The sequence below is a fragment of the Dromaius novaehollandiae genome, chromosome 34 (genome assembly GCF_036370855.1).
Source record: "Dromaius novaehollandiae isolate bDroNov1 chromosome 34, bDroNov1.hap1, whole genome shotgun sequence".
Classification (NCBI taxonomy): Eukaryota; Metazoa; Chordata; class Aves; order Casuariiformes; family Dromaiidae; genus Dromaius; species Dromaius novaehollandiae.
The window spans coordinates 55,925-199,539 of NC_088133.1; the positions used below are offsets into that span (position 1 = coordinate 55,925).

The 143,615-nt window shown below is 48.6% G+C and overlaps 1 protein-coding gene across 6 annotated transcripts; it reads right to left on the reverse strand.

The window, feature by feature from the left end:
• Window positions 1–21,715: 21,715 nt before the first annotated feature.
• Window positions 21,716–85,595, reverse strand: LOC112993084 (leucine-rich repeat and fibronectin type III domain-containing protein 1-like protein). Of its 6 annotated transcripts, none has more exons than XR_010386374.1 (6): window positions 85,137–85,592; window positions 48,869–48,976; window positions 47,993–48,085; window positions 32,147–33,541; window positions 22,456–23,807; window positions 21,716–22,201 (listed from the first exon to the last, which is right to left on the reverse strand). XR_010386374.1 is itself a non-coding variant. In XM_064503036.1 (6 exons), exons 3-6 carry the CDS (start codon window positions 48,052–48,054, stop codon window positions 23,710–23,712), a joined length of 1,599 nt encoding a protein of 532 aa, XP_064359106.1. In that variant the 5' UTR covers window positions 48,055–48,085; window positions 48,869–48,976; window positions 85,137–85,595; the 3' UTR covers window positions 23,679–23,709. The 6 variants fall into 6 exon arrangements, 5 of the variants coding, with proteins under 5 accessions (XP_064359103.1, XP_064359104.1, XP_064359105.1 ...); XM_064503036.1 differs by lacking the exon at window positions 21,716–22,201 and adding an exon at window positions 25,763–25,856 and having other exon boundaries at window positions 23,679–23,757; window positions 85,137–85,595; XM_064503037.1 differs by lacking the exon at window positions 21,716–22,201 and adding an exon at window positions 25,763–25,856 and having other exon boundaries at window positions 23,679–23,807; window positions 85,137–85,594.
• Between the last annotated feature and the right edge of the window lie 58,020 nt (window positions 85,596–143,615).

Genomic DNA, 143,615 nt, shown 5'->3' on the forward strand with positions numbered 1-143,615 from the left:
GTAGGAGCCCAACGCGAAACCGTGCGATCCCGTAGGGGCCCGTACAAGCCCGTAGGAGCCCGCCACGATTCCGTGCGAGCCCGTAGTGGCCCGCACGAGCCCGTAGGGGTCTGCCACGAACCCGTAGGAGCCCGTTCGTGCCCGTATGCACCCACAGGAGCCCGTAGGAGCCTGCTGCGAGCCCATGCGAGCCCATAGAGGCCTGTGCGAGCCCGTACAAGCCCGTACGGGCCCGCACGAGCCCGTAGGAGCCCACCGCGAGCCTGTACGAGCCCGTAGAGGCCCACACGAGCCCATAGAAGCCCGTATGGGCCTTCACGAGCCTTTAGGAGCCCGCCACGAGCCCGTGCAAGCCCGTAGAGGGCCGCGCGACCCCGTACGGGCCCGCACGAGCCCATAGGAGCCCGCGGCGAGCCCGTGCGAGCCCGCAGAGGCCCGCACGAGCCCGTAGGAACCCGCCGTGATCCCGTGGGAGCCCGTAGAGGCCCGCACGAGCCCGTCCAAGCCCGTACAGGCCTTCACGAGCCCGTAGGAGACCGCCGCGAGCCCGTGCAAACCTGTAGAGGGCCGTACGAGCCCATACCAGCTTGTACGCACACGCACAAGACCATAGGAGCTCGCCGCCAGCCCGTGTGAGCCCATAGAGGCCCGTACGCACCCGTACGCACCCGTACGCGCCCGTTCGCGCCCGTACGAGCCCGCCGCGAGCCCGTGCGAGCCCGTAGAGCCCCGCACGAACCCGTACAAGCCCGTACGGGCCCGCACGAGCCCATAGGAGCCCGCGGCAAGCCCGTGCGAGCCCGCACGAACCCGCACGAGCCCATACAAGCCCGTACAGGCCTGCACGAGCCCGTACGAGCCCGCCGCAAGCCCACGCAAGCCCGTAGAGGCACGCACAAGCCCGTAGACGCCTGCACGAGCCCGTTGAGGCCTGCACAAGCCCTTACAAGCCCGTTCGGGCCTGCACGAGCCCGCCGCGAACCCGTGCGAACCCATAGAGGGCCGTACGAGCCCGTACATGCACGCACGAGCCCGTAGGAGCCCGCCGCGAGCCTGCACTAGCCTGCACAGGGCCGCGTGAGCCCGTATGGTCCCGCACGAGCCCGTAGGAGCCCGCCGCGAGCCTGTGGGAGCCCGTAGAGGCCCTTACGAGCCCATACGCACCCGTACTCGCCCGTAGGAGCTTGCCGCGAGCCTGTGCGAGCCCGTACGCGCCCGCACGAGCCCGCACAAGCCCGTACGGGCCTGCACGAGCCCGTAGGAGCCCGCCGCAAGCCCGTGCGATCCCATAGAGGGCCGTACGAGCCCGTACGTACACGCACGAGCCCGTAGCAGCCCGCCTCTAGCCCGTGCGAGCCCATAGAGGCCCGCACGAGCCCGTACAAGCCCGCACAAGCCTGTACGACCCCGTAGGGGCCCGCACAAGCCCGCTGGAGCCCGCCGCGAGCCTGCACTAGCCCGTAGAGGGCCGCATGAGCCCGTACGGTCCCGCACGAGCCCATAGGAACCCACCACGAGCCCGTGGGAGCCCGTAGAGGCCCGTACAAGTCCGTACATGCCCGCACGAGCCTGTAGGAGCCCGCCGCGGGCCCGTGGGTGCCCGTAGAGGCCCATACGAACCCGTATGCGTCCGTAAGAGCCCCCACGCGCCCATAGGAGCCCGCCGCGAGCCCGTGCGAGCCTGTACGTGCCCGCACGAGCCTGTACACGCCCGTACGGGCCTGCACGAGCCCATAGGAGCCCACCGCGAGCCTGTGGGAGCCCGTAGAGGCCCGCACGAGCCCATGGGAGCCTGCCGCGAGCCTGTGGGAGCCCGTAGAGGCCCGCACGAGCCCGTAAGAGCACGTACGGGCCCGCACGGGCCCGTAGGAGCCCACCGCAAGACCGTGCGAGCCCGTAGAGGCCCGTACGAGTCCGTACATGCCCGCACGAGCCTGTAGGAGCCCGCCGCGGGCCCGTGGGTGCCCATAGAGGCCCGTACGAGCCCGTACAAGCCCGTGCGCGCCAGTAGGAGCCCGCCGCGAGCCCGTGCGAGCCCATAAAAGCCCGCACGAGCCCGTACAACCCCGTACGGTCCCGCACGAGCCCGTAGGAGCCCGCTACGAGCCCGCACCAGCCCGCACGAGCCCGCACGCGCCCGCACGCGCCCGTAGGAGCCTGCCGCGAGCCTGTGCAAGACCGTACGTGCCCACACGAGCCCGTACAAGCCCACACGAGCCCGTACGACCCCGTAGGGGCCCGCACGAGCCCGCAGGAGCCCGCCGCGAGCCTGCACTAGCCCGTAGACGGCCGCGTGAGCCCGTACGGTCCCTCACGAGCCCATAGGAACCCGCCGCGAGCCCGTGGGAGCCCGTAGAGGCCCGTACGAGCCCGTACGCGCCCGTACGCGCCCGTAGGAGCCTGCCGTGAGCCTGTGCTAGCCCGTACGTGCCCGCACGAGCCCGTACAAGCCCGTACGGGCCTGCACGAGCCCGTAGGAGCCCACCGCGAGCCCGTGTGAGCCCGTAGAGGCCCGGACGAGCCCGTAGGAGCCCGCACGAGCCCGTACGAGCCCATATGTGCACGCACGAGCCTGTAGGAGCCCATCGCTAGCCCGTGCGAGCCCGTAGAGGCCCGCACGAGCCCGTACAACCCCATACGGGCCCGCACGAGCCCGTAGGGGCCCGCCGCGAGCCCGTGGGAGCCCGCACGAGCCCGCACGATCCCGCACGAGCCCGTACGGGCCCGCACGAGCCCGTAGCAGCCTGCCGCGAGCCTGTGCGAGCCCGTAGAGGCCCGTACGCGCCCGTACGCGCCCGTAGGTGCCCGCCGCGAGCCTGTGCGAGCCCGTACGCGCCCACACGAGCCCATACAAGCCCGCACGGGCCTGCACGAGCCCGTAGGATACCGCCGCTAGCCCGTGCGAACCCGTAGAGGCCCGCACGAGCCCGCACGTGCCCGTACAACCCCGTACGGGCCCGCACGAGCCCGTACGAGCCCGCCGCGAGCCTGCACTAGCCCGTAAAGGGCTGCGTGCGCCCGTACGGTCCCACACGAGCCCGTAGGAACCCGCCGCGAGCCCGTGGGAGCCCGTAGAGGCCCGCACGAGCCCGCACGTGCCCGTAGGAGCCTGCCACAAGACCGTGGGTGCCCGTAGAGGCCCGTACGCGCCCGTACAAGCCCGTGCGCGCCAGTAGGAGCCCGCCGCGAGCCCGTGCGAGCCCGTAAAAGCCCGCACGAGCCCGTACAACCCCGTACGGTCCCGCACAAGCCCGTAGGAGCCCACTGCGAGCCCGCACAAGCCCGCACGCGCCCGCACGCGCCCGCACGCGCCCGTAGGAGCCTGCCGCGAGCCTGTGCAAGACCGTACGTGCCCGCACGAGCCCGTACAATCCCGTACAAGCCCGTGCGCGCCAGTAGGAGCCCAACGCGAGACCGTGCGATCCCGTAGGGGCCCGTACAAGCCCGTAGGAGCCCGCCACGATTCCGTGCGAGCCCGTAGTGGCCCGCACGAGCCCGTAGGGGTCTGCCACGAACCCGTAGGAGCCCGATCGTGCCCGTATGCACCCACAGCAGCCCGTAGGAGCCTGCTGCGAGCCCATGCGAGCCCATAGAGGCCTGTGCGAGCCCGTACAAGCCTGTACGGGCCCGCACGAGCCCGTAGGAGCCCACCGCGAGCCTGTACGAGCCCGTAGAGGCCCACACGAGCCCATAGAAGCCCGTATGGGCCTTCACGAGCCTTTAGGAGCCCGCCACGAGCCCGTGCAAGCCCGTAGAGGGCCGCGCGACCCCGTACGGGCCCGCACGAGCCCATAGGAGCCCACGGCGAGCCCGTGCGAGCCCGCAGAGGCCCGCACGAGCCCGTAGGAACCCGCCATGATCCCGTGGGAGCCCGTAGAGGCCCGCACGAGCCCGTCCAAGCCCGTACAGGCCTTCACGAGCCCGTAGGAGCCCGCCACGAGCCCGTGCAAACCTGTAGAGGGCCGTACGCGCCCGTACGCGCCCGTACGCGCCCACACAATCCCGTAGGAGACCGCCGCGAGCCCATGCAAGCCCGTAGAGGCCCGTACGAGCCCATACCAGCTTGTACGCACACGCACAAGCCCATAGGAGCTCGCCGCCAGCCCGTGTGAGCCCATAGAGGCCCGTACGCACCCGTACGCACCCGTACGCGCCCGTTTGCGCCCGTACGAGCCCGCCGCGAGCCCGTGCGAGCCCGTAGAGCCCCGCACGAACCCGTACAAGCCCGTACGGGCCCGCACGAGCCCATAGGAGCCCGCGGCAAGCCCGTGCGAGCCCGCACGAGCCCGCACGAGCCCATACAAGCCCGTACAGGCCTGCACGAGCCCGTACGAGCCCGCCACAAGCCCGCGCAAGCCCGTAGAGGCACGCACAAGCCCGTAGACGCCTGCACGAGCCCATTGAGGCCTGCACAAGCCCTTACAAGCCCGTACGGGCCGCACGAGCCCGCCGCGAACCCGTGCGAACCCATAGAGGGCCGTACGAGCCCGTACATGCACGCACGAGCCCGTAGGAGCCCGCCGCGAGCCTGCACTAGCCCGCACAGGGCCGCGTGAGCCCGTATGGTCCCGCACGAGCCCGTAGGAGCCCGCCGCGAGCCTGTGGGAGCCCGTAGAGGCCCTTACGAGCCCATACGCACCCGTACTCGCCCGTAGGAGCCTGCCGCGAGCCTGTGCGAGCCCGTACGCACCCGCACGAGCCCGCACAAGCCCGTACGGGCCTGCACGAGCCTGTAGGAGCCCGCCGCGAGCCCGTGGGAGCCCGTTCGTGCCCGTACGAGCCCATAGGAGCCCGTACGAGCCCGTAGGAGCCCGCCGAGAGCCTGTGCAAGCCCGTACGCGCCCGCACGAGCCCGTACAAGCCCGTACGGGCCTGCACGAGCCCGTAGGAGCCCGCCGCTAGCCCGTGCGATCCCATAGAGGGCCGTACGAGCCCATACGTACACGCACGAGCCCGTAGCAGCCCGCCTCTAGGCCGTGCGAGCCCGTAGAGGCCCGCACGAGCCCGTACAAGCCCGCACGAGCCTGTACGACCCCGTAGGGGCCCGCACGAGCCCGCTGGAGCCCGCCGCGAGCCTGCACTAGCCCGTAGAGGGCCGCATGAGCCCGTACGGTCCCGCACGAGCCCATAGGAACCCACCGCGAGCCCGTGGGAGCCCGTAGAGGCCCGTACAAGTCCGTACATGCCCGCACGAGCCTGTAGGAGCCCGCCGCGGGCCCGTGGGTGCCCATAGAGGCCCGTACGAGCCCGTACAAGCCCGTGCGCGGCAGTAGGAGCCCGCCGCGAGCCCGTGCGAGCCCATAAAAGCCCGCACGAGCCCGTACAACCCCGTACGGTCCCGCACGAGCCCGTAGGAGCCCGCTGCGAGCCCGCACCAGCCCGCACGAGCCCGCACGCGCCCGCACGCGCCCGTAGGAGCCTGCCGCGAGCCTGTGCAAGACCGTACGTGCCCACACGAGCCCGTACAAGCCCACACGAGCCCGTACTACCCCGTAGGGGCCCGCACGAACCCGCAGGAGCCCGCCGCGAGCCTGCACTAGCCCGTAGACGGCCGCGTGAGCCCGTACGGTCCCTCACGAGCCCATAGGAACCCGCCGCGAGCCTGTGGGAGCCCGTAGAGGCCCGTACGAGCCCGTACGCGCCCGTACGCGCCCGTAGGAGCCTGCCGTGAGCCTGTGCTAGCCCGTACGTGCCCGCACGAGCCCGTACGAGCCCGTACGGGCCTGCACGAACCCGTTGGAGCCCACCGCTAGCCCGTGTGAGCCCGTAGAGGCCCGGACGAGCCCGTAGGAGCCCGCACGAGCCCGTACGAGCCCGTATGTGCACGCACGAGCCTGTAGGAGCCCATCGCTAGCCCGTGCGAGCCCGTAGAGGCCCGCACGAGCCCGTACAACCCCATACGGGCCCGCACGAGCCCGTAGGGGCCCGCCGCGAGCCCGTGGGAGCCCGCACGAGCCCGCACGATCCCGCACGAGCCCGTACGGGCCCGCACGAGCCCGTAGCAGCCTGCCGCGAGCCTGTGCGAGCCCGTAGAGGCCTGCACGAGCCCGTAAGAACCCGTACGGGCCTGCACGGGCCCGTAGGAGCCCACCGCAAGACCGTGCGAGCCCGTAGAGGCCCGTACAAGTCCGTAAATGCCCGCACGAGCCTGTAGGAGCCCGCCGCGGGCCCGTGGGTGCCCGTAGAGGCCCGTACGAACCCGTATGCGTCCGTAGGAGCCCCTACGCGCCCATAGGAGCCCGCCGCGAGCCCGTGCGAGCCTGTACGTGCCCGCACGAGCCTGTACACGCCCGTACGGGCCTGCACGAGCCCATAGGAGCCCACCGCGAGCCTGTGGGAGCCCGTAGAGGCCCGCACGAGCCCGTGGGAGCCCGTAGGAGCCCGTACGTGCACGCACGAGCCCGCCGCTAGCCCGGGCGAGCCCGTAGAGGCCCGCACGAGCCCGTACGGGCCCGCACGAGCCCGCTGCTAGCCCGGGCGAGCCCGTAGAGGCCCGCACGAGCCCGTACAAGCCCGCACGAGCCCGTATGACCCCGTAGGGGCCCGCACGAGCCCGCAGGAGCCCGCCGCGAGCCTGTAGTAGCCCGTACAGGGCTGCGTGAGCCCGTACGGTCCCGCACGTGCCCGTAGGAGCCCGCCGCGAGCCTGCACTAGCCCGTAGAGGGCTGCGTGCGCCCGTACGGTCCCACACGAGCCCGTAGGAACCCGCCGCGAGCCCGTGGGAGCCCGCACGACCCCGCACGAGCCCGTACGGGCCCGCATGAGCCCGTAGCAGCCTGCCGCGAGCCCGCACAAGCCCGTAGAGGCCTGCATGACCCCGTATGAGCCCGCATGAGCCCGCACAAGCCCGTCCGGGCCTGCACGGGCCCGTAGGAGCCCACCGCGAGCCTGTGTGAGCCCGTACAATCCCGTACAAGCCCGTGCGCGCCAGTAGGAGCCCAACGCGAGACCGTGCGATCCCGTAGGGGCCCGTACAAGCCCGTAGGAGCCCGTACAAGCCCGTACGGGCCTGCACGAGCCCGTAGGAGCCCGCCGCTAGCCCGTGCGATCCCATAGAGGGCCGTACGAGCCCATACGTACACGCACGAGCCCGTAGCAGCCCGCCTCTAGGCCGTGCGAGCCCGTAGAGGCCCGCACGAGCCCGTACAAGCCCGCACGAGCCTGTACGACCCCGTAGGGGCCCGCACGAGCCCGCTGGAGCCCGCCGCGAGCCTGCACTAGCCCGTAGAGGGCCGCATGAGCCCGTACGGTCCCGCACGAGCCCATAGGAACCCACCGCGAGCCCGTGGGAGCCCGTAGAGGCCCGTACAAGTCCGTACATGCCCGCACGAGCCTGTAGGAGCCCGCCGCGGGCCCGTGGGTGCCCATAGAGGCCCGTACGAGCCCGTACAAGCCCGTGCGCGGCAGTAGGAGCCCGCCGCGAGCCCGTGCGAGCCCATAAAAGCCCGCACGAGCCCGTACAACCCCGTACGGTCCCGCACGAGCCCGTAGGAGCCCGCTGCGAGCCCGCACCAGCCCGCACGAGCCCGCACGCGCCCGCACGCGCCCGTAGGAGCCTGCCGCGAGCCTGTGCAAGACCGTACGTGCCCACACGAGCCCGTACAAGCCCACACGAGCCCGTACTACCCCGTAGGGGCCCGCACGAACCCGCAGGAGCCCGCCGCGAGCCTGCACTAGCCCGTAGACGGCCGCGTGAGCCCGTACGGTCCCTCACGAGCCCATAGGAACCCGCCGCGAGCCTGTGGGAGCCCGTAGAGGCCCGTACGAGCCCGTACGCGCCCGTACGCGCCCGTAGGAGCCTGCCGTGAGCCTGTGCTAGCCCGTACGTGCCCGCACGAGCCCGTACGAGCCCGTACGGGCCTGCACGAACCCGTTGGAGCCCACCGCTAGCCCGTGTGAGCCCGTAGAGGCCCGGACGAGCCCGTAGGAGCCCGCACGAGCCCGTACGAGCCCGTATGTGCACGCACGAGCCTGTAGGAGCCCATCGCTAGCCCGTGCGAGCCCGTAGAGGCCCGCACGAGCCCGTACAACCCCATACGGGCCCGCACGAGCCCGTAGGGGCCCGCCGCGAGCCCGTGGGAGCCCGCACGAGCCCGCACGATCCCGCACGAGCCCGTACGGGCCCGCACGAGCCCGTAGCAGCCTGCCGCGAGCCTGTGCGAGCCCGTAGAGGCCTGCACGAGCCCGTAAGAACCCGTACGGGCCTGCACGGGCCCGTAGGAGCCCACCGCAAGACCGTGCGAGCCCGTAGAGGCCCGTACAAGTCCGTAAATGCCCGCACGAGCCTGTAGGAGCCCGCCGCGGGCCCGTGGGTGCCCGTAGAGGCCCGTACGAACCCGTATGCGTCCGTAGGAGCCCCTACGCGCCCATAGGAGCCCGCCGCGAGCCCGTGCGAGCCTGTACGTGCCCGCACGAGCCTGTACACGCCCGTACGGGCCTGCACGAGCCCATAGGAGCCCACCGCGAGCCTGTGGGAGCCCGTAGAGGCCCGCACGAGCCCGTGGGAGCCCGTAGGAGCCCGTACGTGCACGCACGAGCCCGCCGCTAGCCCGGGCGAGCCCGTAGAGGCCCGCACGAGCCCGTACGGGCCCGCACGAGCCCGCTGCTAGCCCGGGCGAGCCCGTAGAGGCCCGCACGAGCCCGTACAAGCCCGCACGAGCCCGTATGACCCCGTAGGGGCCCGCACGAGCCCGCAGGAGCCCGCCGCGAGCCTGTAGTAGCCCGTACAGGGCTGCGTGAGCCCGTACGGTCCCGCACGTGCCCGTAGGAGCCCGCAGCGAGCCTGCACTAGCCCGTAGAGGGCTGCGTGCGCCCGTACGGTCCCACACGAGCCCGTAGGAACCCGCCGCGAGCCCGTGGGAGCCCGCACGACCCCGCACGAGCCCGTACGGGCCCGCATGAGCCCGTAGCAGCCTGCCGCGAGCCCGCACAAGCCCGTAGAGGCCTGCATGACCCCGTATGAGCCCGCATGAGCCCGCACAAGCCCGTCCGGGCCTGCACGGGCCCGTAGGAGCCCACCGCGAGCCTGTGTGAGCCCGTACAATCCCGTACAAGCCCGTGCGCGCCAGTAGGAGCCCAACGCGAGACCGTGCGATCCCGTAGGGGCCCGTACAAGCCCGTAGGAGCCCGCCACGATTCCGTGCGAGCCCGTAGTGGCCCGCACGAGCCCGTAGGGGTCTGCCACGAACCCGTAGGAGCCCGTTCGTGCCCGTATGCGCCCACACGAGCCCGTAGGAGCCCGCCGCTAGCCTGTAGTAGCCCGTACAGGGCTGCGTGAGCCCGTACGGTCCCGCACGAGCCCGTAGGAGCCCGCCGCGAGCCTGCACTAGCCCGTAGAGGGCCGCATGAGACCGTACATGCCCTTACGAGCCCGTAGGAGCCCGCCGTGAGCCCGTGGGAGCCCGCACGAGCCCGCCACGAGCCTGTATGCACCCGCACGAGCCCGTAGCAGCCTGCCGCGAGCCCGTAGAGGCCCGCACGAGCCCATACGGGCACGCACGGGGCCAGCACGGGCCCTTAGGAGCCCACCGCGAGACCGTGCGAGCCTGTAGAGGCCCGTACGAGTCCGTACATGCCTGCACGAGCCCGTAGGAGCCCGCTGCGAGCCCTTGGGAACCCGTAGAGGCCCGTACGCGCCCGTACAAGCCCGCCGCGAGCCCGTGCGAGCCCGTAGAGCCCCGCACGAACCCGTACAAGCCCGTATGGGCCCACACGAGCCCATAGGAGCCCGCGGCAAGCCCGTGCGAGCCCGTAGAGGCCCACACGAGCCCATACAAGCCCGTACAGGCCCGCACAAGCCCGTATGAGCCCGCCGCAAGCCCGCACAAGCCCATAGAGGCACGTACGAGCCCGTAGACGCCTGCACGAGCCCTTACAAGCCCGTACGGGCCCGCACGAGCCCGCTGCGAGCCCGTGCGAACCCATAGAGGGCCGTACGAGCCCGTACATGCACACACGAGCCCGTAGGAGCCCGCCGCTAGCCGGTGCGAGCCCGTAGAGGCCCGCACGAGCCCGTACAAGCCCGCACGGGCCCGCACGAGCCCATAGGAGCCCGCCGCGAGCCTGCACTAGCCCGTAGAGGGCCGCATGAGCCCGTACATGCCCGCACGAGCCCGTAGGAGCCCACCGCGAGCCCGTGGGAGCCCGTAGAGGCCCGTACGCGCCCGTACGCGCCCGTAGGTGCCCGCCGCGAGCCTGTGCGAGCCCGTACGCGCCCACACGAGCCCGTACAAGCCCGCACGGGCCTGCACGAGCCCGTAGGATACCGCCGCTAGCCCGTGCGAACCCGTAGAGGCCCGCACGAGCCCGCACGTGCCCGTACAACCCCGTACGGGCCCGCACGAGCCAGTACGAGCCCGCCGCGAGCCTGCACTAGCCCGTAGAGGGCTGCGTGCGCCCGTACGGTCCCACACGAGCCCGTAGGAACCCGCCGCGAGCCCGTGGGAGCCCGTAGAGGCCCGCACGAGCCCGCACGTGCCCGTAGGAGCCTGCCACAAGACCGTGGGTGCCCGTAGAGGCCCGTACGCGCCCGTACAAGCCCGTGCGCGCCAGTAGGAGCCCGCCGCGAGCCCGTGCGAGCCCGTAAAAGCCCGCACGAGCCCGTACAACCCCGTACGGTCCCGCACGAGCCCGTAGGAGCCCACTGCGAGCCCGCACAAGCCCGCACAAGCCCGCACGCGCCCGCACGCGCCCGTAGGAGCCTGCCGCGAGCCTGTGCAAGACCGTACGTGCCCGCACGAGCCCGTACAATCCCGTACAAGCCCGTGCGTGCCAGTAGGAGCCCAACGCGAGACCGTGCGATCCCGTAGGGGCCCGTACAAGCCCGTAGGAGCCCGCCACGATTCCGTGCGAGCCCGTAGTGGCCCACACGAGGCCGTAGGGGTCTGCCACGAACCCGTAGGAGCCCGTTCGTGCCCGTATGCGCCCACAGGAGCCCGTAGGAGCCTGCTGCGAGCCCATGCGAGCCCATAGAGGCCCGTGCGAGCCCGTACAAGCCTGTACGGGCCCGCACGAGCCCGTAGGAACCCGCCGCGAGCCCGTGGGAGCCCGTAGAGGCCCGCACGAGCCCGCACGTGCCCATAGGAGCCGGCCACAAGACCGTGGGTGCCCGTAGAGGCCCGTACGCGCCCGTACAAGCCCGTGCGCGCCAGTAGGTGCCCGCCGCGAGCCCGTGCGAGCCCGTAAAAGCCCGCACGAGCCCGTACAACCCCGTACGGTCCCGCACGAGCCTGTAGGAGCCCACTGCGAGCCCGCACAAGCCCGCACGAGCCCGCACGCGCCCGTAGGAGCCTGCCGCGAGCCTGTGCAAGACCGTACGTGCCCACACGAGCCCGTACAATCCCGTACAAGCCCGTGCGCGCCAGTAGGAGCCCAACGCGAAACCGTGCGATCCCGTAGGGGCCCGTACAAGCCCGTAGGAGCCCGCCACGATTCCGTGCGAGCCCGTAGTGGCCCGCACGAGCCCGTAGGGGTCTGCCACGAACCCGTAGGAGCCCGTTCGTGCCCGTATGCACCCACAGGAGCCCGTAGGAGCCTGCTGCGAGCCCATGCGAGCCCATAGAGGCCTGTGCGAGCCCGTACAAGCCCGTACGGGCCCGCACGAGCCCGTAGGAGCCCACCGCGAGCCTGTACGAGCCCGTAGAGGCCCACACGAGCCCATAGAAGCCCGTATGGGCCTTCACGAGCCTTTAGGAGCCCGCCACGAGCCCGTGCAAGCCCGTAGAGGGCCGCGCGACCCCGTACGGGCCCGCACGAGCCCATAGGAGCCCGCGGCGAGCCCGTGCGAGCCCGCAGAGGCCCGCACGAGCCCGTAGGAACCCGCCGTGATCCCGTGGGAGCCCGTAGAGGCCCGCACGAGCCCGTCCAAGCCCGTACAGGCCTTCACGAGCCCGTAGGAGACCGCCGCGAGCCCGTGCAAACCTGTAGAGGGCCGTACGAGCCCATACCAGCTTGTACGCACACGCACAAGACCATAGGAGCTCGCCGCCAGCCCGTGTGAGCCCATAGAGGCCCGTACGCACCCGTACGCACCCGTACGCGCCCGTTCGCGCCCGTACGAGCCCGCCGCGAGCCCGTGCGAGCCCGTAGAGCCCCGCACGAACCCGTACAAGCCCGTACGGGCCCGCACGAGCCCATAGGAGCCCGCGGCAAGCCCGTGCGAGCCCGCACGAACCCGCACGAGCCCATACAAGCCCGTACAGGCCTGCACGAGCCCGTACGAGCCCGCCGCAAGCCCACGCAAGCCCGTAGAGGCACGCACAAGCCCGTAGACGCCTGCACGAGCCCGTTGAGGCCTGCACAAGCCCTTACAAGCCCGTTCGGGCCTGCACGAGCCCGCCGCGAACCCGTGCGAACCCATAGAGGGCCGTACGAGCCCGTACATGCACGCACGAGCCCGTAGGAGCCCGCCGCGAGCCTGCACTAGCCTGCACAGGGCCGCGTGAGCCCGTATGGTCCCGCACGAGCCCGTAGGAGCCCGCCGCGAGCCTGTGGGAGCCCGTAGAGGCCCTTACGAGCCCATACGCACCCGTACTCGCCCGTAGGAGCTTGCCGCGAGCCTGTGCGAGCCCGTACGCGCCCGCACGAGCCCGCACAAGCCCGTACGGGCCTGCACGAGCCCGTAGGAGCCCGCCGCAAGCCCGTGCGATCCCATAGAGGGCCGTACGAGCCCGTACGTACACGCACGAGCCCGTAGCAGCCCGCCTCTAGCCCGTGCGAGCCCATAGAGGCCCGCACGAGCCCGTACAAGCCCGCACAAGCCTGTACGACCCCGTAGGGGCCCGCACAAGCCCGCTGGAGCCCGCCGCGAGCCTGCACTAGCCCGTAGAGGGCCGCATGAGCCCGTACGGTCCCGCACGAGCCCATAGGAACCCACCACGAGCCCGTGGGAGCCCGTAGAGGCCCGTACAAGTCCGTACATGCCCGCACGAGCCTGTAGGAGCCCGCCGCGGGCCCGTGGGTGCCCGTAGAGGCCCATACGAACCCGTATGCGTCCGTAAGAGCCCCCACGCGCCCATAGGAGCCCGCCGCGAGCCCGTGCGAGCCTGTACGTGCCCGCACGAGCCTGTACACGCCCGTACGGGCCTGCACGAGCCCATAGGAGCCCACCGCGAGCCTGTGGGAGCCCGTAGAGGCCCGCACGAGCCCATGGGAGCCTGCCGCGAGCCTGTGGGAGCCCGTAGAGGCCCGCACGAGCCCGTAAGAGCACGTACGGGCCCGCACGGGCCCGTAGGAGCCCACCGCAAGACCGTGCGAGCCCGTAGAGGCCCGTACGAGTCCGTACATGCCCGCACGAGCCTGTAGGAGCCCGCCGCGGGCCCGTGGGTGCCCATAGAGGCCCGTACGAGCCCGTACAAGCCCATGCGCGCCAGTAGGAGCCCGCCGCGAGCCCGTGCGAGCCCATAAAAGCCCGCACGAGCCCGTACAACCCCGTACGGTCCCGCACGAGCCCGTAGGAGCCCGCTACGAGCCCGCACCAGCCCGCACGAGCCCGCACGCGCCCGCACGCGCCCGTAGGAGCCTGCCGCGAGCCTGTGCAAGACCGTACGTGCCCACACGAGCCCGTACAAGCCCACACGAGCCCGTACGACCCCGTAGGGGCCCGCACGAGCCCGCAGGAGCCCGCCGCGAGCCTGCACTAGCCCGTAGACGGCCGCGTGAGCCCGTACGGTCCCTCACGAGCCCATAGGAACCCGCCGCGAGCCCGTGGGAGCCCGTAGAGGCCCGTACGAGCCCGTACGCGCCCGTACGCGCCCGTAGGAGCCTGCCGTGAGCCTGTGCTAGCCCGTACGTGCCCGCACGAGCCCGTACAAGCCCGTACGGGCCTGCACGAGCCCGTAGGAGCCCATCGCTAGCCCGTGCGAGCCCGTAGAGGCCCGCACGAGCCCGTACAACCCCATACGGGCCCGCACGAGCCCGTAGGGGCCCGCCGCGAGCCCGTGGGAGCCCGCACGAGCCCGCACGATCCCGCACGAGCCCGTACGGGCCCGCACGAGCCCGTAGCAGCCTGCCGCGAGCCTGTGCGAGCCCGTAGAGGCCTGCACGAGCCCGTAAGAACCCGTACGGGCCCGCACAGGCCCGTAGGAGCCCACCGCAAGACCGTGCGAGCCCGTAGAGGCCCGTACAAGTCCGTAAATGCCCGCACGAGCCTGTAGGAGCCCGCCGCGGGCCCGTGGGTGCCCGTAGAGGCCCGTACGAACCCGTATGCGTCCGTAGGAGCCCCTACGCGCCCATAGGAGCCCGCCGCGAGCCCGTGCGAGCCTGTACGTGCCCGCACGAGCCTGTACACGCCCGTACGGGCCTGCACGAGCCCATAGGAGCCCACCGCAAGCCTGTGGGAGCCCGTAGAGGCCCGCACGAGCCCGTGGGAGCCCGTAGGAGCCCGTACGTGCACGCACGAGCCCGCCGCTAGCCCGGGCGAGCCCGTAGAGGCCCGCACGAGCCCGTACGGGCCCGCACGAGCCCGCTGCTAGCCCGGGCGAGCCCGTAGAGGCCCACACGAGCCCGTACAAGCCCGCACGAGCCCGTATGACCCCGTAGGGGCCCGCACGAGCCCGCAGGAGCCCGCCGCGAGCCTGTAGTAGCCCGTACAGGGCTGCGTGAGCCCGTACGGTCCCGCACGTGCCCGTAGGAGCCCGCCGCGAGCCCGTGGGAGCCCGCACGACCCCGCACGAGCCCGTACGGGCCCGCATGAGCCCGTAGCAGCCTGCCGCGAGCCCGCACAAGCCCGTAGAGGCCTGCATGACCCCGTATGAGCCCGCATGAGCCCGCACAAGCCCGTCCGGGCCTGCACGGGCCCGTAGGAGCCCACCGCGAGCCTGTGTGAGCCCGTACAGGCCCGTACGAGCCCATAGGAACCCGCCGCGAGCCCGTGAGAGCCTGCACCAGCCCGCCACGAGCCCGTACGCGCCCGCACGAGCCCGTAGCAGCCTGCCGCGAGCCCGTGGGAGCCCGTAGAGGCCCGCACGAGCCCGTACACGCCCGCACGAGCCCGCTCAAGCCGGTACAGGCCTGCGCGAGCCCGTAGGAGCCCGCCGCGAGCCCGCACGATCCCATAGAAGGCCGTACAAGCCCGTACGAGCCCGTACATGCACGCACGAGCCCGTAGGAGCCCGCGGCAAGCCCGTGCGAGCCCGTAGAGGCCCGCACGAGCCCATACAAGCCCGTACAGGCCCGCACAAGCCCGTATGAGCCCGCCGCAAGCCCGCACAAGCCCATAGAGGCACGCACGAGCCCGTAGACGCCTGCATGAGCCCGTAGACGCCTGCACGAGCCCTTACAAGCCCGTACGGGCCCGCACGAGCCCGTACGAGCCCGCCGCGAGCCTGCACTAGCCCGTAGAGGGCTGCGTGCGCCCGTATGGTCCCACACGAGCCCGTAGGAGCCTGCCGCGAGCCCGTGGGAGCCCGCGCGAGCCCGCGCGGGCCCGCACGAGCCCGTAGCAGCCCGCCGCGAGCCCGTGGGAGCCCGTAGAGGCCCGCATGAGCCCGTACGAGCCCGTCCGGGCCTGCATGGGCCCGTAGGAGCCCACCGCGAGCCTGTGTGAGCCCGTAGAGGCCCATACGAGCCCGTACGAGCCTGTACTCACCCGCACAAGCCCATAGGAGCTCGCAGCGAGCCCATGGGAGCCCGTAGAGGCCCGTACGCACCCTTACGCGTCCGTACACACCCGCACAAGCCCGTAGGGGCCCGCCGCGAGCCCGTGCAAGCCCGTAGAGGCCCGTACGCGCCTGCACAAGCCCCTACGAGCCCGCCATGAGCCCGTGCGATCCCGTAGAGGCCGTAGGAGCCCATACGAGCCCATACGGGCCCGCACGAGCCCATAGGAGCACACTGCGAACCCGTGCGAGCCCATAGCGGCCCACATGAGGCCGTAGGAGCCCGCACGAGCCCGTAGGTGCCCACCACGAGCCCGTGCGAGCCTGTAGAGGCCCACACGAGCTCGTACGAGCCCGTTCGGGCCCGCACCAGGCCGTAGGAGCCCGCCACGAGCCTGTAGGAGCCCGTAGAGGCCCACACGAGCCTGTACGAGTCCGCATGAGCCTGTAGGAGCCGATACGGACCCGCACGAGCCCATAGACACCCGCACGAGCCTGTATGGGCAGGCACGAGCCCGTAGGAGCCCGCTGCGAACCCGTGCGAGCCCGTACAGGCCCGCACAAGACCGTACTGGTCTGTACGAGCCCGTAGGAGCCCCTACGGGCCTGTGCGTGGCGGTAGCAGCCTGCACGAGCCCATGCGAGCCCGTAGAGGCCCACACGAGCCCGTCCGGGCCTGTACGAGACCGTAGGAGCCCGTATCGGCCCGCACAAGCACGTAGGAGCTAGCCACGAGCCCGTGCAAGCCTATAGGAGCCCGTACGGACCCGTATGGTCCCGTACAATCCCGTAGCAGCCCGTATGGACCCGTACAAGCCCGTACAGGCCCGTACAAGCCCGTAGGAGCCCATAGGAGCCCATAGAGGCTCCCTCGAGCACGTGCGAGCCTGTAGAGGCCCCCACAAGCCCTTATGGGCCCATACAAGCCCTTAGGAGCCCGTACAAGCCCCTCAGAGCCCGGGAGGCAGAGGAGAGTAGCGGCGAACACGGCGACCGGTAGCGCGCACGTGTGGGCCGGCTGCCTGCAATGGTCTTCGTACGCAGCGGTGGCCGCCCGCGGCTGCAGTGCTGCCTTGTCGACACGCGAGGGCAGCAGTGAGCGCGATGCGCCCCCCTACACCCGTGTGCAGTACCGCTTTTGAGACATGCGATGGCAGCAATGGGCGCGGCGGAAGCCCAGTGCCGGAACACTACTGCTCCCGGCATGCCGCGCCAAACAAGATGGCCTCCCGGAAGTCTGTTACCAGAAGACTTCCGCTCCTGGCATGCCGCCCAAAACAAGATGGCTTCCCAGTACCGGAAGACTACTACATTCGGTGAAGTTTGTGTCTGTGGCTATTCCGTTTTGTTCCGCGGGCCGCCCCCCCCCCCGGCCGCCGGAACCCGGAAACCGCTGCAGAGCCCAGAGCGCGGCCCTACGAGCCCCAACTCCGGCCCAGGCACACACCCCACACCCCCGGACACCGCCACGACCAGTCCCGGGTCAGCTCCGACACTGCCCCTGCCCCGGGCGACCATTCCCGGGGCTTCCGCTAGGGTCATGGTCCCGAGTTGACACTGACCCCCCCCCCCCCAACCCCGGCGCTACTCTGACCGCGCGATACCCCCCCCCAAGCCCCAGCTCACCCCCTTCTGCCCCCCAAATGGCCTCCGTGCACCCAACCCCACCCCCCCGCAATCGTCCCGGCCCGCTGCTCTTCCCCCCCACCTCCTCGGCTCCTACCACCCCGATGCATCGCCATCGCCCCCCTGCCCCCCTGGTACATTTCCCCCAGCCAAGTGCACCCCAGTTGCGCCGCGTCGCCCGGGACGCTCCCGTCCGCCGGGACCCCCGGCCAGCGTCGGACCTGCAGCCCCACATGTCACCCCCGACCCTGCTCACCTTCTCCACAGGGCAGCTGCCGTGCTGGTCCCAGCTGGCGGTGCTGCCGTTGTCACAGACCAGCCCAAGCACGACCACCCCCCCCCCCCAGAACTGCAGCCGCAGCCCTGGCACATGCCCATGTCTTGCCATGTCCATCAGCCCCACCTGGGGCTCGTCCCAGCCCCAGGGCCCACAGCTGCAGGCCATCAGGAACTGGGCAGGGGGCATGTCCATCAGCTCCATCAGGGACAGCTGGGGCTGCCAGGGCAGCAGAGGCACCCCCACTCACCTGGCAGCAGCTTGCTGGAAGGAGAGGCCTGGGGTGTAGAGAGGGGAAAGGGGAGTATGCAGAGAACAAGAGAACAAATTGAGAGCCCTGGGTGCAACAAAGTTGTTTTTAAAAAAAAAAAAAAAAAAAGCCCTGATAGAGCAAACAGAGTGACTCTGGGGGCACCAAAAGGAAGGCCCTGGGGCACACCGAGAAGCACCCAGAAAACTCTGGGACAGGAAAGAAAGCCAAACAGAGAACTTTGTGACATGCTGCAAAACAAACACAGGGCCCCAGGGCACACTGGAAGGCACATGAGGGGCTTAGAGCAACCCAAAATGTGAACTGAGGGGGCTGGAGGGCAGCAGAGGGCAAATGCAGGGCTCTGGGGCAGACCAAAATACAAAGGAAGGGCCTTTGGTGCACACCAAAGGGTCATAAGGCACGCCGCAGAGCTCTGTGCAGCTGATGGGAGGGCGCCTGCAGGCTCCCCCCATCCGCACAGAAGCTCTGCCTCCCAGCTCCAGGCACACGGGCCCTGGCTCTGGACACATGAGGGACACTGTGGAGTGCTGAAAGCGCATCTGGGAGCAGTCTGGGGACCTCACGCAGCCCTGCAGGGGCCCTGGCTGCCTCCACGATGATGGGAAATGCCACTGACAGCCCCGAGGGTCCAGGCAATGCAAGGGAAATTCCCCACAACTCTGTGAACAGCACTGGGTTCCCTGGGAACCGCAGGGACTCCAAAGTCCAAGGGACTCAGGGACCAGCTCCCAGCCACAGTGTGTAACCTCCTCCCCCGCCGCCATCCTCAGGAACAACAGGCAGGAACTGCAGACACGAGTGCAAAGAATAAAGCAACTGTTTATTGTTTTTTACTGTGCAGAAGCAACATCTGGAAGCGAGTCTGCCATGGAGCTCGGTGCCAGCACGCTTCCTCTTACCCTGTGACACCTGAAGAGTCACAACCGCACCAGCGTCCATCCGTCCATGGGGGGGGAAGGGTCAGCTTCCGCTGCTGCTCTTGATGGGGCAGGAGTCCAAGTAGCTGACAGCATTCTTGCCTCTGCTTTTTCCTTCAGGGATAGGAGTTGAAAGCGCCTGATCTCACCTGTCTGCGCTTCTGCCCTACCCCAGACTAGAGCCCTGCATGACACTTCCCCAGCTCTCGACTCACCCGTCACATCGCAGGTCTCGGTGCGATGGGCCCGCGCCGTATCATACTCGGACCTCGGGTCAGTGCGCAGAGCAAAACACTGGGTCCAGGGAAAGGTTACAAAACCCAAAGGAGGGTCCGCAGCCTGCTGCTTAGGCTTCAGGGCTTACAGTTTACTATCTAAGGAGTTAGCCCTTTTCATGTATCAGTAAACCCTGAACCCTAAGTCACAAACTGCAAACCTTGGAACCCAAATGCACGCAAAAGGCAGCAGCATCTGAGCACAGCCAGCATCCGGATCCATTACGGCGATAACGGCTGCCCGCAGCAGTGTTTTAAACCCGGGGTGCAGGGGTGGCTGGGGGCCCGGCCGGGCGCAGCGCCTGCGCACTCAGGCCGTGCTCGAGGGAGGGCCGCAGCCGGCACGTGCGCTTGCTCTGCGCATGTGCGAGCCGGCGCGCGGCGTTGCTGCGGTGGTAGCAGGCGGGGGCGGCCCCGTGGCGGCCACTGCGCCTGCTGAAGCCGTTGCGTGCAGTACTGGGCTGCGCTCAGCAGAGGGCGACGGAGAGCCCTGCGGGTGCCCCGCGCCCGCGTGCAGGCACTGGCTGCAGTTCTGCTTCATCGTCAATCGACGGCAGCAGTGAGCACGGCCGGCTGCACTGCGCATGCTTGAGCGCACGGGCTGCAGTACCGGGTTTGACACGTGAGAGGGCGGACACGAGGCGCTGCGCCGCCGTGCGCGTGTTCTCCCTGCTGCAGTACCGGCCTGTGAACACAAGAGAGCAGCAGCGAGCAGAGCGGCGTCCAGTGCGCACGCGCGGGCGAGGGCCGCAGTGAGCCTGGCCGCCAGGCGCATGCGTGGGGGGCGCCCCGCACCGACACCCGCACTGCCCCCCCCCGCATCCTCACTCCCGGTTTCCCCGGAGCCCGGCGGTGCGGTCCCGGTTTGCCACTGCCTTCCCTGACCGCCGGCGTCAAGGCCACGGCTGCAGCCGCAAAGCTGGCCCCAGGCTCGGCCACCCGCTGGAATGGCGGAGGCAGCAGCTGCCTGCCCGCAGCCGGGCCCCTTCCTGCAGCCACCGCCACCGCATTTCCCGCACGGTGTGCGCTACCCTGACTGCCCTGCCCTGCCCTGCCCGGAGCGCTGCAGCAGCCCTCTCGGGGAAGGGGTGGGGAGGGTGTTTCTGAGGTGCGAGGTGGGTGACAGATTTTCTTACTTGGCAGAAGCGCAGCATTTCCAGAATAAAGATGCTGCTGGGCTGGGCCTGACCTGTCACACAAGCCGAGCTCTGCAGTGCTTGGCCACGGTAGCAGATGTTGATGGCGAAGAAATAAGGAGGGGCCTCCGGAACGAGCCGTTGTCCTCGGTGGAGCACGATTTCTCTACGCTGCTACAGACAGCTGAAAAGATGAGATTCAGAGCAGAAACATTCAACATGACATGCAAGGTGCCTCCAGCACTAGCTCAGAAAGACAGCAAGAAAGACGGCAGGCGGAAAGGTCCAGCACCTTGACTTTGCCCTCTTCAGGCAACTGCTGTGGCCCCCCGTTGAGGGGGGCGCGCCTTACAAAGGGCAAGATGCTGATCATTGGCCTTCGAAACAGTTCACGCTTAAAAAGCAGGTTTCCAGTTACCCCACTTCTGCAGTTCCTTGCTCGAGGTGGCAATAGGACTTGCTTCTTACCCAGATAAGCGGAGACCGGATGGGACAGGATAACCTCTTACTCTTTGCAGCACTGGTTATGACATTGTTTCTTTGTAATTCCCCCATTTTTCCTCTGTCATCTTTCTGAAGTTGCAGTTGCAGAGGATTCATTGTTGGGCACTGGCTTCCTGCGGTTTTCTGCACTTTCACACCAGTACTACAGAGGCATGAGGAGTTATTTTCCAGGAACCTCAGCCTCTTAAAACAACCCAGAGAAACGCACCAAAACCCAGTTCCATTTCCGAGGAAGAAATACTTAGTAACGAATCCAGTTCTACCCTGCTACCATATGCAGACAAAGATAATGCTAGCACAACTCACACCGATTGACTCTCTTCCCCTAAACGTAAGCTGGAAAAGCAAGAACAGGACAGAGCAGCAGTTACACAATGGACTAACGAGCTGTCCCTGTCTGTGGTCCAAAGCATTAACAAAAAGTCTAGGCAAGGTCGCTGTGATATGTGCGTTAGGTACACGCGCATACTAAAGTGTCAAAAGGCAGCATTTGCAGCTACAGTCTGTGAACCCCCCCCCCCACGAGGCTGCTAAGCAATGGAGCACTTCCATACTTAACAGACAGATAGGAAGCAAATGAAAGGGTATGCCAGAAATGGCTAGTGGACAGAGAATGGCAGGATGTTACCACAAGTGGATTTAAGCTACAGGTAGGCTGAGCTGCACATGATACTCATTGCAATCAAGCTGCAGTAATTAAGAAAACCATACTCAAATTCCAGCATTCCATCTTGCGACTGGCCAAAATCAATGAATTTGCTCTTGGTGGCGGGGGTGTTACAAGAGCATTTAAGAGCAGCGACCACGGGCAGGGCTCAAGTGGCTGCACCTTAAAAATACCAGCGATGAGTCAGTACCCCTGGAAGACAGATACAAAGCCATTCACACAGTGCAGACTCCCTCACCATCATCTACATGAAGAGAGGCATCAGTTTGCACCACTGCACGTACAGCTTTTTTTCCCCAAGAACGCTAACATGAGTGTAGTTGCATACCCTTATCTCGCTTTTACAAATATAACTGAAAACAGACCCCCAAATTACCTTTTCCTCCGTTTGTTTGGGAATCAAAACAGAATATTAAAAAAATTCTCCTACTTATTAAAAAGTGTAATTTTTACAGTTATATTTATTACTTAATTTCATGATCAAATAAAATATATTACTTAAATGCTGTATAGTTAAACAGCTTTCAGCTGTCCACCATATGACTTTTCTTGGCCCGTGCTTTCCTATCCAACCAAGAAAAAATACTTGTAGTCAATTAAAGGGACAATGTTAGGAGGAATACCTTTGCTTTTTGTTGACTTCTAAATTGTGACACAATCACCTTGAAAGATACAAGCCAGTCACTCAGCTCACAAGCCTCTCCCGTCATTTGTTTTCCCATTCCACTTCTCGCAGTTTATAAATAAAGGTATTCACGCTTTTTCTTGTTTTGCTTTCGAAGCCGAGTACCAAAACAACGCAAAGGATTCCCATCAAAGAAGGCGGCAGCGGGGACATTTTGTTTAGTCAAGGTTACGACTCCTCTTAGGTTTTGTAAGAGAGTATTTCCAAACCTAAACTTTGGGCCCATCTCGATCTGACAGTATCCCTTTGAACAAAAGGAACATTTAATTATTCCGTATGAATCATTAAAATGACTTGCATGGAAACATTTACATAATTCATCTTTCAGCCAGTTACATTACACTTCATGCAGTATCACAGAAACAAGAGACCGGTATAAAAGCCATCTGAAGATGCAGTGTCACAGTGAGATAGTGCGGCGTGCCTCGGGACGCAGCAGCTTTAACCTGCAGGTCCTCGCTCAACTAATTTACATAAAAAGAAGAAAGAGAAAGATACCTCAAGCAGTATGCTTTTAGAACAGGAGGCTATGGCACGTGTTTCAGCATGGCAAATATGTGCACAGCGGAGCACATCTAATTTCAACCAGTTTGTGAAGTTTTACTACCTAGGAAGAACAAAAGAGGGAGCTTCTTACTGCCCAAGCAGAGGTAACTCTGTGACTTCCGAGAGGTTTCTCAAAAGCACACTCTCAGGAGATACCAGCTTTTATAAAACAAACAATACGAGTTGGTATTTCTGTGCCAGCGTATAATTCGGAGAGACTATGCTAAAGTACTTTCCATTTTCTTTCTTTTTAAAGAGTAGCAATTTTTTTTTCTCCCATAGGGAACCTCTACGTATTTTATTTCTGTTGTGAGCTGCACGTATACAATGCATCTATGACAATAAATAACTCCGCATTGAGAACCTATTAACTTTTTATAACAAACCATTCCTTACGAATGATTAAGTTTAGGCTGCTAAACAGTTCTGCTATGAGAAAGGAAGTCTGAGGATCCTGACAGTACATCTTTGCTGCTAGTCGGTAAACAAATGAACAAATAGCGCATTTCACTGAAGACAAACCTAGTCAGAACTTAGCTATGCTGCTGCCTCGACACCAGAGGTGTATGCTATAAAAGAACCAGTAAAAAAATCTTGTAAATCACACACTTATATTTAATATATTGAAACAAAATAGTTAAGAATGCAAGAACTGTTTACAGATTAAAAAAATATTTTTTAAACCATCTGATCTTAAAAATAGACAATAGTAGTGAAGCTTAAAATACAACCACTCGCATTAAAATGTTTCAAGCAATACCACCTTAGCACGTCCTGTTCCGTCAAATGGCCATTAAGATAACGCATCAGTTGTTAAAAAGGTTGTGCTGGTCGGAGTCACTTTTTCGCAATCCAAATCTACAACGGTTTTTCCTTTAATGGAAGATCCCGAGCAATCCTGGTGCAAACTTTCCCGCCTCTCCGCGAGTTTAGAAGTGGAGCGTGCCATCGAGCCGCTTTGGCTTCCATTGGTTTGAGAGCAGACGTTACTAACTTTTGTAGTTTTATTTTTGTGGTGGTTGTTGTAGACTTTGTATTTCATGAGGAGGATGAAGATGAAAACGAGAACTGAAGCCACAATGATTCCACCGATAATGATGATCATGGTTCCTCCGAGAAACTGCGCGTGAAGGGATCGGCACTGCTTGTACTCTTCCTGGGTGGTGAACTGCACGCATCCAATCACTCTGGTTGCGGTCAAAGATGTCAATCCATCATCGTAAACGGCAAGAACGCAAAGGTCGTACTCGCGTCCTGCAACCAGATCAGTCAAGAAGAAGGATTTACTAGCAGCTGGGATCATCCTGGAAGAGAAAACGAGTACAGTAAACATTCACATTTATTCAGCCTAAGGAGAGCTCTTAAACTAGCAATGGCCACTGTAAGGAAACTAACAGACCAGCACCCTAGCATGGCAAACGGAAGCAGCTGCAAAAACCTAGCATCGCCAGGGTTACTTAGGTGGAACGGAAGATGCAGATTTTAGCAGTGAAAAATCTCTTTTCCTTGCCGGTTCCAAACAAATATGGACTACAGGGCACAAGTTTACAATGGCCAAAGAGAAGCTGGACTAGATCTAGATCTACCGGTTTGATTGCTATCTTAAATATCTACAGTTCCAGCACAAAAGGGGCGTAACACACCCCATGCAGACTGCAATACAGGCAACCGCTGAAAAGCCATAAAGGAACTGAAGCAACATATTTAAGGACTTAAAAGGCAGAAAAGAATGAAATGAAGCGCTATATAATTAAAGTGTATTTTAGTAATTTTACATCCACAGAAAGCACATTTTGAAGATCAAGGAGAAAAGGCAAATTCAATCCTTTGGCCCACAGATTAACCTTATTCCCATCTTCTGACCGCTCAGTGATGCTCAGCGTCTCGTAACCGGGCGACCGGTAAGAACAATCAGAGCAAAGCGACCGAACTTGCACCTGAGCGATAGCTTCTGTAGCCAAATAAGAGCACGTACTGACTTTCTTACCTTGGCGTGACCCTAAAACTTTAAGGCTGTTCTATGTAAATTCCAAATATAAATTTCCTTTCCCACAAAGTAGCGTCGGTACTAAATAGAGAGATGAAAAGGATCCCAGGAGAAGAAAGAGCTATATGCTATGTCACAGACCTCCCACAGACCATAGTAATGACCATACAAATAAAAATATCTCATTGCAGATCAGCTCCTTATAAGCTATGGTTCTATATTCAGCTCAGAATCCTCCCTGAAGTAAAGCAGCACTGTTGCAGAGTAATCAATGAAACCATGTCCATTTATAGTGTCTGAAAATCTGGCCTTCTGCCGGCTGCAAACTCTTTTAAAAGAAACAAAGAATTCCAAGTTTGCTTCTATTTAAAAAGGAAAAAAAGAAAGACTAAGCACTTATGGATTTTTTTCCAGAGAGTCATCCAGGAGACTACGGACTATTCGTGCTTAGCCTGGAAAGAAAGAAAGAGCCGTACTTTCAAAAATACATTTCTCCAAACACACGGCTGCTATTGCTTCACTTACAGCAACAAAACTTCCACTCTCCCATCCACATACGTACAGCAGAGATTCATAGAAACACTAAAGACAAAGACCTACGCAGGTCCCCGGCCCAGCTTCCCACTCAGAGCAGTACCATCACAAACAGATGAGGTCAGCCACACCTCTTCCTAGTCAACCCTCGAAAACCACTGGTGAGCCCTCCACACACCATTCCAGCACTGAGCTACCCTCCTAGAAAAGATGTTTTCCTCATATCCAATGCCAAACTGCAACTCGTGGCCGTGATCTTAATTAACAACAGTAGCTTCAAAATCTGCACAGGATGTGGTCACATGCCATAATGAGGCTTTTACTACAAAAAAGGCAGGGTTTCAGGAGGCTACACAAAGAATCGTTCATCAAATTAAAATGCCCAAACTACATTAACAATTCTTAATGTGTACAGCAGATTCAGCCCTTCTCTGCCCTGCACGCATCACCTTATGGAATTGGCCTTTGTCCTGGATGTTGCCCTCTGGTTATACGTCGCCTTTACTGGCTGAACACAGAGCACGGTGAATCTTCCAAGTACATCCCACTCTTTGCTCTTCCCTTTCCTCCACCAATTTAGTTCAGCAATGTCATTACATGTTATATGATGCCAACAAAAACACCAATGTACTGTTGTCCTACAGGACCAGGACTCTAGAAAGCAAATGACTCATCGTTCCGTTGCTTTTCCAGGTACAACTTCCAGTAACATATAGCCGTTGATTCTCCCACACTCACCACGTGAACGTGGCCCTCGGCGCTCATCGGGCTGGTGTGGCTGGTGCTCTGCAGAGCGCCGCTCAGTTTGCTCTGTGGCCTGACAGTCACCTTCCTAAAACACATACCATTATCAATTATCAGACAAATATCTAATTAACTTTGCAGTCATCTGTTCAGCCACGGTTCAGTGACCAAACCTGACAGGAGATGGACCGGAGAACACCACGGCTCAGACTAGCCAGCATTCCTCCCTCATCTATGTACTTTGAAGGCTTGCTCGTTTTTTGGGTTTTTACCTGCCCCCCCCCGCCCCCCAAGCCCACAAAGCTTCAAGTCAAACACCAAATTACACAGAAACTAAGCGGAACAGAAGAATCTTGGTTGGTCATAAAGGGATGCAGCTGACAAGACAGTGAATTTCTTTGCCTGCCTTCAACACTTCGGTGGCTTCGATCGGGCCTCCCATAAAAATACGGCTGACCGCTGCATCTGACCGTGGCACAGAACCTAAAGTTGTTCAACATCAGCAAAACTCTCACCAAACCTCAGGGCACAAACAAGCAAAAAACAAAGGAACGTTGCCAATAATCTCTGCAGGAAAATGCATTGTTTAGAAGACCGGCTAAGCAATGTGAAGCAATAAATAGGAAGCACCACACAGAAAGCTTCTTTCCAGCGTTACGTGTGCTATTCTAGTCTTTATGGGTCTGCCCATCTTGGAGAGGGAGGTGTAATTGCAAAACATACACAAAGTACATTTTTCTAACTTACTACTCATGTTATTTGGCTTATTCAGCAGCTTCTGCTGCTGATTTTTCTCTTTTATACAACTTTTTGCATTGCTTTATTGCGGGGAGTATTAGATTGACTAATTGGACTAATTATCAGAAAGAGCTAGGTACAGTATGTGGTGTATTACAGTGTGCAAAGCCATTGCTGAAATACTATAGTCTTTACCATCAAAAAAGAAGTTGTAAATGAGGGCCTTTCTGACATCCTGTGAAACATACAGAAACTGCTAGACCATGTTTGCCACGAGATTCTCTGATCTCTGGAGAAGCAAAAGCCTTTTACTGGGCTATTCTTTTGTAGGGTGTTTTTTTTTCTTAATTCCTCAAGAAACCTTAATATTTTATTCTGCAACAACTACCCATTAGACTCTTCTCAAAACCTTCACTTGCATCAAGAGTTTCAGTAAGAATTAGCTTCGTATTACCTGTAAAATTGCAATTTTGGATGCAAGTCTGACAAATTGTTTTCAGTAACTGAAAGTATGCTATCTTTTCTACTACACTTCCAATGTCACAGAAGTCTGCGTGTGCTTGGATTCGGCCCGTAAGCACCATCTTTCAAAGGGAGCCATACCAGAACAGTAACTGTCAGATTTAAACAAATAACCGGTACAAGAGCAATATCATCTATAAACAATAATCTGCGCCAACGTTTCCCCTGCAAACTGCAGTCAGCCAGGAAACAAGTAACGCCTTTCGGTGAAAACTCAATTGCAAAATCTGCTTACAAAACTCGTGATAAAGTATCATTTATGAGATGGAAAATATTTCATAACAACATTGTCAACAAAATCAAAACAAACCCAACAGCTCAAAACCTCGACGGGCTGTTTTGTTTGGAGTCTAACTAGTAAGTGTTGCCTACAAGAAGATGCAGTACCCTTGCTGGATTGCCTCTCAAATTAATTATTTCTGCTTTGGCCAACCCGCCCCCACTCACCCCCTCCACTTGCGTGCAGCTTTCCAGATGGGACCCAGAAAGGAAACACAGGATCCTCAGTTTTCTGTAATGTGCTTGACCGGCGCAGAGCTATAAAGCTGATGACAGTTTGCTATTTGAAATCTATCATTATTCCAAAGCCTTCCATTCCACTGCACTAAACTAATTTAAGAATTTTTGAGCATACGTAGCGTGGCTGATACCAACTGCTTTTCACGCAACAGATGTAATCATTTCTATATTGATCTGGCAATATATCACCTTTTCCCCAAGAGTGACAGCTCTGCCCTTTAAGCAACAGTACTTTGTACTTAATAATAAAAGAGATCTGCCTCCCAATTTTTATGCTTTTCTCTCAACAGAGAAAACAAAGACACATTATCAGCAGTTTCACGCAACATACAGTTTCTCACTTATCTATACGGAGCCATCACTATTAAATATTGATTGTCTGATTTATAACACGCAGTTGCAGCTAATTAAAGATATGATGATCGCTAGCTATGAAAGAGTAAATTCAAGGCTTAGGAGAATATTGCCTTCGATGTTATGAGATCCAGCTTCTAGTTGACTAGGACATCATTCAGATTGTTATGAGGCGTTAGTTATTTGCTGCTTATATCAACTGCGGAACAAACTGAAGTTCATCCAACCTAGCTCAGGAATACAGAATCACCTTTTTGAAGCTGCTGGTGATTTGATGAAGCACCGGCAGACAAAAAGGAACACCGGTAGTTCCCTTCAGGGGTTTTGGAGCACCAGTTGCTGCCCCACCTTTCTCTTGCACTTTGAAGGAGGCTGCAGGAAGAAGACGGCCCAGGGTCCTGTCCGGCTTCAGAGCCGCACCGGATACAGCCTCTCTCTGTGAGTCGAACGCAGCAAGGGTAAGGGGAGAAGATAGCAGCCACCAGTTTTTCAGTTAGACATGGAAACAATTCCTTAGATTGACACCCCTGCTTTAAGAGTCAATTCAGGATATTAGGAGTCGCTGAATCCAGTAGCCTGAGCGAGGCAAGGCTGCCGCATAAATACATACATGAGTGAACTGTATCATTATGCAAAAGAAATGCATCTTCATCCGTACATACTCACACACACGCGTGCGTGTGCACCACGTCAAAGCGGCAAAGACGACAGCGTGGCTTCTCTCTCAGAATACTCATTGCTTCCTAAGGCTTGTATAATATTCCTCACGACTACCATTTTACTATTGAAAGGTCAGTTGCGCTAACGTCTCTTCCCCAAGGCTAGCACCAAAAATCTGGGCAGGACTCTTGAGATGGCCAGTTAAATTAAAATTATAGCATTGTGAAATCCAGGTTGCACAGGAACTGTAATCAACATCAAGACTGTAAGCTCTTTAAAGAATACAGATCCATTTATATCTCAGAAGAGGAAGAACTGCACTGTACAGATGGCTGTACAACTTAGTGCCCGACCTTTCTCCCGAAAACAAACAAGGCTTTTACTTTCAACACCCACGCTTTCCACAAATCGCTCTCTGCACCTTAATTGACTGCTCTGGATTGTTGCTACCCATCTCGCCAGACGCTTCACTTTGATACAATTTTCTTCCTCCGTAACTAATACCTGCCTTCAGTTTTGATAACTAATGCTCACCAGTGTCCCAGGAGAAAGGTCAGTACGATAGTCTCTATTTCAGAAAGGGAGACAGAAGTTAAGTGACTCACCTGAAGCAACACAGTAAGCAGCAGAGCCAAAAGCAAAACTCCTGCTTTCCTTTCCATATTCAGCACCGGGAAAAATGCTGCGTGGCTGTGTGTTTTTAATTTCCCAAACTGGGAACAACAAGGGAAATTATGGTGCAATTATGTAATACTAACCGCGGGCAGGGCGCGCACATTCTTCTCACGTACGCGACCGGAGAAATTGGTTGCAGTCTAACAGGAAAACGTGGGAGAGTATCATCTTCCTCCCTTTCCCGGGATCCCAACACAGACACAGATGAAAGAGCTCTTATCCACAAATTTTTACCCAGAGGAAGAAGGCAATGGAAAGGCGAGGAAAAATAAAGGAGTCAGGAGCAGGTGGAAGGAAGCAGAACTATTTAAATTCTCAAGATAAAGCAAAGTTACCATAGCAACTGCGCTTCCCACGGTTGAAAGCATACACCAGGTTTTAATACTGCTCACCTTGACAAAAGGGACACATTTCTGATGCATCTTGCACTACTTAATATTTTTCCCAAGCATGAAGCTATCAGCTGCCAGAAATAAGTTATAGAGCAGAAATGCTATCACCTGTGCTCTAGGTAGAAGGAAGCTTTCCATCTTCTGTAAAACTCCTTCGTCGAGATGGAAGCACTGCCACTGCTGGGTACGCTACTACGCATCTCCCTACATCTTCATGCATCAACAGACGAAACAGATGTTTAGGCGACGAGAGGCTTTACACAGGGTTAAGCACGCAGTCTGGGGCTTCCTCGCCCCCCAGTCCCACACTGCCCATTAATGCACTCAACTTAAAACACCCATGCATTTATAGCATAACTTAGAGTAGCAGCTGCTCAGATAACTGCAAATGCAGAATTACAGCCCAATTATCATTCCTGTCACTTCAGTAGAAAACTTCCCTTAAGAATCTATATTTGATGATTACTCACTGTGGGAACTGAACAAGAACACATGAATTTTTCATCTTTGAGAGGCCCATTACACTGTAGTCTATTACACTGTATTAGTTCAAATCACTGCTCTGCGATTTAAAGCGTAAAGTCTTTCATGGCTTTGTTACCAAACTGAGCCTCTCGGTTAACAGGAATCAGGGTTGAGAGAGGGACATGTCAACACGGTGTTTTTCCCCCCCATTTCCTCCATGTAGCTCTTCTCCAGGTCCAAGGCCATTGAGAAGCAGTATTCAATTCAGTTCTTTACAGACAGATCTATTAACGAGCTACTGCGTGAGTCACTCACGTATTTTTAGAGACTAGAAAGTTTAGAACTCATGGAGAGCGAATTGTTGCGCCTGTATGAAGGCTGTCAAGCCATCTGACCAGCTGCTATGGCAGGGATGAATAATCCCATTAAACGACTCTCTTATCCAACCGGCAACGCCTCTGATGCGGCCGTTGGGTACCGCTGCTGGCCGATCGCACTAGCTCTAGCTGCTTCTCAACTTTCTTTGCTTCGATTTACTTGCTAATGTGAGAGCTGCATAAAATCCCTTTAGAGATCCCAGTCGCAGCTATTAAGACATCTGTTTCACATTTCCCACAATTTCAGAACTTTGCAGTTCTTTTAAACAGAAGCATCACAAATGCTCTCACAGCTGACGATTAAACAAGGCTTCATATTCCAGCAGCGCCACACAATCCGCACCAGATGCCGACAAAGCACCCCCCCCAAAGGTCTGTGCTTCCTTTCTAGCTTGAAGCCATGACAATGGCAGAATGTCATCCTTCCCCAATGAGACTGAAGACGGGCATTTTAAGATGAGACTTTACAAATCTCAAGTGACTGCTAAGTGAAACGCAGCTTGGAAAGTCTATTTAAAGGCCTCATGCAAACAGGTGTTTTTATTTTTCTTACACAATTCAGCTTCTTACAGGACTTTGCTTGCAATAGTACAAGTTTTAAGTGAGAATCCCAGTGGAACACCTATCCTATGTTCCTTTCCTTAGAGCACCGCTTTCTAAAGCGGCATATTTGTACCCAGACTTTCAGGTATGTTTCCAAAACTATTAGATGCAATTCTTCTTTCGCTTTCCCACTCCGAACTTTATTGCCATCTCCAGATAATCGTCATTACTCCGTTTAGAGAAGTCATCGACCTTATGAAATGCACAAGAGCGCAACACTAACTCCAAATGCTAGCTCCCTCTCTAACGACACGCTACCCCCGTCCCGTCCATTTAATCACAAAGGCCTATAAACAAAAAGGCCTATCATTGCAGAGAATCATCATTGCAGGCAGGAGCAGCTCTAAACTTAATCTGCAAGACGCCCAACAAAACTGAATATCGAGTAGTTAATCCCAAGTAAATTTTACCAAATTAACTCTGGTGGACAAGTCTGTTCCTTTAAACGCAAAATCCACACAAAATATATCACCTACAAGGTTCTGTCAAATATCCAATTCATACCAGCAGTTTTATCCCTAGGACAGCACACAAGCGGAGTAAAGGAAGTATGCCATGACTAACATGGGCTAAAGGTTCAGCGTAACACGCACAAGACATGAATAAGGCCATACCCATACAAGCGGAACGCAACCGAACATAACTTGGCAGATCTTGATTCTTCTCTCTTCCCCCATAGTTTCAGGTAAAATAATTACATGTAATTAGCCTAATTTTAGTTACTAAAAATCTTCATCTCCCTAAATATATCAACTGAAGTAATACTCATCAGCTTCGCTCGGTCCACTGAGCTGGACTGCAAAGCTTAATTATGTCTGTAAAGAGTTTAGAGACCCTCAAGAGGCAACACAGAAGCAGACCTACCGTTAGTTTTAATAGCGTAACTCCTCAACAACGGGAGCTTAACGAGCAAAGTCTAAGAAGGCCATTGTCCCCTCGTCCCCTCATTTACATGGTTACTGCTTGCAAGATAGCTGTCATTATACCAAATATTTTAAACTATGCTATCATTTTTTATGACTTCTGCTTCCTAGTTCACAGAAGTATCAGAATGGCTATGTGAGCAGGGTTACCTGTACACTAATATGTCATCGGCAGAACTGTTATACTGGATCTGGTACATTCGAATCCCAGGGAGGTGATGCTGAGAAGGCCACTGTATAAGAGCAGAGGATGACGTCAGCTCAGCGACCGTGACCACCTTCTCTTGCTGAGCCTTCGTTTCATTTGGAAAACTTGACTTGGCAGATATGAGAATATCTGAAGGACCAGGCTCAGCATCTTTATCACAGTTGGTGCTGTTAGCGAGGTTAGGGTACGGGGTAACGAGGAGTTCGACTGGAGCGGTAGACTCTCCCGCAGCATTTGACGCTATGCAAGTAAACGTGCCCTTCTCAGTCAGAGAAGTAGCCAAAATATCCAGAGTACCATTCTCATAAGAAATAGTCCTAGATGTGTTAGAGACCAGCTTCCCATCAGGTGAAATCCAGCGAACATACGGGTCCGGATCGCCCACAGCTTTACATTTCAAAGAGACGCTTTGGCCTTCCGTGACTGTCAATTTTGGGGTTCGGTGTGTTATCATCGGAGGTTCGCAGACAAATTCCTCCTCTTTAATAGACCAAAAATATTTGCCCATCAGTTCTGGCGGCGAGGCACATGTTTCTAGATCGTCTTCCCTGGTGAGACGTCTCAGCCACACTAGTTCGCAGTTGCAATGCAAAGGATTCCCTCCAAAACTAAGCACCAGAGACGACAGCGGAGATCCTTTAGATTTAGCATATACTGGTATTCTGGAAAACAAAGGATCGGGGGGGATCTTTTTCAACTTGTTGGAGGTCATGTCTAGCCGGGCAAGTTTGTGAAGATTTGAGAAGATTCCCTCCGGCACAAACTCAATGAGATTATGATCCAAACTAACCGTATTGACGTTAGAAAGCTTGGCAATCGTTTCCCAAGGAACGTTAACGAGATTGTTGTAGGACAGATCCAAGTCTTCAATTGTTTCAATAAAGTCATCCAGCGACCCAGGAGAGATGTAGTTTAATTGATTGTTACTGAGTATTAAGTGTCGAAGATTAATTAAACCTTTGAAATGATCTTCATTGATATAAGTCAGTCTATTACTATCCAAGTGTAAGGCGTGAAGGCCTTTAAGATCAAAAAATGCGTAAGGCATAATTTGACTTATTGTATTTCTCGATAGCGTCAAATGAATTAGATTAGTCATGTTTGCAAAATCCTTTCTCCTAAGCGTAGTGATAAAGTTATCCATTAACCTAAGTTCTGCTGTTCTCCTGTCAATACTGGGGGGCACAAAGAGAAGTCCAGTCTTCGTACAGAGAATCGTGAAGGATGGAGACAGGTTTTGACACATACATCTTTTGGGACACATCATGGCCTTCACAGCCGTGCTAATAACCAATAGATAGACAACCAGCCTTTCCATCGTAAGAAAAATAGCAAACCTAGAGGGGGAAAAAAAGAAATCCAGATAAATATATTTTAATTGGACATCAGAAATAGGTTTACATTGAAACTTTCATTACAAGCACACCTGTGTAAACTGGAAACACCTTCTGAGACAATTAAATTAACTAACCGCTAATATGAAATCAGATGTTTTCAGAGCTAAGCGCTCCTAATTCTTTCCTACTTTGGCTCTGCTTCCTCGTTGACAGAAACTCTTAAGATTGACTGTGAGGCAACAGTCCATCACTACAAGATAGCGACTGCTCTGGGATACGCGAACCAGGTTATCTACCTTCCAGCAGCTCTTCACAGACAACCGGTCATACTGGCAGCTGTACTTTAATAGGCAGAAGAAAAGCAGGATGCAAAGGTGATACCAAGTGAGAGGAACGCAAGGAAAAAACACAAAAACAAACAGAAAAAGAACACAATTAAATGCACAAGATTTCTTAGGTAAGTGTACCACACACATAGCTTTCTCTTTGCAGATACATCCCGACTCAGGCCTGAACCTCATTTCAACCTGCATATCTCCTGTTTCATTACTCTCAGTGATTACGCTCCCTTCACCTTTTGCCATTACAAATATGCATATTTTAAAAAGTCCCCCCCCCCAAAGGTGGCAGGGAACTAAATTTTTACAGCAAATAATGAGGAAGAGAAATACCTTCAAAGGCATTTCTGAAAAGCACGGTTATATTCAATGAGAGAAGCAGGTATGGGGCTTTTTTTCTGTGCAACATAGGTAGCAGCTTTGGAAAATGAATTTTATAATTACACGTTTTTGGTCAATGAAATTATCTCTATGAAATCTCGTATATGCCAAGTTATTTGCCATTGTAGCTAAAGCACTTGCCTGCTATACCAAGGCTAGATTTGCATTTCTACTTTTCCTCCAGCTGGCTAAAAAATTACTAAGCATTAACTGCGGTGATTCAAGCAACTACAAGGTTAAATCTCACAATCTGCAATGTAAAGGACTCGAGCTGTGTGTTTTGTGAGAGCATTCAGGTACAATCCTACTCCAAACTCTTATCTAGCTGGCACATTCTACTCTAAGAGAGGAAGAACAGCTGTCTTTCTGAAAATGAGCACATTTAGTTTTACTTCACATATAAAGCCTAGCATACCAGAAATCACAGCTGACTACAGTTAATTCCACATGCAAATGCCTTGCTGTAGTGGGTAAATGCAGAATACCGTAAAAACAACAAACCGTTGCCTTTGAGAACAAGCGATGCAACACAATACAGAGTCCGCAGTCAGGCCCCGGGTCAGGGACAACCGCACAACCTGCCGAGTCAGCTACCTGCAGAGGAGGCTACCGAAGGCTTGGGTTGGGAGGGTGCAGTTTGCGGTAAGTCAACAGATTCTCATGGAATTATTATTATTTTTTTTTAATTTCTTCCCCTAGATGCTTTAGTGATTTCCCTGAGCCAGAGCTCTTTCACAGGGAAATGGACCTTTAAGTATAGAAATAGAATATCATAGTATCATGTTGTACAGGCCAGAAAATAGAGTTTGGTTAGATCAAACTTAAAGCTCCACAGAGAAGATAAACATTTCTCAGAGTTAACCCATCATTTATACAGTGTTATTACTTCAATTAGGAGAGTGAAAGTCAAAGTTTAAACCACGCACTTCTTTTTAAGCAGCATTGCACATTGACCTGCTAGAGGTTAATCTTCAGTTGCATGCAATTCTAACCAAGTCTCTGCAAAATATTTTGTAAAAACAAACGAACAAGACAAATCAACCAACCAAAGCCCCCGGATCCTCGGTACAGCTGAAGCGTGTGCACTGCGAGGAGAGCCGGGGGAACAGGGCTGGTTCAGCCTGGAGAGGAGAAGGCTTCCGGGAGGCCCACGGCAGGGACCTTCTTGGGCTACCAGGGGGTTCCGGGAGACCGAGCCAGCCTCTGCACGGCGGTGCACAGCGGGAGGTTGAGAGACGAGGGGCAGAAATTGATACAGTTAAGGTTTGAGCTGCATACAAGGAACACCTTTTTCAGGGGGAGGACCCTGAAGCAGCAGAGCAGGTTGCCCAGAAAGGTTGTGGCATCTCCTTCCTTGGATGACCCGACTGGCCAAAGCCCTGAACAAGCTGTCCTGATGTCAGAGCTGACCCTGCTCTGAGGAGGAGGCTGGGCTAGAGCCCCCAAGGCTTCTTCCACCTGTGTCATCCTATGGTCTAATACTGTTAACATCCCTTCATTTTTCACATAGCTGCTGTAACTCTAGAAACTGTAAATATCACTGGAAGTGATATTTAATTCCAATAATTTTCAGCTATTGGCCTATTACTTTGCTCCATCTGAAGAGTTTGGATTGCCTTTGCTGTAAACTTACATTATATAACAGACATTTAACAGCTTTGAATTGGTACTAGGGCATAAAGAAATTTCCTACACTCTTTGAAAAGCACACGCACTTCAGTGTGAATAATAAAGCATAAAGATACTGTTTTACCAACTGCAACAAAAAGAAACTCCACCAAAACAAACAAAAAAAAACGGAAAAAAAACAACCTTCACTCTGGTCATTAGCCAAGCTCCTTTGCTAGAATGGCACCTTTCTCCAATCCAACACAAATTTATTTCAGCATAACCTGCTTCCTTCTCTTGCACTTGACTATTAATCTTGCCGAAATTGTTAGCAAAAATATATTCAAGCACTTTCTTTCCATTCCATTCCTGCTCAGGCTTCCTTAGAGGCTGGTCTTAGTTTTGCACAGTGAGTTAGTTTTACTTATTCCATAATAGTCTCATTTCTGTGCTTTAGAGCTGAAGCCATGTTATTCATTCCACAGTCAACTGAGACCAGGCAACACGTACAAAACACAGAACTACATCCACAGCTCAGAAGGAACGTCAACGTGGAGAGTCGCTCGTTTGCTCGCTTACTTTTCTAAACCCCTTAGAGCTGACCTTAAAGACAGATGAGGTACGTCTACCCTTGACGCAAGGCCACCTTGGAAAGCCCGGAAACATGCTTCATTAACACACAAAATGTGGGCCTGACACACAAATACTGCATCTAGTCAGCATTTTTCTACATCCTACTAATCTCATTCAGCTCATGTTTAAGAGATGTAACTACATTTGTTTGCGTGACTCATCCTCCACTGAGGTGGATTACTGACTCCTGCGTAGAAGAACATGATCTCCAACCATTCTAGATCCAAAATGCCATGTCTAACATATCGCACAGCTTACTGTTAAGCATAATCAAAATTTAAAAAACAGAAACTTTAAATCACCTAGTGAGTTTGTTCCAACAAAATCCTAAGTGATTATGTTTCTAATAATGCTCTCGAATTGCCCCGTGCTGAAAAAATAGTCGTGCAGAAATATGAAGCATTGGTATTACAATATTACTTCTTTGAGAAATGTTCACTGCCTGCATGTGACAGTGCTTGTGATCTCATGACCAGGATTTAGAAATGCACACTGCTCATTAAACGGAAACATCTGCCCTGGATTGGAAAGGGGCAAAGGAAGTTGAGCGATGCTTCTCGCTATTTCGCAGAGCAATGCCTCCATCTTTGCCTCTTCAATCTCTGTCGGAAAGAAATGTTCTTCTGCCATTTCTGAACACACACCGATGAATTACTAAATCTGCATGATTTAATTGCACAGCACTGGCCTGTATCTTAAATACAAAACCTGTAGCAGCATCAACTACTCTACTCTAGTTAAACCTCTCTGAATGAGGCCTTGGCTCCTTACAGCATGGAAATATTAACACTCAGAGGGTGGCAAATGGCTGTTTCCAATATCTATTTCTTAACCCTATTTGCTGTACCCGAATCGCGCACACAGAAACACGGTCCAAGATACTTCATCCACCAAAGCATTGCTTTTCAAATGAAAAAAACAAATGGGTTGAGAAAGACGCTCTCACAGAGGCTATCCACTGCTGAGCCTAGCTGAGAAAAGACCGTGCTCCTACATGTTCCAAATGCAGCTTTTCTGATTGTCACAGTGCCGTGGCAACCTGTTTATTGCACAGGACTGGTGCTTACCATCTGTATCAGTAGAAGAAGGAAAAAAAAGCTCTTTCTTCAGGGAGGCTTTTTTCTTAATTCTGCACCAGAAAAGAGTAAACAGCACGCTGCAAGTTTCTTTAATTTACCAACAATAAGCCACGTGTGCTTAATTTACTGTCATTAGCCCCATGCATGACTAAGTAAGAAACACTTGCAATACTTTTTTAAAGTATACCTTGCTAACAGTGTCCGTCCGTTTCCCCGCCCCCCCCCCCCCAAAACGTCCAAGACCAACACACTGGGAGTACATTTCCAGATACGCCTGGGCAGAGAGCACCTTAGTTGTGAATCTGGTAGCCAGCATTTCTTTTGCAATATTACATTTGACCCTAAATTACAGTAATTAAAAATAATACTAATTTTTTATCCAAATCACAGCAAAATTATTTAAATTTTTTATCCAATTATTTAAAGTTTAACAATTAACATTAAACAATAACAAAGCGTGGAATATGTATTCTTTTTCCCTGCATTATTATTCAGAGATACCAACCATGCTAATGAACTCCTGTTCGCATTTTCCTTTAGCACCAGCAGGTGGCACGAATAATACCCACACGTGCGTGGTTACTGCCTGCCACGCCGCAAGCAGATGGCACTGTGGAAGTGTTCCTACAGCACAAGGATAAGCAAATGAATGAAAGATAAAAATAAACAGCATTCCTAAATTTATAATGCTCACTAAGTTTAGCAGAAAAGAAAACACCTTTTACATGGGTACAAGTGGCAGTTATCACCTAACTGGCAATTCCTACTTTTGACCTTCAAAACGCCCTATGAAAAGGGGGAAAACCATGCGCCTCTTGTAAAACCAGATGGGAAACAGGGGAAAGTGAATTTCAGGTGAACATGTGTTTTCAGACATTAATTCTATAATTCCTCAAGACGCACAGAAAAGCAACAGCACAATTAAGGACAGAACGACATGGTTCAAAAAATGTTTCTACTTCTGTCTGCACTGCAAAGAAAAGTCTGCTGTTCGCAGTATTCCCCGAGTAGAAAATGGTCTCTGGCACCTACGCAAGTTTAAGAAAACAACAAGCAAGCTGCACAGGGAGAAGAGCATCCTTCCAGGAGACCTCGGAGAGGAGGCTCAGCTGCCATCCACCACCCAAGCAAGGGGCACTAACGAGATCAGCGACTGCAGTTTGCTTACCTGCCTCCTAATGGTTTCACGTCAAGCGTAATGCAGCATTTTAAAATGCCATTTTCAAATTTCGGGAAATAAAACACGCACGTGCAGTGAAATGCAGCCTAGATAATATTGCCCAATAAGCTATACTGAGATAATGCTGAGCCTGAGCTAAAATCTGCTCTAGGGTGGCAAGAGAAGATTTCAGGGGAAAAAACAACCCAGGGAAAAATGTTTACCTAGAAACACTTTTCTTCACAGGAAAGACAAAGACCACAGTATAAAAATACTGCATAGTTTAGATCGCACCCTCTTACCTAGGAAAGGCAAGTTTAGTCCCTGATGGAAGAGATCCCCAGCTCCATTGCATCTAGTGGATTAATGCCAGCAAAATCCCTCACGGTTTGTAGATCTGTACTAGAAAACAGCTCCTGGTCATAACTTCCTACCAGGAAACACCTTAGAGCTCAGTGGAAAAGGCCAGACTTTTTCTCAAAGCACAGATATTCCCCTCTAAGCGTCTGGAAATTTAGGAAAAGGGCGTTACGGAAGCAGAGGACTTTTCTGTCTAAAACACTGAGCACCAATCACTGAAGAAGATTGCTGCTGAAGCTTTAACACACTTAGTATGCTTTCTCACTCCTCAGAGAGGTTGTTGGAGTTCTTGTTTCAGGATAGTCTTCAAGCAATTTGGTGATATATTTTACAAGACCATAAAAACATAATTAAATGGCTCTTTACTACACTGAAAGGTGGAAGTTCTTGCTGCTTAAACTGAAATCGTCTTACAAGAAGGGCACAGGTAGACACCGTATGGATAGTTTTTCTAGGTACCATGACCTCTCAAATATAAAATCCCATAAAAAGGACCTCTCCAGGTAAGAAGGACCAGAAGGCGAGTCAAGGGTCTTAACACTCCATTGTGTGACTTCATTCTAATATGCACAGTTAATACCTGCAGTAAAGTTAATGTCCTTTCAACTGTCAAACATCAAATAATTGAACTTGGATACACAAAAAAATGAAGCATCACTATACCCTCTAAAGTCTTGCCTAATCCGGTCTGTCATGCACAGTCCCCCTAATTTGCAAGGTTATTTTAGTTTCTTGCATGAAGACTGAGCCGATGACGAGATTAGCTGGAGACAGTGTTTGTGAAATGCACTGCAACCAATTATATGAAATAAAATTAATGTAGAAAATCCTGTTTCATCACAACAAACTCATGTCTTCTAGAACACATTTCCAAAAAGATGAATTACAACCCTGCAACTTGCAGCTTGCCACTTTACATCTAGCTTAAGCCTTTCATGATTTGGCCTTGTATAAAATGCAGAAGAGGTCAAATTATAATCTTTCCTCCATTTAAATCTTATATGCAACCCCAACATCCTGTAATAAGTGGAAAATAAGGAAATGACAAATTGATTTGCTGTCCCAGTCCGCGAGTCCAAAGCAGATCAATACAGATGCAGTACGATTTGGTCTGGCACGCTCGCAGCGACAAGGTCTGCCGGAATAACGTGCAGTGTCAGCACTGTTGACAATTACATAAAAGAGATATGTAAAAAACTCTGAAAATTAGAACAGGTAAAGATTTTCAAGGGTACGGGTACCCTAAAAGGCAAGTTAGTAAACAAGCTGGGAAGCTCAGCCACATGATAGGAAGACTCAGGCAATGAGTTTTCCCATTAGTAGCCAAGTCACACTCTTAACGCAGCAAAGATGAAAGAGACAAAGGAGAAAAGATGGTGGATACAGAGAGGAGTCGTCAGAGAGGAAAGAGACTCCTGCGGTAGGAGTGGAAGAAATGAAAACAGTTCTGGTATCTGAGATGTTTGCAAATAAATGTCCACGACCATTGTTTCCTTCACATTTGGTTCCCAAGACAAATGGAAGAAAGTTGGAGGAAGCGACCCGGAATTTGTGTTTCTTTACATATGATCACTAAATAAAGAAACTATTCATTTCAATGGTTTGAGTGCATTCCATTTTAATCAGAGGCTCATCTTTAAAGTGCTTCCCACAACTTGCACAAAACAAACAAAAAAGCCTGCTAGAGTAGCAGCTCACCTGTTCCTGCTCCCTGCACGCCCGTTTCCCCAAATCAGGGGGAAATTTCATGAGAAGGTTAAGGCTGTGTTTTTTTCTTTTTATCTTTAATTCATGGAGGATTGTCTAGCAGTTACAAGCTTTTTGTCACCGTGACATCTTAGCGATTCATGATCTCAACAAGTCACGGTCCTGCTTCTCTCGCCGTAAACTGTTTCCATCAGTAGGACACTAACGCTGCGGACAGGGCCCAGTTAAACTGCTGTGCCTCTGAGAGCAGAGCCCATCCTTGACACTGCAAACACCAGGACCAACCAGGAGAATACTGTTTGGTCTAACTGAATCTTAATAAATTTATGATACTTTGATCGTAAAGGCTATTATTTTAAGAATCCACATCATTAAAGGGTTACTGTTTAAGAGCCTCTTTGAACACTGCAGATCAAATTAAAACTGCATTAGATTTCCACCAGCATCACTACAAAGAAGAAAATAAAAGGCAGACAGATACTCAGCAGCAGAGCATAGGCCTGTCGGAATTCAGAATTCCTCTCCACAGACCCAGCGCCGCAGACACTGTCACAACCTGCACTGCAATACAGGCTCACGCTTAGCTGTTGGTCTGCCCCATCTCTGTCAGCTTCTTACCCTGTCCTGGCTCAGGCCTGCTGTCAGCCCTTGAATTCCACTGCTTGACATCTTGCTGCATCTCAGTCTCCGAATAGAAAAGGCCCGATCAAATAAAGATCAGCCTCAGGGCTGCGTATTCCAAGAAAAAAATTCTGGGACCGCGAAATTAGGAAACACCTCAGTCTTACAACACCAACCTTTTTCACTCACGTCTGTCTGTCTGTCTATCTGCAATGATTTAAATCACTAATTAAGGATGGAAGTCTGCAAACTGCATGTTCTGGATTCGGCTGGGCTGCCGAAACCTGTGGGTTTCATAAGAAATCCGCTTCACTGAAAGCGCATAGGAAATGCATGCTATATGAACAAAATTCATACAAAGCAGGTATCGCATTCCCTGGTGCTCACCCGCTTACTGTAGGGCAACTTGCTACAGCCAGCCACTAACAGTTGCTCTTCTATTGAAAAAAAAAGAAATGATCTATGCAGACTTGCATGCCTGTGCCAAGCCACTAAAACGAAGCTTTGTTAATCCAAGGGACTTGCTGTCAACTTGCTGTTAAATCAGCGAGCAGAAGGGACAGCTCAAAGCTCCGTGAGACTCCGCATAGAAGCCAGCGATCTACGGCACGAGTGCTAAAAATAGCAAAGGGGCCAATTATGAATAGCAAGCAGCAGAACTGCCGCAATGCCGGGAGCTGCAGCATCTTGATCAAGGCACCTCTGAGAACGTGCATCTCCCCACAGGTTTAGAGCCAGGTACTGCCGCTTTGCATAAAGACAGCGACAGGATTTTCTGACTTCTGCTGAGCTTCCACCAGCATACACCTCTAATCCGGAGAAATAAATATACTGTTTGTCAGTGCAGCTCTCAAAGTTCGCCAACACCTACCTCAGGGAACGTACGGGCTTTAGGGACGTTACTGCAAACCCACCTCTGGAAGGGAGCCTTACAGCAGAGTTCCTGCTTCAGGACATTGTTCTCGGTAGCATCATCACTTGACACTTAGATCGCTTGACAGTTAGATATGACAAACTAAACTTTTAGGTATGTTTCAGCCCTTAGACAAAGAACTTGGAGACAAAACTAGCACTGCATTTGCAACTCCTAGTTATGCTTGACTAATGTAGAAATTACATCCATTGTCTTTCAACAAAGAAACAAAGCAACTTTCAAAAGGGGTTTACAACCACTGCAAGTGATTATAAAAGCCTCATGACCATAACACCTTCAGCCAAATCTGCTCTTAAAAAAATTACCCAGAAAATGCTTGCATGACCTGCCCCCTGCGGTCACAGGGTTTTTCAAACTGAACATGCAATGCAAATTGCACTGCACTAAATCTGAAACCAAAGTGATGTTTACAGACCTCAGGAGTCTGATATTAGTGCATTTTCCATTGGAATTTCTCACCCAGATATCATCAAGGACAATTCACTGCACTCTTAATCTATTATCACCTGTTGTAGTCTACCCAAAAACACACTATTGACAAATGTAATCATGATTTTCACTTGTTGAGATTATCCAGTCCATTTCGAACGATGGTTATAAAATGCAAGGAAGTTCTGGCATTGAACTAATCAACGGAGATTACAGAAATACAACTAGCTGTGTGTCTCCCGAGTCTCCCAGGATGCATTAACTGAAACAAAATTATTCTTCTCCAGTACCATCTCAACCATGCCGGGTGGCACACAGGGGGCTCCATCTTGCAGAAAAGGTACATGAAGCTGTCATTAAAATCAATATGAAATGGCAATGCTTGGCACCTTTTGGCACTCACTGAGCTATGGATACTTTGCTCCAGCTACCTCAGCATTTAGGTCTTTTTCTGAGAAGGATGCAGATAAACACTTGTTAATGTCGTAATAGCTGCACCATCTGTGCTCACTATTACCAAACAGAAATTGGTACTAGGCACTGTGCCATTGTGATATTCCTTATAAATTTCTGCTTATTCTTCTTCCAATAATGAATGCGGTTCAGCTTTCTGGAATTGTAATGGCCTGCAGGCAACACTCCTTTCAAACAGCAATTGCCTATAGCTGAATTAATTGGCATTAATCTCTGCAGAAGTATGGATTCAGCAGCAGCAAGTTAATGGTTTTAAAAAAAAAAAAATAGCTGTGATGCTGGTTGCTTAGGATCATGGTAAAAGTTACACACCCATCTACGTGCCCAGATACTTGCAAAGACTCCTACTACTAGGCCATCACACACAATTACACGATGGCTGCATTCACATCCCTTTGGGATGGAGCAAGATTTAGATTATCTCATATACTTGTTGGTTTATAGATATTAATACATTGTGCTTTTCTGGCTAAAGGGCAATAGCAGGCCCTTTCAAAGACAGCTACACATAAGCAACAAATTCATTTTAGCACTTCATTTCAGCAGTGTATTTGCACTGATAGGAGAACTTGTGTGTGCGGAGTGCAAGTCCAGGAAAGGCTATGTAGATACATTAGTAGTCTGCAGAAAACAACTAGAACTGGGGGGGGGGCAGGGTGTGGCGAGCGGGGGGTTTAAACTCCACAGGACTTTGGACTTTTCCCTTTCATTGACATTTGCACCGGGTTTTGATAATCAACTTAGAGATATGTACTGTACAGGGTCACAGTTTAAGAGATTTATTATAGTGCATCAGGACTATTTTGAATACCAATCACTATCAAGAGCACCCCCCCCCCCCCCAATTTCACCTTGCAGCTTTAAGTAGCAAAATCCACAGGTAAGGCTTTGCTGCAGTTACCTCTCTTTCTGTAAACTTAAGGTCATGCTAATGCGTATCGCTTCTGGCAATGTCTTGAGACCATTTAAACTGAAAAGCAGAGAAGCACAGCTGCAGCCTACACTTCTGGAGAGAGCCGTGTACTCTTTGGAGGATGCAGTCGTAGAGAAAGCAATAAGCAGTGGATTCTTTAACGCATCACCTGCCTCAGCTCACATCTTTTCTTTCTCTGGAATTTTTCCTAAGTTAATATGGACTTAAATATGCAGAATATTGTATTTTGCACTTCTATAGAGCTCTGTTTGTAATAAATACTAATATTATGGCTTCCAGGACCTCAGAACGTAGAAAAGGTTTAGTACCACTGTCTCAAAATTGCATACAAGAAAGATTTATTACCACTGCTAGATTTCTTCCAACTTATCTGTCCTTAAGCAGCTGCCTACCTCTAAGTAGTCTGGGATGTGGGTTGGAGGGGGAACTATTTCTAGACCTCTAGCACTGGAGGCCGACAGCAATGAGACAACTTTCTCCTTTTGCATTTTGCCAATGTAACGATACCGCAAAGAAAAGTCTGCTCTTTCCCTTGGGTAGTGTCCATTGCAAAGCACAACACCCTGTGACGAAGCACTATGTTATGATGACACTGGATGGAGAAAAGGAGATACAAAACCATCCACAGAGTTAGGTCCATCTCAAAACAAGGAGTAAGCTCTTTGAAAAGTATGGAAGGAACCTCAGAGGACCAACTGGGGAAGCTTGTACAAAGGCTCAGAACTGAGCACTCTATAGCTCACTGCAAAAGCTTAACCGAGTCCCAGCTGGTTTGGGAGAAGAAACTGTCCCAGCACTTACGTTTTATGGCATCTGTTGGTCATCTCACCCGATCACTTAAGACTGCCTAAGCAGCATTTCCCTTTGGGGTTGCCACACACTGATAGTCACAGTATCACCATTAAAAAGCTTTAAGCTTTTCTAAAACATTCTGTGCAAAGAAATACGTTGAGGCAGTTCTGTTCTGCCGTTGAAAAGAATTCACAGTTCCTCTTAAAGTAGGAAATGAAAGACTAGAAGCAAGCAGTGGCAGGGGTCAAGAGAATGACAGGTGTGAGGAAGGAAAAACAAACTTATTAGATTTATTACTCACTCCCTGAATACGAGGCAATTCTTTACACCACAAAAACCCACCTATTTTCTTTGTAGAGCAAATTGAAAAATACAGAGTCTCATTCACTCAAGTTCACTGAACCACACTCGGAAGGTTGAATTATTAATAGGGCTCGGGCCTTGCGCAGGCTCTTCAGAAAGGCTGATTTCATTGCACCGAATTATCTGTCAACTATTAACGCCTTCCAGCGATGAGTTACGAACGTTCTTTCCTCTTGCACGTTTGACGCTTTATGTGAAAACCTTAGAGAGTAGCAAGGAGCTCAAATTGCTCAGATAAACATTCATATTGCGGATAACATCACACCATTTAATTGCAAATTTAACAAAAACACCCAAAACAAAACGCACCATGTGTACTAAGCAATTTCTCCCCATGTACTTTTACTTTCTGAAACTACATCTGCAGGTTTTTCCATTCTTGCTATCATTACAAACCATTAACCTTCACTAACCGGACCACAGTTATTGTGGCTCGATATTATTGAGAAATATATTCGGCTGCAACTTTAAGCCAACCGCACAGAAAGAGCTGCGCCTGACTGACATCCTAAGCCATACTATTACTGACAGAACAAGGAACGCAGAAATGTTGAGCTTGCTTACAATGTCCTTCATTGGCATTAAAAACCCTGGAAAGTCACATTTTGCACAACAGACACTATAAACTGTTACTACTGGTGTAAAGAGAAAAGCATCTACTTCTCAGGTTCATCCACCGCCTCTGCTTAAAAAGCATCTATCAGTGATTTTCAGTGTCGTCTTAAAATGTCAGCAGGTAACATGTCCCAGAGGGATGATGACCGCAAACCTAACAGCACTGTCCATAGTCCAAACCTGCATGGGAACCCACGGAGATGAACATAAGGAACTGCTGCAGGAACTGCCGTGGATGACTCAGTTTGGAGTGCTCCTCACTTTGAGTCACTGTTGAATCGATGTCTGATTGTGAAACTAGGTGTTACCCTGCTGACGGAGGTGCCGTCTCCTTAAAAGGAAATCATTATGCACCAGCCCTTCTCTCTAACATTACGGTGAGAGAGGAAAAAGTGGAATTTTTATGAAGCAAAGTACGAAGTAATGAAGTGCCCACCTACTACTATTAGGCGTTTTTTACGGTAAGATTTTCAACACTGATGTTACCAACTCTACTGTTTCCAGTTTTAAACCACTCCAAAATGTTTTACAATTGATGACAGCTAATGACACTTATAACAAGGCTGGCAGACAATAATTTCATTACAAATCCTATGCCATCACAGTTCCCACCATTCAAAGTCTAACAAGCATAAAATTGCATGCTCAGTATGTATGCAGGCAGGTCTGTCATTACTCTGACAATGAAATGATAGTGTTTGTAGACAGTACATTAACAAAAGAATAACATTCAGATGGAAATCATCTTTGGTTCAAAATGAAAAAGGTGGGTTGCAAGGAAAAATATATTTCTTTTTCTACAGAAACATTGTATTCCTTCCAAATTTCCCCTTTCTTCTTCCTAATATTTTTTAAGTTCTGCGGTTAGCACACTGAAGATTAGTCTCTGAACAATGCATTTCAGTGAAGCAGTTCTAAAGCTAATTGCTCTCACCTCCCTGGTACAGAGTCAGAAAGAAGGCGATCAAACATAATGGCAATTTTTTTTTTCTTTATGCACTCCATTTCATCTCTACGCAGCACAAAATGAAGCGACTTACCCCTCTCTTAAAACATTGCGGACACACAAAATTTAATCCATAAGCATATGGAGGCTGCTTTAAATCAAAATAGCAAGCCTTCAAATACTTTTTTTGCTTACAAAAAATAATGTAATCTTTACTTAAGTTGCAGTCCTGTTTACCTTCCTTTGAGGAAACGATGGTAATGTTCAGGACCCTTCAGTATTAATGCATTTGAACACCTCATTCATTGCTCGCACTGACTGAGGTATACTTGACAAAAAACAGTCTACTGGGATGCAAAGACTACTCTACAATCCAATAAGGCACGCTTTATCAGCCGATCTCTGTAACGCACCTCAGAATACCATTTTCTTAGCCGCTTTGAAGCCTCTCTTGCTGAAAAACGGCAATGGTATTTTTTTTTACTCTCCCTCTCAATTGCTGTTTCATCGCCTATAAATACGCAACTGCCTTTAACTCTGACAGCTCTTAGCGTTTCTCTCTAAGGCAGCAGCACCGAAAGAGAACAACTCTCCTAGGCTGCAACACGGTCAGGCAGAAGCTAAGCACGTTCCTGTGAACATCACACCCGTACCTCACTTTCGGAACAGGTCTTAGGCATGACCGGCACAGAGACCAGCAAAGATTTTGACTATATATTTATGCTACTGTCACAGAGTTTTCTTCATCTGTAAATACGAGCGCTTCGGATTACAGGGTTGTTAACGACAATGTAACTTCACGATCCCCACAGCACCTCGGCTCTCGGAGTCGTGTCGAATCAGGATGCAGTTTTCTCTGGGAATCGTCCAGCAGAAGGACTTCTGAAAAGCGCAGAAGGCGGTCACAGCAGCCGAGCACATCGCACTCCTCAAAGACTACACCCTTCATCTCACAGGAATTTCCTGACAGTTTTTAACCCTGCTCCCCCCCCCCCCCAATCTACCCTAAACTGCTGACTTCCTTTTCCGTAGCAAAGGAGGAGGCTGCTTAAGACAGCTGCTAGCGGCATACGCTTACCTCTCCTCCGACTCCACTGCTGGGGGAAGGCTGCGGAAGACAGCTAGCAGTCCGGTCACCATTCGGTTTTCATCTGAAGTACTCTTCAAGGGGCTGCAGTGAAGAAATCACCATTACCCCATGGCCACTTAGTCTGTACCACCTAATAGCGTCGTCTTCTGCTTAAGGCAAAGGATAATCGCCCAATAAAGCCTACCCCCACAGCAGAGCAGGGAGAAGCAAAATAAACCCACATGCTGCACAAAGTAACAAAACTTTATCACCAGGCTGAGCATCCTTGCCTGTGGCTTATCCAAGCCACGCTGGCTTGCCGTTTTCTCTTCAAACCTCTAATGGTTTGGCTACGCTGCCTGACAATGCAGGGGCTCAGCAAATGGCTTCTAGCAGTTTTCCTGGGTTTGTCAGACTATAACTTCTTATTTGGTTCCCCTAACAGCCCGGTAGTCATTCTTATCTTTGCCTCAGATAAACCTGACATCAACACACAGTTTCAGATCGTTGCATTTAAGTGCATCTCACCACATAATTGCACCTTGCAAGGAAGTGATTCAGTATTTGCATTTATTAATGTAAAGCTAACACACATAATCCAGTATGCTTCATACTAATCAGCCCATGCTACATGGAACACTCCACTTTCATTCCTGATTTGCCTCAATAACTAGGCTGGTGCCCACAGAGCACATTTGGGCTACCAATATAAAATTTTTATAGCAAAAATTCTACAGAAGGCGAAGATGTGCAGGAAAGCAACTTGTTCAAAATGAGCTTGCTGAATATATGTTCTAAGATGATACACTAGCCTGAAGATTCATCGAGACACATATCTGAAATGGCCACACAATCCAAAATTTTGCAAGAAGATAATTAACGTACCAGAAGGTGGTGGTGCGCGCGAGTGCTTTATTCTAACTACTCCTTCATTTGTCACTGGACAGAACATGTCGAAAGACCGGTACGCAGCCTTCACACAGAAGAAGGATGCTGAAATTGAATTGAGACAGACATTTTTATTTGCAGACTGAAACAAAAAATCTAGCAGACTGGGGGAATAAACCAAACTAGCATGTTACGTGTCATTTTGACCTTTGTAGATAAAGGACTCATAAAGTGCTCAAGGTAAAAATCAAGCTCCTCAAAAGTCACAGCAAACTAGATACCAAAAATTACCACCATTCTCTTCAGAAATAAATGTTAAATATTTAATTATACAATCATCTGCCAAACAATGCTTAAAAGGGTACTTTTTTCCTTTTTGAACTATAAATCCTGTACAACTTACACCTCTACCACAAAAGACACGGTACCTTGTCCCACATGATACCAATTTAAAGCAAGTTTATACTTCATTCTGTATCACAGTTAATTCCTGACCGCTACGCGTCCCTTGGACAAAACACTGATCTGGCCTTTGCAGCTGAGGACCAGAAGTGAGGAAAAACTCGTATTTGTGCAACAGAGATGAGAAGACAGGAGACTATGGGAAGACTCGAGTGCTCTGACAAGACAGACATCTGCCAAGATATGCAGCCTTCTCCAGAAAGGGAACAAATCTCTACTATCGCACGGAGGAGGAAGCACCGGTACGCAAGAGAGAAACCAGGCGCCAGCTGGAAAAGCGACTCTCTCTCGGCCCCTAGCAAGCACCTCATTTGTGAGCGCATAATCTTCCAGAAAGGACTTAAGTGGAAAATAATGCAGAGAGATGAGATGGAAAGCACAGGAAACAAGCTTCCTGTCTGGCATATATCCTGCAAGCAGGACAAGAAGAATGAGTTCTGCAACAGCAAAAATTGAGAGAGAAATCACCGAAATGAAAGAATTTACTCCACAGACACAAGCAGCCACAAAGAACTGATAGTCCTTTTCCCTAAAGCTGCGTCCATCTTGTGGGACTGCCCAAGGAGACAATCCACCCCCACAGCGTGTCTGGACTTCTAAAACTTCATTTACCACTAAAATAAAAAATGATGGGTGGGGGAGAGGGACAAACCCAAACCTATATTTTACCCATTGTGGGTGTTATTTTGTTTTTTTTTTCTTTTTTAATATTTCAAATTGGATTATAAAACTACATAATGTCTTCTTGCTGCTGGCATGCATAACATACACCACAGGAGCACTCAGAGAACAGAGAGTATTTATGAAGGCCAATTACTCTGGTTTTGTAGCTTATCTTGATTTCAGCAGCAGAGAATGGCAGCTTTTTCATAATGAAGTAGCTGTCTTAAGGCTCAAGAGCAAAAACAAACAAATAATAAAACAAAAAGGCTTCGATTTCAGAACAGAGCCAAGAAATACTAACTGAAACATGCTTGCTCCAACACAGAGATCTTGACCCTTAGCAGGACCACAGAGCCCACTCTGGCAGTTAATTAAATGCCTGAAAAAGAAAATGAGGCTCACAGAAAGGTTCAACCCCTTTAAATCTACTTTATCCATAAGGCCAAATTTAACCATAATGGTTCCTACTTGATGGCGTCATCCTACAGCTAATTCAATACATTTCACTGCTTGCATTTGCACTAGAATAAGAATCGGAAGACGACTAAGCAGTAACAAGTCTTCCACAATCCTTCCATCCCACGCCCACAGCTGCTTTGCACAGTCCATTTCAGTGGCACCTTCTGCCACGCGCTAAGCAGCGCTATCAGGTGATCAAGATGGCTTATCTCAGGGATCCGAAGAAAGCAAATCCACCAGAGCAAGCTCCTGAAGCATCTCCATTTGATTTGCTGAGTCTCATGCAATGGCTAGACTGCTTCCCATCACATCATCATAATTTGGCTTGATGCAATCAAAATTACGTCTTGAATTTAGCCCGAACTGTAAGTTACTGCCTACAGCACTCAAGACAGAAATTATTTAGAAAGCCTCAACAATAAAGTTAAGCTTGTGGAAGAGCTCTGCTGGGAGATGCAGAGACACTAGCTTCAGCTTCCTGTTCTACTGAAAACCTCCCTTTGATTTTCTTCCCCAGTTCACCTGTCACCCGTGTTTGACTCAACTTCTCACCTTTCTCAGGCGGTTGTTTCTTCAGACTGTAACTTCTTCAGTCCGGCCTATCTCACTACATACACAGCAGAAGCCAGACTTTTTCCAAATTTGGGGGTTTAGAGGTGCTGCAATATGAAACACAATATGTAGCAGCTGCAGTTTTATTAACTGGGAAGCAGGGGTAGGAGAAAAGAGAAACCATGTTAATGGTTTGTTCATCTATTAATTTTTATGTCTTAGACTGTTTTTCTCTTTTAGAAAGGAAAAATCCCTTTGTTAGGGAGTCTTCAAGCTGCAAATTCAGCTAAGAACATACATAAACTAGATAAGCTCACCCTTGGACTATCTTCACTGCCACCTTCATTTTCTTCTTCTGAACATTCGTCCCAGACAATCTCCTGCTACATCTTAACATATTTATACAGTACGCAATCTGGGACAGAGAATCTCTTCAACGTTTTGCTGATATCTCTTGCATTTCCCTCTTTTCCTGTTTTACTCTGTCAAGTCTGGTACAGGTTCCCTCCTGAATCAATACAGGAGTAGCATTAGATTTCACTCATGTTGTGTAAGTTCCCATATCCTACTCCAGTTTTCAAGCCATCTGTATCATATTGGACAGCTCCTTGTTCCAGCAATTACAGCACTGCTTGGTTTCTATGTGTATTAGCCTCATCGCCTACTCGAGAGTGAAAGAGAAATCATTTAAAAGAAGTTGTATATGGACAGATTTAAAGATATTCATTGGGACCGCGCGAGCCTAGTGGCACAACACGAATCGTGCACAGATCTAAACAAAGCCTACAGAAAGCATCAGCGCTGCACGGCCAGGAAGCTCAGGGAGGACGTTTTCATCCCCGGATGACACAGTAACCCAACAAGCGTACGACTGCTCCCTGCTCACACCGACCAAGTTCAGGCGCAGAGCGAGGAATTCCACAAGAGCTGCACACAAACGGCCACCGGCTTAATGTCACTAGATTATATCATGCATGATCTGCGTCTTCTAGAAATTGGCTGTGGGTAGACCTCCAAGCTATTCCCATGTTACGCATAAATAAGCACATCTCAGTAAGCCATCTCCTTTAAACATCGTATTTCAACTAACTGGGAATAGGTAGCCAGCAACACAGAAAAATAACACATTAAAATATCAAATCCCTTGTTTAGACATAAATTTAGATGTAAAAAATATGTTTATTTCTCAGCGAGGTGCCATTCCAGGCATCAGACAAACCCATTTTCATTAGAAAGGTACCTCAATTCTTCTTATGTAAACCAAGGACAACACAAACACCTGTTTTCTTCCACAAATGAAGAGTGAAGCAAACTTTTAGTAGAATACATACATATTGAAGTGCAACACTCAACAAAAAGCTAACCTAACATTCTAGATGGGATTTTAGCATTGTACAAGTTGGCAACTGCTGCTTCGCAAGAGCAATGAGGCTAAAACATTTTGCAAAGTTTCAGAGATGTTAGGGGCAAATAATCATCACAAAAACCTCACCATTATTGTATTGTTAGAGAATATGTAACCTACGTGTGTTTTTACTTCATACCTAGTGAAATATTAAACCCTTGAAATAAAAATGATATGAGAAAAACATCTAATAAGAGATTCGCTGAAAGCTTATACATGCAAGTGCTACACTTGCTTTTTATGTATGTGCTTTCCTTTTCTCTTTATGAACAAATGGCTGGATCCTGGGCCCATTTTTCCTGAGGGGGAATACCTTAGGTGCAGATGGCCTTGTTAATACCAGTTTGACTACTCACATAGTAAGGTTCTGTCATTTGGGTATAAGATCAGTGGAAACACGCATAGAATTATTTCTTAAGCTGTATTGCTTAACATGTTCTTCTATGTCAATGCGACTAGCGCATATTTACCAAATACAGAACCATGATAACTGGGGGAGAAAAACATAAGGATTTAAGGCACAGTCATGCATCAAAACGCCCTCCTCCTGCACTGGGGAAATACGGAGTGAAGCAAGCACGGCACAGGAGGGGAGAGAGGCTCACAGTTTTACGATGCTTGTCATCCCGCTTTCCTAAGTACCATAGTGTGACAGGCAAGCAGATGATTTATTTTACAAGCTTGTTAACGGAGAAAAAAATAGCGCAAACTACTCCAACAGATTTCAGAGGAAAGGGCTTTATTGCAATAGCCGCTTGATAGCGGATGCTACACTACTGCAGATTATCACGTACTTTCCTTAGAATGCACTGCAGCATCTTAGACAGGCTCATGATAAAGTGTTATCAGAGTGCTGCAATTTCTCATCTGATTTTTTTCAGGAGCCTGTTATCTCCACAGGAACAAAACGATCAGTTGTTCACTAGCTGCCATCCACTCTCCACCCTAGTCAAACATATAAACCTGGTTCATTGTACCAAACCTCACTGCTACCTGTTGTGCCAGACGAGATCTCCTCTAGCATACCTCCTACCTGCCTGGGCCCTGCTCTACCTGCCAGGACACAGCTAGGTACCCTGTTATAGGACCACAACATAAAGAAAACTCAAAAGCAATATGCAGTGGAGAGGGAATTCCAACACTAAGAACTTATCTAATAAAGGAGGAAAAAACCTGGCCGTTCAGAGCGAGAGTAAGCACCACCATAAACATCGAATAAGGATCTAAACTTTCTCATTCTCCCGCAAGACACTCCAGAGCATGTGAATATTAAAAATGGAAGAATATTTGTCACTGTACAGCACACAAATACTGCACCAGTGGCAGAAAGCTCTGCTTCCTCTCCAGCATTTGGCAAGCAAAAGGGAGCCCAGCTCCACACGTATTATTATTATTTAGTGTAATTCCCAGATACACACACAACTGCCATTCACTAGGAAACACTTTTTTTTCCTCCGTGACACGCAGCAGGTAAGTCATCCGTTAAGCTGTTAAGCATGCTGCCAGATGCCTCTCTCAGCATTCGTAGATTCTCTCTTTCCCATAAATATTTTATTTAAATGACAAGATCTGATTTTATGCAGGAAAAGGTTTTAAAACTTCTCACTGTGCAGCCCTGTGACAGAAGCGGCTGACTGATGCGTTTGCCTGGCTACCCGAGGCGTAGGAGAGCCTTGGGCCCCTCTTGTCTTTAAGACAGAGATCTCGCGCACAGAGTCCCTCAGAAGGCAAAGAGCCCCTGCTGCGTCCGACTGACCAAGCCAAAGTGAACTGAACCTAGCAGCAGCACTAATTTCAGTAAGATTAATAAGTTAGTGATGGAGTGGCACTGAATTTAAAGCTGTCTGCCTGTGTCTGAAAGAATAAGGACCTTGCGAGCAGGCATCCCAGCAGTGTCGAAGCTCCTGCTAGCAGGTATTACGTGAAATATTTTCCCCCTTCCTTTAGTCTCTAGAGCTGGAAAAGCCGCACGCGAGGCAGCACGAGCGTCCACGGGGCTCTGCCGAGGCTCGGACAGCCGCGGCGCTGCCCGGCCCGGCGCAGTCCTTAGACGTCCCTACCCTGAGCCGGGATCCAGGCACCTGCTCCCAGCTCGAGATCCTCACGTCCGAGGGGCAGCCCGCCCCTGGACTTTAGCACACGCCGACTCCAAACGAACAGGACCCTCTGCCTGGTCGCTCTGCCTTCTCCAGGGAGATGTTCAAGCCCTCTTAAACATCGTAGTTAACATTTCTCCTTTCGGCGGAAGCAGGACTTAAAGAACAGTGCTTTGTACAGTTTTTTGAGCACAAAGTAATTGCCATATTTACTTAGAGTCGTTATGCTACCACCTTCTCAGCCCTCATATTAGAAAGCATAAAACAGAAGAAACCCACATAACACGCACCCTTTCCTTTGGAGCTATTTTAGCACTTAAAAAAAACTCAATGTGAACAGGATACTTTATGATAACCTTTTCCCCTTAATGAAAACAGCTTCTGTAAGCTAAAGAATACAAGCGTATCACTGAACTCAACTACAGGATTGTCTCCTTCCAGAAGCCGAAGACAGATCCTCTTGAAAGCTGAAAGATTTCCAAACGTTACTACTTAGAACACAAAGGTTCAGATTTTTGTAGTTTCTGATCCTGCCTTTAAACGCTAGGCCAGCAAAGTGCAGCGATAGCATTACTGGTAATTAAATGCTTTGCAAAGCGCTACAAGATGTTCCACTTTGCGAAAAACATTATGGAAATCCAAGCTGCTCATTGCTATTAAGATAACATCAGAAAACTCCAGCCCCTTTTGGTCATATGCATGCAGACTTTTGTTATGCTATTCCATACAACTCTAATTTAACAGAGATTAGAAATTAAAATATATCCTACACTGTCCTTGCCTTGATGACCTTAAAACTCTGAGCTTTTTCACAGGTTTGTGACTAAATTCACAGAACAGCGTGTGGAGAGGTGGTGCTCTGACTACGGGCACGCACAACACGCGGGACGGCCGCAGACACGATTCTGCACGCAGGCACGCTGCGGTCACGGGGGCCGTGTCCCCCCCCCCAACCACCGTTCGCCCTGTCCGTAAAGCAGAACGGCAGCGCTTGCCTTGGCCAAGCGCATTCGAACTCATGAACCAACGTACAGTCGATGAGACTTACGAACTGCAGAAAGGAGCAGCAGTTGAAACAACACGCGCTTCCGAGAGATCAGAGGAGCAGCGTTTGCTTGGGCAGCAGCGGCGAGTTAAAATAAGCCAACAAAACCACAGTGAGCAAAGCGGCTCAGCTGGAAATACCTATACACACACCACCCAAACCCTTTGCTATCTTCCTCTCTCTTTTCACTTCTCCTTAATCCATCCTTGCTTGAAATGAAAGCCTCTAACATAGTATTTCAGAAAGAATTGAACCATATGGAAATGCTGAAATTAAGGAGTCTAAAACGTAGTTTCTGGTTTTGGGGTTTTTTTTTTTTTTTTGGTAGCTTCCAAGGATCACTGGGTTCCTACAGTTCCCACGGATGACCAAGAAAGAACAAACTACAGGGTACTTCTGCAACAACCATCCTTTTTGCCAGCGTGAAACTTGCAGATACCTTTTACTGACACATTGTGTGACCTGCAGATACTGCAACGGATTATAATCCCTAAGCATGCATAAAACATTTCCTCTTGCTTTAATGGTCAATAGGATGTTCCAAACTCTGTACAACTGCAGATTTTTAACAGCATGTTTCAGAGGTTAATACACTACTGAAATTGTTTCTATTAATCATCAGAAAAATGACTATCTATACAATTAAGTCAATTCTGGTGAATTAATTATCTCAAACTGGACTATATAAGCTATTAATAATGAACTGAATTATTCATGATTCAATTCCTTTGCAATATCTGACCTTCTACTAATGCAGACGTGCTCCCAGTTTTTGGTGAACACGCAAGAAAAGAGTGTAAATCCTTTGCATACCAAAAAAAAGAACTGCAAGTAAAAATAAAGAGGAAAAACATCTGAATATCAACCTGATCTGTTTAATCGTACTACCTGACTGATAATTACCAAGTTAAGAGTTACTTGAAAATACTCTTTTGTTAATCATGAGTAATATGAAAGTCAGGTACACACTGCAAGGAAAACTACTGTATTAACCAAAAAGGAAGGCGTCCTTGAAGATGATCAAAATGATCCCCAAATATTAAGATGAACTACTTGGAAAAAAACCTCATTTTCCTCTCAGGTAACTTATGTGTGTATACATGTGGCTGTGAAAAAAAAAATGCACAGAGATAATTTCTTTTTATGATTTTCAATTAATATTTACCTGTATTTGGATGGAACAAAATCAGGGAGCAGCAGTCACAGACATGAGGGCGTTAATTGTCCCCCCCCCCCCCCTTTTGCATTATGCCACCTTCCTTCTCTCCTTTCCACACCGCCTCCAAAAAGTGATTTGATTCAGCATACGAGCGTAGACATATGGCTCACTGAGCACCTATACATGTTCCTGTAGCTCTCTTGGCTTTCAGGCTAAGTGTTTAAGCTAGCATTTTACTGAGCATATAGAACTGGAGCGTGGTCTTTGCTGCTGCCTGTCAAGGGCTGGCTGAAAAACCACACACAACCACCACCTCTCTTTGGCATTACGAAGTGAGAAAGTACTTCCCATACGAGGACAAGACGACGACTGAATGCACAAACTTTTTTTCCTGGGAGATGGGTAGTAGGCTGAGGTAGTTGACCTCAGCCTTTTTCCACCCCCCTCCAGCTTATTCGAATCTCTTACTCGAACAATTTTAATACATGCATCCAAGACAAGGTGCGCGCAGAACCATAACGTAGTTTTACGGCACTGCCGATTGAAATTACCCTTGTAGGTAAGCCAGTTTGCTCACTAGTAAGTAGCATTTCTCTCAAGAGACCAAGCGTCACTCCTGCATACGCTGCACAAACACAGATTTGTCCAAAAAACTCCACACATTGGTCAAGAACGCAGAAGAGTTTTAAAGTAATTTTCTCAATCGTAAAATGTACCAACTTCACGAAAACCTACCGTGCAAAACTAAGCCGAACTGTGAGCACAGAACAAAGCATCAAAACACAAAATATGAAATCTAATCACTTAATGGCAAACAAAATAGGTGTACATGACCTTAACAGTATCAGTCTGGAGGATTACTTATCCAGGCTGTAGTGACTGCTACCTTTTTTCAATTGAAGTATTTAATATGTTCCAGTTGTTATATGGATTAGTATTCTGTTCTCCAAAAATCACTTTCTTGTTCTAATTCTAACACGAAGACTGTTTTTCCTTTGCATGGAGCTTGATTCTAAAACACCTGTCCCTAGAAACCGAAGGGAAGGTAGCTTTCTCACAAAGCCTTTTACAAACAAAGTAACGGTAGTTCAACCACAATTGTTAGGGAGATTTTAGTGTTGTTTCAGCTTGTTCAGATGACCGAATAGGAGAGCACAGCTCTAATGCTCCTAAAATATAGCAGGGCTCCCAACCTGGTAGAAAAAGGGGGCTTAAGCTGTTCTTACTTCAAAGTGACCTTCAGGCTGACCGTCAAACCTGTTCCGCTCCCTGCTGCTTTTCAGGAGCCTGCTGCACTTTCAGGAGCGGCTCATTTCGGCACGGAGCCGGGAGGTAATGGACTCCCCATTCAATCCACAGCAGCATCACCTATGCCCGGGGTGGCTCATCCATCCTGAAGTTCAGAGGTTACCTCTTCTTCTAGAATCACACTTTATCAGAATCATTAGGAGTGACAGGATGGTGGCAGAAGCAGCAGCCTCAAAGACTGAACGCTGAAAGGGAAGACAAACTAAAAAGGTACCAATCTCAACAGCAACCCCTCTTCTAAAACAGACAGCACTGCTATGAGACAAGTTTTCTCCAGAAATTATAAGTTGTAGACAGAGCAAAACAGGCCCAAACATCTACCTCATGAAACAAGATAGTCCAAGTGCTCAAGAGGAAAGTCAATGAAATAAAATTAACATAGACCTACCATCACACCAGTCACCCCCGTGTCCAGAAACATCCCGCGTGCTCAACCCTGCCACTTCCACATCCTGTGTCTTGGCAGGGACACTCAAAAATGTCTTAGGGGTTATAAACTGGGAAATTCCTAATTGGATCAATAATTTGATGCTTACTGAGTGCTCATTTTTAAAATCAGCACCGTACTAAGAGAGATCCCTAGCAATGAGATTTTAGCGCTTGTTGCAAGCAGTAAGATCTTCACCTTGCCATTGGCAGAACTGTTTACCATAATATTAGAGGAACAGAGCAAGACAGATTCACTTTTATTTACTGACTCCAAGTTGTTTTGCTGCTGCCTCTTCTCATTTCACATATAACTCTGGCAATTCAGTATGCAAAGTAAGTGATTTCGTTAGTTTTACGCTACTAGAGAAATGAGTAGTGCTCGAGGGGAAAATAGACGTGCTAGAACCACTAAGAAACACTCCGGTACTTTATCATTACGGGGTGGAAATGGTGGAAATCTTAGTTCACATTTCCTTCCTCTTCCCCTCCTCCCTGTGCTGCAGCAGTTCGTCCACCTGCGGGGGGGCTTCTGCAAGAGGCGGGAGAGAAAGCGGTCAACAGACCCGCCATTCCCAAGACCACGACACTTAACGTCCTTGGAAGGAGGCACGGAAAATACAGCAGCGGACAAAACATTCAGCACCTTTCCTTACACAAAGGCAACAGGCTTCCCTGCTTCCCTCCAGCTGGCTGCCTCAACAGACCTGCATTACAGAGCGAGCAGCATTACATGAGTTTAAGTCGGCTTAAAAATGAGGGCTGGCCCCCTATTTTTGGTTAGGGAATCTGAGACCTGAATCTGCAGCTTCTGTTTTCTGGGAGAATTCCACAGAACACTCACGGGATGCAAACTAAAGGCCCAGGCGTACAGAAAGCCGACAACTAACACAGGAAATCTCAGGCACGAGAACTGCCGAGCAACGCTGAGCACCCTTCATCAGACATTATCGTAGCAGCACTCAGACATAGCTGTCAAATTTTAAAGTAACATCACCTTGCTAAGGAGCATCAAGCAGGGGAGCACATTTCCCAAGAACGTATTTATACACACACACTTAGTGACCAGAAATAGGCCAGCACGTTTTATATTGGCGATTCAAAGAGGCATTTCTGTCAATGGAAATGGGACAGTTTATCTGCCATGATTTAAGGTGGTCTGAATTTTCATTTTGCTCTGCAAACATGTTTTAACAAACAGTCTATATAACTACAATCTATCAGTAAATCAAAAGCTGTAAGATGAGATTGTCCAAAACTAGGCAGAAGTCTCTGAACGTCATCGCAGCTCAGAAGGCTTGCGGCACGAGCGTTCGGTGAGTCTTTCAGGGCTCGGTGAAATGCAGGGCTGCAAGGCTGCCCGTAATGCCAAAACAGTCCTGAGATAAAAAGAGGAAATTCCCATCCTACCAAGAGTTACCTGTAGCTATTTGGAAATCAAATCCTAGTACAGAAGCCATTTTGTATCTAGACTCTTCCATGAGCCTGTCAGAAATGAGAGTGGATTTGTTAAAGATCTCTTTTCCAAGGCGCACTTACTGCTCTCAGCCTTGACCTAACTGGTACACTAAAATCTTTCGTGGGAACTACGAATGCATGTTCCCTGGCAGACTATATTTGGCAAAATCTCTAGACAAGGTAATTTGGACTACGCAAAATAAACCCCCACCAACCCATGTCCTCATTATTTTGAGCCCCGATCAAAGAATAAGCCAACAGATCACAATTCTGAACAGAGCATAAAGCTTCAAAGACAACACAAGTAATATTTCCTATTCATCATTACTTAATTAAACCCCCTCTTTGTGACTGCAAGCAACACCGGCGCTCTGTGAAGATGTATTTTGCAGAATCTTTACCTTCCTTCCCGAAGGCCCTCAAGCAGACGCACAGAAACTGCCAGTAATAAGGGTAACCAAGAGCAAAAGCGTCAAGTCAAGTCTGCATGAAAATACAGCTCTTCGAAGCCACAGGGCCGCACGGGTCAGGAGCGGGACCGCAGAGCCAGCTCAGCCGTCACGCAGCAGCGGCACAAGCACGCGTTTCGTCTCGGCCTCCGGTCACGCCACCACGCTAGCAGGGGCCAGGCGGACACCACCCCCCACATCGCTCTCCAAAAGGAGCGGCGTGAACCGCAGCACGAGCGCGAGCTTCCCCGGGGCCCACCGACACACCTGGGGCTGGCACAGGGAGGGCTGCTGCTAACACGGTACTCGAGGCCACCCTCGTCTCTTTTTCCTGAGATGACGAATCCTTTTTCCCCACTAGGAACTGGGTTATTTCAACCCCCTGTTCCAAGCTCAGTGCTCAAGCACTGATTATTCGGTTGCTGTTACCTCATGCAAAGCTTAAAAGAAAAAGCACGAGCTCACATGTGCCAGGCAGCCTCCTGCAACAGCTCAGCATCAGCGATTTTGCACCCTTCATCTCCTGCTTTGTCATGTCTAGGTTTATAGTTTTTACCAGTAACGAGTTCATTGCAAGGTTAATTAGTGCTGAAATGCCACTGCTGGGGATCATTACCACAGATGCACTAAGATTCAAAATTTGGAACTTACTTTTAGCAATAGAAACAGCACATTGCAGCCCCTCAACACTCAACAGTTATACATATGTATATATTTTTAATTGCAACATAACTCCGACATTTTATCCCTAAATGGAAATGAAAATGGTTATCATGAGTCAATGGCAAGACGGCAATGTCATAAACCACATGCACAGGAAAGTTAAGAAATGCTCTCTGGGGAACTTCACAACCATTTAAAATACTATCAGTCTGAAAACCCCCGAAAAATCTGAACACTGAAATTTCAGTCGAGGTTCCTGGGCTAAGGCCATTTTGAGTCTGAGCCAGTTCACAGGCTTCCTTAGCAAGGCAACCGAACTGTAACGGGCGGACTGAGAAGCAGCAAGTTGGGAAATGAGTAGCAGCAGATTTTTAAGCCTTTGATTCAGAAGAAGAAATAAAACCAAGACAATGAGGAAGAGAAGGGCAGACTTCTAGGAGGAGAGAAGAAGAAGAAGAAGAAAAAAAAAAAAAAAAAGGAAGGATGGGGGAAGTGTCCTGAATACAGAAATTCAGCGTGGTAGCCCTTTGGAAACTGTCAGCCAACCAGAAGGGGCTGGCATCCTCCAGAAGCTGCTGCAGCTGAACCACAGCAGCCGGCACAGCCAGCACTCACAGGTTACAGACTGTGCTGACCTCCAGCCCCTCCGCCGTACCTCGTTTACCTGTATGAAATCTGTAGCATCCTCTCACTGTTTACTTTAGCTATTAGAAACACAGGGAGGGAGGCAAGGCAGAAAGGCAAGAGTCAGAATGCCTCAAGCGGAACAACTCCTCCATGTCTACTTTGGGCTACAAAACAAATGCGAGTTTTGTTCATGGCAAGGATGAAGGCACTGGAACATAACTGTGCCACTGCATGGCAATGGCTCTTGGAGAGAGAAGTGTACTGCAACCCAATTTAGCTCGCTGAAACCACAGCTAAGTGCCAGAAGAGCTGCAGTTCAAAAGTTGTATTTGTTCATAATCTGCAAGCCACAGAGTCCATAATAGATCACCGTGGCTACACAGTTTGAAAGATGCAGCTCATTAAACAAGCATGAAATGTGCAGTGCACAGCATTTCCCAACCTGTGTGTTTCTGAATAAGCTAGGCAAACAAGAAAATACAAGTCACCTTCTAGAAAAGGGATGACCCTAACCTTAGTCACTGTGAAAATGAAGCATGACACTGTTCAGGCAATTTCTCAGAAAGGCTCATATTCAATAAGCAGATTTACCATGCACGTAATTGCTATATCAAGCACAGGGATAGAGATGGGCTTTTCATTCATCTGTTTTCCTTGCATCAGGGCCATTTCCTTTTCCCAAGTTCAAGGGGTGACAAAGGACAATTCAATAATTATAAACGAATGTAATTGTGCAGGAATGTTTCTTTTCAACTGCAGAGGTTCACGTGTACTGTCTGTCAGTGCCTCACACCACACCAGACACCTCCTGCGAGTAAACCACCACTGCAGCACAGGTAGCTCAGCCGTCATCTCTTCACAGAACTACGCGCAAATCAAGCTACAGAAACGCAGATCACGATACAGGGCTGCATCGGACAAACATCAACGCAGGTCACTGACGCTACTCTGCAGTGAAACGGAAACGAGATCTATTACCTGTAAATCACAAGTAGGGACGGAAGCGGGGCTGCAAGCAGGGGAGCTGCTGAAGCCGCGCCGCGCCCGGCAGCACACGCCGCGGCACGCCGGAGACAGCGGGGCGACCGCGGCACCCGGCACGGCACGGCAGCACCCACGCCCCGCCGGCTGCGCTGAACCGCTGCTCCTCTTTCACCTGTCCGTTCGGGCTTTGCCTTTCTGAAAACTGTGGAGCAGGGACTGCTCTCTGTCCCAGAGCAGGCCAAGGATCACCATTACGGGCAGCGGATTAGTCCAACTGGCGAGGTAAAAAATTTCCCTCACGCTTCTATTGTTTATATAATGAAGATCTTGGGAAGCTGCAACAGTTCTGCCACCAAGACGAAAGAATCAGTTCTTCATCTTACGAACCAGAGATCACTTCGATTACATGTGGTATATTCTCACTGTCCTCCTACTGCATTAAAACAACATTGTATTAGCCCATCTGCACTTTAAGCAGACGTGAGCACATCGGGATACTAGTGTGTTATTCAGTTCCCCCCAAAGAGTTTATTCTTTTTTTCTCCATTAATTATGATAATGAGAAAATGGTGAATACATCCAGGGCAGAGAAATTGGGGTTTAAGATCCTTAATGAGCTTTTACAGAGATTACTAATGCACTTTGAGAGGTAAATTGTAGTCTGCAGCATATAAAGCAATTTTCCTTTCATTCGGCAATGTACACTCACAGCTGCGCAGCCATGCCTGTTGAACAGCTATGCACTTGCATTTTCTAAACATCAGCGAAGAAAGCACACAGGCCAGCCCCTTCTGATTATTCATAGTATCAACAAATATCAAATTAGGGGGCAGATTATTACAAGAATGTAGCTTGCTTTTTACAAGATGAGTCATCCTCACCTTTGACAAAGTACCAGATCCACAGAAGCTAACTCGGTTGTTATTAAATGAAGCAGTCGGCAGTGGCCAGACCAGATCAACTCAAAGCACTGCACAAGGAAGAAAACACTCACAGTTCCTAATCCACCGATTCCTGCTGCAGCCAAGGTAAATCCAACTACTGCGTCCCAGCCGTTACGTATAAACAGCAGCACTTCGCAAATCCCCAGCTGGAAGTCTGCAGAATTATTATTTAAGGTTTCTGGAAGTGTTTTGAAGATTTAAAGCGCCAACTAAGTACCAACTGTTTCCAGTCTTTTCCCGCCCAGCCCCTCTCCCCTGGAGTGCTGCCCCAGCTCATCTTGTTTGACTATGAACAGCATTGCACTGAGCACCTCCTTCTCCAGGAAAAGAGGCTGTTTGTTACCCCACTCCCCCCCCCCAGCTGGTTTTCTGTTGGTAGTATTCTGCATTGTTTTAATTGCATCTTTAAAGAGATAAGAAAAGTCGATACTATCAGCTCCTGCAAGTGCTCAGCTCAGACAATAGACAGGATGGAAGCGCGGGTCCTTTGCACGGTTTCTTAAATTTCATCAGAGCTCTTCCTGCACCGAAAACCAATTCCTTGAAAAAATAATCTGTGTATTACTACACAGATAATGTAATAATGTCCGAGTGGCTATCAGCTTCTTGGCAGCCAGCCCTATGGAATTACTCACAGAGAAGTGCAAGTAGATTTTAACAAGTCCTAAAGGTGCACAGATCTCTTGGGACCACAGCATGATGCTATACTGCAGAGCATACAGCGTTGACCTCAACGGACCTCGTGTACTTCTCAAGTAAATCTAGCTCCTTTCTCCTTTTCTAAGGAACAGGAAAAAAGTGTAACATTTGCTAAATAACCAGAGATCCAGACCCTCACAAATACACACACATGCCACTCTTTGTGAAATGCAGAGCTTTTAACACCTTTCAGATATTATCACAGAATATCTTTGGGTTGCATTTTAGTGACAAAACCTAAATGAGGTTTATCCAAAATCTGGCAGTGAAATCTTCAGCAGCTTCTAAGGGAACTGATCACTGTTCACTTACTCCAGAGTAACAAATGTATTCTACTTGCCTGAAATAGCACATCTGCATGCAGCATGGGAAAACCAGAAAGCCAGGGACCTCAGAAATGCTGCCTTAGACCGATAACCTTCAGAATAGGAACTCTCCCCCTTCTCTGAAGGGCTGCTCTGCTACATCGACAAAGTAGTAGTGAGAATCATAGTCAAAAAAATACAAGGCTATTAATTTGCATTCTTCACACCTTTCTCTCCTATTTCAGGCTTCTGAAGTTCAGGTTCTGTGTATAGAGAACTGCTGAGCATCCAGAACTCTGGATGCAGATGGTGACAGCTGCTAAGCTCTCAAAACCTCTGCAAAAGGTGTGCAGTTCAATCCTTAAATTCAAACTAACATCATTGCCTTCTAGGCTTAATTGCCTTGAGTCTATGCCTTCTGAAAGGTAGGGTTTCACTCGAGCCCGTAACAGACTTTCAGCTTACTCTTTTCCTTTGGGGAAAAAGCAAATCAGCACACAGTATGCCACTGCTGCTGTGAGCAAGCAAAACAGCCACCGCTCCCAGCCACCTTCTACAGCTGTCTTGGCCAAAAATGCCTGCAGTCTTTCCCTCAAAATTACTCTTTGTGGCACAGCTATTACACTGAGAAGCAATACCTTTGTGATAGTATCTACTGAACGAGTAATCACTTTTGGAAGTGTGAAATTGTTGCCACCCTTTTTACATACTCTTTTCTGTTGATAAAGGTTATTCATTCGGTAAAGCAAAATCCTTTCCCGAAACCCTTTAAAGAGCTCCAATAAAAGCAGACAGTGAAGCAACTGCACACCTCCCCCCCCCCCCCCCCGAAATCCAGGCAGTGCAACCCATCATCCTGGCTTTGCTGAAGCACTTTAGGATGAGCACTTTGACAGGGGGGTTTAGGACAGCTAGTATTGCAGTCCAAAGGTCTGTGCGCCTACTTATTGATGACTTATGCATAACATTAACCTGCTCTAATGTAGAAACAAAAATCTTCTAACAGGCAAAGTAAAGGCCTGAGATCTGCATCTTTTGGAGAGCGTATGGCAGTGTACTACCAGCAGCAACACGAAGAGGTAATTTGCACCCCCTCTCAGCTGCGAGAACACTTCTAGGTCAGGCTGTACACGTTTAACTTCAGCAATCACGTAACAAACCCAGCAACACACAGCAGGGGAAAGAGGAGTTTAAAAGATGGATTTATCTTTTAAGGGCTCCTCGTAGTTTCAAAAAAAGCCAACTTTTGTTTTTTTGTTTTTTCTTTTTCCCCCTGCTTTTTTCCAGGCAGGACTGCATCCAGTCAGGTTTTGAATATCTCCAAGGATGGAGACTCCACAAACTCTCTAGGTAACCTGTTCGATCACCCTTACGGTAAAAAAGTTTTCTCTATTCTTAAACAGAATTTCTTGTATTCCAGTTGGTGCCTGCTTGTCCTGTCGCTGGATACCACTGAGAAGACTCTGGCTTCATCTCCTTTACAGCCTCCCACCAGGTATTTATACACACTGATAAGAGCCCCCCTGAGCCTTCTGTTCTCCAGGCTGAACAGCCCCAGCTTCCTCAGCCTCTCCTGTGAGATGCTCCAGTCCCTTAAGCATCTTCCTGGCCTTCACTGGACTCAGTGCAGTAGGTCCATGTTCTTCTTGTACTGGGGAGCCCAGAATTCGAGGTGTGGCCTCACCAGGCCTGCGCGGAGGGGAAGAATCATCTCCCTTGACCTGCTGGCAACGCTCTTCCTCGTGCACCCCATTTCTTACCCCACCGCTTGTCCCGTTTCTGAACATTTTGCTTCTAACACGCATCAGGCTTGAAGCCTGAATTCTCAGCCTTTTCCTTCCATCACGCACACAGCCTGCTGGGCCGCTCTAAAGATCACACAAATTATTGCCAAATAACAGTCTGCTTGGAAGAATGCTCAAAATATGCACCATTCACAGCACAGTAACTTTCTGGGTTCCAGTGAATAAAACTGGCCAAGATACACTGGGAGTCTGCAGAAACCGTAAGAAAGAATCAGCTGCCTGATTATTCATCTGCATTGTCACGAGCAAATAAAAGTGAAGCATCTAGTGGTTTTCTTCTCGAGAAGACCCTAAACGACAGCTGAATCTAGATGAAAGAACGTTCCGACTCCTTTCAGGACGGCGGCAGTATGTGGTGCAGGTATTATTTATTCCACTTTCTTGCTCAGACCAATAAATGCCCAGGTTAGTCTGCTGTGCCACAATAACCTCCTTCTATCGTCAGTGCCTCTCTCCTGTGCCTTTTGAACAAGGGGGCAAACTCTCCCGGAGGCGGACTTTGAACTGCCAGCTCCTCGCAGTACAAGGCTGGGTTCTGCGATCCCTGCCACGCACAGGCCGCGGACGCGGACGCTGCCGGACAACGGCTCCGTTTCTCCTATGCTTGACCCAGAGCAGCTTCTGCATCTGCCGACCCCTGCGAGAGGCAAATCCCGCTTTTTGCCTCTCTCCGAGCTCAGGCATCCTGACAATTTATGCCGCCTCAAAGCCTCTTGGATCTCCAAACCCCCACGCAAATCGCGGCAGGACAACAGCGCAGCTCAGTACCCCACTCACACGTGGGCAGCTGTGATTTACACACACGTTCCCACAGCTCCTGTTGCCTTTCCTAAAGAGAAACCAAGCAGAGGCCTCTTACGTTGCCATGTTCCCACCGCCCCAACACGCTCTCAGGCTGTCCAGTGCCCTCACAAAACTCTAGGACGAGACCAAAGCAAAGTCACTTGTGATAGAAACCAAGCAATTCTCGCACAGGGACACTGCAGAACAAAATTACGTGTAAGCAAGCATCATCTAGTGGTGCTACTAAAATGCAAGTTTCAACAACATAACTTGTTGAGGGAACAAGATACATTACATTGTTTTGGCTGAGCAGGTGAGCCCACAGCAAGCCCATGCCAGAGGTGACCGCTCTGTGTCACCTGCTAGAAAGCACTGGGGGCTGTTCTGCTATTTTCCTGTAGTACAAAATGACCTCTCAGCTCACAGCCAGGTGCTAATTTGGGATTTCAAGTGCTACTTTAACACATGAAAAGCACTATCCAACCTGTAATCCTATGGAATAAAGGGCTCTTAATGAGCCGTCTCCACTGTTAGCAAGTTCTCCAGCTCTCATGTAAATGATTATATCACCTTGAGAAGTGTTAATGAAACCCTTGAAGTGAAATTCTTCTGTTCTCCCAGACAGAAAAAACAGTCCCTCACAACCAGGGATGGCTAAATCTCTTCTCTTTGTCATTTAAGGAGATGTCAATTTACCAAACATCCTGTAACAAGGATGAATGAGAGCCATTTAACTTCTAAGCAGCACACTCCCATGTTACCTGATGAAGCATGCCCTGTAGCATAAGGACAGGCAGAGGCGTCTTCGAGACCTGGCACAAGGCAATAGCGTGTGCACGACTGTGGCAAACTGCAGGACGATGCAGACCACCACTTGTGCGTTGCGTGAAGGTGGTTTTCCAAGGCCTTGGCTCCATCTCAGCTAAGCTTACTTTGCCAAGATTTTCAGTGTATCAGAATAAGCTACGTCCTGCTCTCCCTCAACAAGGAGAGGATTCCCTAGATGGCCAGAAAAGCGACAGTATTTCAGCCAGAATCTCCACGTACTTGCGATAAGAGCTATCCAGAGGGGTTGAACGGACAGTCTCAAAATAGAGGCACTGCACAGAGTTCTGATAAAGATGATAAATCTGGCAAGCTAACAAGCTTCTTCTGAATAAACATGGTGACAAACTGATCTGTCATCCGGCTATCTCTCAACACATCACTCCAGAGCACTTACAGCTTATCTTTGGTCTGCAGTCCCCAAAATCTCTGAAGCAGTTTTAAATCAGCAAATCTTATTGTCTCTGAAAGCGGAAGATGAATCACCCCGGGGTGCAGAAGACAGTTCAGAGGAGACTGTGAGCTGTCCCAGACGTGCGCCAAGGTAAGCATGGACTCTCCGCAAAGCCGTCAACATCAGCAACCACAACATGCCTCCACGCGAGACAGAGGTGAAGAGTTCTGGGGCAAGGGACAATCTTAAGAGTTACTGGATAAGGGGCAGGGAAGATACCTACAGAAGTGAACGCTTCAATGTGACATTAATCCTGGAGCCTGCTAGGAGATACCATTCGAGCCAGAAGGACAGTGTAGAAGGTCCTACATTAATCTGAATTCCCAGAGAACCCACTGAAGCAACCTTCAACAATTATATCCCCACTCAGTCCTAGAACACTTGGAATTTACATCTCCCTTCAGCAGCTGTGTGGGTGACTAATGCTCCCTTATTGAATAATAATACAGTTTCTAACGTGCAGAACAAATCAATACTTTTTCTTTTTTTTTTTTTTTATTTTTATTTTACCAAGGCTGGGTTTTAGACTATCTTATATGTTAAATATTGTCTCTACAAATTTCACAATTTTACGATGTAGGGCACTGCGGAACATGAATTAAACCCATGCTGCAAAAGATAACCTAGAGGAACGTAAAAATACAAAAGAAAAACAGCTCCTGGGGAATGACTGCTCAATTGGTGACCTACAGCAATGGTTTGCTCTTCATTATGAAGAAGGAATGAGAAGAGCATGCTAAATAATGGTGTCATAACCCACATACTGCCTTTACAAGGACATAAGACATTTAATCTGAATTACAGTTCAAATAGATCATTTAAACTGCGCTTAATCCTTGTGTGACCACTTCTAATCAGAACTTAAATGGCTACAAATCAGGATTATCTTACTTCACTCATCTGGAGTACATTTTAATTCTGAACAAAAGCATCCACACAGGGATTTATTTTGCTGTAACTCCCTCAGAGTGGATGCCAATTAGCTTGGGTGTCTCACAAAGCCATTGGTTTAAAAGGGGAAAATAGGCACCTATGCTCTATGGGAATCTGTAGGATTTGCCTAACTAGGGAAGTTCACATGCTGTAAAACAGGACAAGTGTGTATCAGAGAAGCAGCCCTGCTTTCTCCCAGCACACAGAGTCAGCCACCTGGTCTTTGCATAAGCTAGTTGTGTCCACAGAGCAAGCCAGAGCAAAGCCGTCAATATATCCCACATTCCCTGCACGTCTGCCTTCTCACACACACGCGAGACCTTCATCCCCATCTACCTCATTAAAATCCCAGGCCAAATGTTTCCATTTCTCATATCCCTGCAAGTGAACTGATTCTTTTAAGTCACCCCCAAATTACCTGAGGACTCTGAACGATTTTATCATGTTTTGGTAAATAACCACGCGTACCTGTGGAAAAATGCCCTTCCCAGCAACAGCAAGGACGGACCCGTTTCCCGCTTGCTAGGCTCGCTCCCACCATCACCCCCGGCCAGGAAGCAGGATGCGCTGGGAGACGCGACGGGCGCGTGCTGAGACCGCGCGCACCTCCACTGCCGTCGCAGCGTCGGGCAGCGGCTCCTTCCGCCAAGTCGCCCACGGCGCCGGCTCGTCGGCACGAGGAAAGCGGGAGCCCAGGGCCCCTCGGACCTCCGCGGAGACGAGAGCGGCCCCCTCGCAGGTGCCTCCCGCCCTCCCGTGCCGCCGCAGGTAATCCCAGCGGTCCGTACATCCCCGCTCAGCTGCGGGGCGTAACCCGGCTTCCAGCTTCGCCTTCCCCACGGTGCGTTGCGAAGTCGTGACAGGCTTCTTTCTCCTTTGTTTTAAACTGCTAGCGAGGCGAGTCTTCACGTCATCGAGATGCGAGTCACTCTCCTCCGAGCCACCTCTCCTCCGGCAACATCCCCTCCCGAGAGCTGACGAGTACCGCACACATCAAGCGGACAGGATACCAGGTAACGCTTACCGTTAACTATTTTAACCATTTCCCTTTGCATTTACAGGGAGTCTAAGACACGCTTTTATTCTATGCTTATGATAATACCTCAACTACTTGCAGGAAAGCACACTCAGCTGTTACCACTGAGATCTGTCACCTTTTGCGCTTTCCTCTTCTATGAGGGCAAAGTGTGCTCGCAAATAAAATCCAGCTCGTGTCAAGTCTCCAAGTTTAATTAGTCTCTGCAACTAATGACAGTGTCTTTGGGTCACAGCTAACTTAAGCTTTGTGTCATCTACAAATTTTTCTACCTTACAATTCATCCTGTTCCAAACGTTAAGAAACGCCTTGGCACAAAACCCAGAAGAGTCCTAGAGTACTGGATTTTTGTTCATCAGCAATAACTATGCAAATTTCATTAGAAAACATACTGGAAGAAAACAAAAAAATTAAATTTAAAAGAATTTTTAAAAGTTTAAAAGAAAAAAACAAAAATAGGAAACATTTTTTAAACCCCTCAGACACAGGCAGATGCAAAGCAGAACTATCCAGTACAAACATATATTCTGCAAGCTTTTCATAAGCCACAATGCACACGTAGAACACCCTGTTTTAACAGTCCCTTTTTCAGAAGGTTTTGATAAATTAGTGCTTTATAGACACAATTTTAAAGGTTCATTTTAATATTTCCTAAAAGGAAGCAACTATTGCAGTATATGGCAGTCATGGGTAAATCGGCTTTTGTAAAAACCTTTGCAAACAGCTGAAAAGAAAGAAAATGAGATAGAGAAGTAACTCTTATTATAAACAAGAAAGCAACTTTAAAAGATGTAGCATATATCAGGAAAGCATTGCCATCCCCTAGTTAAATTCAATATGCTTTGAGATGCAGAAAAGTCTCTTTCCAAAAGCACTGAGACAGACAAAGGCAAATGGTTGCTGATAGAGCTTATGTCACACAGAAAATGTAAATGTAAAAGCAGACCTCAAAGTCTAACCATGATCTCATGTATCAGAGCATTTTAGGGGAGGATTATTTTCCAGTGAGGAAAAGGTGATGAAAACGATGACGTAGAAATTTACTGTACTAGAGCAGAAGCTCTTTGATACCCCAAGGCTGCAATGTCCAATTGAATTAGCTGCAGTTCAAACATCCAGATTCCTCTGGAACCGACCTTACGCTCAAAGAGACGACCTTCCCCAGCCTGAAGCTGGTCAGCCTTGTACCGAGCCACAGAATGACAGCAAAATTGTGCTGCATTTCCAGCAGGTTACTTAAAACTGGCTGTTGTGCGGAAAGCTTCCTCTGTGACATTTACAGGGCTGTTCAATAATGCAGTATTGCCCATTCAAATTTAGTTTCTTCAGTTCTAACATTGCCGTGCTGCTTTAGTCTTCCCATACACTCACTGTATAGTTAATTCTGATTTTCCAGTCTACAGCCCTTACTTGGTCCCAATTGCTGCCTCAGCTGAGCAACTCAGCATCTTCTGTATCTGAGGAAATAAGACCTTCTAAAGGCTGGAAGAACTATTAATGTACCAAAGAGCTGAAGTGGCTTTCCCACTGTCATGAGAAAGCTGAAGAAGCCATGAACCAAGCAGAGGCTTTCTCAAGCTTTGAACCCATCGGACCAGACCGACAGAAGCTGTCTCCAAACCGACAGCTCCACTGCGAGCCCTCAAGAGCGGCTAGTTCACTTTGCAGAGCTGTGAACAAACTCGCTTCTCTCCCTCCTTCCACGTGAGCTCTCCCCAAACTAAAGATTCTCTTGGACAGCATTTGAACTGGAACAGGCTCTCTTGGAAACCATACTTCAGCCAGGGACACGCGTGCAAGTAGAGAAGAGCAGAAAGCTGGGTGGAGAGCAAGGGAAGAATTTTTTTTTGTTTTGTTTTGGGGGTTTTTTTGCAGTTAATTCTTTCCCAAGGGTGAACCAGCAGGTTGACCATTCCCCAGTTAGAAATGAACTTATTCTGGTGATCAGCTACAGTCTTACAGGTTAGTAGGTGATACAACTGTCACTTTGCATCCACAGACCTCAGCTAGACCAGTGGAGGTTTTTAGGGTTAAAAGAAGTTCTGACTCGTACCTACAGTGAGTCTTTTCTTAATGATGCTTCATTTCAAATACATGTACGCATCTAGATTGGCTCTTAACCTAAATAGCAATTTTCCACTCCACATCACTTACTACAAACATCAGCATCATGCTATTTACCATCACAAGCCCTCTGCAGGTGACCTTTCCCAACAACCCAGTATGTTGCAGCCAAAGACCCTGGAATTAACGCATCACAGAATTGCAGAAAGTCTTCCTGGCTCTCCAGGAATCAATAAGGATACCAATGACTGCCCTGTCTCCACAAACGACTGAATAAAAGAGAACCATGATCGTATCAAGGAACACATTAGCTCACCCTTCTTTCCAATTTCTTAGTTCTTGGCCGACATGACCGACACCCTGGACAAGCGTTCCATATTACCAAAGCGGTCCATATTGACCAAGTGGTCAGCTAACCACTTATCAAACCAAAGTTCCTCATTACATTACCTGCCATCTCCTTCAGCCAGTGGAGACCAGCATCGTCATGTTGTTACCATGCGTGGACACTACCAAAGGAGAGCTTCTCAACTGAAGAATTGTGCCAGTTTGAAAAAATGACAGCAGCCACCTCCACAAAACTCAAAGGTCACACTCAAAAGTGGAGTCAAAGGCTCAAAGCTCAAGCTCCTTGAAATACCATGCGGAAGCTAAGAGAACCTAACCCATGCAGAACACACATCTACATGCAGAACAGCAAGACAGCCTCTCTGTACCAACGAGGACTGTTTTAAAGCTTTAAACTAGTGCACAGCAGGGTCCCCCACACAAGCCTTGAACTAACTTTCCTCCTAAAGCCAAACAGCAAAGTCTCTGGAGCTCTAACTTTGAGACATTTTCCAGGCAGTTTAGACCGGCCTCCATTGCTTTAGAGCTCCCCAGAGCACCCACCGCAACCTCTACTCACCTTACCAGCACAGCTGAGCACAAGGAAACAATCTACGCAAGTACCACAGATCCCCTTTTGTCCTCTTGGACCCGACTCCTCTGAGAGAGAGGAGTCTTGATAAACACAAAGCTGGGTGGTTGTTAATAAAAACAGACGATGCCGAGAAGCATCGCTAGCATACCAGCAATGTCCCTACCGTAAGCATCTTGCAATGTCCTCCTTTAACTACCCGGGGAGCTGCAGGGCTCCCACGCCCTTTGCTGCCAAACACAGAGCTTCTGCCTGTCATCGCAACTGGCTTGATCCCTTGCCTGCTTAGAAAAAGAAATTATATCCCTATATAGAACTCAAAGACGGTCAACCCCAAGGAGCAAATCTGATTTCTTTGTAATTAATAGACTCAGAAACCTACCACTTAGAGTGCCTATGGACTGTTTAAACTCCATAGATGGAGAATTACCTGCAGGAATCTTTCCAAAACGCAGTGTGAAAGGCTGGAGGCTGAAAACATTAAAGGGCCTTTTGATGAACACACTGACCCTAGGTGCTGAAGCCTCAGGGCTTAATAAGGTTATTGCCTTAATAGTGGTTGGGCTTATTTCTCACAGAGTCACAAGAAGGGGGAAAAGGTACAGCAGCAGCTCACAAGCTGCCAGTCCTGAAAAACCTTTCCCATCCCTTCTCCATGCCTCCACCACCAAATGCAGATGCTCGTGGAAGCATTCCTGAAAAACAGCACACAGGGGTCAGTTCTGCAACACAGGACTCCGACCCCAGCTGAGGCCCGGCGTGTGCCAGCGGAGCGGTACAGTCTTGCCAAAAGTACTCCACAACCAAGCGCGCTCTCTCTGGAGATGGGCGTGCAGACTCAACAGCTAGAGGGAATTTTCTGTCAAGGTTCAAGCAGCAGTGTGAAAGCCAAGGCCTTCTCTCCAGCATGCAGAATACAGTCTGACCGGCAAGGACGAGGCAGCGACAAGACCCATTACGGCTATAATCAGTACAACATACATTCACATGACACGAATTCTCCTCCCAGCTCTATACTGGGTGACCATGGGAAAAGCCACTTTAACTATCTGCATCCCCATCTGCCTTTCTACACACCACCTTGACAAGCTATTTGCACGTGTGCCGATTTATTGAGCGTTTACACAGCACACTTGCATCAGAAGGATGCTCCACGTGCTACCAACATGAAATTTCCTTTTGGTCTGCAAGTCCACGCTTTCTTGCGCGCAACACTGTACAACAGACAGACAGACAGACACACACACACACCCCCCACAAAAAGCCACAAGGAAGTATTTCTATTGGGCTTCCTCCCAGAGTGCTAAATATTCAGTATATCTAGCTGTAAACTGACCACGTCTGCTGAAGCCTGTTATTTCTTCCTGCGGTATGCTGTCAGGCCATACAATCTGTTAGTTTCAAATTGTGCATATTTAATCGAGTCTCTGACTGCACAGTCCAAGTGCCACTTACCTTTCAACGTATCATTTTGCCCAGAAAATAAAATGTTATGATGTTTCATTTACTATAGTCATTTTCACAAGCTGGGGAATAAATTGGCAAAGTAATTTAAAGACCGTGCTCTGCTTCCATCGAATGGTACGAAAGCAACCACAAGAGGCTTCCCAGTGCTGCCAATTCAGTTTTGCCGCCTTCGTTTAACCTTGCAGCAGCAACGGAGGTTATTCCCATAGGGCACGTGCCTTCAGTCACCACCAGCCCAGCACCATCTGTGGTTTGGTCTGCGTAGTTACCCAGTACATCAAGAGCTCATGCGAGGCAGTGATTCTGAAGCAGACACGCTACCAGGCCTAGAGAAGCAATGATGTTCTTAGGACTCAGTCTGTCTCTCTGGGTGTGACACGCTGTTCCTCTGGCATCGGGGGTGCTAGGCAAGTCAAAGGTAGGCAGGCCCTGCCCAGGTCCCAGAGAAGTCTGCAAGATCTCGTATGTCTGTCTGCAGCAATCTCACGTAGACGCTGCTCAGAAACCTTCACGCCAATAACTGAAACAACCTTCCCTCTCCTCCTACCGTCAGCTCGGGAACAACGAGCCAAATACTTGCTTCCCTTTCTGCCAGCGCTTGCTGGAGCACAGAAACTGTCCGAACAGTATGGGAGCACCAAGTGGCAGCATTAGCTCTTGCACATTAGGGTAGGGAGGTCCAAACGGGACTAGGATCTCTTGGCAGGACCTCATATTGTCAGAGGTAAGTAATGTTGCTTCATCAGGTCAGCTCTAGCAAGGGTCAGCATCCACAAAAGTATGCGGAGCAGCACAGGGCTAGAGAAGTTGAAATCAGCTCTCAGAGAGCTGGAACATAAATGCTTCAGGCACTGAGCTACTCACAGATTCTGGTGTAATGCACAGAAAACGGGCAGCTGCATTAGCACAACTCTGCACCCAAGGTTAATTACTTCGGACTCCATCAGGGCTAATTTACCTACACATAGTGCCACACTGACACAGAGGAACCGGGATTCAGGAATAATCTTGGCACTTTTGCAATGCACTGCACAAACATCTGGAGCAGCTTTGCAAGTTTCAGGTAATCTGCAAACTACTAAAGCCAGTCTTAGCCATTTCCTCCTCAAAAGCAAGAATAAGTACCCAGACACAGGCAGCTTCCAGACCTCTCTGTGGGAAGACGTGGCCCACTATCTGGCTGTCAGAGCTGCAAAGTTAAGCAGCTTATTCAGGACAGCTGTAGATACAACTTAAAAACAAAACAAACAAAAAAGTAACAGAAGTGCAAATATCTTGTAGCAGTAAACAAATGAGAAAAAGGTTCTGCACACCCATCCCCGGGGCGTCCTGCTATACTAGGGAATTCACAGGATTAAGCAGTTGTATTTTAGAAGGCAGCACGGACTCTAGGGATTTAGTCAGTCATTGGTCCTTCTGGAGTTCAGCCTGACAGGAAAATGTGCACAGATGCAAGCTACAGATCTATCCACTTCACATGTTACTGCAGGATAAATTGCAAATATCGGGCTAATATAATTAGACACCCCGGATCCCCTCTTTGATAGGAAAAGAACTGTACGAAATAAAGAATGCATACTTTGGGCTTAATACAATACAGAGAGCCAGCACCGAGCGGGCACGGATATGGATGACTCAGTACTCCTGACCTGGTTTAATGTTGCTCATATGTATTGCATTTCATGACATGAAAATAGGAATGTAAGAAAAATGTGCAATCACAGCAAAATCATTAGCTCAGTAATAATCTCAAAGCAATAACACCATGTACGAGAGGTTCTAGGATCTCTCTCGGTTGCTGATGGCACACGTAATGCTGGGGAATTCAGAGAAAAGGATTCTATTCTCAGGTGAACTCAAGAGTCTGCAATTTCAGATTCAGAAATAGCTTCTAATTGTAGTGGGTGAAGGAAGAGCTGTGAAATAGAAAAGGCTAAATACTCAGGCTTCTTTTGTAGGTGCTAAGAAGTTCCATGTGCATCTGAGGGCTGCCACTTTGCCGGGTCCGTTAGAAGGGACATGTTCAAACTGGGTGTCCTCCTTCCTCTCCGTGCATTTAAAATCTGTCACGCGGGAAAAGGAGCAAACTGCACTTTTCTATTTTGACTAGTGATTTTACACAGTAGACACTGGAGACCGAAAGCATTTTTAACTCATTTTACATTACATGAAATCATGCATCTTGATATTTCACACTGACATCAACATCCAAGCAAGCTCCTATTACCACGATAGCTAACTGCACAGAAAATATCACTTCCTCTACAATCCCAGATCTGGTTTAGCGAACCATCATCAACTATGAAGCACTCTAGACAGCACTACTCCTAATCCCTTTGAGTGGTAGTGTGGAGCTCAGTGTTACATACCACCCATTCACCACACCAATTTCATTCTTCTGTTTAAAACAAGAAAAGACAAAATAAAACAGAATACACATTGCTTAAACCTTTGTTTAATATAACAGCAAGCATCACCGACAAGCCATCAGAGGAACAAGAATCGTTTAAAGCAGCCTTGCCATTTTGAGTGCATTCAGCATGAAGGGAACCCATCTTCAACTGAAAAGAGGGCTTCGTATGGGGTATTTTTTAGCCTCAGCAGCAGCTGAACAGGACAGACGGCTGCTCTGAGCAAGGCTATTTCAGAATTCATGAGAATGTCACCCAGGGGATCCATGCCAGGAACTCTGCTTCACTCCAGCTGGAAACGGGTAAAGGTTCTGTACTTCAAGTCTCCCGTGATGTCAAAGCGGAGGGAGTAGAAATAGGTTTAATTCTAGCAACAAACCTAAACAGATCAATGTTTTAGAACCACAAAAAAAACTAAACAAACAAAATAAGGAAAATGTAGTTATTCCACCCTGCTGTGGTTCGCAGAAACCAAGCGACTGAGCCCTGAACCGGGAGAATCTGCTGCCCTTTTGTTACCGAACTTGGCAGTTCCCGAAGGATGCTCAGCTGCTTTGTAACCAAACACACTTCTCATCACCCCGTGCCCTTTCCTTGAAGGGTCTCCTCAGAAAAGTAGCCGTTGTTACCTCCAGGCACGACACGGCAGCAGAACAAAGGCTAGCAGGAGACTATCAACTGGTGCAAAACACAACTCGATGACCACTTTTTTCCCCTCGCACACAGCCAAGTTTGACCAACATACAGGAGAGGACTCATGCTCGTAACAAGTATTATTGTAAGCCCCCCTACGCGCAGCATCCTGCAGACAGGCGAGGGCTTGCTCTCCCGGCGTTAGGACTCCTCTAACCAAAGTGAGCCAACTTCCCAGTGGGAACCAGCCAGTTGCATTTGATGAAGTCCTAGCTCTAGCCAGCGCCACGCTTGGGGACACAGCACATACACCGGGTTGACATCACGGTTACGTAGCTACGCGACTTCCCCTCCAGACTCGGCTTGCATCCAGCATGGACAAGCAAACACACGCTGCAAAAGCAGTCAACATTTCCAGTCATTCTTTATTACACAGAAATATAAAAGCCCAGCAGATGCCCCAACACTGGGCACACCCAGAAAATGCTACTGTTTCTACAGTTGTTCACATATCATGAAATCAGAGCGCAAATTACGTTGGAAAGGATCTCCAGAGGTCATCTAGTCCAACCCCCAAATCACACTTCCCTCTGGCTTCAGTCACAAGCTGAAGCGATAGGCTAAGTCCAAACCATTTTCAGAGACAGAAAAATGAGAAAGAAGTCCTTTCTGAACATAAAGGTCATCTGACAAAAAATAAAAATAGAACAATATTAATAGAAAGAGAGACTCCCAATTCCTCATGAACAAGAAACACATCTCCTCTCAATGTGAGGCACAGGCTGCATGTTCCAGCTCTATCTTGCACATATTTGTAAAATTACATATATTTGAATTTAATCTTTATGCTTCTACCTAATTCTAACAATCTCCTCAGCAAAACTGGACCGCAAATAAAACACACACCAAGAAACAGAAAGGGCTCCCGGAACACACACCCTTTTCTCTTGGCTTAGAGGAAGGGCACAAACCCATCAGCGTGGCATGCCCACGTCGAGGCTCCAGAGCTTAAGGGGAGGATACCAACAAAGACATTAGTGAAACTGGACTATGCTTCAAAGACAGTTTAAATGAAACGTTTACAGCCAAATCCTCCTATGGTTATATCACATAGGTTTTCCGCACACACTTCATCTTCGCACTCCTCCATGAAGCACCAACCCTATCAGTGCACATCCTGAACTCATCTTAGTGACCTTGCGCTGATCACCGATACCCGGCAACCGCATCCTGCGGCCGGCAGTCCAGCTTGTGGCTCCAAATCTTCAGCCAAGCCCTAGTTTAAGTGTCTGTGCAAATAAAAACAGTACAAGCAGGAAAATTTTGGCAAGAATTAATGCAACTCCGCATAAGCTCTGGCAGGTCACACGCTGACAGTGCTGCACACAAGCCCTGCCACCAACTGTACAGACGGCCGTGGCAGACCCGCCTGATCCAGCCACTCCGGGGTACAGAGACCCCTGCGCTGTGAAACACAACGCATGAAGTATTTGCGTTTGAGACATTTGTAGAAGAGATTTATTGTCCTGGCACTTACACAAAGACCCAAAGATGGAAAGCCATAAACTCAAATATCAACTCAGGCCAATCCACTCAGCCAGTTCAAGCTACTTTGTTTTCCAGTTTCAACAGACACCTCCCTCCTTAAATAGGAAGGCTATCTGCTATAGCTACATAATTTTGCAGCAAATTGGGTTGAGATTTCCACAGCTCAGCATGCCCACTGATGCTAAAGTCAAAGCAGAAGTTATATAACCAGTTTGCTAGGATACCCAGAGGATATGTTTTCCAGGGACTGTGAAAAACACAGATTCCCTCAGAAACATCCCTGCTTTGTCCATTTTGAGACGTGCAACTTTGCACCAATATGCATTTCATTTATGGTTTTTCTACTATCATGAGCAAATTTGCCTGTGCTTCAAAACAAGTCGCCGACTTTGCTAAACTGGACTCCAGAAGATACTTATCAATCAATACTCATCATTCTCATCACAGCCAGGGCTCCCAGCATTCACCTCAGAAGGGAGAAATGCAAGTAAGTCTGCAGAATGTAAAATATATCCACCTAAGAGTTGATTCCACCTCATTTTAGATAAAAAAAACAAAAAACCCCAACGACACAGGCACAAGCTACTAGTTCTTCTACTGCGGCAGTTTAAAAGCTTTCTTACAAGCTGCCTGTCTGCCTCCCTCCCACCTCTGATCGCTCCCACTCCTCCCCGCAGCTACAGAACTTACCACTCGTCCCTGGCCAACTTCTCACACCAGTTCCCACCTTCTGCTGAGGCTGGAGCTTTGGTCAAGATGGTGGGAAAAAGCTAAGAGAAACCAAATCCTTTGTTTTTGCCTCCTTGCTTAGCTCAACAATTTCCCCCTTCATCTTCCTGGCCTCGTCACACACCAATTTTTCTCCACATCACTGTTTATAGCACCCGTGCTAGAGCTGGCTCTGAGCCGGTACCGTCAAGCCTGAACTTTCCTGAGCAACTAGTCACCCAAAATGCAACATTACAGCAATAAGAGGACTGAGGTAATGTTCTAATCACATCAAGAGTAAAAATCAAACTGCACTTTTTTTTTTTTTTTTTGAGACAGAAAGAAAAGCCCACGTGAGCAAAGATGGAGACAGGCAGCTCATCTCTTTACAGTCTGGTAACTACTGTTATGTTATCTGCACCCTTTAAACAGCAGCACAGCAGGAAATACCAAGCTCGTAACTGGCACACGTACTGTAACCGTGAATATCTTTGCCGTCATCAGAAATCCCCGGGAAGATGGAAGCCAAGATGATGGAAAGTAACCTTCAAAAGCGTACCAGAACATAGAAAGGAGCTCAGATTTCATCCAGTGCTGCACTAGTTTAGATAAAACAGCCTTCATTTAAAACTATCTGCCTAGCTGGACTTGCTGTACTAGCTTGCCAAAAGAAAGGATAATCAGAAACACACAAGCGAGGAAGTGGGTAACAACCCCTTTAGGATAAGTTTATTCTCCAAAAAAGGGTATTCTTGTGAGCACCTTAGACAACAACAAGCTGCTAAAATTGGATAAGACTAACACATCCCACTTATCCTACAAAGCCATTCTGAAACTGTTTGGGTGCCACAGAGCATCTGTAAGAATATTAATAATTTAGCTTTGAAGAAAAAAGTGAAAGCACAAACTGCAGTGAAAGGAGGAGTTATTTGGTCTTACCAGGATTGTATTGAATGCATATGACAGGACTCAGCAGAGGTTCAGTGATCCTAGATATTTGTCTGGAAGTGTGATTGTTACTGATTAAAAAGAATATGCACATACTTCAAAGACACTCTGTTTCGCAGTGAACTCCTGTCAGTTCTGGGCTAAACATTGCCAATTTTCCCAGACTAATTGCTCTTCTAGAAAAGGAAATGAAGCTGAGCATTGGATCGGAGAAGTATAGTTTCTCTTGGTTACAAATATACCATTGCAGCTCTTTTTTTTTTTTTTTTTTTTTTTTGAAATTATGAAGTTTTCTTTTGTCCAGTATTTCCCACTGTAACCAAATTTCATTTATTCAATCCACAGAAATATTTCCCCTATTACATTAGTGAAAAATCCTTCTGGAACATTCATGTGGATAACAATGACTTTTCCATTTTCCAAAAAGACTTCATTAAGAAATGCCCGCTGTAAATTCCTACTCTCTACCCTAGATAACCTATGAGCTGGCTCGAGACCAACACACGGGAGAATTGTAATTCTGGATTGGCAAGCGGTCCATCTGGAAACCGTGAACCCCAAGGAGAGAGGTTCATCTTGTAGCGATCTGAGAGAAGCCTGCTTTTTATCCCTTTTAATGGATGAGCAACATCAGAACCCTATCCGGGCTGGAGGGTTAAGAGGGCGAGAGGCAAGCTGCAGCAGAGGGAGCAACAGGCTCAGCGGAACAAGTGACAATCCAGCTGGAACCAAGGGGAGCTCGAGCAGCAAATAAAACACCATTTAGCCCATGCTGTTAAATTCACCTTGTTTTCAACTACAACCATCATTACCCCAAACTCTTCTGCAACTAGGGACTAATTCTGAGGCTCTCCCCCCTTGCATACGTGCTCTCGTACATGCAGGCGCAATAGGAAGCGTTTAGCTTTTGTGCATCCATTTCCTGCATCGTCCAAGGACACAGACAGGCAAAGAATCCCATCTGCCGCTCCAAGCCCTGGAACGCTGCCTGCATCATCCTAATCTAGGTGTCACAGTGTCCCAAGCTGTGCACCTCTACAAGTATTAAAGAAACACACATCCGATCATCCAATCCCTAATTAATTCACACAAAATTTATCCACTTTCTTTGATCTTTATAGAGGAGGGAGCGACCTAATCAGCCTGCTATAGTGATGTGCCAAGGAGCTGTCACTCTGCCGTTTCATTAACAATCTGTAGTAAAACCCACTCCAACGCCCACCACCAGAATCGGCAAGTATAGCTGGTTGAAAAACACAGGAGAAGTTTAAAGTTCACAGTCTTTCTTGAAGCTTCTAATGAAAAATGAGCTTAGACAAAAACCCAGGGTGGAAGAAGAGCTAGGTAAATGTAATTTTCAGTCGATTCATTTTTGGAAAAAATAAATAAGTAAACAACACAAGTCTGCAAGTCCTCCCCTTTCCCCAAACCAGAAACTTTGTATAAAAAAAAGAAACTGCCCTTTTTCTCAAAAAGTTGTGGACAGGGGCTCTGAACCTTGGAATAAATTTCTCTCCGGACAAACTCTCCCCTCCAAAGGGGAAGGCATCCATGGGTACAATCATTTCTCTTTCTAAGCTGAACTTTAAACACAGAAAAAGAACACCTACCTGCCTGGCAGAGAAACTGATACCTTTCACCACCGAAAGAAGCTGGACAAGGGATGAGACATTTTACAGGAGAATCCTTCTGGTTTATATTTATTTGGTAGCATGTTTCTCTGAAGCAATCCGCTCTGTTCGCATCACTACCACGAGTGGGAAGACCTGCCCTACCCAAGCAGGAATTTTTGCTGTTGAGGCCAACTGGAGTTAAATATATCACTTCTGCCCTGCCTGCCAGGGCCCACATCAGCTAAGCCTTGGGCTGTAACCTTGGTAATTTAGACTTCAAACAAGCTGCCAGCTTAATCTTTCCTGCTGAGTTTCTAGAGTTTCTAGCATCCATGGTGGAGCATCCCTGGAGACCATCCTCTTCCAGCCATCCAGGCCCCTCGTTATATCTACAGCAGTATCTGGCACCAAAGGACACACTGGACTCTCTCCCCGACACACTCCACAAATCAGGATCATGGATCTCTTTCTGAATAGCAGCCCTCTGTCTCAGTTAGGAGCAACGGGCTTGATGCAAGAATTGTTTGGTGAAGTCTTCTGGCCTAGGTATGGCAGTGGGTGAGACTAGATTATCATAACAGCCCTTTTCTAATCTAAACAAATTCACCTTGCCAAATTCATGTTATACACTTCATTTGGAGCAACAACAAAACCCCCAAGTCACACAACTACGAGCTCTGGTCTGCAGACCGAAAACACAAGCACTAGAAGACAACCTGCTGGCAGGAATGCATTCTTCGCGATGTCCACAATTCATCGTTGAACTAACACGTGCAAATTCCAAGTAGAGCATCATCTCCTCCTGTGGCAACAACAGGCATCCTAAACACACCACTTATTTCTGGCATCCAAATCCACGTGTTAGTTGTCAACCCCAACTACAGGGGCTTGGAACTTTTTATAAGTTTTCCAGAAGTTTCCTGCTCTGCTACAAACGGTAAGCGACAGCCACGCGCAGTCCGAAAATAATAATAATTTCAAAAGCATTCTGACGGCTCTGAGAATAGCAAAGATCCAGAGGAGCTCCAGCGCACCAGCGCAGAGGCCGGGCCAAGGCGGGAGCTTCCCCCCGGGCCGCAGCGCCGCTCCCAGCGCACACGCGCACCGCAGCACCGCGCTCGCAGCGGCCCCTGGCGGTGAAGGCGGCGCGCAGGCGAGGCGCTGAGCGGGCCCGCAGAAACGTCCTCCGCCGCCGGCCCCAAACGAGCTGCTCCGCGGCGGAGAGAAAATCCTGCGCCGCCCGGGGCCATGCTAGCAATCTCGGTCTCCTGGGCTACCAACTCGGGAAAACCCCACAGAAGATCAGGGGCATGTAATTTCTTCCTAAATTATGAAGGGGCAGAAAAAAATGGCCGTTTCCTTGTGAATTATGACCATCCAGGCACATTAAAAAATTGAGCAGTAAGTGCAATCTAATTGCTGTATAGATCTATAGGCTGCCACATTTATGCCTACGGGAGCTCCTCGTTATCCAAAACTACTCCGCTGGCCTTCAAGATGGAAAAGGCTACTGAAAAATATCATGACTGTTATGGGGGTGAATTTCATTTTGCTTAAAAAAAAAAAAAAAAAAAAAAAAAAAAAAAAAAAACCCTTATGTCTTCTCTAGTTCAGTTGAGATTCCTACTACATTTGGACAAATCTGCCTTACAGATAGGTCTCTGAGCAGCCTAGCTGCTCCCACCTGAAAGCTGCTGTGTGCTTACAGGCAACATCTCGCACACCAAGCTGTCCTAATATGGACCCGTTATCTTCACGCGTTTCAGAAGGGGAGGGGAGCCGATCAATCTCCACGCCTGCTGTTTTTTTTTTAAAGAATACAGAAAATATTTTTAAGGCGTAAGGACAAAGCACCCTACATGCTTCACCGCAAGGTTTTTCACTCCCACACAGCCAGCTACAGCACGGAGAAAGAAATCAGCTGGATACCCGCAGCAGGGGCGCGCAGGGCTCTTTCAAAGCGAGCTTCCTTCGGTGAAGCACAGCGCGGGGTTTTCCGACCCATTTTCCGCGCACCGAGGACCAGCGCCCTTTCCTGCCCGGCCGCGCCAGGGCAGCGCGGGGACCCGCCCGGAGACCCGCGCCCGCGGGGGGAGCCGCCGCCGCCGCCAGCCGCGCCGCGCGCCCGACAGTGACACTGCAATTTACCCGGCGCCGCGGGAAAGGCAGCGGCCCGCGGAGCGGGCGCGTCCTGCGCTGCTCCCAGGCTGCCCGAGGCCGCGGAGCGCCGCCAGCGTGGACGCGAGCCTGCGGCGACGGGGCAGCGCCGGCGCCCCGCGGAGTCCCGGGAGGGCCCCGGCCGCCGCCCCCCGCCCCCGGTCGACCCCGCGCACTTGAGCGCCTAGGAACGAAGGCGCCGAGGGCGGCAGAAGCCTCCGCAGCCCACGCCGCGGCCCCCCCCGGCCCCCGCTCACCTCTCCCGCAGCGGGCGCGGCCGGCCGCCGGCGAGCCTAGAGGGGCGGCGCGCCCGGCGCTGCTCCCTCGCCGTCCATGGCCGGGCTGGCCGGTGGCGCTCAGCCGCGGAGCCGCGCGCCCGCTCCAGCTCCGCCGCTCCCGCGACAGCGGGCGGGGCGGGGGCAGCCGCGCCGCCGTCGCAGGGCCGCGCCGCGCCGCCAGGCTCGGGCCCCGCGCAGCGGCGGGGGCGGCTCGCCCGCGCGCGGCCCCGCCTAGGGCCGCTGCAGCCCCGACGCGGCGCCCGCGGAAGGGCGGCGCGGCCCCCGCCCGCCCGGCTCCCGGCGGCGCCGCTGCAGCCGGCGCTCCCCGCGCATGCTGCGGACGGCGCGGCGCGGCCCGCGGCGGCGGAGTGGCGCCCTCCCGCCTGACGCCGCCGAGCAGGCGCGCTGCGGCACGGCAGAGCGGGGCGGGGCGGCCCCGGCGCGGGGGGGGGGCGGCAGCGCCCCGCCCGGCGCGAGTGGGGCGGGGCGATACCGCCGTCGCCGCCCGCTAATGGGGGTAATTGCGAGGCATGACCGCGCTCCAGGTGAAAAACCACCCCCCCACCAGGAGGGGAATGCCGTGGGGCGTCGAATGTCTCCACCGTCTCCGCTATAGCGCGAGGAGAGGCGTGAAGTGGCGGTCCGGGGGCGGCGCCAGGGCCGCGAGGCGCGGAATGCTGGTCCGGGGGCGGCCTTGGCGCCGCGGCGTGGGGCGGGAAATGGCGGCTCGGCGGTGCCTGTGGCGCTGGGGCCGCGAGGCGCGAAATGCTGGTCCGGGGGCGGCCTTCGTACCGCAGCGTGGAGCGGGAAATGGCGGCGTCGGCCCGGCCTCGCGGGCCTCGGCTGGGTGTGGAGCCGCAGCGGCAGCAGGTGAGCTGGCGTCTCCACCCTGCGCGGCTCTTTGCGGGTCTTCCGCTTTCCCCGTGGTTCCTGCGGGGCTCTGTGCTGCCCCCGAGGCCCGTCCCGCGGCCTCCGCTGCGCTGCCGCTAGGCTCCGGCCGGGCGCGCCTGGGCCTTCTTGTCCGTGTCTCTCTTCCCATCCATCGTGTTTGTTCTGTGCACAAAGTATCTTCCCGACTCGTTGTTTGCATGCCAGTGTCACTTAACTTTGGAACCCGTTTTTATGTCGGCTGAAGAGGACGAGGTGGTGCGGGGGCATCATGGTCTGCGTCCGGCCTGACGGGCGGTCGCCCCGAAGCAGAGTCCTGCTGCAACGGGTAGCTGTGCTATTGCTCGAGCTGCAACAGGCTTCTGTGCTGAGAAACGGCCTCCCATCCCCTCAGGTATGAAACCTAGGACTAGGTCGTGAAGTCTGTGGAAGTAGGGAAAAATACCTCCAAAACGTCCCTCCTTGGGGTGGGAGGAGTCTTTAGTCAAAACAAGAAAAAAATTGCTAAATCCTTGCCTGGCCCCGCATGTGTTTTTGAGCGTAATGCGTGGAAATGTTGTGGTTCAGATTTTGTTTTTAAGGCGGTGTCTTGTCAATTGATACAGGTGGTGGCTTCCAACAAAGCAGGCTGGTGTGCTGAATAACTTCATTACAGGCATCTGAACAACAGTGGAATGACTTCCAACCTGGACTGTGAAAGGTTAGGGAAATGGGAATTGCTGCTGTATCACTACTACCCTGTGACTCATGATTTGATAATATGAGCTACAAAAAATATCTGGAAATGTGATTCATGCTTTTGGGGAGGCTAGAATAGGGCAGGTTGTAATATTTACAGCTAGTAGCATCTTCTCCTTCATGATGAGAAATAGCTGTATGCTTGCACGTCTTGAAAGCGGGCGTTTTCCACATAGAAATGCTAATGGCTCTAATCTGTTGTATATGCATGATGTTTAATAACTGTACAGGAAATACAGCTCCAGTCTGAGATGAGAAGGCCCCAGACATGCGTGGAAGAAAATTGGGTCTGAGGCTTCTTCCATTTAGAGTTTGAGAATATTTATGGTGTCTGATTAAATTGTGGCTGCAGTCATTTTCTGTTTTCCATAGTCGGTGTTCTGGGATGTAAAGCACAAAGGGGCTTGCAGGAACTTTCAGATTTGAGCATTATGCTGCAGAATGCAGCATGTTCAGAATTTCATGGCCCTTTAGGTTAGGGATGTGTTGTGGACTTTAAGCATTAGGCAGAGTTGTGCCATGTTCAAATCCCTCACCCTCCCCTAGAATTAGTGTTTGCTCCTCCTGCAAGGACCTTCCCCTGCTGATCTGCAGGGGGTTGGGGTTTTTTTCCCCTGTTTAAGTTATCTTGTCCTCTCACACATTTACCTAGCATACTGCCATTCTGTCTCCTTTGGGAGATAGATCCTGGTACCAGTGTCCTAATATTTTCTGAGTTTTTGGGAAGGGTTTTGATAAGGGGAAGGTGAGAGTACAGCAACTGAGTCAGTAGGTTGAAGGGTGCAGGCTCGCTTTTTTCCCCTCTCTTTTTAAGCTTCTTCCTACCAGATAAGACATCTGTAGGGTGCCAAGCTTCTGCAGGCTCTGTGTTTTGTTTTGTTTTTAACAATGAATTACAGTGCTCTGTTTTTCTCTCCCCTACTGAGACTTGTTTGATATCTCTGAAACTTGTATACTGTAAACACTAATTGTTCTGTTTGCAACTTTACCTGGAGTTCAGTATTCTGAAACGTACTACTGTTGACATCTTGCTCATTTAAGGGCTGTGTGTGTTTGTGACGTGCATGCTGGATGAGTGCCTATGTGAGAAGTTGACATGAATCCCCCAGTGTGGAACTGGAGTTAAGCCACTGGAACCCAGCAGGGCTTTGCTGACATCAGGGACTTTTGCTTTGGAGCAGTTTTGCAGGAGATGCTCAAAGCGCAGAGTTCCTGTGCTGGCAAATGCAGCGTGCTTAAAAGCCTTGATTTTTTTTTTTTTTTTTTTCTTCCTCTCAAGGATTCTCACAAAACCTAGATTTGACTTTTCCTGTAGATTGCCAACAATTACATGGTAATACTTGTTTTGAGAACTTCACTTAACCTGGGGTGGGGGGAGAAGGACAGAGTTTGGAAACCCGTACTTCCACCTGATTTTTAAGAAGGTATGGCACTCTGAGACAGAAAATCACCAGGAGTGAACAAATGCATGGGGATACCAGGAACTTCTGGTATTGTAATGATTGATTGCCCCTCCCTTAACCAGATCTAATAAGCAGCAGCTGAGGTATTACATGCTGTTAGGGCTGTATTCTAGTTTCTCTGGCTAGAGCTTGCTGCTCTGCATCGTTATGTGTGTAAGATGTGGTGTTTGTGAATGATAAGGAGTTGTCTTTTTCTGTTTTCCTGTATTTCTTTCTGATAAGGGGGTTCACTACCCAGATTGTGCCCATGGTGAAACTTCTTTGCATGCCTGACCTCTCTGAGCTTACTTCCAAACCATAGCATTCTCACGTCTTGTCTGCTCAACCTGTATAGGCCTATCACTCTTGCCAGTTCTGGGGCAAATGTTTCCCTCCTGTCTGCCAAATTTCACTACGCTGAAGCAGAATAGCAGAGATGCTGATAACACTTCTTCCTTTCCCTGCCACCTTTGGCTCTGAGAGGGTTTGTGTGGGCAAGTGTTGCTGGACTCCAGAGCTTGCTTGTGGGAAAGCAAGAAAACAATTTACAGTGAAGTGCAGAATGTTGTCCTAGATACACTCACATCCAAAAGTCATCCACAACACTGAAAGGTATTTGCAGTGGGAGAATGTTTTGCTGTGGGACGGTGCTCTGAGTAGGGAAGTTAGCCAGCACAGCTAATGTGTGCTCTTGTAGGCATTGCTTACACCAGAGTAAGAGGACTTATTTTGGGACAACCAGCTCATACAGCTGAGGCTTAGGGTTTACTTGTCTCTTGAATTTCACTCATGACCACTCTAAGAGCTTTTGCTTCATCCCCTGTTGTCTCAGGAATTTCCAGTCCACCTAGGCATTAATATTTTTGCCTCTGCAGACTCGAATCAATGATAGAGAAGCTAGTTTGCCATGAAACCGATCCTCCAGCGGGGGAAAAAAGCTTCTGCTTTCTTATGGTGCTCTAGATACGGTCTCACAAGTGCTAGCAGAGGGGAATAATCACTTCCCTTGACTTGCTGGCTGCGCTCTTGCTAATGCAGTCCAGTACCTGGTTGGTTGCCTTTTCCACAGGGCACATTACTGACTCACAGTCAAGTTATTGTCGAGCAGGACACCCAGGTCTTTTTTTTCCAAAGTTCCTCCTCAGCCGGTTCTTTCTGTGTCTTCTTGTTTACAAGATGGGGATTCTATGAGCGGTTCTTGGAACAGACACTGAAGGATCCAAAATCCGAAGAATGAGATAGTCTGCCCAATGCTGAAATGGCCTTCATGGCTCTGCGCTTGATGCTTCCACAGGACTTGGTGCCGGGGATGCTTGGTGTTAAAGTCAAGTACGAGTGTCAGGTGTGAGGCAGTTTCTCCCCAAGCTTTCTTGAGGGGGAAAGGACACAGGGCTTTGCATGGTACTATAGCAGATTTGGGACTGTTTTTTGTTTCTTCTTAAAATACAACTTTAAACACAGTACTGGGCAACAACAGCTTGGCTGTGACCAGGGTTCCTGCTTGTCCTTCATTCTTAAGTACTTTGCTGTAGTTTTGAAATGTTTCATTAAGTTAATGGTGTATCTGCCGTGTCAGGGGCATATCATCATTAGGAATAACTGCTGTGGAGGATAGAGTGTGTAATTAATGCCAGAGCAATTTCCATTGGCTCAATCACTCTCCGCAGGACCTGACAAACTGAATGATAATAACTGGGGTAACAAATACAAATGCCACAGAAAATTAGTATGCTACCTGCTGAGTAGCAGCAAAAATAATTCATCTCATTGGGGGAAAGGAAAAATCAGAAAGAAGGGAACGGGACTAGCTTCCAGTCCTGACCCTTTGGACCTGTTGGAGTCTGCGATAGGTGCAGCGCAAAGGAAAAGGCGCAAGGCAGACAGAAGCTGGCAAGCAAGGGATAGAGCAGAATGGAAGCCCAGGTGCAGTAACCATTGTTCGAATGCAGAGTACCTCTCTGCCCTAGAGAAGCTCCGCCTTCGGATTGGAGAGGCAAGTGTGGAAGTGAGGGCATAACATGTGAGTGGAATGGGGTGGCGGTCAAAATTCTTTTGGTGCTGTGACTTCTCTCCCTGCTGTGTTGTGGAAGCTGAGGGTCTGCGGCGTGCGTAGAGCCCATCTGTGTTTGTCACTGTTGATGCACCCCGTGGGCTTTGTTAGGTGAGGAGCGGCATAGGCTGGTGACAGCATTGCCTGTGGATGTGCTGTCGTGCAGGAATGGCTGTGGCAGGCACCGTTCTGAAAGACCTAGTCTGACACCAGCTTGGTGTAGGCTTCTGCTAAGTGACCTGACTTGGTTGCTGTCTCGTGTTCCTGAGCATCCGGTGTCGCATGTGACCAGATAGTCCCCATCATCAAACTGCTGAGTGCTTTGCTGTTGTCCGGGAGTACTAAAACATGTCAGAGTTGCAGGGATGCTGGAGCCAGGATGAGAACTGGGATGCTGCAGGAGAAGCATTAGGCCTGAGTCGAGCGCCTTGTGAAGCAGGGGACGTGATTCAACACCGGAAATGAAGGAAGCGTGTTTTGAAAAACAAACTCAGCCTTTGTAGCTAGTACTTCTATTTCAAAAGGAGATAAAAGTGCTCAGCTTTTCCAGACTGTTACAAAACCTAATGTGGAAGCCTAGGTACTTTGTACAGAGAGTGATCTGAGGCACTTTGTTCTGAATGTGTTTCTAGCTTCCCAGAATTGCAGTACCTGTGATTAGCTCTGATCCTGTTTTCTGCCCTACAGAAGAAGCTCCTGAATCTTACAGCTCTTATTCGACACCTGAAAGTGAAAGCTTTTTGTTGAGAAATAGACTCCTGTTTTTGTTAGGGGGTGGGGGGAGAAGAGACCTTTTTGACCTGTAGAGTGAGTGTGCGGGGGGGGGGGGGGGGGGGAATCATTAAACGCTATGTGGAGAAGAAATCGTGCTGAAGAACACTGTTACTTCTGAGTAGGAAGTTAAGAATTCTGTAGTATGCTCTGTACCTCTCAGCAGTCTGATGTGACAAGTTTTGTTTAATTCTAGTTGTGTGCTGTTGCCAACAAGTTGATAGTTAAACTGTTAGTATAACTGAAGAGAATGATGTTGGCTGCACTGGATGTGCTGTTTTTCTTTATTTCAGGTTGGCTTCAAAGAGAAGTGTTGTGCTGTGTTTGCAGTTGAGTGTCTGCATGTTTTCTGAATACTAAGCCCTTATGTAGCATTTGATCTTTAATAAAAAGACTGAATTACATTCAGATGTGGAACATGATAGGCAATCTGAGTTGATATGATGCTAGTCTCTGCTGCCACATGCCCCCTTTAAATACTGACTTCATTTTGCTTACACCAAAACTGACAAGGGGATGATAGAGGGGAAGCGTATTTTCCACCCCAAAAATTACAAGAAGATTTTGTTACCTGAGGGAACCCAGTTGGTGACACTAGTGAATGACAGTGCTGACACTAGTTCAGTGTCACATTCTTTGACTTCTGTTCAAGGGTTTCATTACACAAGTAATAAAAATCAACAGCAGAGAGCTCACTGTGAACAGAATTTTTAGTGACCCAATTTAAAGACAATCGGGAAAATCCCTTCTCTTTTAAAGCACCTGCCTTTTATCCTGAGAGTAAGGAACATAGAACAGACCTTTTGTGGATACCACTCTTCTTGGGAAACAGCTGATGGTTGTTTCTAAGGCACAAGAAACTGAAGAGGTAAGCAGGGCAGAGAAAATCTGCAGGGGTTGCAAGGAGAGGGGGAAGAAATGGCATGCTCTCATGTAATTAGAGGCATGTGATAATATGCAGCAGACGTGGCTTTTGTGGAAATACGAAGTGCTCATATCAGAAGAGAACTGAGCTGTGTGCCCTGGAGGAGAAAAAGCCCACACCAACGGTAGAGTTCTGATCAGGACGGAGACGCATGTAAGCTGCTGTGCCTGAGACTAGGAGAAAGGCAAGGAAGGGTGCTTGAAGGAAGACGGAATGTTATGGGGGGGCTGCAGTGGGCCACTTGCTATTATATCCAGGTGTCTTAATATTTTTAAGTGCTTTATTTTGCTGTTTGACACAATGGGTAGCTCATCACTTCATGTATATAGGTACTCAGACACCAATTCAGAGTGCTGCTGCCAAAGCTAAAAATAGTATGGATCTTCCGAGTTGCAACTTCTTCCAGAAAGTATAGGCTAAAGGGCTTTTCTGGGCCTGCTGTACCCTTTGCACAGATCTGAATGTTGAGGTCTTCATACACAACCATTTAGTGAGTATTCCCGAGATGCCTAATGCTGTGAGTACCAGCTCTACCTTCTTGACTTTTCCTATTTTGCAGGCTCTTCTCAAGCAAAGCCCAGCAGATCCATGCTCACGTCAGATGTTGCATTAAGGCACTAAAACTAGGTGAAGGACTTGTGGCCTGTGGGAGAGAGCCTTTATGTGTATTTGGCACTGCCAGGCCGGCGAGCTCAGTGGGTCTGCCACCAAGGTTGTTTAGAGCTTGCATCCTTTACAAATGCTGTCTGTTATGAGAAGATCTTAGCCCAAGGGATCGGTAGCCGCACATCCCTGAGCATGCGCACCTAGCATGGGTTTTCTTGGTATATACCTGATGCTTGCCGGTTATCCTAAGGGAAAATAGTGGTCTCCTTATCCATCTCAGTACCTTGGCAGTCGCTCTTCTGTGCGAATGGGCTGGAAGTCCATGAATGGTCTCCTTTGTGCCAGGTAGTCACTGAACTAAAAATACACAGAAAGCGCGTAGACAGGAAGGTCTCCTGGGGTACCAGAACATGGGCTTGCGCAGTGCGTGCAGAGACCCGGCTTTTAGCTCCCAGCAGATGGCACTGCACTGTAGACGCTGACCAGAACATCTGCTTGCTAATACTTGCATTACTGGCTGTGTGCAGAGATGTTTCTGAAAAACCTAAAGAAATATGTCCCTGGCTGTGATATGGAGGGCATGCGACCTCTTCTCGGGGCAGATCTGAAAGGGCCCTGCATGTGTGTGATGCATCTTTGGTTGCAGAAATGGAAACATCAGCTGGTTTTGCTTCCTCTGGTTAATAGTACCTGAATTGGGGGTGAGCAGTTTCTAGACAGAAGACAGCTTGCTGCTGTGTAGCTCATCATGGTACAAGGTTGCTTGACCAGCAGTGGGGCTGTGCTTGGATTGGAGCTACTGGGTGATATGTACCCCAGCCGTGAAAGAAAGCTGGACCAGAAAAGCTATTGAGACACGTTACTGAACTGCCCTGGGGCAAATCTGTATGTCCCATGCTAGAGTATGGGATCAGCATGGTCAGTGTCAGCCAGGTGCATGCATGTCCCAGTACGATCCAAGGGCTTGTTGCGGTACTGGTTTACAGCTCATACCTGAAACTCCCTGGACAGCAGCAGTTTACCAAAACTGGGATGTGTGACTCTGATGTACCTTCAGATTCAGCTCTAGGCTAATGCCTGTCAGAGTGGTTTCTATCCAATGGCAATTCATACACAAATAAATAAATAAATGGGAGCTAGAGTATTAGTGATGAATCATCTATAATGTAATTGTATAGACAGGCCTCATAACTAGCCATTTCTATGGCTAGTTATGGCTGTGTTTGTGAATGTCATAGAGAACGTGGTTTGTCAGATCAACTTGTGTTTCAGCTTCTGGTAGTGTATGCAGCAGGCTTCTGCCCTGCTGTTAGTCTTTGGCCTCACTCTCTTAATTCAAAGAGCTAATCTCTGAATGAGGCCTTTTCTAGGGCTGTGTAGATGGAAGTGCACAGCAAGAAAGGGCATCCTCTAATCTGATTTCTGAAGCATATTGGAAGGTGTTGCTCTGTTATTGATACTATGGGCCCTTGTGTCTGCCTTTAGTGGTCTGCCAATTGCTCAGTAAGAACTTTAGCAGAATGTTCGAGCAGCTGATTGCTGTTTGGCCGCAACGTAGCTGCCTGAATTTTGAGATTAAAGTGAGTGCATGTCAAATCTAGGACTTTGGCGGCACAAACATCTGTGTGATAAGCTTCCAGGTGGGAAAAACGCCAATGGGAGAAAACCGAAGCAACTTCTAGACACAATAGAGTGCAAATGTGAAAATATAACGTATGAATTGGACAGGCAAACTGCTGTCCAGGTACAGCTTATAGCTCCTGATACTTTTTTTTTTAGAAATATGTTTGAGCCCTACAGCCTGAGAAGCAATCCTTTCTGACCTTAGCTGATGATCTTTTTGTAAGGTACGCAGCCAACCTTTCCATTGAATCTGAAATAGCTTTTGGTGGTGTCTTGACTTTTAAGATAATGGTAACATATCAAAGTTAAACAGTAGCTCTGAGGTGCTCCAGTTGTTTTTGGAGTCGAGCTTTGTCCCTTACATCACTTAGCCGCCATGAACTTAACAGTGATTGTTCCAGCCCAGCTATCCAGGTGTTTTGGAACTGTTGTGGTCAAAGCTTTGTTTTATGGATGCTGTCTGAACAGAGAGCTATTTCAGTCCTTCAGTTGTGTGTTGTCATAAGATCAAGAAAATATGCATCTGTTAAATGCCTCCAGGCTACAAGCATTGAAATTGGAAAAACCTGCATTTCTCAACATCAGGGTAGGAAAGCTGTAATCTGCATTTATTTGCATCAGTGATGACTTCAAAATTAGGCGCAGTTATTTGAGTCAGTTTTTCCAAAGGAGAGAGAGCAGACTGCAGAATTGTGATTGTGGTTATATATAATAGATCCGGGGGATTACTCCTCACAGAAGGTGCTTTACTACACAGAAGGAAGGTAGAACAGAATTCTTAAAAGCCTCGCGTATCCTTGTTCGGTCTAAAATATTTCATTGGCATCAATAGGGGAAAGGTATCCAAGTTAAAACCTTATATCTTTGCCCACTTGGATCATGAAAAAGGGGCAAATGTGGAAAGGGGCAGATCAGATTCTTCAGCCTAAAAAGCCAGTCATTCTGATTAGGGAGCAATTATGCAAGGTATTCTTGCTGTAATACTCAGGGCAAAATAGAACTCCTGCTGCAGAGGCTTGGGGAAGGAAAAGCACATTAGCCTTCTCACTATGAAAAGGAAAATTCCACAGTCCAGAATACCTACACTGAAAACAAAACTTTTTTCCTCAAGGCTTTTGAGTGGGTGTAAGTGGCTTCCATTTTTCAGATGCCTTATTTCAATAGCTGGTTGCATCTGACCTTCGGAGGCACAATTCTGAAGCACAGCAATAGAAGTATATTCATGCATTTAATCCTCAAGACTAAACATACGACGTGAGCTGGTTAAAACTCTGTTCTGTGCCAATAAAATAAAGCAAGAAGGAATTATACGGCCACTTCTAGGGATAAAAGACTTTCCCCTTACAATGTAAGGGGATATGTGCTTTCATAGCTGAGTTGACAAGAAGGACCACTGGCACCTCACAGCTTACTTTCATGTCATCTGTCTAGACTGAACAGCTAGGTCTGAGTAATAGGTTTAACTTGTCTCCTCAGCTTCCACTTTCCATCACAGTGAACTGTCACTGTGATAACCAATTGTCTGGTAACTTTTTGAAGCTCAGAAAGAAGAGCTTGCAAGTCTTTTCCGTGCATTACTGTATTTCACCACTTGTTGCCATGCCTTCAGGACTGTCTCCTTGAGCTAACAACAGCCTAAGAATAGCTTTTTGGAAATGCATTGTGACACTTCTCTAGAGATGGCTAGATATCATATCTATGTTCTTGCACTGTATGAATCACGCTAGATCAGAGCACTGTTCTCAGGCAGCCTTTAAATGTTACGGGCTTGCATGCCAGAATGAGCGTCTAAGGGTTTTTCTAAGACGCCTGCCCACATAGTAATCTTGTCATCTGTCCTTTAGCTTAATCCCTTTTGTTTCTGGTTAATGCTTCTCTAACTCGATTCCTGGGATCTTTACGCTATATTACAGAGACAGAGTGATGTTTGAAGAATCTGTTGCCAAGTATTCTTTGCTCTTCTTTTTGCTTTGGTGGCTGTATATAAATACTAAGAGGTTGAGAAATACCTCTTGTTGGTCCTCTGAGAGTCTGCTTTCCAGCCACATCCTTGTCTCCTGACCGCATGATGTCATCTCAGTTAAAGTGAAGCCTCTCTGCTTTCAGGTGGAAGGACTCCTCTGCTGACCCCGATGTTTTCCTTTCTCCTAGAGGGAGACAGGTATTGGCATGTTGCTATTGAGCATGTCACTTCTACACACAGCTTTTCTGTTAAGTGAGGGTGTGCCTTTGCTCTTACGGATGTTGGCCGTTTTCAGCTCAGTCTAATAATTCATCTGGTCTGATGGTTCAGATGAGTCTCTTCTCTAGCAAACGTAATCTTTTTCATTGTTGTCTTCCCAGGCCAATAATTCCCCACCGTAGTAAAGTGCTACGTCTTTTGCTGGGATTGATGGACCATGTATGTTGCTGGACCCTTCATGTGGCATGTTATGCATCATCTGCCAGGAACAGGATTGTATTTTTGGGAAGGGTTCCCTATATACTGGAAGAAATAACCAGATGATTATGTAAGACATCATAAAAGATGCTACTGTGATACCTTCGTGTGGAGGATCTGGGGTTATTTTGCAGCTAGCTAATGGAGCCTTGCTGCTTGTGCTGAGGTTACTTTCTATACTGAGAAGTAAATGTGGGTCACAGAAGAAGACTTAACATGGACAGGCATGGAATCCAGGGATGCTCCCTCTAGCAACCCTGTGATCAAACTGATGTCTGCATTGTGTACAGGGGCAGAGCAAGTTTGGAACAGATTCTCTGTAGCCTTTGCTGCTCTTCTGCCCCGGAGCATGAGGAACCTGTACGTGTGGCAGCAAAACGTACCTGCTTCAGGCTTAAAACTGCTCCTGTTGATACAGGGTTAGCAGAAAATGTGTTCCTCTGTTCACAGTCTCCTGGACTTGTTCTCTTCCCCTTTGGTGAGTCATTTCCCTTGAAACTGACTTCTGCTGGGGAGCAGTTTCTAGACCCAGCCAGATGCCTGCTCTCAAGCTTCCACTCAACTCTCAGAGGGTCCCCAAGAGCTACTGAAGCAAGGCCTTCCAGAAATCATGCCGGCCCTTCAGGTTGCACTGGGGTATTTTCTTTCAAAATGCTCCTCTACTTGTCAGCATTACTTCCGGAGGCCTCCTCAGCTGCTGAAGCTAAATTAACGGATCTGTGAAACTAACTGAAGTTAAATGGTCTCCTCTGGCTCCTTAGCAAGGAGCAGCATGATATTAGCTAACATCCAGTCTTTGAAGATTTCCTGTAAATGAAATGATCCAAAGTTTAAACCAGGCTGCACTCACTGAAGCATTTTCTGTCTTTTTCTTTCCTGGGCAGCACTCTATATATGTTCCTGAAGAGGTTTTAGGACTGTGTGGAGCTCTGCAGGGCAGGTGGGTGAGATAGCGAACGAGTCTAAAAGTGTTCGCTGGACGTTGAGACTATGGCTTTGCTGGAGGCTGCCTTCCCACAGAGTTCACTTTGTTCTAAGTGCTTGTTTTGTGCTGACCTGTTCGGAAGATCGAGACAAACGCTTCTGGAATGCTCACCTTCCCTGCTGTTTTCTTTCTTAGAAATAGCACTTGCACAACCTTAATGTCAGGTGCCTGGCTGGGTACACATGAACATCTCTTGGGAGGCAGCTCTTACTTCTGAGAATGGCCCTCGCTCTGCTGGATGACAGTGCACAGTGATTTGGCAAGGTCACCAAGACGCTCTGACCACTTCAAATCCTTAAACCTGTTCTTCTGGTTTTAAACTTTTCCATAGTCCTTGCTTTGCTACTTCTCTCTCCAACCTGTTCCTCAGTGTTAGTGTGCTCATTTATTTTTGGTCATTATTTTTCTTGTTTGTCACAAATCTAGTTTCTCTCACATTGAGGTTTTTTATATACTTTCCATCTTTTTTGTTTAAACGTTGTATTTGCTGTTTTTGTTTGACATTTTGCAGTATAAGATTGTTGTGAGAAAGGTACCAAAACTCATCTTAGACTTCTGAAAAAATAAATCAAGTTTCAAGATATTACAAGATAATGTTATCCTCGTGTATGCAGCCTCTGCTTGGAGCACTGGGGCTGCATTGCGGACTTCAGTGTATATTTGCCTCAGAAGGTGCTGTCTTTTTGTGAAGTGCCGTACACGTACCACTTTGCAGTTGGTTGCCATGTCAACCTCTGAATTGACTTTTTTATTGAAAGGAGGGAAGGTAGGTGCATGAAGTCCATTGATCTCACTTGCCACCACTCGTTTCATTGCACCGAGCGTGCGTCTTCCTGTGAATGCTCTAACGTTAATGGGGGATTACTTCTGTATCCAACCTTTGAGTTTTATTTCTTCTCCTATGTTCTCTACTGGGTTTCTTTGTATGGAACTGCAGCAGTCATCAAAAGGGAAAGGAATGTCGTACGAAGACCAAAGCGGAAAAGTCCGTGTGCATGTGTGATCCTCTTTTTCTGTGATTCATATGTGGTAATGGATGCCTCTTCTAGGGAAGCTGTTGCCAGCAGAGAATCAGGTAAATAGGTTCTAGCGTGGACCCAAGGCTTTGAAAAAGTGCGCTGGCGGTTAGATGAAGAGACTTGGAGGCCCAGAGCTTGTTTGCCAGGGATTTGTCTAGAGCTGTTAGCGGTGGAGATGAGAACTGGGTGGGGTCTCCAGAGAAATCCGAATTTAAGCCCAGCACTGTTACCCTTAGGTTGTCTCATTAGTCCTTTGGGTGATGCTCCAAGCTTTTTTTTCTTTTTTTTTCTGCCAGAAACATTTGAATTCTGTGTGCCACTAATGCTGCAAATTTTTGACTGTGTCTTGAGTATTTCCTCTACAGTGTAGCTTTTTGTGTATTGATGGGAGAAAAAAAATGCTTCTGGGGAAAGATCAGGCTTTGGTTACTTTTTTCTTCCAGAAATCTGACTAGGTCTGTTAGACTCATCTGACTGATCTGAGTACCGCTTACAGTGAGAAGTTGGAGCATTCAGTCTGTGACAGCTTTGTATCAAAACTCTTTTGTAGGGTCTGGTTTGTTTGCCTCTGCTTGTAAGATTAGATCTCTTGTGCTGCCTGTGCCCAGGCAGAGGTACTGGAGCTGGTTAGGTTGCTTCAGGTAATGGTGAAAGGCAGCATAAAATTGTACTGAAACCAAAAACCAGACCAAACAAATCCTGATGAACAAGTGCTCAAATTCTTGTGTAAGTGCTTTGGACTTAGATGTTCCGAGTGGTACATTTTGTTGCAGTTGAATGAGCTTTCATAGTCATAGTAGATGGCATAACTGTTTCCTTAAAACAAAGCACTTGATCACAAAGGCTTTTTCCATGGTGCTAGCACCAAGTTAATAGCAAGGATGCCAAAAAGATAGGTTTTCCGATGTTTTGCTTTTGTGGACCAGTGTGGGAACAGTGAATGGCAGTTACCCTGGTGCTTGCGCATTTTGTCCCTACGCGGTGTTAACATTTGAACCTGTGTAGGCTGGACTATTTCATTTACACTGGTAACATTTGTGGCTGTTGAGACTCTGGCTGAGACATGAGCTCTGCATTAGGAAACTCTGATGTCCAGTATGTTAAGCTAGCCAGCTGTCATGGGAACTCTCCCCCAGTGTCAGAAATATTCTGCTGTATAGCTTTGTGCTGTCGTAGTAATATAGATGTTGAAGCACTTCTACCCACAGGCCGTTGAAAGTCTGATTAAACTGGTGGCAGTGGTGGGAAGAACTCGCAGAGTTTACAACCAGCCTTTCGCTGGGAAGGAAAGGTAGGGTTTGTGGTGGCTGAAGCTTTTGCTGGTGGTAACTACCTATTGAAGATGGTGTCGTCCACTGTGCCGCATTCTGTGTTTTTTCCTGTTTGCATGGTCTAGACCCAAGTAAGTGACCTTTGTAGTGCCACTGGGGGAGTAGAAAGTGTCCAACTTGCTTTGTTAGCACTATGCTTTCACATTCAATTTAATTATCTCCTTCAGTTTAAATAATTTGTCAAGCAGTATGTGTAAGCACAACTCAGACATGCTGCGTTTCGCTTTTATTACAGCTGTGTGAGCCCAGATGTTTGTTTATCACAGAAGGAAACAGAAATGGAAGAAGGAATGCAGACATCAGAGATGGCGAAGATCTTCTGGGTAACTTTCCTAATGAACTACTCTTTTTTTCGGTTGTGTTCCAGCCTTGTTCTAGCTACCCACATTAGGATGTATTGCCTTCCAAGGACACTCTGTTCATGGGAACTGAGAATAAGCACCCTATATCTTTCTGCATACTGAATCTTGTTTCATGGTTTCAGCATGATCGATGAAGCCCTAGCTCCTTGAAGTTAAAGATTTCATGATACTTTTCACTACTATGCATCTCTTCTTAAAATCCTACCTGCCTCTGTTGCAGAGGTACACTTGAAGGCCTGTCCGGTCTAGCCTATTCCAAAGACTTGAAATTCACAAAGCAAAGACAAAAACCTGAAAATGTAAAACAGTTGTTTAGTTTAGCCTGCTCATTTGGTTCAGGAGTTCATTTTCCCTGTGCGTCTTCTCAGATATGAGCTGAAATTCTTACCTGTGCATCTTTGGGGTTGTCCTTGTTGTGTTCTAGGCCCTGGTTCACAAAGTGCAGAATAGTAACTAGTTCTTGTCGCATTTGGGAGCTATTAGTTATCTATGTTTCCCCTTCCTTTATTTAAAAAAAAAAGGGGGGGGAGGAGGGGCTGTGGGACAGGAGGAAGTGTATATGCATGAGTTTCCTGCGGTACATCTGAAAATACCTGTTTCAAGGTGCATCTTTGTTTCTTGCTCTCGATAGTTACAGGAAGTCTGAGTAGTATGTTGGTTTGTTCAGATGTAGCTTATAATTGCCCATATTATAAGTTTTGATAGAGGATTTGTATAGTGAATAGCTGGACGAATAGAGAGCAAAGGAATCGGTGGAAACTTCACTCTCCCTTCTGCAGATGAAGGCAATGTTTGCTCACGCAACAGCAGTATTCCCTCAAGATGAGAGTGGAAGGGGAAGTGCCACCCGCAAGTGCAGCACGTGTAGGACCTGCTCTGGGGTGAGATGTGCTTAGATAGAGCCCTTGGTGCACCTCCCTCCTGGGGTTGGCTGAGTATCCCTCAGGTTTTTCCCCTTGTTACAGAAAGCATTAAAATGTGCTGCCACCAAGGCATGTAGTCCAAGAAAGCCTGTAATTGCATTCCGCTTAGCAAGCGCATTCCATTGCAGGCAGTAGGAAGAGCAAGTCTCTTTGTTTCAACAGTTAACTTGTCCAGGAACTGCTGCTGTTTCTCTGTAGTGGATCCCTGCAGTTTCTTTCTGAAAAAAGTGCCAGTTCGGGCTTACATCAAAGCTGGCTTGAAAGCCTGGGTTAATTATGGACTTGCAGCACTCTAGTGTCCTTTAGGCAGACGTGGGCTTGCGGCAGACCAACAGCTGCCTTACTGGGGGATGTCTCGCAGGGGGACGGTGTGCACGCCAGAGCCCGCTACTGGAGCACCGTGCGCTGACTCGAGTGTAGCATGCGGAACTGCGTGCTGCAGTTTGGGCTGGCGTCGGTCCAGCCAGCAGAGAGAGTGCTGTCTGTCTTCAAAGGTGTGATAGAAATCTCTGGATTGCCGTTAGCTGCATCAGCTGTTGTGCTACAGTGCTAAAAACGCTTTGTAAAGGCTGTGGTTGCAACTACGTGAAGACTGTCCTGACTACGCTGGCTCTCCTCCCTGTTCCTGTGTCGTAGCTCTGAAAGGAACTTGGTTTCCATCAAGGTCAGTCCTTAGGTAGCTGGTTTATTTGCTGCCTCTACTGCTGCCTGCAGACTGCTCCAGGTGACTCGTCTAACTGAATTTTACAAGACTCGTCCTTTGTAATAAAATAGTACATGGTGACTTGTCTAAGCTTCCCTTTAACAGAAACTGAATCAGTACAGGATTACATGATGCGTGGTTCTTTCCTAATAGTTGTTCCTTAATGCTCTTCCAGGCTGTTGTTGACTATGGCTAGATGCGAGTGTACTCCAAAATACCTGAGCTGTACCAGTATTAATAGGACTTTTCTTTTTTCCAGGCTAAAATTAAGAAAGGCAGTAGTATTTATCTCCCTGATATTAGTATGTATGTTTTCTATCCCCATTAAGCCCTTCTCCAAACCTGAGATTGTATCGGAGGTGACTTGGGCAGGCGTTGAACATGGTAAGCTATGAACATATCTGACATCTTTCTGTGCTGTGGTAGCCTCGGAGGACATAGCAAACGTTATTGTATCATGGCTGGCAGCAAGATTTTTATTTCTAAGGGAACAGAGGAAGCAGTGAACATCATGTTTGGGAGTTCTGTTCTGCTGCAGTGAAATATCTGAGAAATGGAAACTCATCTAACCATTCTCCCCAGAGAAGGTAATGGGACTAGTTAAAGGCCAAGTCTTGAAACATCAGGCTCTGCTGTATGTTTGCTAACAGAGGCGGATGTTGATAATACACTAGGGCTGCTTGCCTGTGTCATCCCATAGCGTGTCCTATTGCAAAAATAGCGTATCAGTCAACATGGTAGCATCCTGTTCAGCCACCGGGCTGAGTCACTTGCGTTAAAGCTGGAAGGGACTATTATGATGAAAGAGCATGGGCTTCTGCATGAGCAGTGCCTTTTTACTGGTTTTGATATTTTTATTGGCCACATCCGAAGCTTGCCTTGATTATCAGTTGTGAGGTCTGGAGTATATTTTTGCATTGGAATTTCCTCTAATTCTGTCTTGAAGGGGTCAGAAAGAATTTACAGGCTCACATATCAACCTTAGAGCCAGCAATATATATATATATATATATATAAATGAAGATTTCCAAGCAGTTTCCTACCTGCTTCCTTTCATTGGTGAATAAGATTCCCCGTTATTGCATAGGCATCTTATCTGCTCTGTTCTTGTGCTTTCAGTCAAGGTTGAGGGGGTATAAACTCTGGCACTGGGCCTGCTGGACTATTTGGCATCTGATATTAAAGCTCAGACAACTTGAGACCTGAGTTCCCTGCAAAGCAGTTGTGTGTGCCCTTAGGCTCTTGTTTCCTGCAGACTACCATGGGGGGGGGCGGGGGGACAGTGGACTAAACAGAGCTGTTGTCCCGGTGCACAAGAGTCTGTGTCTCAGTGCAGAGTCAGAAGAAGCTTAGCAGCACCATCTTGGGACCACTGGATTCAGGATGGTTGTTGCATGTCACTAGGCTGCAGCAGCAACTTGAACTCGGCTATTAATTCATTCATGAAGAGGAGTATTCACGTTAACACAATGTGAAACACTCGGAAGTGAATGTTAAGCGCATCTCTTGCACTGAGAGAGAAATATCGACAGTTCAGTGTCTTGTTCCTGTTCAGTTTAGTCATTCATCTCAGGTCTGGAAGTGAGAAGAACCATTTCATACTTCTGATAAAATCAGATTTCTGTGACATTACTCAAGCAGCAAGGCTGGGATCTCTCTGATTAAGCAATTTTATTGAAAGGAAAACCCAGGTTGTTTCAGGAGGCATTTATTGGCTTTTGCATGAAGCAGTTAACTCTATTTTTGAGTCTCAATGCATGAAGTGGTTGTGTAGCTTTTGGAGACCAGCCTTCAGGGATGGGGTGTTCTGCTGGAGGACAAACCGTTTCCGTGGCGCTAGGGCAGTTAGCGTGCCAGTTAATCGTGCGGCAGATGGCACCGGGAGTACGAGAGCACGAAAGCCCCCGGGAATGCCAAAGGCTGGCGGAGAGCCTGCCACAGAGACCCTTGTACGGTACAAAATCATTTTAGCTTAGTGGTGGGTTTTCTCCCCCACTCTCCTCTCCCAGGACTATATTAGATTCTCCTTGAATGCAGAAAGGGTTCCAAGTTTTGTGGTTAAAATCCCCGTGCAAGTCTTTGAAAGTGCTCTGAAGTGCACCTGCGTTTCCACAGATTGCTTTTGCAGAAAACAAGAGGCTCAGGATTGTGTTACTAAGCAACCCTGACTTGTAAATAATTTCTTGGTGCAGAGGCATTTTTAATACTCCGAGGAGAGAAATAGAAAACTTGCATCTTGCAATGCCCAGCAATATAGGAATGTTCATTAATAGAGCACAACAGTCTGAGCTGGATCCATCTCCAGCAGATTGTGCAAAAATCCATACAGAAAAGGAAATACCAATACCAATATATCAGTTTTAAAGCTGCTGCCATGTCATGACAAGTGCAGGGAGACTGACCAAAAGATCACTGTAGTTTTCTATTTGAGGTGTTCTTAAACTCATCCCCAAATACTGTGCTCTTAAAGTAGCAGGATCCTGTGTTCTTTTAAAGGATAATGCGCTTACTGGGCTAACCCATCTGACTCAAAGCTGGTACAGTCATTCTTGGTGACTTCCCTTGACACGGCTTTCGAGCAAGCTCAGAAAACTGCTGTATTGGAACATGCTTCCTCCTTGCGAAGCTCTGACGGCTGTGAACTCCTCTCCCGCTGTACAAAGTATGTCTGGCTGTACCTAGGAAAGTTTATTCTGTAACTGCTTTTTATAGATTTCATAATCCTAACTGAAATTATGTAATGCTAGTACCTGAAAACCTAACACTTGGGCTGCTTATGGTGATCACTGGAGCGTAGGCACATGTGATGTATGCAAGAGACACGAGAAACTAGCTCAGGTTCTGGGGAGGGAAGACAAAAGGAGTGAGAAACAGAAGGGTTTTGTTGTTGCTGCTGTCTTTAGTTGCATGCATGACTGGTTCCTCTGGAGGAAAAGTCTCTTCTGTTTGGGGCAGTGCTCCGGTGCTTGTCTGCATGCCTCCTCTTGCTCCTGTGATAAATGCACTTTGCCCTTTGCAAGACCAAACTTTCCTTCTCATTTCCAGGACTGCTCTTCCTACTACACCTGGAAATATGAGCAACTTCCTTGTCTGGCTCTTTCTTTCTCCAGCACAAGATGGTTGGCTTTCACAGGGTGCTGATCTCTGCTGCAAATGGGAAGTCAGAGGGAAGGCCTGAGGGATGGGGAGAGGAGTACTGAAACTGGAGAAAATCATGCATTTTTCTTCGGTTCCTAGCTTAGTGAGTGTGGGGGATACTGGCTTTTCTGGATGCTAAGATGACTTTATGCTGTTCTTGCCTTTAAAATGGGTAATGTGCAATGATTAAGTCACTTTTTACACTGCCAGAATGATGTAAAAGAGCATAATTATGTCAATTTATGAGAAGTCCAATTTATGAGAATTGGACTCCTTCTCTTGCATCTAAATTCTTTTTTCCCCCTGTTTTGCGCTGGTAGTAATCAGCATGGTCCTTCACTGAATGAAGATTGGGTTTATGTAAAGTGGGTTTGTGTAAACATGTGCACAGCTTGACCCTGAAGAGTTTGTATGCAGCCTTTCAGCTGATAAGGGATGATTGACTAGTGTGCCAGTATAGTTAACTTGGAGACTGGTAATGGGCCACGTGTTTCCTAGAGGAGGCTGGCTGTTGTAGTTTAAGATGTTGAAAGGAACTTGATTAAGGAAATAGTTTAATAGTGAGAGAGAGAACTACAGAGCAAAAAGACACCCCCCCCCCCCCACTGCTTAATTATGAGCATTAGCTGGAGGAGTGATGGAAAAGAGTTGTAAAGCTTTCCTTTCATGTGACTGCCTGATGCCCTAGAGAGATTTTTTTTCTTTGCTCTTTTATCTTTATAACGAGGATCATCTTGTATTTTGGTCTAATAGCTGCAGCTTAAGTAATTTGTATAATAGTTGGTAATAGCAACTTATGCAAAGCAGGAAGCATGTACCTAGCGAAGTGAGAATGTATTGGCCTTCCTTGCAAAGACAAAATTAAACAGATGTCTCTAAAACAACTTGAGTGGAAGAAAGGAAAACAGACAGCTAGGTGGTCTGTAGGATGACCAAATATCTACAATGTTCTTTTTATTCATTATATATAAAATGGTGAGAAGGGAAAGACATGCTCCATGATGAAAGAGGTGTTCAACTGCATTTTGGTAGAGTTGATGGCTACACAGCAGGAAGCTTTGACCCTTCCTTATTAAGGTTATTAGGCAAAATCCAGTTGTCGGTCTAAATGGGTAGGGTTGATGTCAGTCACTCTTTGCTCCGTCTTGTTCATATGAAAGGATGCAGGCTTCTGCATGTCTTGAAGCTGATTCTACAGCTGTCCTTCAGAATCTGGATTTCTCTAGAAGTATATGCTGTGAGTCTATCCTCAAGGGTATCCCTGCGCTGGCAACTAGTCACATCATCTCCCTACATTTGCTAAACTCCCTGAAGGGGACTGGTTAGAGCTTAGTGCTCAGTGACACGCTGGTCAGCGTTGGAAGGATGAGGCCTCCTTTTCAGGTCTTTGAGGGTGAATACTTCTTAAAGCAGCTAATGAACCTGATTTCCCGAAAAATGCGTTCCTCCGTGTCTGTGGAGTGCCCAGTTGCACAAGTATTGTACAGCAAGTTCGGTAAGAAGCGAAGGGGGAGCGTGAACATCTGTGCAGCGTTAGACACTTTGGGATAGCTCATCGGTGCATGAGTGGGGTTGAGTCTAAATGATTCTGGGGAAGCCAGATTTAAACTAATGTACACAGGGAAGATGGAGGGGTTTAAATTGACTCAGGATCTATCCCAAAGACTCAAGGACTGATTTGCTCCTGCTTTTTTGTAGAATGATTAAATAGTACAGCATTTCTATTTTAGCTATTGGTCTACAGAGGTCTAGTCACCCAGGATGAAATAGTCTTATAATGAGGTGAACAATGGAAAACCCAGCTATGAGGCAGTGCTAGGATGAACTACTGGCCAGTGTCTGATAGTGCAAGTTAGGATGTGGATCCTGACATGCACCTGCTCACCCTGGGCATTGACTGAACAACATGTGCTCCAGTTTTTGGAGTAGGTTTTGCAGGTCCCTGGCCTTGAGCACAGATTCATTACTTTGAGATGTTTAGCTAATGCATTTAGATCTCTCTAGCTCTCAAGTGTTCTCTTGATACCAAATGCTACACGTCTGCTCTGGGGAAGCATCGTAGTAGTATGGACCAGTCCTGGGATTTGAAGCTTGCCTGTTAATGCAGATGCTTCAGGATCACTTTCCTGAGCTTATATTAGCATGGAGTTCAAAAGGGGTATGAATACCCATATCAATTCCCCTTCTTCCCTTTTCTCCTTTCTCTTCAAATAGCAACATCAGTTGCTCTGCAGTCCAGGAGAACTTGCTCAGTATCTCGTTGATATGTCAGCCCTATGGCTGTATCGTATCGGGGATACAAGGTCATTACTTTGTTAATGGGGGGAGCAATCTAGCTGGGGGTGGGGGGGAAGTCTTATACAATACTGAAAATAATGTATTTCTTTGAGGAAACAAAAGGGGAAAAAAATGCTTCAAGCCCAGGACTGGGATTTAATCTTTGAACTGCAAAATGTGGAAGAAAGGTACTTTTACTGAAGGAGTTCAAGAGAAAAATCACCTAACAAGAGTAGTGTTCATACTGTTGGTCCTTGAAATTTAGGCCAGGGAAAACCTGCAGAGCTGCAGATGTTTGCCTTCATTAATCTTGTTGCAGGGATCTTCATTTACAGTCAGGGAATGACGTACACATGTACAGTTTGGGGGTAGCATATAAAAGCCATCAATCAAATGGAAAAAGTCAAACAGCAAGGTCAGGAGGGAGAAAATTCTACTTAAGATTCTTTTCTTGCCTTCTGATTTTTTACACCTTCTTGAGGGAAATAGGCTTATGTTCTCCTGCTGCCCAGTGCAACTGCAGGGTAGAAATTTAATTACAGAAAACTTCAAATTTCTCTGAATTATGGAGCTCAGAAATTAATATCTTAAACTGAGATTTGAAATAAAATTTAGGGGAGTCAGCAACACTTTTTACAGCTGTAGAATATGACTAGAACGCAAAGTAAAGCAAAAGCATCTGTATCTGCTGTTCTTATCTGTATAAGTGGGGCGGGATAGCATGGGGTGGTTGGGTGTTAGGCCTGGTGGTTTCCCCGCTTAGGGCAGCGCGAACACGGCTGAGAGAAGGACGGCAGAACAGGCACCGAGCAGACTTCACGTGTTGTGCTGTGAACTAGCCACGTCTGCAATCTTGAATCCGGTTTCTGTGATCCAGGTTCCCCTTGCGAACAAGCTTCCCAGGCGCAGAAAGCCCCTTGGGTGGTGGCAGTGGAGGGGAGAGCGGGCGCCGCCGGTGCTCGGGCCACCGCTGGAAGCGAGGTGGGGAGATCGTGTTTGTGGTTCAGCTTGCTGTGTTGCATCTGTTATTGCTCACTTAAATTTCTTGCATTTACATGCTGTGCATAATTGCTTAATTTTACCTCCATTCTTTCTCGATGCTGTCTTTATTACTCAGTTTAACCTTAAGGATATGCATGATGATATAAACCTGTAAGAAAAACCTGTTGTTTCCTGGGATTCTCCCATAAAACACTCTGGACCTGGCCCTATTTCTCTTCCTACCACAGGATTTTGTTTTTAGAGCAAACAAAGTTATACAGGTTTTCATCCTGCAATGAGACATCCTTAAGACTAATACTAAAGGGAGAATTGGAGGCAATAATATACATGCTCTAAAACACTTCAGAAAACCTCTGATGTACTTCAATCATTTGTAACAGATTCAAACTACAAGTCTGTTAGGAGGATAGATTGAACAATGCACATTAGCTATGAATAAGTGTGACATTTCCCCACTTGACAGGAGTTTAAAGGAAATTTTTCTTATCAAAGCCCTTTTAAAGAGCTGAAAACATCAAATAAACCAGTAGAAAATTTAATTCATTTTTCATCAGGTGTGGAGTCTGTGAAATAATGACCAGAGCTGAGACCCCCACCCCCAGAAGCCCCAATCAGCAACTTATGAATATTTGTGGCAAATGGAAATAGCAGGAATTTGCAGGCAGCGGTCTGTCCCGTTGCCTTTGGGAGGGGATCGTAGGTGCTGCAGGTTAAGCACCTGCCACGCTGCTGCCCGCTGTGGGTAGTGCTTGGGTTTGCGGAGGCCTTTGCAACTGGTGATGTTTCTAATGAAAAACGTTGCAAAAACTGAAGGGAGCTTGAAGTGACTGGGGGTGTACTTCGGGCGGGATGCTGGAAGCGGGTTTCTTTGAGCTGTGAGGCTCCGGAGCAGCCTGCCCTGTGGAACGTACGGGTTAAGACAGGGAGGCGATTTTGGGGTGAGCGGCTGTGGCATGGCTTTGCCAGGGCTTTGACTACAGAACTTTCCTGGACTGGAAATAAAGCCAGAACTAGCTCCAAAATGTGAACGCTTGTGGCAAGAGCATTCTCTGCTTGTTACAGCTGACGCTTTAGTGGTTTTAGTGTTCTCGCGGAATGTAGTCAGTGCCAGTGAGTAACGGTAGAGCTGCACTAGGAAACGGGAACAAAAGAGTAAACAAAGGCATATATCGCAGTTCTAGCTGAAAGGCAAGACTGCGCACAACCTAGTCAAAGAACAAGGATAGTGTAAAAGACGGGTTTCGTCATCAGTCCCTCCCTTACTTTACACTTGCTAAATAGCCTTTACAGTCAGTTCTCTAGGGTCTTATCTATCGCAAAATTGTTTTCCACAAATAAACAGTGGCTTAAATGATGAATGAAAACTCAGCGGACTGTTAATATTTTGTCGTCTTTTTGCCCTTAGCTGTTTTTTCATTAAGATATTTCAATTTTGAGCTTTCCTGTGTGTAAGATGTAGCATTGTAGGATTAGGATATACTTCAGATTACTGGACAAACAATGACCATAGTGAGGTCCTGAACAATTTAATCTATTTACACTATAGAGCCTTCCTTGGTTTATCTGCTATGTCTGCAATAAGCAATTTCACAGACTATGAGAAGAAAAATTACTTTATATATTAAAGAGCTGCTTTGCCTGAGTCTTATTTCCAGAAAGAAAAATTACATGATCAAATTAAGGCTAGCATGTTGGTGAGCGGAGCAGGGAGCCTGGCCGGGCGCTGAGCAGCATCTCCCCAGGAGTGAGGGCAGTCCCGCCTGCCCTCCCAACGCCAGTGGTTTGCAGTTGCTTTCGGTTTGTCATGCTGTAAGAAGCAGTGAATTTCCAGATCAAGGAGAGAACATGAAAAAATATTTCCTCCTTCAAAAGCTCTCACTGGTTAAGATTATGGTGGCTTATTGTTTAAATATCCTAGTACGGAAGCCGCTAAAGGCAGCAAGCACCTTAGCATGGTCAAGGGAAGTGTCTTACTGACACGCCTCAGGCCTGAACTGCTAGAGGAGTTTGTGCGTGGCTTGTACTGTATAGTATACAAGGCAGCGGATGTATTTTGGAGTGAGGGGGTTGGGTTTTCTGTTCGCCGAAGCTCTTTGGAAATCCTCGTATATCGACAAAGCCACGTGAACTGCAAACCGTGCTCTGATTGTACAGCGTGGAGTCAGTACGCCTATACTCGAAGGCCACGTTAGTGCTGACGCAGTGGAAAATAATGGTATAAATGGGAATTGGCTGCTGGGGCTCGAGTTTGAGAGGAAATGTGAATTCCTGTCAGTTTGCAAGCATGTTTTAAAATGCATCCAGTAATGGTTCTGTTTGTTGATAACTTCAATGGGATTTAATTAAGTATACTTACAGGACAAGGAAAGACCATATGGTCCCATTTTATTATGAGCTGATTTAACTTTCCCCAAGGATAATTAAAACCAACTGATGTATCTGTCTTCTATATTAACAACTGCAAAAAGCAGAGTTCTTACTGCTTCCTTACCACAAATCTCATGAGCAAAATTATCCTGCGGGATTTAGTAGCAGGTAATATTCTGTCACTACCTTTGAGTGATTTCCAGATTGACCTGCCTGATACTTCAGTAGGAACTCAATTTTTTGAATGTAAAAAAAAATCTATTATTTTAAAAATATAAATAAAATATTTATTTTACTGTATGCGGCATCGGTTCTCATCCCCAGCTTGTTTCCCATAAAAGTGGACAACAATTATTGTTCCATCTGGATGTTGCATTTGATTTTCATTGGTAAGAAAAGCTAGAAAATGTTTCTAGCAAGGTCTCTGCTTCTTGTTTTACATGGTATTGCTTTCCATTTGGATGGTACCTTGTATGACATTAATAATCAGGTTTGGTGAATGGAGACTTTTTTTATTAAATGGCCCACTGTAGCACACTTGCTTTTTAAAAGCAGAGATTTACATTATGTCTAAGCCCACTTAAGTTTAGCCTGAATCTGGTACTGACCCTCAGTGTGACGAGGAGATACTGCCAGGACACCATTCCTGTTTACTTGATTATTAACTGGCAGTTAGTTGCCTATGCAAAAATAAGTTAGGTGTAGCATCCCTTCCAGAAAGTATCCAGTCTTGGACATAGTGGCAAATCCATTACCTCCTGTGGTAGTTCGCTTCAAAGCTCGATCTTACTCTCACATTGAGAATGCAGCTTTGGTTCTAATTTGAATTTCTGATTGCAGCTTCTAGCCATTGATTTGTAGTACAGCTCTGTCCTATAGATTTAAAGATCCTTTAATAGCTGCATTTACTGCTCTTAAAATACGATGCACTGTAATCAAGTTATCTCTCTGTTGTCTGTGTGATAAATGGTGCAGGTGCCATTCCTTATGCCTGAGTGCAGAAGGCTTTCTCTTAACCTAATGCACACATGTGGCTTGCTTCTGCCTCTTTAATCCTTTTCTTTTTGGGCCAATCTCATTTGGAGACTCTGATTTGATGCTGGTTTCACTTCTGTAGGTGTTCAGTAGCGCTGGTGTGAGATGTTGCAGAACAGAACCAAATAACTGCCCGAGTGCGATATGATGCCGAAGCTGCCTACCAAAGGAGAACTGGGAATATTTGTGGGTTTAAGGGAGGGACAAGCGAGTCCTGGAACAAGGTAGATTTGCCAGGCCAGTGAGGGGCCCTGCCAGCATCAGTGCTTAGCCCAAGGGGAGCGCTCGGGTCTCATCCGCAGATGAAGTTATGCGGATGACTGGCTTCAGTCGTGGGCCGGGAGGTGGAGAAGAGAACCGGTAAAGGGAGAGTGGAATAGTAGCATTTGGGGACCCTGTGCTACCCCACTGGAGTGCTCTTGAGCAGTGAGGGCTTATCCCAAGAGAAATCCAGCAACCCGTGCTTTAAGAGGAATTTTTGCAAGAAGTGCTCTTTCAGCTCTAAAAGCACTGTTCCTGTCAGGGCAGGACATATGGGGGAAATAGAGGGAGACTCTCTAGAGCTGACTTATTGCTGCCTAACTTCTTAGGGCTTCGCACAGCTGCAGAGCAGTCCTCTGCTGGATAGCAAATACAGATGTCAGCTGCAGATGTTAGTAAAGCAAAGTCACCTTCTGATTCCTGCAGGGACACGTGGTCACCTTTCTTCATGATCTCCCTTGTTGTTTGGCCCACAAGTAATGTAAATGTGTGGGGAACTGGGACAACTGAGAGTGTTTTTATCAGATGTGCCAAGAGCTCGAGCAGTTACCTTAACCTAGTGCGGTAGGGTAAGGATGTCCCTGCAGCTGCTCTTCAACAGGCCGAGCTCTGCTGCAGCCCGTTCAAGCAAGAGAAGCTCGCCCATTCGCATTCCTGCTGCAGCTTCGGTTGTCACCTTGGATCATAAAGGGAAAGGGTGAATGTTCCGACTCCCTAGACCCCACGGGGGACTCAGGGTTTTGAAGAAGTATGTATCCTTTATGTGGTATTATCCTGGGAGGATCCTGCCTGCTCACTGTGTCAGATATCAATCATCCAGGTTCAGCTCTACTGTTTTTTGTCTCTTTGGATCCAGTCTCATGTTGCCTTAACATAAATTCTTCCTTGTGTAACATTTTCTGACGCTTTCAACTATTCCCCCTTTACTGTCATAATTTGCTCTGAAGAAATGCAGGGGGGAAAACTTTGAATAAAGGATTTTGACTGTTGAAAAGAAAGTATGAACATAGTGGAACGCAGCGTTGGAGTATTTGATCGATATTCCATTAGCGCAGTGCAGAGACCAAAAGTTAAAGGCACGGGGAGAGGGTGGTTGTAGCCTCTTTGCTTTTGTCTGGGCAGCAAGTCTAGAGGCAGTGTGAGAACTAGCATACATTTGTGGACAGACCTGGAGAGGCATTTCAGGATTACACTGTTTTAATGGATTTTTGGCTGTGCATGTGCCCAGGGATAAATACTTGATGACAAGGCAGACCGAACGGTTTACTTGCATTGTTGTGCATGCCATTGTGTCTGTAATGTTCTGAGCACTCACTATAATACAGTTTTGACTTTCCAGCTTTCCCTTTCAGTGGGGCCTTACTGGGAGGGGGGCGACGGGAGCAGGGGGAGGGATCGGTGCGTTTCAGCAGCCGCATTGGGGAGCCGCGGAGGCGGCAGGCTTGTGCTCAGAGCCTCCCAGGCTTTGCAGAGGCATCGCTCCTCACTGACACCAGCTCAGCAGAGGGTAAAATTCTCATAAGAAAATACTAGCCTGAGCGTAGGGGTCAATAAGCATGCACTTCTCGTGATGTTATAGTGCTTACCTTGGAGCTCTTGTGAGCAGGATTCAACTAGTGTGATGTTATGCAGCAGTTTTTCTTGCATCTTGAGGAAGAGGGAAAATGAGGAAAAAGACTACTTTGTCGCAAGTCTGCAAGCTTATCTGGAGATGGGTTGGCGTAATGCAACTACAGTACAAAGGAGAGCTGATGCTATCCGTTTTTCTTTATTATTATTTATTATCTTTTGGTCTCCTGGTAGAAGGAATGTCATAGCGAATCTCTACAGAAGTCTACTGTGCTGTGGGATGATAACCCCTCTCTACCTACTGCAGCGTGTTTGCAACAGGATTTCAGGTTTTTAAATGCTCCTTTAATTCCTAGACAGTCTCTTCTCCTTGTATCAGTTTTCTTCTTTCCCCGCCCCGAGAGAGAGTTTATTAAGTAGACGACACACATTGTATTTCAGTGTAAAGTCACCTGCCGTTTACAAAAACAAAATGAAGTAATCCAGCACTACTAGAGTATATTTCTTCTCTGTAAAATGAAGTGTCTCAAGGATATAGTTCTTTATCACTTCCCGCTTTCCACACCTTCCTTTCCCTAGTTCTGAATGGATATTCTGCCATTTAGTATACATGTTTTGAAAGAGGTATATGAAAGTGCAGAGGGCTATAGAATCTCTCAATAAAGCACCCAGATGGAAGGAAAATGTAAAGAAACAGATGGCGCTTTTATAACTTGGCATTTTATTGAGCTATAGAGTTTTCACTAAAACATTCCCATGGTAAGGGGAAGCTTTCTGGATAGCCACTGATCAAATATTTTAGTATCAAGATGTTTGTTTTGGGGAGTGTTATTTTATATATAAAAATACTCTTGTACGTAGAAGGACATAGTACTAGAGCTGCATGCGATGCTCTCACTGTGTGAAACGGCCACGGCCCTCGAGCTGCCTCATCTGAAAATGAGCCGGCTCTGGCGGTTGTGGCTCAGAGGCCTGTTGTATGATTCATCTGCTCCCTGCCGGACCAAAACAAGCTTCTGCAATTAGGGACATTTTTCCTCTGTGATGAAAGAGAGTTTTTCCTCGCCTTGGAAGGCGTTGGTAGGTAGGAGCTGGGGAGGGAAAACCACCTAGTGCGCTCTGCTGGAGGGCGGTAGGCTGAGCTACTGAGCAACCAGGCATGAGGCAGCTGGAGGTAGGAAGGAGAAAAGTAAGCAAAGGCAAGAAAGCACTGCTCATAGCTCCATGGGTTTTTAAGGCAGTAGCATCCCCATGAGCCCCCACGTTGACCTGATGGGGGTTACAGGACCATATTCAGTGGCTTCTGTATTGAGCCAGCAACTTGTGTTTGCTGTAGCCTATTTTTTTTTAGCAACGGGCGTATTTTTGTAGCAGCTAGGGACTTAGTCACGCTTTAATTAGAAAAGAAAAAAATGTTAAGGCTAGAAAGCTGAAACATGAATGACGGCACAGACAATTTGTTACCGCTGTTCCTGCTAACTTGCAGTATGTCTTTCACAAATATCTCTTGGTGTGTCTTGCTCCAGTCCTCCTTCCCCCGGTCATCCTTCATTTTATTCACTGGTGTATTTTAGTTTGTCTGCATGCCATGAGGTCCCTAGGGCAGGGATGTTGTGTTGAAACTTAGAGCAGCCAAAGCTGTGTCGCATTCAGCCATATTCTTCTTCAGTGGCAACAGATTTTTTCCCAGGAAACAAGCATGTTAAGGCTTCCTGGTTTTGTTCAAAAAAACCGTTCACAAAATATTATGTTCGAGCTGGAAAAGATGTGCGGTTGGTTTTGGTTTTCTGACTTCAAGTGTTTTGGCCAATGCTCCACAGTCTGTGGTGAAGCTGAAAGAAGGTAGATTGCTTACCTTTTCTCCTGGAAGGTTAACTTCCTAGTGCAGAAGAATTGCCTTGATGTTTTAGATCAGCAGGAGAACTAAACTGTCAGGTCCTGTCTTTTAGAACCTGATTGTATGTCTTGTGTATGTGAGACCAGGACAAATGATCAGACTAGAGGGACCTGTGCCATCATGTTGGCCTGGGCTGGCATAATGGGCTAATGTCTTGCATCTGTTTGCTTACAGTGAGAAGAAATTCCTTTTTTCCTGCACTGAATCTTCCACTTCTCTCCAAACCTGTGCTCTGCTCTGCTGCACTGTTCCTAGTGTGCCTTTCCGTAGGACTGGCTCCTGCCTGAGGCAAGCAGTCGTCTTTCAGCTGAAGCTTCAAGAAGAAAAATTGCATCATCTTTGAAAGTGTGGGTGAAGTCATGAGTAGCTGTGAAAGTGCCATGCGCCTCACCTTCAGCCTTCCAGCTGCCTCTCCGCAGACAAGGATATACAGGTGATTTTTGTTTTACGTTCCCCATGTGCAATTTACGGCTGTGGAATACAGGCTTAAAAGGCAGCCATCCAATGATATGCATTTGTGCAACATCTATCCAAAATCAGTGTAGACTCCTGTTAGATCTGAGTAGTTTAATTTTACAGTCGCATAAAGATTTTGAACAACAGAATAGCAGGCTTAGCTGGTCTGGAAACTCGTCTTGTGATGACAGCACTCATGCCAAAAATTCCTGTGGTGGTGATAGAAGTTAATAGCCTTCCTTACATCTTACTGCTTAAACCTGTAGAGATCACTGTTTGTGCTGAAAATCAAGTTCCAGTGTGCTGTTTCTCATGATGTAAAGTATGTGGGGGATGGTCGTAATGTGAAACTGAAGCAGTACGGCAGAGTCTGAAATGGATAAAGGCAAGTGGCCTTTTAGAGCCTGCACAATGAGTCCAGCTTTCAGCCAAGAGCATCTCAATCTTTGCCTCATTCAGAAGCCTCCTGTCATCAAGCGTTTTCTCCCCAGCTGGCTGACTTAGCTATCTGCAGAGAGACCAAAGTTGTTTGGGTCTTTCAGCAGAAGGCAGGATTTTCAAGACTTTGTCGTCCCCCCCCCCCCCCCCCCCCACACACACACACCCCGTTTCTCTGACGATGGATGGGAATGCAGTTAAAATAACTTGTCTGTTGTCTTTCAGCACGGAACCAAGTAGCTGTGCCTGACCTCAGGCCTGTTGATCTGTGCTTGCAACTCTACTGAAGGAGGAAGAGTAGAGGTTTGTGAGCTGCAAACTGGGGCCAAGTGTGCAACCTCTGCCTGTGATGAGACATCCTCATAGTTACTGGTCTGCTTTAACATTAATCTTGGGCTGCTGTCCTTTGCTTAGATGGTAAGGTTTGAGGGTAGAGCCTTTTATTCCCCATATTTTTAGTATTTGTGGTTGTGATGATGATGAGCGATATCACTTTTGATTAATTACTGGCCTCTTAAAGGACCCGAGGATAACATTGTTATATGTGCACTTAAAAATAGACAAACTTGACCACTCTCACTTTTGACCTCAGTGCTTATTTGCAGAGCTTTCCTTATTTAATCAGTACCTCAAGGTGATTAGGGAGCTGCACTGTGAGAGTAGTTGCCTCTCTGCCAAGCTGAGCAGAGCATGTGCCAAGCCCATCCCACGCTTGCAGGCAGGGCTAGGCTATTAAATTTCTTCTGGAACTGGCTGCAGATCTGGAGTGTTTCTCTTGCAGATCTGGCACAGGCCTTTCTCTCATGGGTGAGTAGGCAAATTCCAGTCATGCTCCTCCTTGTTCATTCAGTAAAGGGTCCTCCTAAGTGAAGTGGCAGATGGTGAGATCTCAGTGCCAGGCAGTGATATTTGCAGCTCAGTGGTGAATTCGCAACACAGAACAGTTTGCTCAGGAGGACAAGTTTGGCTTAAATTACTCTTTTCACTGAATCCAGCACTAAAATTAACATAGGGCCTTTACAACTTAAGACAGAGCCCCCAGACAGGTTTTTTGTTAGAGTAAATCAGATTTGCCCCATGACATTGACTTAACTTCTCCTGGAATGGAGAAGCTTGAATACATCACAAAATGGCATTGCTATTTCAGTAACACCTTTGAAATGAAAGCTCAAGTCAGTCCAAGCTATTGCACTGCCAGCTGGGTGGATCTGGGGAGATGTCTTTCAAAGGAGAGAGGAAGAATTGAACATGTTTGGACACCTGAGCCAGCCGGGAACCGCCGCAGCATCCTCCTGTCTTGTATGGCCCAGGACCAGATCTTGGGCAGAGTTAAGTTGCCATAGCTCAAGGAAGCCCTGCAAAGGTGAGATATAACTCTTGTGGCCAGGATAGGACAGTCATCCTGTTGGGATTTCCAAGTGTTGTCTGCTACTGTTGCACACAGTGCGTTGTTTGCTACACAGGACAGCTAAGAGGGGGGAAGTATAAACAGGCTTAAAAAGGGTCCTTGCTGGATTCAGGGAAGCTGTTTTTTGTCCTTCCTGTAGAGCTTGTGTTTTCAGGTGAAATGCATAATCATCTCCTTCTTCTTGTAGCAGGAGAAACCTATTGTGTGTGGCCTTCTCTTTGGGATGCCTTCCACAGAACAGAACCTCTGACACGGAACAGATTGAGGCAGACTGAGGGTTTTTTCCTTTCCCCAAAATATGTTACATTGACCTTCCAGAGTGGGGGAAGGCAGCACAGCAGAGATCATTATTGTAAGAGCATAAGAGATCTGAGACGGTGGTTAGGCCTGAAGCACAAAACCACAAAATGCAGTTTTTACTTCTGTAAATATGTGAAAACACGTGATCACATCAGCAAAGCAGCTGGGAGCTGCTTAAGTATACATGTAAGGCAGAGTCTTTACCCCTCAGCTGATACCTGATCCATGCCTTCTATGTGCCCTTGGGCAAACTGATAATCCTAGCAGAAGGAAGGAAGGGAGAATACCGTTTTAGATAAAGATGGAAGAGCACAAATGAGATGGCTGTTTCACCTGTGTGGAGATTAAGCTGTTGAGTTCTTGTTTGCCTAGTTTTTTAATGACATGAAGGGAACCGTGGCAGAGCATGTATCTGTGTAAAACAGTAAATTAAAAAGCGAGGAAGGACTTAATTGCTGGGAATTTCATGTACAAAGGCTTAGGGAGAGACTCGTGCTTAGTATATGGAGTATTGCAAGGTGAGGTACATAGATTTGGGGGGCACAAAGCAGGCAATTTAGTTCTTGATTAAACGTGACTGGGTCAGGCACGCTTGTACTTTGGTTGCTCTTGTGCAAGCCTGCCTTTCCAGTAGTATCTGGCACTCTTCTTGTATGAGACTCTGGCAATGGAGAACCATCCCCTCTTATCCAAGATTTACTGCCAAAGTGGAAATCGCCAGGAATAATTGCTGTGCTTGCAAAGCTTACCGTATCCTGTTGTAGTTCAGTAGGCAGGTGGAATGCTGTGTGGAAATGTTTTATTCTCACCTTAATCTCTTAATGCCTTTAGAGAGATCTAAAACAACCTCTGTGTTGATGGGAATCGACAGAATTGCCAGTTTCCTAAGTGAATTCCACTGCAGCTGTCTCCTCCTGAGACTCAAGCTTGGGTTTTGTTTTTGTTTTTAGCTACAAAATTGGTGGCTGGAAGAATTCTCTCCCCACAACAGTGAGCCATTCGATGCAGGGCTTCCTGACGCTCTGCACCCGCTTCTGGTCACTTTGGCATTTTTCTTTGGAATTGGGATGGTCTCACTCTTTCAGTTTGTCCGCAAAATATTTGTGCGCTTACTAGGACTTCAGCTCAGTGCTGTCCCTGCTGCAGAGAAGCTGTTGCAGGTCTCTTTTCTTGGAAAGCCCGCTTCAGCTGGGGGCAGCTCGGCTCTCCCGGTATTGCGGAGAAATGATTTCTCCCCTGTGGAGCTGATGAGGGTCCTGTGAAAGGGCAGACCAGCTCAGCTTAGCCCTTTGTGCCTGTTCAGAGGCTGCTCTAAGCAAAATCACTTTTTGTCAAGTCCCTCTTGTCTGGTGCTTTGAGTTTCTGCCTTTGCGTGTGGCAAGAGGAGCTGCGTGAGGCTTGTTAGTGGTCATCCATGGCATGCTTGTGCCATCCGGGCTTGGTGCTCTGTAGCAGTTCTCCTCCGCCTGTGTCCTCCAGCTCTGGCTCTGGCGACCCAAGGGAGGTAAAGCTGTGCTGGTGGTTTGGGAATCATGGGGAATGGATGTAGTATAGAGAGCAGAGCTTGCAGCAGGACACAGAAGGGTCTAACTCAAAGTGCTTTTACATGTCTGTAGGGCCAGTTCTTTCTCTCTGTGCCTGGTACAAAGAAATATGAGTCGAAGAGGAATCGTAGTGCCAAAGAGTGTGGGGCTGGAGTCTGTGTGGCCAGGCGGAGGGCACGTGCATCCATCTGTCATGGAGACTCGGATAATGGGGGATTAAGGGAAAGGACACGGCTGCACTACCACGACTGGCTGTTGATAATTTAATTTAATAATGATTGTGCCGTTCACCTCTCCCCAGCCTCTTTCTGAACAGCCGCCTTATTCCAAAAGTGAAGACTGGGGTTTCAGGGTACTGTAGTTGAGAGAATAAAACAACTGTTTCATTCATATTTCTCACACTGTCTTGTTAAGAAACTGTTCGACAAATATTTGGCTAAGAATAAATTGAGGGTTGTATTTCTGTTGGATTGGTGGTTCACTGGCTGCCTGTTCTTTCACTGGGTAGGTTGGGTGAGTACTTTTTCTGGTGGTTGTCAGCTGAGAGTTTGTGGTATTCAAAAAGACTTTTTTGAGTTAGTTTTGCTGGCTTGTTTTATTTGTATTTTGATTGCCAAGCCTGTGCTGAGGGTGTCTTTTGTTATACAACTTTGTACCATAGATCAGGTCAAAACCTGCACACTTCCATCTTGGAGATAGCCAAATGTCCACTGAGGTGTTAAGGGGATCTTAGTCGCTCTTTCTCATGCATTTGCTCTGCAAAATCAGACCTCCTGTCTCTTACCCTTGTAGTAGAAAGGTAAGGAGATCTTTCAGAGTTTGCAAATCCGGTTCTCCAAGTATTTCACCTGTCTTCCTTTTTCCAGCTGGCTGCATCTTCCAGTCTGATAAACACAGCTATAAATTAGATCTCTTGAATTTTCAGGTGCTCTTTGCATTTTCAGGCAGAAGAAGTTTAGAGAATGCTTTCTCACCACAGGCACAGGGGTCTTGTGGGGACAAATGCACTGAAGGTAGTAAGGCACTCGGATGCAGTGTACGTGACAGAAGCAGGAGAAAGCAGCAGGCTTCCTGTGCCTGTCCCAGGAAATAAAGAATTGGCACAAAAGGATCATCTCTGACCTGGATGGAACTTGAACTGGAGTTCGAGGAGCTGGTCTGCTGAAAGAGCCGCAATTAAGCAGAACATAATTGCATTATGTCTGCTGACTTTCCTGTGCAGGGTGTAAGAAAGATTACTCATTCAGTGATATCGATGCATCATTAAGCATAAGGAACAACCTAAATTAAAATTCAAGGCTCCTGGGCGTTGCGTTTAGTTGTTCATTGCTGGTTTGAAACGCTGGCATAGCTCGTACTTGTGGCACTATTGTTGGTGTTTGTGATAGAAATAAATCAGGCTGTTAGCCAGGCTTGTGTGGTTCAGGGACTCTGTCATGGCCAATAGGAAACATAAGGACTGAAGCCAGTATTCACCTGTACTGACATTATCAGAGACTATCACATCGTTATTTGTATTGCTTGGGGCACTAGACATAGTTAATCTCTGCAGGAAACTTAGTGGCTTTCTTGTGAGCCGTTGAGTGGCATGGGCAGCCTCCTGTCTACTGTGTAATGAGCAGAATTAGGCTTTAATGGCTTGGATGTGTGAAAGAATACTAACAACCTTTGCATCTCTGTTTTCAAGCAATGCAGTTGGGGATGGAGCTTCGAGTAACGTTGACCTATTTTTCCTGTGTTTGCAGATCTCAAATGGGGCCGCATCTGCTGCAGCAGAATTGCTTGTGGGTGAGGTGACTGATTCTGTGATAGATGCATAGAAAGGGCTGGGAACAAAGCTAGTTAGACTGTCTCATTGGCATTTTTGTTGCCTAATGCTGTGTGGTTTTTTCCCCCCTCTCGCCTATTTTTAAACTGCTTTCTCCTTCTGATCTCCTGTTTTCCAACCATTTTTAGTTGCAAGAGCAAATGCAGTCACAGCAGTGAGTGACAAGCAGCACCCTCCCCTTCCCGTTACACACACAAAAAGCCAGCATGTGCCACGCACTAGACCAAGGAGCACAAGCTGAAGTGCTGAAGAGCAGTAGTAACAGTACTAGGTGGGAACTTATAATCAGAGATGGCTTTAGTGACAGTGGCCAAGCACAACTGCCCAGTAGTTGAGGCATTAGCCAGGACTTAAACCCTGAGCTCGGCTTCCCGTGCAACACAGCTTTGTGCTCAGGTACCTGCACAGCGCCTGCTACTAATCCTGTGAAAACACAGGCAGCAGTAGCAGTGCAAGCGCAGTGAATTGGACTTCCCATCAGTGTAGACGCAGTGTGGCCCTCAGGTTCCCAGGATGACATGCCCAGCCTGAATTGTGGTTCCCCAACCAAGGCCAGTTGGATCCTGAGAGCTGCTGAAGTTCAGCACTGGGTAGCTGCAGAGCTGCTGTTGGGAAGGCAGAGACCTTTTTGACCACTTCTGCAGGAATCTGCAGGTTTGTGGAAGGGAAGAGGGACCTTTGGAACCTTCGTCACGAGGTTTCTTTGGCTTTAAAAAAAAAAAAAGTATGTGTGCATATATACATATATATATATATATATATGTATTTGTGTTTATGTGTGTGTATCTGTAGTAGCTTACTAAGCAAGCATCAAACACCTTGGGGAGGCCTGCAGAAGGCAGCAGTCCTTTGTCTTTCTTCCTCCTTGTAGGCGTGTTGCAGCCTCTTCAGGTAGCAGATTCCCATAGCCTGGTGTAAAGTGTTCATGTGCTGCTTTTCCTGCTAGGTTCCCTGTTTCGGGAAGGGGAGGAGGAGAGGGGTGGGCAAGCAGGTTGGGGTTGGCAACCTGCTGCTTGTCCTTTATCTTGCCATTTGCTAGCCCTCCCTGTTACTTCTCTCTCCAGCCTATTCTTTCCCTATTCTTAATTAAACAGTCATCCTTGAGTAAATAATTATTGTTTAATATAAACACTGCGATAATTGTTTAGTATAAACACTTTAGCTCTTTAATTGTGCATTTCAGTGACCAAAGATTCTCCTGCTGCTTCTCCTCTCTGGGTTGGGGGGGGCTGAGAGAAACCCTGGTCATTGCTCATGGTGGGGGGTATGACCCACCTCCATTTCAAGGTGCAGCTGGTCACAAAATGGTGAACTTCTCCATGAGTTTGTGGCCCATGGGACTAGTTACAAGTCTGTACCTCTTGAATAAAACCCTGCTGTATGCTGTGCCCTTTATGCGTGCTGCAGTGCGGCTGTGTTATGCAGGAGCTCCTGGGGGTGTCAGAGCTGTCCCTTGGGTACAAGGATAAACTGCCTCGGTATTGATAGTCTTCCCTATAACTTTATCTAAACAAGAGCGGCTGTATCTGCGACAGCTTTAGCTGTGTCATTGAGTCCAGAATGATAAACTACGGATGGGCCTGACCGTTCTTCAGTAATTCTTGTCATGTGGCTTGCAATAGTTCTGGCATCAAGAGTGTAAATAACCTTCTTCTCTCTCCCTTACTTTTGAGTTTTTATGTTCTTGGCGATCCAGCTTCTGTTCTTACAGCTCGATGTTATTAATTGAATGTCTAAAATACCTAAGTCTTTCCATAAGCGCTTGCTTTTGCTGAAATACCTGTGTTAGAGATTCACGAGTTTCTCTTTTAAACTTGCTTCCTTTACCCAGGAGAGAGTTGTTCCAGCAAGGAGACGGTGCTAACTTCCAAACCTTGTAAAAAGGTAAAATGAATCAGTCTGTATATGAAATTACAGAAGCATTTAAAGAAGAATTTGTACCCACTATGACAGGAGGCCTATTCAGATGAATCAAACTCCAGATGCAATCTTGTTCATGCGCTTTAAATGAATACTCTCATTTATCTTCATTAAGGGTGAGACTGGCTGTTAGTGGCCAGATATAGAAGGAAACTCGCCCTTAAAAGTAAGAGTGGGAGTTGCTTTGGCTCTTACAGCACACCAGCTTTCCATGGCTCTCTTTAATGGTTGCCCCGCATGTTTACTCACCGGCTTGGAGTGATAGGGTGAACTTTAAGGGTGAACCCTGGCCAAAAAGCTCTGCTGCAAGCCTTTGTGCTCGGAGATCCAACAGGAAGAAAAGTTCACGTGGGCATCAAAAGGCTCCAGAACTAGAGCTGCTCGAAATGGAGAGACGATCCCCACCTCTGAAGGGGAGGGAAGGTTGCTGTTCGGTCTCTTTCCAGCTGGACTTTGGATTTGGTGCAGTTGAACCAGGTCCTGTAGTGAATGAAACCGGATGACTTCTGACCTTATTTTTGAACTTAGAAAAATAATTGTAAATAAAAACTTCCTCAGAGGTGTTTTTTGTGTAGATGTTTATGCTTCCAGAGGTTTGTGATGTTGGGAAACCTCACGGTATTCCATTATTCAAATGTGCTAGCACTTAGGGATGCTCTGTGAGTGCAGGGGAGTTGGGGGGGAGCTCCTAGCAATATTTATAGCCTGGACAACTCTTAATATAGTGTGTGCAATTATTCCTTTAATTTGATCTCATTTAAGGGCTTATGCAGCTAATCGGATGAGTTCTGATGCTTTAATTCGCTACTTTTGTTTTCAACATAAATCCTGTGCATGTAATTGTAATTTGTGGCTTTTACTGGTCATAATCTCACTGTGTTTTAGTGAAGATGACTTTATATTTGGGAGCACTCTACATCGAAAATACATAAACTCTTTTCCTAGGATGGAGTGGAGTTCTTTTTACATGGGAAGACTGGGCAGGTGTGAGACGATTTAGGCATCTTCAGTATTAACATTCAGCACTAATGTTTACTGTAAGTAAAGGCTACCAATTATGCAGTTTGGAACAAAGTTTAGGGAGTACTTGAGTGCTGTTTCCCCCTTCCCCCCCCCCCCCCCCCCAAAGCTCTAGTGTCTGCAGATGTTTGAGTCCCTAGACTCATTGCTGATCCTTCTTTGGCAGATCTCAAAGCCTTCTGCTTGTCACTCACTAATGATGCCAGAAAGCAGATCTGTTTCAGTAAAAATCTCTTCCTTTGATCTGAGAGTAGAGTGAGAGAGATGGATGATTGGAGAGGGGGGGAAACCTCCAAGCTATCCAAATCATTAATTCCTCTTCTCATGATTATGTTGCTTAATTCTTGGCAACAGAGATCAGTGTGAGTAAAGGTCTCTCTTAAACTGGTTGCATGATTTTTCCTGTTGATTGATTCTTAATTTTTTCCGCCTTCTCCTAGGGACCATAAATTGCATTTTGTGAGACTCCCTCTGTGGTTTGAGTTCTCCCATGTGATACTTTTATTTCATTCTCTTTAAGTGGGTTTTGATAGCCAAAAGATGGCCTCTTCATACCATCTGGAATAAACATGCCACTAGAGCTCCTAGTTTTAGTAGAGAAGTGATGAGAAGGGAAACTGAAAGGCTCCAGCACCAAGGTCATGCCGGAGGCAGATGGGGAGGTAACATCGCTGCACAGGGCTGTGCACCGTGCAGGTTGATGGTGAGTTGTGTGTGTGCAGATGCATCCTGGTGCTGAACGTTTGATGCGATGGGTGCCAAGAGCGCTGGCTATGTGGCATGGGGAGTCTCTTGGGTGCTGACAGTTCTTCCTGTGATTCTGTTCAGATGTCGTGAAGATGCTTAGCGCTGGAGAACCTATCTACTCACGAAAGAAAAGGTGGTGTTTGGCAAAATATCACCTTTGTAAAGGAGTTAACTATTCTTGTCTTAAGATACTGTTTGATCGGCTTGCACCTGTTTGCTCCAGCAGAATTGCCTTCGTCTTGCCTCTGCCTCAGCTGCTGTCACAGCATTATGTGCATTGTTGTGCTATTAATGTCCTCTTCCAAAGCAGGTGTCTAATTTCTTTGATTCGTCTTGAGGTCTTGGGTTTTCCATTTCTCTGTCAAGGTAAGCGAGGCTGTGAAGGCTTCACCAACAAGGATCCTATCAGCTGACTTGTCGTTCCTTCTCAGGTGAATTTTTTGGGGTGTAGACAGCAATTAGCAATAAAAAATTAGCAATAGTCTGTCTGTTGACAGACTATTTCTATACTCTGTGTGCGGTCTCATTTTGCCTTTAAAAATAGGTCTTCATCTTATAGCTGCTTTCTTTCCTTCTTTTCTATCTCCTACCAAAGAGTAATAAAGCATGCAGTGGCTCTGAGACTCTTACAAGGGCTCCTTACAGACTGCAGGGATGGAGCCGACAGCCTGCCTCAGCTGGGATGGGACAAGTGAGAAGCATGAGACAGGCTGGAGGTTGTAGGTTGAGAGAGATGGGCACAGCGGACAGAGCACGGGGATGGGGTAGCAGGCACTAGGGTTTGGGGAGAACAGCTAGAAGTGTGAATGCGCAGGTGAATTGTATCTGTCAGGACTGAAATATCTGGGAGAGGAAGATGATGTACTGAAATGGACCGTCTCTACCAGGCCTGTGAAATGCCTGGTCATTAGGCTGGGTAATTCTGCGGGGTAATTTCTACTGTCTTCCTGCTTTTTAGGAGAGTGGTGATTGCATGCCTCCGGAATGGTTCCCCTTTCCTCCAAATTTAATGCAGAAGGGGGAGCAAAGGGGCAGGGAGGGAGGAGGCAGCTTAGAGAGAGAATCCTGAAATGATGAAGAAAGGAGCTTGCTTTCGGGGTAGTAAATAGCTTTGCATGTCTTGTTCCGCTAGAGCAATAGCCTGCGGAGCACCTGATTGTTGTGTTCTGCATTGTGTGGCCTATTAGGAGCAAGCTGTCCCTTCCTGCCAGAGCCTGAAGGAGCTCCTGTCGACTGCACTGCTTGCACAGGATGCTGGACATGGCCCTTCTTGGTGCCTTGTTTTGAGGAATGATCCCACCTGGTATTTGGTGGTTTTACTACTTTTGCAGTGGGGTGGGCAATCAAGCATTGTATGTCACTTTCTGAGAAATCTCAGAGGATAAGATAACTTCACCCAAGTTTGGTGCATATGTAGGTCACTGTGTTCAACAAAAGTGTGTGCAGTTACCTTGATGCATGTGTCAATTAGCACGTGAGTCACGCTGCTTATTCTCAACTGTGGATGCTGTCTGGTAATGACAGCATCTGTGTGCGTGACACGGAGTTTTTGGGTATTCAGTTGCCATGGTTCTGAAGTTGCTTATTATAGCTGCTACTGATAGAGCAGGTAATGGGCTTTTTGCTGTTAACAACTCTATGTATTTGCTTGTTGCTGAGGGCCAGAGGCAAGAGACTACCAGCAGAAAGGAGAGTGAGAATTATCAAAGTGTGACCCATGGCTTGCTGTTTTCTGCCAAGTGCTTGTTCTGTATGTGTGCTGAATAGCACAAGTACCTTTTGCTTGCAAGGATTCCTCCTAAAAGCAGGTGCTGAAATCCTTGCCCTTTGCCACCTACCTCTGGTAACACACATGCTATTCAAACTGGAGACCTATCTGCGACATCCCAGGATTCACATGCAAAGACACTCCAGAAAACACAGTAGTTAAACCCTAACTGATCTTGCCAGCCCTCAGTAGCTAGTTCGCTTGCCTAATACACTGATTTCTCTGCTCTAGTACATTGGTTTCTATGTGCATAAGTAGCTGTGAAATATGTTTCTCATCCTGGAATATTGTCAGAATTGTGAAATGCGTTGAACTGACTTAGCTTATTATGAAAAAAATCATGAAGCTTCACGTTCCCTCTCCCAGGTGTGTAAACGGGCCCTAACACTTCTGGTGTAAATCAGGAGAGGGACAGGTCCTAGTAACTGCAGTAGGGCGGAGCTCAGACTCTTGACTCCTTTTTGTTACTGCCCTTTACCCGGTGAAAAGGGGCCACAGAAATGCCCTTGTCAGTGTGGCAGCTCTCACCCTTCTGTAAGACTGAGCAGGCCTTTGGTGGAAGAACACAGGTGCTGAGCGCTCTTGTTCTTGTCTTGGCTGTAAAATGCTTGGCACGAGGATTGTGACTAGTCCATGAGTGGATGGGCTTAACTTTCTGGAAGCTACCAGAAACCACTAATATGGTACTGTTGCGGAAGATGACCAATATTCCAATTACAGTCATGCTCAATTCCCCACAATATATCCTTGTCTTGCTGACAAGCAAGCTTAGCATGTGTGGGAATAGCAGTGCCGAATATTGTTTTTTAGACGCAATGCCCCTGAGTGCTTGGCAGCCTATTTCTCACAGTCTGTTTAAGCAAAATCCAGTTTACAGTAATATTGTACCTATTGGGAGCGCATTTCCAACGCGAAGGCCATAGTATGGTGAGTGATAGAAAAGGAGCTCTCTTCTGGAGTGCAGCATCTCTTAATAGATTCATCTTTTCTCATCTGTCTCAAGCCGGAAGGATGAATTATGATTCCCTGCCATGGTTTCCATGTCTCTCCCCCCACCTTTTGGTGAACGCGTCTTATTCTTTTTCCTTGTATTTAAAAACATCGTTGCTAATGGACAAAATATGAAAGAGTGTTTCAAAGGTAAGTTGGCATCGGAAGACCTTGAAAGCTAGGTCTGTAGTTTGCCAGTTAAGAGTAATACTGTCCATCAAGAGATTAAACAAGTTCTTGAGAGACACAAAAGGCTTTGAGATCAGCAGGGGCTTTCAGGGTGTACCCATGAATCTTGGCATTTTAGTGGGGAATTCAGGATGGTTCACATAGCCTGTGTCTTGCTTGAATTTCCCTACGGTGTTGGTGGGTGTAATACAGTATTTGGAGAACTTGGTTCTGCTTTTCTGTTGTCAGTGCTAGGCACTGTCACCCCGAGTTCAAGGCCCAGGGAGCGTTCGTTCCCGGATGAATGGCAGTTGGCAGTTTGCAGATGGCTTATGTAAGGCTTTGTCCTTGAATCTTCTTGCTCCGGAGTAATTTGAAGTAGGGAAAAGCGCTTGTGAGGAGCTAACAGTTATGGTTTTCCTGGTGTGGCAAGGGCTGGGCTGTCGTTTCAGGAAATGCTGAATTGCACGGGAGCACGTGCTAGAGGGTCCAGGGCAAGCCGTGCCTGCTCCGTGTGCTGCCCGTTTTGAAGCAGTTTGCCCCAAAGCAAAGCCAGGTTCTGTCCAGCCCTTACTTCCATGCCGGCAGCCTGTCGGCAGGGCTTCTGCACTCCCTGCGCCTGTCCCGGGGAGATGAGGCCCCTCATCTCGCCTCCCTCTTCTGCTGTCGAGCGCAGGGAGCGTTGCAGAGGAGACGGCACCTTTTGGTTTTTCTGTGTTTGGAGGTGGGCCGTGCAGCCTGCCAAGCAGCGCATAAACCAGAGCAGAGTGCTGCTGCTATAATGCTGTGGTCCCAAAGCTCGATGCGTGTCCTGCGGAGCAGAAAATGCCAAGACTGCGGCATTTTGGAGCCGTGCCTGGCTCTTTGCGTCCCAAGACTGGCAGTCAGGGCATGGGGAGTGTAGAGAAGGTGGCAGGTTTTCATCAACTTTACAGGAATTGGGAGGGGGGGAAGTATATATATGTACACCTGGAAGAGCTGCTCCTTTGGAGTGTGGTCCAGCCCACAGTAAGCCTGTCTTTGTGCTGAACGTGTAGCTTAGAGGATGTTGCGGATAGTCCTGAAGCTTTTGAATAACCCTCGACTAGGTCTGCTGCTTCCCTGGCACCAGCTCTGGGGTGTTCTCTGAGCTCCTGGGCACAGCTGAGCTCTGATTGCTGCTTTACAGACACTGCTCATCCTTTCTCTTCCTGGGTGTTCCATGTTAACAAATAGCTCTTGGCAGCTATTAGCTAGCAATACTTGTCTGGTTCTTCTAGCCTGCGAGAGATTTACAGAGCTGGCAACAGGAGGGGAAAACTGTGCTTAGAACCATGTCTTCTGCTTTTAGTGTTAATATGTTATTTGTTTTAAATCTTTACCTCCTCTAGAGAATTTCAGTAAGTACTATGGGTATTTATTCAGAACTCTGATCACACTTGAAGTATTTATAGTACTAACTCCCAGCAAATTGATTAAATGCATTTATAAATTTCTGGTAGGGTTTTAACAGCCTTCTTATTGTTCTGTCTAAAATTCAGATTAAAATGATCTTTAATGTAGAGAATCTATTGTTTACAGTAACAAACTCCCACAGGGTTAAAGCAAAAAGGATTAATTCACCTTCTCAGCAGTGCTTGTGCTTCTCAGAACTAACTTCAGACCTGACGGGCTCATGCGAAAGCTGCTGTTCTGAATTGAATTGGGGCTTAGGGTCAAATGCGTGGAGGATGTTCGTTTGGATTAAGGAGCCAGCTCGGCATAAGGCCCTTAGCGCATGGGCAGTCTTCACTGATAGGAGAGGCAGCCTGGCAATTAGGACAGTAACTGGGTTTTGATGAATCTGTGGAAATAGTCAGAAGCTCTTGTATCGTGAGTGGCACAGCGCTGAAAGCAAGCAAGCTGAAGATGGCTGAGCAAGGATGCTCTAAAGTCTCTGGCCCGCTCATTGCCCGATGGCTCGTAAACGGTGGCAGGTGCTCGTGAGCCGTTCGGGAAGCAAGGGGAAGGCATGCACTGGCCGGGGAGCTGGGCAGAGCCAGCGCGGGCGCGTCAGCACGGGGCCGAAGAGGATGCAGGGGCGAAAGCGCGCCGTGCTCCAGCCTCCCGCTGCGGCTTGGCTTCTCGCAGAAGCCACCGCCAGCGGTAGCAGTCGGGCCGCTGACCCACGCTCTAACGTCTCTAGTGTCGCTGTTAGTGGAGCACTGTCCTTTCTCCTTCCTCCCCACCCCTCAGCAACATCTCATGCAAACTTAGAGCCTTTGGGTTAAATCGGTTTATACTAGCAAAACATGGACAAATAAGCTTTTTCCTGTAAGTGGAATTGGTATAAGAAGTTATGCTGAAAAGTGCTGTGTGTTTGGGCCTCCTCTTCTGAGCAGGTCCCCGTGGGGTTAGAGCACAAGAACAAACAGCCATGCAGGCTAGAGCTGTCGCAGTATAGCTGCAGGACTAAGGCTGTTCCCACTGCAGTTTAAAGCTACCCATATGAGACAGTAATAAAAAGGTTTTGACTTGGAACTGTCAGAGGGCAAATTAGTTTCTGATATGAAACTGAAATGACTCTAGAAAACGTGATAACAGCACAGCTCTTGTTGAACATGGAAGCAGTGCAGACAGGTCGCCTGGTACCTCCAGAGTTCCAATTGCTCCGTTTCAGAGACGGTGCTATGAAGGCCTGATTTTTCCAGGAAGCGGTTTCCTTCAAGAACAGGAGCAAACCTCTTTTCCTGACTAGTAAGAAAGCAAAATGCAGCTAGAGACATAGGAAGGCAGCTGTTCCCAGGGTGATGGCTGCTGTTGGTTGCAAATTGCCCACAACACTGTGTCAGGAGGGATTAACAGGAAGCAGTAAGAGATAACAAGTGGATGTACTCTGGTTTTGTATCAATAGCCCTTTTTTTTTTTTTTTTTTTTTTTTTTTTTTTTTTTTTTTTTTTTCCAGGTAGACCTGGATCATCTTCCCAGGTCTACTGAGGGAGATGGGGCTTTATTCCTGTCTTGTAAGCCAGCTGTGAGTATGCTTTTTCTTTTCTTTGCTATGCAGATGGCTTTGCAATGGCAGTTATTTTTCAAGGCTGGGATCTAGCCCTGGCCCTGAAAGCAGGCGGAAGTCCAGCAGAGGAGTTGGTGTTTAGCGGTGGAGTCCCTAAATTCTATCCGTGTCCACGCTTGCTGGCAGCATGGACTTTTGTAAAGAGGACTGCTTACTTACCTGACGGCGTTGTAGGGGCTCAAGTACCGGTTCTGAAGCTTGTTTAAATCTCTGGGTATGAACTTACTGTCAGTGTTTTTTATAATATTCAATAAAATTATTCATGCCTTAAATACATTATGGATATTCTTGTTCTTCTCCATGCTGTGTAATAAGCTGTTTCTCAATCAGTTTGTATGTTAAATCTCTTGACTTTATTACTTTCTGAAGTAGTAAAGATTGTACTGCTGACTATTGGCTACTTAGAGCAAAACCTCTGTTCTCCCTGAGCTTATTTCCTTTCTCCTTTTGGTGAGGCATACATTGCTAGAGCGCTATGGGACTGCATTATACAGCATTATTAGTATTTCAGGGGTTTTATTTTTTCCTTCACTGTTCTTTCTTCCTTTGGGCTACCTTTTATTTTGTACTTTTTGGAAAGAAACTTTCAGTAGAAAACTTAAGTTTGCAGTCCTTTTGAATTTATGCTGCATGTAACTGACTGTCACAAGCATGCATTACAGTGCCTGTGCAAAAAAAAGAAGTTCAGTCTTCAGGAAGTGAGGGTGTACTAGCTGCAGAAGTTTTCTGCTCAAATGAAGGCAGGTGGAAAATTGTTCATCCCCAGATGCTGAGGGAGTAGAACCTTTCGCAGCATTGCCTTTCCTCCAAAATTGGATCAGGTCTGTTTCATTGTCATCCATGTTTCCTGTATGTCAACTACTTCTCGCTTTTGCAAAACTGCAGGCAGTAGCACAGAGCTTGAAGTCAGATTTTGCCTCATTCCCATTTTGTATTTGAGCAAAATACTGACATTGATCTGGTAGGGTCTTATGACAATGTAAGTGGTATGAGGCAAGTTGCCGGACCTCTTCACAATTTAAAGGCTAGAATGAGAAATACCATGCTTATTATGTACTGGGATATAGCTTTGAGTCTCAAACTTACCTAGTTGCTATTGATGCCACTGGAGTTCAGTGCTTATGCACAAAGAAAATAAAACACGTTCTATTTATAATACTGCAGCTTAAACATAGGCCTTTAATCAATGCTGTAAAAGCCCTGAGAAATATGTATTACTTTTAATTCTGAATAAATATTCTTCTCAGGAGCACAGTAATACAATTTTATGCTCTTCAGTGCCTGTTTGTCACACCATTTTCCATGCAGATATTGGGGGGGCGGGGGAGAGCTACCATTTAATGAGTGTATGCAAGGAGACATTAATAGCAGGTTGTATGAAGCTGATAGCTGTTGACAGTGTGTTCTGCGTGGCGATCTTTGCAAAGCTCTTTTGGACGGTCAGCGGTGGTATTGGCTATCGATCTATTTATTCTGCTTTGCAACCCTGCGGCAGCGATAGGACTTGCCCTTGCAGGGCCCTCCTGTTCCCATTGAGCCTCAACTCAGCTGGGAAGGACACAAGGCTACCACAGCATCCAGGATGTTTGAAGGGAGCTTCTAAATGTCTTATGCTGCCAGACTCAGAGTAGACCCTTAATCTTGGGCCAGTGTCCCAGGCAGAGTGGATGCTCTTAAGTGTTAGTGACATAAGGGCAGAAGCTTCTGGTTTGCATCATTTGTGGGAGCTGTTTAAGACAACTTGGCTTCCTTTACTCTTAAAGAAACGGTGAGCTGCTAAGTCTCAAATTCCCTTCTTACTTCCTTAAAGTTGTGGTATGCAGTTTCTTCCAAGCTTGGGATATTGTCAAGTTCTAATTGTTTTTAGTTTTCTGACTAATTGCACTACTGCTCTTCATTGCAGCAGGGAGACACTTACAGGGTTCACCTTGCTGAGATATTCAAGTCCAGCAGGGAAATCAGGCCTTGGAGCCTCTGCTCCCAAACCAGCCTGTAGCTCAACTGTAGCATGCAGTGGATTTTCTGTTGTCGTTTTAACCATGTTACAGAAAAGCATAAACTTCAGCCATAAAGCTTTAACCATAAAGCAGAAAAGGTGAGGGGAGTGAAGGTGTGAGCAAGTCTGGCTCTTCCATTTATTTCGTTTTCAAAGGTTCTGGACAAGGGCTAAAGCATTCAACCTTGGCGTTCGGCAGCAAGTCTTAATACTTGCATCTTGGGCGGGCTTTCTGCTCCCGCTCCCATTCTGAGCCATCAAATGGGGTTAACAGCAATGCTTCTGTTAACCTCACAAGATGACTGTGGATATTCGTCCACACAGTAAGATGTGTTCTGCGTGACTGAACCAGGTAGTATCCGTTTCTGTGGCATGTACTGTGCCACTTTCTCACTGTGCTCCTGAGAAAGCACTAGAATACACTTGGTAAAACTCTGCTAAATGCCTGGCAACTCTTGCAAATGCAAGGTGCTATTAGGAGAGTAAAATCATTATCATCAAAGGAAATAGCATCTAGGTAACAGTTTAGCATGAGGCAGGCTCCTGATTGTGACTGGCGTGATTCTATAAGCATCAGACAAAGCACCACATGAAGAAGCAGTTATCCCTGTGTGCTGCTTACAGGCTCTGTGGGGAGAGGCCATGAGTGTGACACCATCTCTCAGCAGAGCTCATGGGTGCAGGTTTCCAATGCTTTCTCTTCTGCAGGTTGCAGTTCTTAAGCAAGCGTGCAGCAGAAAGGCATTTTGTATAAATGTGGTTGTAGAATTACAGCAACCTGTAAAAGTGTGCATTTCATTTGGGGTGGTGGGAGAGCACTGTGCAGCTGAAAGGGGAGAAGGTAGTGGGCAGTGCTCAATTTTTCCCTGGGAGAGAGAGGTCTCTTTGCTATTTTGCATGCTATTCCAGCTGCTGAAACTAAATCAGTTTGGCCTGTGACACCATTACGTATGTGTCAGTCTGGTAATGAAAAGATCCATTCTCCCTTAATTTGCTCTGACTGAAGGTGCAAGACTGCCTTCTGTACCTGCTGCAGTTTCTTGTATTTGACCTCATTGATTTTCACAGCAATGTTAGGTTTCATCTGGATCAGCCAGGAATAGGTAAGCTGCAGCTAGAAGTGGAATCACTCCGTTTTGTGGGCATTTCGAAGCGCACAGGAACGTGGCTGGAGAATAATCACCTTGTTCTTTTATGTTCCGCAGCCTCATATATCTTCAGGGTCCTTGAGGATCACGGGTGAAGTCACCCTAAGAAGGGACAAGGTCTCTAGCATATACCTTCTCTTAATTCAGGAGTAGTTCTTACACCACCATCCCCCCCCCCCCCCCCCGATTAAATGTTCCTGCACTTCATCTGCTTTGAAAATCAGCTTTGTGAAGCCTTGCCTGGATGTTGCTTATAGTATGAGCAGCACAGGAGGCTGTTTGTCTTCTCCCCAAATTGCCATAGTTGTCGTAAAGAGCTTCTGTTAATTGATCTGACACAGCAACAACGACAATAATGCAAGAACAAAGATTTGCAGTCAACCCTGTTTAAAGAAAACTAGCATTGCCCTTGAAATTAGTACAACTCCATGTCTCGAGTATTATCCCAAATGTCAGCTCATATTTGATCAGAGCTGATCTTGAAAATGATTGCTTATTGCTCTGGTATTTCAAACTGTCCTTTAAATGCTGCATATTTATAGTGTGTTTCTTGTTGGACCCTGACCTTGCAGTCCTTTGGTCTGGGCCCAGAGACCCTTCCAGGCTGAGGGAGCCGCAGTGGAAGGAACAGGCTTCAGGGGTGCAGTGCGCTAGGTTCAGCTTTAACTGAATAGTATTTTACATCGCTGTAAGCGGCAACACAAAAAGCAAGGTAACAGGGAACTAGACTCTTTCAGGATCTCTTGCAGTGTAGAGCATATGTGTGTCTCTTTAGCTGACCGCTGTTGAAGGGGTAGGGAAGCACCAAGTTTCCATGATACACTTCCAAGAAGTTAGATGTTATTTGTAGTTCCCTTGCCTAATATAAATCAATATTATCCCCAACAAACGCTCCAGTAGTTAAAGCTCATAGATCTTCTCTGCAGCTTGAGGCTTGCTCCAGTGCAAGCTTTATCTCCACCTCTTCAACACTGGTGCACAGACTTTGCTGCCCAAGCACAGGACAGCGTGAGGAGGGTGCATGCCGAAGGCTTGCTTCTGAAGTGCCTTAGAGGAGCTCTAGCTTCTCTAGAGTGGCAGGCCCTGAGGTTGGGGTGTGTGTAGCTTCTTTTCTTCCTTTGTATTTTAAGCATTTCTCATGCTTGTGCTTTAGATAGCTACGGTAGAACTCCGAGTGCGGAACTCAGTATCCCTTTGGAAAGGGCCAGTAGTGCTAATGACGCCAGCCTGGGAACATTAAGTGCACAGTTGCTAGGCACAGGGTGCTGCAAAAGGGCACGGATCCCAGAGACAGCAGCGTGCTAAAAGCTTTCGAGATGTTCTTTGATTCTGATGTCCTTCACTTTGTCTGCTCACAGCCAGATTGGTAGACACAAGATATCTCATGCTTCACAGTTCAGGTGATTACCTCCTGGATTCAAAGGAAAAGTTTCTCCACAGAGCAAATGACCAGACAGAGATTTGGTGGTATTCTTTCTCCTGTCCTCCTTGGGCATGTCAGAGTTTGGCTACAGTCAAGTGGGTGCATCAGCTTTGGGAAGTGATACAGGGAATCAAGCTCTGCTCTGATGTGGGTTTGGGAAGGATTCCACTCCCTGCAACTGCAGGAGGATTTGGAGTTGGGAAGTGTCCGTGCCACAGGCACTGGTTTTCTGTTCTTTGGCTTTGTCAGATTGTTTCTTCCTCTGAGAGCGCAAAAGCAGAATGAAGCTGAAGCCTTTGGGCGTGAAGCTCTGCAATGTGCAGGAGGTTCCACTTCGGTGATCTGGTGGCCAGCTCTGTCCTCAAGCTTGGATGCTGTGAGCCAGGAGGTGGTGTTCAGCAGCCCCAGCGGAGAGTCTCCTGCTTGCCCGCCTTCTGCAGCGCTGCTTCTGCCTGACGTTGGGCAGCGTCAAGGCTCCCTCTCTGGGACAGCCGGGGGTGAGAGCTGCCTTGGCCCTTGTTCTTCGCATGCGGGCTCCTGTCACTGAGCACGCGGCGCTCATGCTCTCGGGGGTATGTGCTGCTAACCTCAAACTCATTCAAATGCGCCTGATGTGCTCCCATCCCAGCTCCTTTCTGTTTGATCTCAAAGCAATTAATTTTGTCCTTCAGCATCTCTCTTCCTTCTAACCGAACTTTTTCCAACTGGGCTAATTATACGCCCTCTCGTTACAGTTCTGGCAGCATTCAAGTGAGAACTAGCTTCTGTCACTGTTGCAGCTGTGTCCCAAAACTGGACAGTTTTAAGCTGCACACCTGTTACCTGCCGTTCCCACCAGGCAAGAGGGTGGTGAAGCGGTGGCCTCGAATGCCACATCGAAGCATCGGTCCCTCAAAAGGGAGGCCACGAGCCACGGGGCCGGCGAGGGGCCCTGACGAGGGGGGACCCCAGGCTGGCAGGGGCGGCGCTCCTGGTCTTCAGGCAACGCGCTTCTTACCGCAGTAAGTTTAAAGCGTCAGCTGTATCGTTGTCTCGAATCGGACAGTTGCAGCTGCAGTGCCTGGCTGTGCTGAGAGCTGCTTCCAGGACAGCAGACGCTCAATCCTTCTGGGCCTGCCGACAGTTTTAAAAGTAAATGGGGCGATCTGGGGAGTCACTGTGGTACTGATACGGAGTGGGGCTGGTGGTCTTTGAGTCCCTGCGGTGCTGAGCACCATTCCCCTGCTGCGGCTGCTGTTCGTCACCGGTTCCACAAAACTTGTGGGCTTTCTGCTAGCAACTGCTGCTTCCTCCCGGTCCCGTTTGAAACGTTCTGCCAGACGCACTCAGATCGCTTGCGACTGACTCAGTTCTTGGAGCCTTGTGGATGCACCTCTACCAGCATCCGTGCTCAGATCGGGAGGGGGCTTTGGAAGCGAATTTCCCGCTGCCTGTGCTGCTGCCTGTGCTGTAGGATGTTTTGAGCGCGGGAGCTAGCATCCTTGCAGACGAAAGTAGATGAGACGTGCCCCAGAGCACCCTCGCTGCACTCGTAGTGCTAATGGACGTCCAGTCCCCGCACCAAGCTGGGACTGGGTTAGTGTAAAATACCCATACCTCGCATTTCAGAAGTGGTTTATCTTGCTCTGCAGATTTGCTCCCGTTGATTTGTGTGCCTTACCAGTGTAGATATAGTCCATTATCACATGGGTACAGAAAGGGAAAATTGTTAGTTTAGGGATAAATTTGAAATTAAGTCTCTCTGCCACTACCCTAGAATATGAAAGTGAACAGAATTAGCAGCCTTTGCAAAGCAACAATTAGAAGCACTTACAGTAATATCACATTGCCAAAAGGGAAAGAGTGGTTGCCTCCTAGTAACTTAGAACAATGAACCCAATGGGACTTTCAACATTATAAAGTTATTTTGGTGAATTCAGTATCTTGGGCCTATTAGTCTTGTTAGAGTATTTTAGTTTGCAAAATGCACTTAGGTAGATATTTTGCTGTTTCCTCTTTTGATTAGATTAATGAGACGCTGCATATGTGGCTGTGGTGCAATAAATCCCCTGCTAGCTGCTGTTTCATCTGTAAATTCTTGGCAAAGGAAGAAAGCCTAGGCTATGCACTCCATTAGTACAATGAAACGTTCGTGTAGGATAGCCTGTGCTTTCCTCCCTCTGACAGGTCGCTGCAAGTCAGGCCTGGCAAGAGCGCAGCAGGATCCAAGTTGATGGATTTAATTGGAGGAGGTATCTTGCCTGCCTTGCAGATCCCATCGCCTTTGGGTAAATCGCGTAGAGTGAGTTAACAGCAAGTGTCTATAGACATTTCCGAGTAATTAAGCAATAATGTATGACAGTATGTTTCATGTTTCTGGTATGTGCTAAGGTAAGGGAGGGATGTTATTTGAAGCAGTTGTGCACTAACTGTCTACTGCAATCAGCTTTTTCTAGACTGGCTTTCCCTGTTGCTTCCTTTCTCCTCCTCCTCCGCTGTAGGAAAGGCAAGGGATTATCCCCGCTGTAGTTAGCAATCACAGAAATACCCCCCCCCCCCCCCCCCCCAAAACGAGCGTGGCTATTGGCTGCCCCCCCCCCAAAACGAGCGTGGCTATTGGCTGAGACAGGCAGGAGTGGATGAGGGAGGAAGGTGGTTTTACAGCCTTAGCAGTAGAATGGTGCATTTGGCACCTCAGTGGCATTTTTAGGAGGGTAGTGAAAAATCAGAAGTGATGTCAGGAAGAAGCACCAAAATGATATAGTAGCTTACAGAAATTTCTGGAGAGAGAGAGAGACAGACTAGGAAAATGTCATCTGTTTAATCAACGACAACAACAAAAAACAGAATGGCTTGAAGTCAAGGGGAGAAAATGCTGCGTAAAAAGCCCCTCGACCTGTTGGAGTAAAGCATAGCAAGATCTGACAATTGTCAGATAAAGCAAGACAAACTTGAAAGGAAGAAAGGTTGTTTCTAATGGAGCTGGGGCTGCCCAAGGGGACAAGCAACTCTGGGTTAGAAAAGCTCAAGAGCTTGAAAGACTGAGTACAGTATCTTCTAGAAAAGCATCCAAGTTGCATGTTTGGGGCTTAGTGCAGAGTAAATGGAAAACTCATTAAATCAATTAATGTAGCCTCCTGTGTAAAACAATCTAATGGCTGCGGTACTGTCAATGGTTAAAGCTTTTATTTCTTTTAGCTGGTTTCCCAATAGAAAAATGAATGTATGTTTGTTTTCATGCCATGAAATGCACTTGAACCCTCGGGAAGAACATCTTGCATGGCCACGTCAAAAAATTTTGAGACAAAAAGGATCTATAAACTAGAGGGGAGAAATCCTCCTCTTGTTTTTGAATGTCGAATTCTGCCTTTCTACCTGTGAGTGTGGAGCAGGAGACTTGTTTGAGACATTGGGGCCGTAGATAGTTGAGTGGGTTGTGGCTCACAGTTCTGGGAAGCTCCTGGGAAAAAGTCTTCTCTCCACGATGCATTTAAAAGTTCTGACAAATGGACGATTTGAGGGAAGAGCCAGTCACATAGACTTTGCTGCAGCAGGGCACCTCTCATGTAATTCATACAGAGCATGTTACAGGGAAAACTCTCCTACAGAGCACCACCACCTCCTCCTAGAAGTCTGCCTTTCACGAGAGCTGGGTCCTGCAGCCATGACTATTTGGAAAGTTTAGATGTAAGGCTGTCTTCCGGCACTGGTGCAAGGCTGCACAAACGTAACTCGGTGAATGGCAGGTTTCCAAGTGTAAGGCTGGGCTCACTGCCCCCACCATCACAAACATGGAAGCTGAAGCACAGAGTTCCTCTGAGCCTCTTCCTCTTCTCCTCTGGGTCCTCCAGAATCCGCTCTGTCTCCTAACTGTGCCAGGGAGACTTTTCAGCAGCCAGCATCAAAGGTCAGGTTCTCGCCTCCAAGGTGACGCTTTATGGTCTCTCTTCAGCATAGCAACTTCTGTGTCCCAGCACTTGATAAATAACAGGGGTGTAGTGCAAGCCGGCGTGCTTAGGGATGTCTCGGTGTTTCCATTATAAGCCATCTCCAAGCTTTACAGTTTGGCCACAAAAACTTGCTTGAGGCTAAAGCGTGGCATATTTGCTTTGGCTGACTTCTGTGTTGCTTATAGGGTTTCACATACTCCCATTCCCTGCAGATGTATAGTGTGAAATTGGCTTTGCTTTTATTGCCCTGAGAGTTTCTAGGGCAACTGCTTGTAGCTCAGGCTCGCAGCCAGGAGAGGATATATGAAAAAGTAAAATCTGAGGGGGTTTTGACAAAGGAAGTGATGATTTCTGCGTCATCATTTCCTTTTTGGCACATGTTTCTTGGGTGTTTTTTGATGTCATGTGGTATTTTTACTGCTTACCAGATGAAAGTACAGTGAAAGTAAAACCCTTGCTGCCACGCTTGCTGTAGGAGCGGCTGCTGTCCTAGAAAGCTTTAATAAGAGAAAGTGGGTGAGAAATGATTGCCTGTCTCTTGGGATCCTTGGGAAGTCAGAACTGAACCAAATTTCCTTGCACCCTTGGCCACTCTTTGCTGCTTCAGATGCCCGCTTGGGGAGCAGGTGTGCCATCTTGGGCTTTTTAGGGGCTTTAAAACCTCTCTGTGGACCCATTTGGTAGCGAAATGAAATCTTAGTATCATTGATGATCAGAGGACCTGCACAGGCCTGCACGAGTCCGTTGCAGAAGCCAAAGATTGTCCTTTTCCCGCGTTCTGCCAGCGTTGCTTTGCCAGCGTGCAGCGCGCCGGGGAGGGCCCTGTGCTGTTGCAGCGCCCACGTTTGAGTCGATTGCTTCTAAGGCAGAGTACTCTGACAATATTGTTTCTCCCTTGGAGTCAAGGAGGTGAAAAATTGTGTCTGGTTGAGCCCTCAACATGTAGTCGCTGAAGTGTTTGTGCTGTTTACATAGTGGCTAGCTGCAGATATTTTTCAAAGTTAAGGACTAATTAATTCTAGCTCTTGAATGTAAGAGTAAACACAAAGGGAGTGCATATTTAATGCATTATTCCACAGCTGTAATTAAATTAAACGAAAGCAATTTTCCATCAACTCAGGTTACAAAAAAGGCAAAAAAAAAAAAAAATTGGCTGAATCGCTGGAGCAATTATTATAAGAAATTAAAACCTTTTTAGTGGAATAATCAAATTTTATTTTGTATTGGGGAAGAAAATTCCAGGTTTTCATTTTGAAAGCTTGACAGGTTATTATGGATTCAAGGGCTGGCCTGCAAGAGAAACAGGAGCTATAATTGTAGTTTCACTTACGTTCAGTGGAGCCCATGAACTGTAACCAGTTACGGTACGCAAGTGTGCCAGTGCTCCTGTCCTCTGTTCCTTGTTTCCGTAGGCTGAAGGAGATTGCCGGTGTTCAGAGTTGTGCTGAGGACTGGCCAAAGGCTGACGATGTTCAGGGAAGACCACCTGGGCATTTGCTAGGGGAGAAGATGGAAAAGATCACTTGCTAAAATTAAAAAAAAAAAAAAAAAAAAAAGAAAGAAAGAAAAAAAAGCTTATTTACTTTTGGTTCCCTTGAGCTGTTATTGTCTCAAGAAGACTTCTGAAAGGATTTGACGCTTCCAGGCATGGCACAAAAGGAGGGTGGAACGGACTCTTTCATGAATCTTTTGTTATTGCTCTGAAAGAGCTGTGCTGTAGATTTCTCTCTTTGGGGTTAACAGGTAGGTCAAGATCCTGGACAGAGGCTTTGGTTTGCGTTCCTGATTTTTGTCCCTGACATTCCTGCTCCTTTTACCATCCTGTCTTTATACTGTGGTATCTCTGGGTCCAGCAAGAGGCTGAGCCTCTTGCCTTACGTTGGGCTCACAAGAAGGAGAGATGCAGGTGTCCTGCAGTGTGCGAGTGACTCGGAGCAGAGAGGGAGGCTTTTATAGCTGTTTCTGTGTCGTCCAGAAGTGTAAGTGCCCCAGCTCCCCGCTGCGGAGGGCTCAGCGGGGGGCCTGGCCTCCGCTCCCGTTCTGCTGCAGTCCGCAGACGCCTGGACAGCGTGCCAGCCCCGCGCGCGGCAGCAAGCCTGCTTCCCGCCTCGTCTCCCCTCCCCTGGCAGCAGGCCCCAGCGGCGCAGTCGGGGCCGTGCCGGGCGCGCCGGCAGACGTGCTCTGCCGCACGCTGGGGCGGGAGCTGGCACGGCCGCCCACTCCGGCATCCGGGTCCGGGAGGACAGCTGGCTGCAGAGCTGGGGGTGCTGCCCATCTCTGGAGGGGCTCTCTGCGGGCCAGAGGCCGGTGCTGGACCTGCACGTCGGGCCCATCCTCCAGGAAACAGAGGCGCAGCAGTCTGTCTGCTCTGTCTCTTCCTCCATCCCGTCTGCTTCTGCCTGGCTCGGCACCCCCGGCTCCCGCACGCAGGGCCCGGAGAGCCCCCGGCTCCCATGCGTGGGGGCCCTTGCCGGTGCTGAAGCTGGTCTGTAGGACAGGACATCTGCCGGGCAGGTCACGGTGCTTTGCTAGGACGTGGGGAGCAAATCCATTTGCTTCTCAATACTGTGGGCCATTTTGGGAGCAGCGTGTCAGTAACACCAGTCAGTTGTGGAGCCGTTGCTACACTGAATGCTCATTTGCAGTGAGCGTGTGGAAGCTGTTTCTTGCTCTGGTTTCAGGGCAATCCCTCTGAATTGTGTGAGTTCTTCGCTGTCTGAGTGGGTGTAATGGTTATGGCTGTGATAGCTGCCATCTGAGTGACAAAGCCAAGGTGGACCCCCAAATGACCGTGACAAGTAACAACGAAGGTGGAGTTCTGCGTTTTGTTCACGTGCTGACCTCGAACAGGAGACGGGATCAGATTCGTGGGGGAGAGGTATGGCCCACATCTCTGAGGTGGGACAGAGTTTCTTGCTCTGGGCAACTACAGTGGAAGAACTGGAGTCATGAAACCTGAACTTGTGAAGGAAAAATGCCTTCCAGCCACGTTACTCCGTAAGTCTGTCCTTGTGCTGCTCGTGGCGGCTCATTGTCACTGGTACTGGGGGCGGAGGGAAGATGCAACTGCGAGCGCTTCAGAGCAGGGACATCTCATTCCCACTTTGTTAGTCTTAACCGATGAGTCCAGTAGAGAACCAAGCCCTTGGGTCAGGGGCTTGTATAATATAACTGTCAGAGTGAAGAATTGCCTACTACATCTTAAAACTTCATACCCCACTGAATAGGTGGAGGGGACTCGGGCGCAGGCAGACTTCAGAGAGAAAAATGCGAGTCAGTCATCCCTTTTAGTAAGATACTTAAGGGGAAATCACACTGCAATTTGTTGCTGTAAGCAAATTCTCCACCACTGCAACTAATTTGCTGCTCCTTTATAAGAGGAGCGAATTAAATCCTAAGCTGAAACTTAAATGGAAGCACTGCTCTGTGAATTTCCCATTCCCTACGTGACCCGACTCGTTTCTGCTCTGTTTGTGTTCTTTTTATCCGGGTGCATGTGAGTAATAACTTGCCATTCTCTGTTAGCTGGACCTGGACCCTTGCCCCTTTGGCTGGCAAGCACAGCCCGTGTGCGGTTGGCAGACGTGCTTAATTTGCACGGGCCGAGCACTGCTAGGAGATTAGAAGCGGTCTGGGGAACTTATCGATGCTGGATTTAAGCACAGATTACTCGCCGATTTCAGATAGTTCAGTGGCAGCGTGAGGTGTGCTGGGACAGAGGTGTACCCTCCCCATAGAGCCAAATCCCCGTTTCCTTACGAGCGTTCCTCCGTGAGGAAGTCCGAAGCTGCTCGTGCAGGCACGGTGGCAGACGCTTGCCCCTGAAGCTCCCGCGTGGGGACTGCGAGCGCGTCGGGCCGCGTTGCTCTGGGCTCTGCGGGTCGTAGCACCGCGGGCGTTGGGGTCCCGAGTGGCCCAGCCAGCAGCTGTGACCTGCCGGGAGTGCACCTTGCTCCGGGTGTGGCTGTGAGCTGTCCGTGTGTCTGGCC

Excerpts from the sequence above, each read along its gene's own strand:
- LOC112993084 (XM_064503034.1), bottom strand. The coding sequence starts at position 48,054 with ATGGTGACCGGACTGCTAGCTGTCTTCCGCAGCCTTCCCCCAGCAGTG. Across the intron at positions 33,542-47,992 it reads GCAGTGGAGTCGGAGGAGAG|GTTTGCTATTTTTCTTACGA; the intron begins GTAAGCGTATGC and ends TTCCCCCTCTAG. Across the intron at positions 23,808-32,146 it reads GATGACATATTAGTGTACAG|GATGATCCCAGCTGCTAGTA; the intron begins GTAACCCTGCTC and ends TTTCTCTTCCAG.